The following is a 144,179-nucleotide window of genomic DNA, read 5'->3' on the forward strand; positions in this document are numbered from 1 at the left end:
ACAAGGAGTCGAAGAATAAAAGTTACGTAACGTGACCGACAAAAATGCGAATGTCTAAGAGTTTTTGCTAGTTGACCTTTGGCTCTAATTAATAGTTCTCCCGGTAGAAATACTTTCGTGGTAATCGCTCACGCTTCAAAGTCACTCATACAGCGTTATTAATAAACTCCTTTTTAGATAAATACGAAGATAGCAGTTAAGTTACATTAATATGATTATATGCAGTAGACGTGCGATGGTTATTAATCAAAATACCGATGTTGTAACGCCCAGATTATGTATTGACTTGGTGACCTTTAGATTGGTGGTGCTAATCTTCGAACTGCCTCAAACAATTATCAATAATGTTTCCTACTAAGATAAATTAATTAGATTCTTCAGCTTACGCTTGAGCTTACACACAACATTTGTCTACTCTCATAAAGAAACCTTAATCGGAATTTGTCTCATAAACTTTTTGAGACTTGATCCTCCTTTATATCGTCAACCCTCAGTGAAAGATACTGGTGCATATATCACATAATAAAACTATCTAACTATGATAATCCCGTAAATCAAAACATCATAAATAGTGGATATGGGAGTGCCCATGGGTACCGTCGCGTGGGCCAACTTGACTTCTCGTTATGGGTTGCAGTAATTCAGTTTTATCGGCCAGTTTGTTGTCTCGTTAATGGCCTCTCAGGCTGGAAACAATTATTTTTGCAGTTTGATTTGCTGAAAGCGCCTTGAACGAGAATTTATCCCCCAATATTGCTTGACGCCTTAGTGGACAACGTATCTATTACTATGTGGTGGATGAGTCGTGGAGGTGACGTGAATCTCTGGGTAATAAGCTTTGTCGTTATGAGTTGAGGCTCGGAGGTGCAAAAGGCTTGGCAAGTGATCTTCTCGTAATTTTGCTCGGATGACCTGGTTCTGGCTATTGAAGGTAAATTTAAAATGTTTCCACACGAGTTCCTCTCCTCGGTCTGTAATGACAGCTTTGCCATCGGAATAGCTTTATTTTGGTTTATGTTTTGGCGCTTAGTTGACTCACATTAAAACCTGTATTTTTATTAGACATTCCTGTTTAGGTAACGTAGGTTAGGTAATGTTAGGCGCAAAATACCTAAATAACCGGCACAATCCGTGACTACATGCGTTAGGTAATTCCGTTAGGCTCCTACGTAGAAGAAATAATCCTGATCACCCGCACTATACAAGGCCAATTTACACGTCAAGGGCTATATAAACAAAATGTATTTATCCTCCCCTTCAGCACATAGCGTTGCAACTCCCAACAAGTCCAACATAACAGCGAACTCGGTACCACGAGCCTATCGTTCCCGTTTAATAGAATCATTCATTGCAAGCCTGATTGCGATCGCATAGATCAGCGGTACCCGAAGGGTATAACGCAGTTACTCGCGGTGCCACCCACTTCCTGGGCGCAGATCGTGTACTGCGGGTTCCAACATGACGTATGACCTCCAGTTGCCGCTCATCTTGTGGTACGCCCTTTCTTTAACGCGACTGATGATGATGCCATTAGCCACAGGCCGTAATTTTGAAGAACAATACTTGCATACCATCACAAAGTTGAACGGGTTCCAGTGAGTACCGTAACATAACGAAGGATAATTGATGGTGCTGCTACTATGGGTTTAAAGAGAAAAAACTCCTTACTAGAGGTTTTTTACGTTCATCATAATAGTATTATTCATCTCGCCTACGGCCACTTAACGCAATTGCACTAATCGGAAATGAATAAGTTGACTCCTAAAGCTCTCGAGCAGCGAGCCGACGAATTTCAAGTAGTACCATAACACCATAAGTACCCAGCAATAATTATCGTTTAACCACGTGCCTAATAGAATTATTAACAAGAAGTTAAACACTTGTAGAACCATAAAAGAATACAATTGTCAATTGTACGAGTGTTGTATGAATAAGACTGTCTGTTTAAGCCTACTGTGCGTAGTAAGTACCATTAAGAGAAGATAAATAGATGCTTTGAGATGAGTGCTTCTAAATCATTGGCGGAGCTTTTTCACTTGAATACCTGCTCAACGTAATTTAATGGCATCGAGTTCTTCACAGCATAAAGTGTTGTTGGTACACCACTGAGTGGTGTTTTAACGAAATAATTGCTAGATGAGCTGTGAATAGTTGGAAGAGCTGTGTAATGACTAACTTTGTTTTGAAGCAATGCTTATATAGATGTAATTAGCGCAAATTGTTTCTTAAAAGCGAGAAAAACAATGAGAAGTTAAGATGAGCCAATACAATCGAGCACTATTAGACAAAAATGGTCCTAATTAGAGTGAACCACTCGTCGTGGAAATATTGGAAGAGAACTGTGGAATTGCTTAAAATCGCCCACTGGAAAATCACTACTTTAAACACCCCGCGTGTTAGTTGATTTGCTGAAACTAAAAATCATCGCGATGATTTTTGGTCCACATGTCCCGTTACCAATTCCTCCAACAGTTCAAATGACCTATTTTTGAAACGATGTAATTTCACTAGCTCTTCGTTATTACTTAATATCATAAAACTGGACTGACTTTTACTTTTAATTTATGACCCCAAACCACTCCAATGCACAACCAAGAAGGTAGTATGGATGATCTGCATCTGCTCCGTTATTAGCTTACGACCCAATTACTTATTTATTTCGTTTTAAACTTATTCCCCGTTAATAAACTTATCTCCATGACGTTTAAAATCAACTTTTGTATATACACGATTTAAAAAAAATATATAAAAAAAGAACTGGAGCCTGAGGTACGCGCGAGTGTGACCTACATCCTTTAGCACTGTCCAATAATGTTGGCAGAAAAACAATGGCAAGCTTTCAGCTACTTCAAGAGTAATATTAATAAATCAACGGTAAGCCAATTACTACAAATGATGTGTTGTAAAGATATTTCACCAAATTAATGATTCTTGCAAACGCGGAGAAGTAATAGTTGATGGACTAGGAGGCAGCTCACGCCTATTTCGAACTAAAGCAATCTACGTGGAAGGCAAGTAGGCAATCTGTATGCTGGCAATTTCACTACCATCCATAAAAAGGTGCATTCTTAGAGAAAAAAGCCCCAGCTACTAGAAATTCTCAATCGAATCTCGTCCAATCTACGAGGCAAAAATTCGAGAAATTCCCATTTAAGTCCTATAAAATCCGATCAATCCGGCCAGGAAGCCAAGAACCGATCTGGAATCCCATATTTGGTCTAACAAATAACGACACGCCAAACGATTTACTTAATTAAAAGAACTGAAGAATTGAAGATAAACATGAATAGCATTTAATCAGAATCTAATTGATATCCTTATTGGATTGTGCTGCTCTATTAACATTTTTTTAAATATGGTTCTCTCGGATTGAAATGGGTTTGTACGCATGGTCCCGTTAGTTCTTAGGTGTTGGTTGTTGTTTGCGAACAACACCCGAAAACGATTTTAAAAAAAAATCTGCAAATAGAAGTGCTGAAAGAACAACTTGAGGATTTTGCAAATAGAAAATGAACAACTGTCGCAGGGTTGAACTTGTACGCATCTATGGAAACGTATGATGATTTGATCGTTATAAATAATTTTAAATGAGAAAAACTGAGCTTTTTTCATAATGGAGCAGTGCAAAACTCAGGATTCTATAACTGCAAAGAAAAAAAGTTATATTAGCTAAATTCAACAAAGTTAAAGGAGAAAATAGATTGGAAAGTTAACGGGAGGACAGGGAAAACGCCAAAAGCAATACAGCAGAAACGATCGTTAAAATATGACGTGCAGTATGCAAATGAGAGCGAAGAAAGTCAAAATGGATTAGTCGATGTTGAAACAAATAAAAGGTTAATTTTAATTTATTTCTGAAAAGTATGTACAATTTTTATAAAAACATCGAAAATTGTAGCTATGAAAAATTCTATTTCAAGCTGAGAAAAGGAAAGGGCATGATGGCAGCGAATAAGAAGGAAAAAAATTAAGAATAATAGAGAAAGAAAGAAACCTAAAATAGGTAATAAAATAAGAAAAAGAAGAAGAGGAAGAAACTTAAAGTAGATGGTGTGATGACGAATTGTGGACAAAAGAAAAATGTGTGAATATGTGAAGAAGAGAAATTGATGAAGCAACAATTGAAACGTCTTAAGCACTTTGAATTACCCCGATTTGTCGGCACTCATCTCACGAACTTGCTTTTGAATATCGACGAAACAACGCGGGAGAATTATTTGATAAACCTCCATTGAATAATGTCTCCATTTACTTGATGAATTCAAAAGATAATAGTACTCCGCGAGTTCACACAAATTCAGCAGCCCTGAAAATTCCATTAGCTAAATACATCTCTTGAAAATATTCTCAAACGAATCTCTCACCTGGTCGAATATTCTCTCTTTCGACCGGATATTAAATTCCTTATAAAGATCTGCGAATAAACTACTTGAATGAATGAACTCCTACGCACTGACGTAGTTTCACTTGAGTTGGACAAATTAGAATGCAGCTTAAGTAAATCTCAAGCAAAAATCGGAATTTAATTAAATGAAACAGCAGTGAAACATGATATTGCAGCTTTAAACTTTGGAGAAATCGAACATCGAACAAGGATTCCGCCCAGCCTTATAAAGATGTATCTAAAAACCCTGAAGCAGATTACATTAAAGTAAATGGTCTATTTGCGGAGGTTTTACTTATTTTTGTGAATCGAACTAATAAAAATCACTTTCCACTTATTTTACGCTTGATCGAATCACTTTCATCTTACCTTTTTGCGTGTCTCCACTTTTCGTTTTTTACACACTTTTAAGTGATCTCACCTCTGCATCAACAGACCGACAACGAAGGCTCTACATTTTTTTCTATTGTTTTCTTTTCAATGGCCTATGGACGTATTTTTTTTTATTTTTGGGTGAACCGAGGAGAAAGCTGATAAAAACGAAGAAATTGAGGATTGGGTATTAGCTGATGTAGGTAATCGCGAAGGCGATTAGCTTTGCGGTGTATTAATGTTCCATAAATAAATTGACTCATTTATCTGTTTAATTGATATTTAGTGATAATGATTGTCGATTTAAGTAAGTAGCGAGCTAGCAATAATTGCAAATTCATTTATTCTTCTTACTAGAGGATTATTTCAGTTCTGATAACCAATGACGAAAGTCATGGGAAAATGGTTCGAAATGAGCAATGAATTTATCGATCAGTTTTTAGAATGTTGAAACTTGTGAATGCCTCCATGCAGCTTCACCAAAGTCGGCACTCGTTAGTTGTAAAATTTATTTCCTTCATCTAGGCGTGTTTAGACACACCCGAATCACAAATGAAATTTTACATGTTATAATTCACGACGATCATTGAACAAATTAAATTTAATTTCGAATATATCCAGTGGGTGCAACCATTTTGTGCCATTGATCGGAACCTATGACCAATTGCAGAATGAATGGCTGAAAATTTAAGAGCCGAAGGTACTTAAAACGTTTTCAACTTCGAGAATCTAACCCGAAAAACTAAGAAAATAAAGTTTGGAAGAAAAACAGGAATGAGATGGAAAAAGCAAAGGGCAAGGAGAAATGTGTTAGCAGCGAACAGTGAACACGAGACTTATAAAAACAAGGAAGTTAAATGTTATGAAAATTTCTCCCCGAAACATTAATACGACTGAAATAAACTGGTTACTAGGACTTGTCAATTTAAACAGAAATGCTAATTTAAAAGTAAATAGATGGATAGAAAAATGTTGAGAAAAAATGCCAACATGTTTTCATAGGGTAAGTCAAGACAGATGGGAATGAAGTAACAAAAAGGAAGACGAGCGTCTAAAGAAATGGAAGAAAAATTAAATAAGAGGAAGAATTTATGTATGAATAGTATAAAAAGGAAGATTAAATTTGCGGTGGAAGTGCGAGTTTTCGGTCAAAGACGTAACTCTCTTTTTATCTCGTGCTACGTACAAGTGACATTTCTTCAATCTTCAACATGCAATAAAATAATACTGCAGCTAGTTATTTTGCAAAATACAGTAAAAAACGAACAGACTCTATTTTTTACTTTACGACCCGTGCGGGAAGCACCCGCTATAAAATTATAATAACGGCCATAGGTCGCAAATTCACTTTTTTCGCCATGGAAAGTAACACGTAAAAAAAACATAGTGTGTGTATCTCCAGCTGACGTAAAAAAATAGATAAAACGGTAGTAATAAAGAAGTGACTAAAAAGAATAAACTAACGGAAAGGAAGCGGAAAACTAAAATGTCATTGAAGTATTACATAAAATGGGTGTAACATGTCAAGAGGAAACTAGGTGAAATATCTAACAAGAAACGATGAAGTGAGAAAATATAGTTAATGGAAAACCGGAAAAGGCATTAAAACGGAAGATTTCAAGAAGTAGAAGAACAATAGCTGCGAAATGGATTAAAAAAAAAGAGAGATAAAAAAAAATAAACAGATAAGAAAGAAGTACATCAAAGGCGTGGTTATGTAATACATGACAGAAAATTAGTGTTGGTTGTTCGCAATTTAACATTATTACGAACGAAGTATGGCGCAAATTATAAATAAAATTGCAACATTTTTCAAAAAAGGCGTTAAAGGCGTTTTTGAAAAATTGAAAAATTACTGATGATTTACAGTATTCCTTTTAGTCCATATTCAATCTCTTCTTAATTTAATCTTAACCCGTCCGAATGCATCACCATACTGTTATGCTACCGAGCAAACAATTATCAGTAATTGCCGAAACGGATTTTATTCCTGATAATTTTTAAATAGTTAAAGTAATTGATAATCATTAACGCCTGAGTCATTGCGTTTGATGGCAATAAACTTCTTCATCTGCATTACCAGTGTCGATGTATTTTAGCTTAATTTTTTTTTTAGGCAAGATAAATTCGTTGAAAATAATTTTAAAAATTTTAATTGTCGATTTTTAAACATTGTTCCGTAAATATTATTGTTTTTCAGATTTACATCTTCATTTGAGCTTCACCGCAGTAGCGTACCTTGGAACATTTGTTTCAATTTGTGTAACTCATAATGTTTATTTTTAACACATCACTGTTAATTGCTTTTTTTGGCAAAAGACTGGTAATTGAACTTTTAACTAATTATTGCTGCAATGTATTTGGTTAACTTGTTATCACAAAAACCATTGACGACGCGCCACTGTGAGGCATCTCACTTGAAGGTAACGGTTTCGTAAATACCGAATTACTTGCGAAAGATTAGCTTGTTTTAATAATGGGTATAATTTTGTAATTATTGTTGCTATCGTAAAACGATAAATTAAGTTTTCCTCTAGAAGAGAAATGCAGAACCGGCAACTATTTCGTTGTTTTACTGACTGTACTTCATAATAACGATATTCATTGTTTTCTTTATAGAATATTTTTTGTCATTCAGAATGGTGAAATTATGAAAGGTATGTTAAAGGTACTACAAAAATTAAATATACGAATTTACTGCTTTACCATTATTAAGCAGGCAGATGTAGAGATAGAGAAAAAAACAAATTTAAAAGTATAAAGTTGACGATCGGGAAGCGTAGAAAGAAAAACTAATAGTACGAAAAATTGATATAAGAAGGATGGAATGAGAGACCTTTAAGAAGAATTCGCACGTTTAGGAAAAATACTTTATTACATTTAGGAAAAAAATTTGAGAAGAAACACAGGAAGTCACTGCTGTGGTTGTCTTGTGAATATAAAAAAAATGTTTATTGTTCTGTTATGGGGATTTCATTTTTTTTAATCTATTATAAAGATTACTACTTACTTGAATTGAATTATTAGATCACTAATCCGGTAATGAACTAATTACACCCCATAAGGGCGCCAAATTATGAGTATAATGTCGTAATAACAAAACACTTGCGAAGTTACTACTACCACGACTGGTTTGCGGTCTCTACATGGCCGAAAACCACCTTTTTCACTGCAACTTTCTCGTTTTCGCACTAGAACTGCAAACCTCCATTATACTATACTCGACAATTTTGTTTTCTAGCCAGCATCGGTGACGACAGCATCTTGTAGGAGTTTTAAAATCAAATATTTTGATTTCTTTATTGAAATTGTAAAAAATTATGGCATGTAGGACTGCATAGAAACACGTAATTTTACTTAAAGTAGGTGTTTTGGCATTTACCTTAAACGGAAAACATAAAAACCTTGACAACAAGGCCAATAAAAGTCACCAAAGATTAACCAGTAATCTTCTTTTGGTGAAAATAATTCAAATTACTTAACAAGAAATTGCTCACCTTGGCAAACGATGCAAAAACCTGCCCTGCAAGTCTTCGTTACATCTTTCTCCTAAAATCATCTAAAAGAACAATTTTGATTTCGAATCTGTATAGGTATCACATTCACATTTATACCAAATAGGTACAACTTTGAATGAAAATTTTCACAAAACCACAACTCTTATCACAGAGAACATTTCTACCTTAATCATGTATTACCCCCGTTATTGTTGTTGTTGCTATCTTCATCATCTTGCCTCTTCAAACTTGTTTCGTCACTCTTCGTCGTGGCATCATCTTCTTTTTGCGAGGTTTCAGAGCTTGTCGAAGACCGGGATGAATAATTGTCTTTATCTGAGAAATACGACGAGTCTCTCTTCATTTCTTCATTAGGAGTTGAAGGCTTTTCAGTTTCCGGCATCTTGTTACTAGAGTCGAAGAGCTTCGATGGTAGAGATAGAGGAAAGTTTGGGAGATTGGGTTTTAGGTGCTGAAGCAATCGACTGTCAGTCACTTTCCCCATAAATGAGCGTATTTCTTCGAAGTAGGACTCCTCACTAAGGTTCCTGCCTAGGTTCCTTCTTTGAAGATTTCTTTCATCTAGAATGGTAGGTCCATCAGCCTCGTGCTTCTTTAAGTGTCTGTCTAAATTAGTTTGCTGTCCGAAACACCTTTCGCACAAAGGACACTTAAATGGCTTTTCTTTGTTATGAATATTCCGCACGTGCCTTTGTAAGTTACTAGATATACTAAAGCTGCGCTCACAGTACCTACACTTGTAAGGCTGTTCCCCAGTGTGCGTTCTCAGATGTCTAGTTAAATTCGCACTTCTTGGGAACACTTTTCCGCAGAATTTACACGCGTATCTATCTTTCGGCTTCCCGCTGGTAGGGTCGAAGACCTTGGGGGTCTGCGGAGCACTCGGAGGATTTCTTAACATATCAAAAGGAACATTATTTACAGGAGGACTAAGCATGTTAGGACTTAGAAAAGGGTACCGTTGAGGGTACCCTGGAGATGGTGGGTAAGGCAGAGGCAACCTCGGCACCTTGTCGCCACCTTGAGCTCTGTACATTGCTTCGAGCATCATGGGATGCAAAGGTTGAGGAGGGAAGAGCATTCCTGGGTAGGCAGGCAGTTGCGGTGAAAACGGTGGTTTCGGAATGTTGTTGGGGGTGGGTGGAGAGGAGCGGTCCTCCACTATCACTTCCTCTTTTTCGCTTGATGTGCTCGGTGCTGGGGAGATGATATTGCGGTTCTCGTCTTCAATCTGGGAAATTCGATGTTAGAATGCGAACGCGAATGAACATAAGTCATTACCTGCCGCCTCATTATCAGCAAGCTAAGCTTCTTGTGCTCTACCCGCAAATCTAAAGGTTGCTCATCACCTTGTTGATCGTGGGGCCTCCCTGCAGGGCTCATGTGCGGCCCAGGAGAAGACCTGATGGTGTTTCTGCTCAGGTCAAACGGGGCTTCTTCGGGAGGAGGAACCCTCACCTGAAAGAATTATTAAAACCTGAAAAAATTGGTTTTAAGGTTGTTTTAGGACTTACCGATAAAGGATATACAGCCGCTTGTTTAGGTGAAGAGTGACCACTTTGAGCCACCAACATTTTCCTAGGCGAAGAGTCCTTCTCTCTCATGATGACCGGCGGAGGAAGGAAATAAGGGCGGCAACGGGGTAGCCAAGCAGGGTGCAGAAAGCTGAGAGCCGCGTCCGCCGTTGACATCGGGGGACCGGCCTAAAACCGCCGGATCTGAAAAAAAAACTTTAAATTAACACACATTGTTTCTAACTAATGGGTATAAATAGAACTATAGCTGCATTCTCAGGTAGTTAATACTCTAATGAGTGTGTAATGATGATTATGACAATACTAGTTGTCCTAAAAACAAAAAAATAGTGCGCTAATGATGTGATTTCATTTAACAAGTTACCACACGTAAATGGTCATAGTACCCACGCTATATGGAGTGAATTAGGCAGAAAGTGGTTGTTTGCTCAAGTTATGACGATTCCGACCAAATTCCGTGACGAATGTTTGTGAATGGGAATTGTATTTTTATGTTATGAAGTGTACGTCCTTTTCAGGAATAATAGCTTACTTTAGAACTCGAGCTTTGTATGATTCTCTGCCTATATCCGTTACCTCCTTTCTATCTCTCATTTTTCAACCCAACGGCAACTAACAGTTTCTTTTGGCAAGATGCTTTCACTTATGTATGCTACATCCTTGCAGTAACTTTTACCCCTCATAACAAAATAATAATTGCACTTTTCAGCCATAAAACTTATATCTACAGGAATTTTGGTCGCATTCATCAGTTGAATATGGGCATGTAGCGAAAACGGAAATAGGGCTACACTGACCATACGTTGTTGGAGCCTTAGCCTGTGTTGAGCTGGAGAGGAAACAAAGCTACGAGACAAAGAATTCATCTTCCCAATTTCATTGTTAACTCCATTTGTTAACAGACGATTCAGTAAAACGTAATCCGTGTAATATTTTTTTTGCTTTGTCAAATGGTTTACGTGGATTAACCAACTCCAGAAAGACTAGCTACATCGGTCGCAGCAAATGCGACAAAGGCTTAAAAGTTTCTCATATCCACGGAATTCCAGACAAACTACGAAGCTAAACTGGGGTACCTTGACATTATTATGCATGCAATAATAGGATAGGCAAACCGTAACGAGAAAGTTCAATGAGCAATAACTTAGAACAAGCTCAAAATAGTTCTTTTCGCATTAGCTCCACCTAGATTTTTCCTTTTTTCAGTGGCCTAAATCATCACTGGCCTGCATAAAATGATCAACTGATATGGATGCAAACTAAATCTTATCGATCTGAGTAGATTCTTCTAATAATACCTCATTATCCGTAATAACTCAACTGACCTTAATGTCTTTCCAGAAGCAATATTCAAGTACGCGAAAAAAAATCTGTTAAAATTTATTGCTAAAAATATTGCAAATCAGCGTCTAAATTTAAACAATGATAAAATTTTTGCCACACGTGTGATGTTCATGAGTCTTTCATAGTTCAGGTCGACGGGTGCCCATAAAAGCTCATTGCGGTCGATAGAATTTTCCTACAACCTGGCTTGAAAAAGATCTACAAAAATGCAAAAAAATCAAATTTCTACGTTGACTGGAAAGTGATTTTTTGTTTCAGTGTTAAACTAAGGTTTTTTTATACCTGCGTTTGCAAAAATGTTGCAACATGTTTTTTATTCAAACAAATTTACATTAAGGGACTCAAGTAAGTCCTAGAAACATCATTTGTGTAATATTTTCCCCTTTTTTTCAATTTTTTTAGACCGCGTTATACATTAATGACGTATTCATAAATCGTATGAACCCTTCAAGTGAAGTTTATATTTGAGTATAAAAACATAACGAAGACATGATAGGTTTGTCAAAAAGTATTGTATATCGCATTTTGGCCGAACAAGTGGATACGAGAAAGCTGTACTCCAGATGGGTGTGGCGATTACTCACAAAAACAGCGTCAGGAAGATATTTCAAAGGAGTGTTTGGCAAACTTTCACAACAACAAAGCTGAGTTTTTGCATCGATTCGTGACCATGGATGAAACATGGATCCATGATTTCACATATGAGGCGGAAAAGCAATCGACACAATGGTCTGAAGGGGCAGAACCAGCTCCAGAGAAAACGAGAACCGTTCCACCTGGGGGAAAGGTGCTGGCGTCAGTTTTGGGGATGCATGTGGGCTAATTATTATTGACTATATCCTTAAAGGGAAAACAATAAACGGAGCATAGACAAATTTATTGCACCATTTGGGCGAAAAAAGAACGAAAAAGCGACCGCGTTTACAAAAAAGAATTTTAGTTTCATCCAGACAACGCACCAATTCAGATTTGCGTCATCTCTATGGCCAAAATCCACCAACTTGGTTTCTAATTTTTTCCTCACCAACTCTATCCGCCAGATTTAGCCCTCTCAGATTATTTTCTATTTCCAAACTTGAACAAATGGCTCAGTTGAAACGGATTTACCAATGATGAAGACGTGGATTTCGAGGTCGATGTCTATTTTGAAATGTTCGAATATGGAATATGGCTGGGAAGAGAGCTTCAATCTCATAGGAGACCATGTTGCGAAATAACGCAACATTTTCCCACATGTCCTTTTCACGAAGCGTTAAGTGGGATGCTTCTGGGACTGTCCTCGTGAGGATTCTGCCGAAGTTCGTTGGTAAGCTGAAGTTAGGTCAAAATAAAGTTACTCGATACCCTGTATAGTACTTTTGAGGTCTCTTCCTAGCATTAAAAATGTTTCAGGATTTCTTTTTTCTGCTCGTGCGACTGTTGACTTGCTGGAGATATCGCCGCATGTTGGAGTAACTTCAGCGTCGTATCAGTGAATTCGCGGTTAAAAATAGGGATGATTTCCAAGATTGGAGGCCTCATCCCTGACCTGCCTAAATTCTTCTCGAAGTAGCATTTGAGGAGACTTTAAATGCTTTATTTGACATGAATTTCGTGTTTTATCCATACTATCGAAGGATAGGCGTCAATGAGTGCCTACGTAAACTCAATTTATGAACAGCTAGATCTCAAGAGGAAGTAAATTCACGGATCCGTCCACAGTTTTCCTTAAGCTCCCCGATACCAAGAAACCGGTAAATAACTCTTCGCACAAGGAAATCAGAGCAACTACAAAAAAATCAGAGTCGAGAGATCTAGAAATAGTTGTCTGAAAGTGTTGTACGACTGTCAACAATACTAGCCTAAGTAATTATTTATTCCGAGACGAAGATTTGTATCTCCAGGTGTAAAATGCTCGACAAAGAAGTAAAACTGGATTGTAGACACGGTATTCGTGTCTACTGAATTAAATTCTAAGTAAATTTCTACTTCCTTATGTTTAAATTGGAGGAAAAAAGCCGTAATCAAATACGTCCAGCACGCGCGATAGGTGATTTATGTAAGTAAGAGGTGCTAACGAATATAGTATAAATTACTACACGAGGCTTAAAAGCTGTCTTCGCAGTATTGCCGGGCGTATAGCAAATTAATCGCTAGCTAATTTAGAGCCATATTAATATAACCAATGAGGCAGAAGAAGGTTTTTAATATGCAAATTGAAAAACAAATTTTTACCGAAGTTTAAACCCATTCGGGTATAGTTAACCAGAAGAGAACGTAAACCGAGCGTATTCGCCACGAAAAGCAAAACTTGAGATTCATATGGGAGAAACTTTAACGATGTTTTTGTCAATACCCGAACTAGTAGAACAAACAAAGCGAAGTGAAATAGTTACCTGTCCATTGTCACTTACTTAATGGATAACTGTGGTCCAAACACAATTCCTGACTTAATGAAGCGATAATGCCTAATAAGCAGTGCCTCCGTGCTGCAGCTGAAGCTAAAATGACTGCCTACATGTTAAAAACTGACTTGGACCACACGTTGAAGCCCTCCATTGTTACATTTCCTTTTGGATTTACATTTGATTTTAGTTACACGGGTATTTTCACCATTGTTTCGAAACGTCCCACGTCGAATTTGGTGTATATGGAAGAATATAATTGGTTAGAAGTTGGACGTATTTTTCGATTAGCAAACTGAATTGGAAGGCTTTGTTTTATGGATGCTGTTAGACCGGACGTGGTATAGAGCGAAATAACTTATATGGGAGATTCAGATTGGTTCTGTGGTGAGCTCAATTCTTTCCTATTCATTACTTCCATTTTCTATTTATGGTCAATGAAAAATTTGCAGTATTATTGTGACGAAATAGGGAGATTCTTACGAAAACAGGGGGGTAGAAAAACTATAGTTTGCGACTTGGATCTTTGCGCGTGTATCGAAATAGGTAGCACGTACGTATCTGAGGCGTGTGAGAGGAACGTGATATTCAACTAACAAACGCAGAGATGTAATATGCGTGTCTTTTACGGACTAGACTAACGGCTAAAAATTGATAATGGGAGTGTTTACGGGTTGAATCAAGATGGTGGTATCACCGTCTTTGAATTGGTTATTTGTTGCAAATCTAGCACGGTCAGGGGCGTGACAATATATGTTAATTATTTCATCGCGCTCCGTATAATTATAAACAGTTTTCGTGATTTTTATTTCACTTTTCTGCCTTTTAGTTCATAAAGTAAATAGTCCTTCGTCTCCTCATGCTTTACCCGTCTCTGTTATTCCAGCTTTTTTTATTTCAGTCCAAAAACATTAATTTTTTAAGGCGCCACTGGTTATATTTCACGTTGACCTTGAGTTGATTTCATGCATACGATTCATATGTATGACGCACATGCAAAGGTCCGAACTACAAACTGTAACTGAGTTATATTGAACAGTTTCAGGCCCAGAAAATAGGGATCTAGTGATTTCCCTTGCATTGTTGATGACAAACTTTGAAAGCTCCATAATCCATCCAACCTAACTGGTGTTGCGTGGACATAGCATTTATAGACCCATAAATGGATAGAGACGTGATACTCATGTTTCGGTAAACTTCGTATTTTCTAAAGTCCTCTTTCCTACTTAGAAAGAAATAGAGCACCAATACGAAATTTTGTATTTTCCTAATTCGGTACGCACATAACTACTTTTAGCGCCAGATTTCATCTCAGTGCTAAATATGGATAATTCAATTTGCAAAAAAAAAAATTAATTAAATTATAAAGAGTGAATTAATTTAAAGTAATAACATGCCTGCTGAAAAAGTTTTGGTATACCAGCAAGAACGAATTTGAGAGGTTGCTTTCTATATTTGGCGTTGATCTCTCCGAGAGGGCATCAGCAGCGAACTCAGGAACACGTATCGTAACATATTTTTGGTGTCCGTCGATTTCGATACAATAGAACATTTTATACGGGGTGTTCCATAGAGTTACGTTCAAATTTTGGGAATATGAAGTAACCTTAATTCTAAGACTAAAAAATCCAAAAGTGGCAGGTCAATTTTTGTCGGTTTCAAAGTTACAGCCCTATGAAATTATAAAAATGAATAAACAGATTTAAATTCGAAACATAAATGAAAACATATGATGTTCTAGGATCTAGGTGGGTATGAGTCAAAATGAAGAAAAAAACAAATATAAAGTGTAAAAATCAATTTGTAAACGCGCATTTGAAATGCTGTACCGATTTTCATCTGAAGAGTCAACGATCGACTGGTTTAATGGATGATCTAGTGGTTGGTCCTTGTATTCTCTCGATAGAATTAAATGTTGAAAATTACATGCAATTTCTTATAGAAAAATTGCCGCCATTTTTAAAAGATGTTTCCCTGACCATAAGAACAACTGTGCGGATTCAAATGGACGGTGCGCCAGCACGTTTCGGAATATTTTGAAAAATGATTATCTACTGTGGATTGCTGCATGGCCTCTTAGGTCTCCTGACCACAACCCTCTACGATTTATTTCTGGAAATAGAGGAAAAATTTCCTTTTTCCACAAATTTCAAATATCATAGAGAAATTATTCACGTATATTCAACAAACGGCCCAACAATTATGCGGTAATAAGCGTGATTTAGGGTAGGGCATTTTGAAAATATTATTAATTAAATACAAATTTGCGAAATAGTACATTTTTATTTGGTTTTCGAATTCGTATTTGCTTATGTGTTTTTATAGTTTTGTAGGGCTCCAACTTCGAAACGAATAAAATCGACTTACCACTTTTGAATTTTTTAGTCTTGGAATCAAGTCTACTTTATATTCCCAAAATTTGAATTTAAGGATACGGGACACCCTGTAGATTTCGTTTACAAAGTCAAAAGACGTTAAAAAGGGATTTCGAGAATTGCAAACGATTCTGTGGGAGCAACAGTTTCCTATACAGTTATAGATTACAAAATTTGAAGGTGGGCTTCTCTCAATAAGTGATACAGAAAATTTAGAGAATACTTTTACGTTTGAAAACATGAGACCATATGAAGAAATAAAAATATTTGAACGGTCAAAACTTGTTTTATACAGGGTGTCCCACAAGTGTTTCATTATATTTCATTGGGTAATAGTACATTGAAAAATAATATGACTCCCTATATAAACCATATTCCAATAATGCTTCATTAAGAAGATACAGGGTGTAAAACTTTACTTAAAAAATCTAACTTTTATTGATATATTCAAAACCGTTTGAGATATGTAGACGCATTTATTTATGCAAAAGGGCTATTTTTCGTTTCACCAGTGACGTGCGTACGGACACCTCTAGGCACATTTTTAAAGAAAAACATGGTGCGCCACTGCTTTTTATCAAAATAAAAATTATTTTTAGAAGTTTAATTTCATTTAGAAGAAAAATGCTCACTTGACTCTTTTTCGTCCGACGTATCGTTTGCCAGTAAAAAATTGAATACCGTCTATATGCACGATATTCTCTAAATGGTTTTAATAATATTAAGTTTGTTTTAAATATTATTTATTTGCTATAACATTATAGAAATTGTTCAAATTGGTGGCCATTTTGTTCAATACATAATTGAGCTCGCCTGTTCATTGATACTCTGATACGTTGAAATATTCCAGGTGTGTTTTAAGTTTAACACCCTGTATCTTCTTAATGAAGCATTATTGGAATATGGTTTATATAGGGAGTCATATTATTTTTCAATGTACTATTACCCACTGAAATATAATGAAACACTTGTGGGACACCCTGTATATTCTTTTAGTGTACAAATTGACTACGTACACTGATGGAAATTTTTTTGAAGCCTGAATTATACGCCACATGTAGTTTCACAATCGTTGAAATTTCGCCTTAAAAAGAGTCTCATGGTGAAGCATGCCAATTTATGGTATGATTACAGAACATTATATATTTCTTGTGAAAATGTATCACCACGGTGGGAAGCATATCTCTAACGAGTAAAAACCGCTATACAACAACATTGCAGTAAACTATTTAATAGTTGATGAACCTTCTCCACCATCATCACCATCAACATGATCGTAACAATCTTCCGCAAAGAATGTCGGACTCATTAAACTTACTGTCATCTGCAGTATATCAAAATCATAAAAATCGCGTTTTCTTCAACAATTATTGTCCCTATTATCGCCGTTCACAATCTGACTCTAAATTGTCGTTTAACGTGTTGTTTACGACATTGCTAATACTGAAGCGAAAAAACTAGTACCGCGATAAGAATGCCAATAAGAAACCTCAGATTTTTCATTCACCAACTTAGATAACACAATGTTGAGCCTATATTTGGCAAAAAATATTAAAATTAATTGTTATTGATTGTCGAGAGATGGAGTGTAAAGATCATCGATGATTGGTAAAAAATGAGATGATAAGGATCTGAAAGATGGTACTCGTTGCTGGAAGAAAGAGGACGATCGATTGTTTGTGAGAAATCACTTTGTGAGGTATTTCTCATGGTGCTTAATCTTCATCTAAGAACAACAAGAAGTCTGTAAATTGCAGCATTGAAGAGTGAGTAGTCGGCTAATATTGGCGGCACTCAATAGTCACAGTTTCATCAATTATCGCCCAAGGTTTGCATTGCACTTTTATACGTGAATTTGACCGACTGAAAATTCTCCTAAAACACCACCTCATCTTCACTGAACTCATGGATGTTAGGGTGCAGGACCGTATCGTCAACGAGGAAAATATTTTTCTATGAGAAACCGTTATGGAGCGCTTCCATCATATTTCATTTTTATGTTATTGCTTCTTCACATTGCTATTTCATCAGATATAGCATTTCTCTGTCCACATTAGCCAGCCACATTAGCCATTAGCCATTTGTAACTTCAGAATAGTGTCTAGGGCCTTATATCCTGTTCAATATACACGTAGTGGGTATACTGTTATACACCTACGTGATGTTGACTTTTACTACAGCTAAACTACAGAGCGTTTATTTAAACCTTCCTCTCAATCTCCACGGCATCATCAAATCCCTATGCATGATCACTTAAATGCCATATTATTAAAGCCGTCTTCCAGGATACATGATTCATGGAGAAATTAAGTCCTCATCATGGCAAAGTGCAAATCAATGTTATTATCGAGTATACCCATTTATTTTTCTATGCTGATCCAATATAAAATATTAGTTTATACCATACGGAAGCTAAAATAACAAATTTAAGCTTATGAATATGCAAATTAGGCGGATTCCTAAGCTGTATTAAGACATCTTGTTGCTGAGAATGTGAGGTTCACTATGGCTCTGCCCATCATTCTTGCCGGTTTACCTATAAAATGGGTTCGACTTGAATATTCATGTGTCCGAATTAGTTAGAATTTTTAGTTTTCTTAAATAGTATTCATAAACATGGTTTTCTCTTAGTAATAAACTGAATTGTCGGACGTATCTCACTGGTACTAACGTGACATTTTGAGACCGTAATGTGCTCGATAAGAACAGGAGGTGTAGACTGAAAGAAGACTGAAAACGGTGTGTTTACGTGACAGCAGAATGTTTTGTGTCGTCGGCAAATCAAGATTACAAGGCAGAGACACAAATGGTGTTGAAGACACTTAAAAAATTGCTCCTAATGGACCGGTTATAATTCGGACACGAAAGTAATTTCACTCTTTGCTGAGACAACGCCTTGTATTTAAAAACTTAGTAAAAGTCATAGAAAACTCCATTCGTCTAACTGTTCTGGTTGTTTTACTACAAGCTTTAGGCTAATGGCTTAAAGCAAGGAAAGTCCGTAATTAGATGATATGTATGAACAACTGGTGCTAGTGCTCTGTATAATAACATCATTGTCAATTTAAACGATCGCGTGCGCGAATTCTTACGTGGAATCATCGTCTTGAGATTTCCTAGTTGTGGTATGGGTAATTATCAAAAGGTTGTGGAGGAACATCATAGAGCGTTCTCTTGCAGCATGTTTTAACTGAATTTGATTTTCACGTGAAGCCTGTTTTCGTAGCAGTCACGTGATTTCGGTAGCAAAAAGTAATAATCGTGACATCGTTAGCTTTAAATCTTGCAATTGGGAATTACTTTTGAGAATTATTTAGAATAAAAAATAACAAATAAAAAAATATATTTATATATACAGGGATGCTCATTAGTGCGTCAAAGTGTGATATCTCAGTAAATACAAGTTTTGGAAGGAAATTTGTCTTAGTAATGTTTTTGGGGAATAAAAGGCACGTATTTTTAAATTATTTTCAAATGTACAGGGTCTGTCATAAAAGTGTGGTAGTACAGTAGTAGTTATTTAATTTATTGCAGTGACAAATAATATTGTGAAAATAAATAATAATAATTTGTTATAAATAATATAAAAATAATAATACAGTCATCGAAACTCACTTTTCAAAAACAAATTTGGATGTAAAAAAGGGGCAATTTTCAGTAGCTCAGAAACGGTTGGGTTTAGGGATAGGGTAATGTTAACAAAAGTTGTAGGTTTTTGGATTCTGAACACGATGCCGTCGAGAAAAGTAGGGCATTCTATTTGAAATAAGCAAGTTATTGAGGATTGAAGTCATACAACTTCGGAGGCCTATTTCGAGGGTTATGGAAAACTCTTTTTAAACTAAAACATGTCAAAACGTAGCTTATTATGTCGCCTTGGAGCCTCATGAGATCGATTCCAAAATTCGCAACGATTAGGAAACAGCATTGATTTCCGCGAGACCTTGCAGCTATCAAAATTTTCGAATTTTCACAAATAACTCGAAAATGGTAAATTTTTTATATAAGACCTATTTCATAAACTAGCCTTAAAATTTGACGATAAATCCGAAAATGGCAAAAAAATTGGGGGTTCCATTAAAAAAAAACATAATTTGGTACTGCCACACTTTTATGACAGACCCTGTACATTTGAAAATAATTTTTAAAAACTTGCCTTTTATTCCCCTAAAACTTTACTAAGACAAATTTCCTTCCAAAACTTATATTTACTGAGATATCGCACTTTGACGCACTAATGAGCAACCCTGTATATACATATATAAAAATCTCCTTGGCGAACTGTGTGAATATCAGCAAATAGAGAAAACGATAAGTTGTTAATTCCTTAGTCACATCATCACTGTAATGCTGATAACGATGGGAATCGCCGAACGCTGAAAATGGAAATTGGAATTAATCAGCCTGCGTTCAGACTTTTTCCCCAGATATGAGAGAAGGCATCAACAAGATCGTCCCAAACAGCCCTAACCCTATTCCCTTTGAAAAATGCCCTTGTCAGCTCCTGGCTTTCATATAAATTAAATCCGCCTCTGAAAATTAACTACCTCAGGGGCGCTTTTGGGGTTTTACCCGGTTATGGCTTTGTATACCGGGTGTTCTCTACATGTGTAAATAAAAGATAAACACCGTGAATGATTGAACTTGCCTGTCGGATGCACTCGACATACAATCAACAACGGCCTGGCAAGAACTGGGAATACAACTCGGGTTTTTTTAAATCTACTTTCAAAACTCTGATATTCGTTCAAAAAAGCTGCTTCAGCGTGTACTTCTCTTTCATCCAATTCATCCTTATCTACGTCCGTTTGTTTTGTTTCTTCTCTTCTGTAGATAAATACTACGTCCCCACTTCCAGATGGAGCGGTAGCGATATGTAGGAGCAAAACCAAGTTCTGCAACGTGAGGTAGAGTCGACAAAGCTTTTGGAAGGACTTCTCTTTTGATAATGGTATTGCAATGTGTGCTGAACACTAGCGATATCTTGTTGAGCCTAAAACCGAATTCGTCTTGTATTTGTCTAGTGTTGAGTGTGACCGCAAGAGTGACCGATATTTTGTGGAAGGCAACGAAATTCTTCGTATTAATTCCTCTACAACGTTGCAGTCCAAACGAGGCGACTGACCAAATTACGGTTCCCAGGGAAAGAGGCAAAAAAGAGCTACGGGTCACTGATTTTTTGAAAGTTTAATTTAAAGGATTTCAGTAATTAATCTAGAACCAGGCATTCAACAGGCAAAACAACAGCTATGCAGCAATCTTGTCCTGTCTTCAATTATTTTTAGATGAGAATATAACCATAGGCTTTCATTAATTTGAATTTCTCAGTCCTGTTACAATGCGTTGGCAATTGTATTTGAGTCCTACGCCATTATTTGTACCCCAACCCCAGGTACGACGATTGACAAACATACCAACATCATACAAAAACGTTCCGAAGGCATTTTAATCTCTTTTTAGGCGGGTAAAAAGCATCACTGCAATTTTATCTCTCCCGATGTCCCATACTCTTTCATCTTAATTAAGGATGCCCGCCTGAAATAATGGAACCTTCGGGTGCCGGTGTCTTACCAGAGAATTCCCCATTAATATTCCATTCTTCAATCTCTTTGCCATAAAATCATTCCATTAGGCCATAACGCCATTCAGGCAGCTCCTTTCGGTAGTATTCTTCAGTGACAAGTTTTTCGGACATGGCTAATGTTCTTCTTCCCCGAAACTCGCCTCGTTCCCTCGATGGATTGTCGAATGTCAATTAACTATTTCTCGGAGTTGGTCCGAGTATGTACCGAAATCTGTCATAAAATCTGCATAGAATCGTCGTTACATGGTTCGGGTAATGTTCAAACAACTGAAAGCAAAAACGCAAAGAACATTGGTTGAATCGGTAATGTACGAGGACGAGGTTCTTCAAGTATCCGAATTTGTTGCTTCTTCGAATTGGCTAACGTGTAATAACGTATTCTGTGGAAGTCGTCTACTTGTGATGGCTAAAGAGTTTTTTTTTTGAAGCGGCGTGTTTGGGAGAAGTGCCAGTTTTTATTTGAGTATTCTTGAAAATAATAGAATTTTACACACATGCCTTGTGGCCATAATTTTTGATGCACGAACACCTCGCCTTGTATACGGCACCTGAGAAGCCTTCAACAATTTCGTTCAGAGACAAAATCTTAATATCGTGCCTACCGTTGGCGGAACTTTATATGATCCATGGTGCTGCGCTTCTTCACCACTGTACGAGCAGTAATTAAGTTGTAGATTGTTCGAGTTAGTTCGTTCTACCGTTGTTGGCTAAACTAAATCAATCGGTTTTACAGACATCAAACAAGTTAAGAAGGACAGGAGACCGAGATTGGGAACGAAGATTGAGCCAGTGTATAAGAAGTACTACAACCGAGTGCTAAGACGAGAGAATAACAACTCAACAATGAACCCAGCAGACCAATGGCCTGTTTATGGCGCCTATTCAAAGTGTCTGAATATAGTGCCATAAATTCAACCTGGTATTCTAGCTCCCAAAATATGATGAAAACTTCTTATAACGAGATATCGACGGGTGCTTCGTATTTAATATACAGGGTGTGCAAGTTCATTCCCGAGGTGGGTTTTTTATTGATATTTTCGAAACGTTTGGAGATAAATTAATGAAACGTTGTAGTTTAGTACAAATTTTCGGAGTGTTTATGAATTTCCATAGAGGAATTGTTACATCTTTTTAGGGCAGAGTAATACAGAGGGATAGTGCTTAAAAAGTACCTAAACTTCGCATACTTAATTTTATGGACGTTTTTATACCAAAAAAATAGTGAATATCAAAGTTTTGCAATAAAAAAGGTGCTGTTGTTGAAAGTCTAAACTTTTTTAGTTATATTGTTTAACAATAGTTGTAATTAAACAATGTTCAAGTAACAATGAAAAACCACTAGATTTTATTGATAAATGCTGTCATGTACGGAAATATCCAAAAATATTTTTTTGTTTCATTTCACGGTTATTTGAATTTTAAATCTGATGTTTATTTAGTAAAACGTGTTGTCTACCGATTTGGTAAATTTCACTTTTCTCAAAAACTGTTAGAGGTTTCGGCTTTCAACAAGAGCAACTTTCTATGTAAAAACTTTTAAATTTAAATAATATATTTTTTTATTAATATAATTTAGTAAATTTTTCCTAAAAAATCATCTACAAAGTTAACTACGAAAAATCTAGGTACTTTTTAAGCACTACCCCCCTGTATTGCCCGCATCTGAAAAAGTGTGGTAATTTCGTCGCAGAGATCCAGAAAAAAAGCCAAAAATTATAATGAAATGCAAAACTGCATTAATTTATTTCGAAAATATTAATAAAAACTATGTCCATAAAACTCCATTCCACATCCAGTATATCGAAAGTGAAGCGTCTTTCAATATAAATTTACAAGAAGTTTTCGTCATATTTTGGGATCGAGGACATATGACTGAATCTATGGCACTTTGTTCGAAGATACTTTGCATATTATACTATCCCAGGGTAGCGCTTACAGCAAATATTTCACAACCCTGTAGGAATTTTAACATCGGTTTTAATAGAAACACGTAGGATTGTGTTGGTGCCACGAATTGAAGTGATAACAAAATATACAGGAAGGCGCGTAAAACTATAATCCAAGAAACTTAAAAAATTTTAATTGGTACATCCTGTATATTTTTGTATTTTCGGTTTCCTAGTCGAAATCTATGCACATTTGATGTAGCACATGCTACATGTTTCTATTAAAATCCTTTTTTAAATTGTCACAGAGCTGTGAAATATTTTCTGGAAACTCTACCGTGGAACACCCCGTATTTAATATTGATAATGTTGCTATCTCTCTTTGATACTTTTTAAGGTTTTTCAAATGTGTTCTCGGATGTCACGCGGCAGCTTAATTCCTAATTGTCTGTCGGTGGTACCAGGACAGACGCCAGAGTTCATATTACTTCTATTCTAATTATTGCACTTTCATGGCAATTTAAGCGACTGGTTAACTTTTACCATTCCACAAAATTCGCCACATTGACCTGATAACCTCCCGCTTAACCCGCAAAATCTGAACTACCTAATTAACCTTAATCGCTTGCATTTCTTGAAGATGGTAGTAGCGATTCCCAAGATTCAATCAGCATCACATTCAATTAAAACGCACTCATGTCTCGGATCTATTACTGCACATACAGCATTTAATATCGACTTAATTTTCTGTTTTTTCCTCGTCTGTAATTATGCCATGCCGTTCGGTCATTAGGCACCGGGTACCGGGCAGCGGTAGGCATCTTCGTGATCATTTGTTTTGGCATGTAATGGGTATTTCTTTAAATTGGGTGCTGAGATATTTACGGGCATTAAGCCACCGATTTGGACGTGGAGGTGGTATAAATAAATTGATTGATTGTGCAGGTTTGTTTAATGGTTTGAATGTGGTGTACGCCAGATGAGACGAGTGCTGATGTAGGTGGTGATGAGCCTTGTAAAGATACTTTCACTAGCGTTTCTATTACTCGAGCAAAAAGGTAAGTCCTCAAGGCGGTACCATTGAAACCAATAAATTAATACCCTATCCAGATGAAGATCAATAGAAAGGAGCATTGCAGCGGGCATTTTCTAATGCGGCGACGATTTTTTTCGTTGAATAGTTCAGGCGTTTTCCGGTAGCACAAAGACCGGACTAAATTCTTTAGTCTCTGAAATGGTACTGTGTATCACGCCCCATTAACTAACAAGCTAAAATCGTGACGCCGCCATATGTGCGGCAATTTGCAGACCGTTGCGCGCCATTTTTTACGCAAATCGCGCGTACTTCTCGGCGAAAGTTAGTAACATCACTTACTTCGATCGTTTATCAATTGGGTTCCAGTGGTGCCAATCAGGATAGTAAATCTGTCAACACGAGAACGATTTACAGGCTCGCATTTACATTTGATCTAATTTACCGGCAAGGATAGCGGAATATTTAATGAGAATTTACTCTTTGGACAGATTGGTACACGGTTATTTTATGCTGTCCAACTGTTGAATCCAAGACATCAAACTATCCAAGCAAATTTCGCCGCTCTTCAATGTTGCTCGAAACGATTCGAGTCAACTTAGACAATCTTCGGAATAATCTTTGCTCACAAGGCAGCCACTTTAGTGTGGTTCCAGTTGCCGCGAGGTGCGATTTGGGCGGGGGGCAGAATGGCAGATTTGGGATGTAGAAGTTTGGATTTTGACGTTGAGACTCCTTTTCGAAATAAAAGTGACTCGGCCAAAGCTCTGTGTCAGTCAAAAAGTAAGCAGGATTCTAACGAGGAACCTGAGGGAATTAATTTGGGTGTAGAACGTCACTTGACTGAAGGCTGCGGGAGAACACTAAAGGGGAAGATTAAGAAGAGAAAATGGAAATTTAAAGAACATTTTTTGTTGCGTACGTTCGCGTGTTTTTAGCCTGCATGTTGTTGTAATTTACAGGCCCAAAAACGAAAGAAGATTTATGATGATCATTTGTTTTAGGAACCTTGCGTTGATAATGTTGTAAATGATGATGATGATGATGTTAATGAAGATAAGGCTATTGATGATCTTAACAACGTCAAAGATGTTCTGATTTTCGAACATCCTCGAAGTGTACTCTTTTTAGCGTTTCAATGCTTGAAATATTCCACTGGTTCCATCCGCATCGCATGCAGATAGAAATCCTGCTGTCAGGAACGGCTCATTCTTAAGAACATGTTAGATTTATCGAGATAATCAATTAGATATTAATTTACGATGAGGTAGGGCAAGAATCTGACAAGCAAAAGCAGGCAAGAAAACTTTCTTGATATATAGGCAAGAAAGCCAGGCACCTTCCTAAGCGCTCAATCTAACTGACTAGACTACATACGTTGGCAATCCATTAATTTTTCTTCCATCCTGAATGGAAAAGTAAGTACATGGGCCTAATTTGTCCCGTATCTCCATGTAAGTATGTCTATAGTTCACTCGACTATCCCGCTCAATTCTAATGACGCAGTTAAACGTTTTCAATTAGAAATTTGCCCATTACGCCTGTTACTCTGCCATTTGCGGTAATCGGAAACAGACTTTATGGGGTAAATTATCGTTAGATGTGATTTGATTATGGTTTTTTTTCGGGATTTAACTGCACTGGTAGCAGGTAAACGGATTCGATTATTGGGTTTCAATAACGGCCCTTCACCACCAAGGCAATTTCATTCGGCAGCCAAATTGCACACACCGAGTCAGGCTAAAAAAAAAACTTGAAATTGTTAATCACGCAACTGGTCTTTAATTTACTAACAGCATTAACGATACAAACGGCAACCTTAAAATAATAATTAGCCAGGAATTTCGATTTTTACCTTCCTGACCTTTAAGGAGCCCATTGTTTGCTCTTGAATGCACACGAACGCGTGTGCAATTACAAAATACTTTCCTAAATTACACATATCAGCAGCTGATAGATGACTTCATCCCGCTGCTACTACTTCCATTTGCCCCTAACCTTTGCCGATCCTCTGAACTAACCTGAACTAACTAGTTTAGTAATTATAATTTTTAAATGCCACATTTAATAAGGAATCAATGAGCGGTTAAAACAGCCCATGGACTGGGTGGAGATCGTCGGAAATAATGAATCGCGGCAGCCGATGTAATGTCAGAGATACCGGGAACGATTACTTATGAAAATATCACCCGGTATGGCCCTGCCCGTAACGAGATGTTCTTAAGCTTTGATTAGACGATCATAATCTGACGAATGAAATAGAGGTATACTTAAATAAATGTGGTTACAGCGGTAATTGAACGTGGTTGTAGTAATATGCGTGTGTGCCTCTAATCTTGCCATTTTAACTGTGAAGCTGCTATTACGGGTAATTTTTGTGACACGCCCAAGGAATATCTGATTGGATTTTATTACCACTAGTTAAATTTTCTTGCAGGCTACTTCACGCCTTTGTTGAAACCAAGATCGTATCGATTCAGATTTAACATGGACTAATCTTACCTTACCAGAAATCGAGGAAAAGTTGTTAATGGAATAGCGAAAATCACCTACAACTACGAACAGATACGTAATACACCTTAAAGTTGTCAGCAGAGAGCCGTCGTATATATGAAAGCGTTGCTGGTCATTATGTACAGATGACTCGCACAGTCTTTAAGAGGTGAATTATTAAAGCGTTTTGCTAAGATTAAATCGACCATAAAGTTCTTGTTAAGTTGCAAATGGGGTCGCGTCATTGGTTTGATGATGCATTTCATGGAAATTACCCTTCCATTATACTTAACAACACTTCTTCAATGATACGACCCTAAATTGATTTCGGTGATTCACTGGAGAGGCAGAATCTTCTTAGGGACGAGGATCTATAGATCTACAGAGTGTGTTCCTTAAAAGTCGTGTTAAATTTCGCAGTGTGATTTCTTAGGTCATTTTATGAAGAAAAGGTCGTATGAACACATGTCTGCAACGGCCCAAATTTTTAGCTACAGGGTGTTGAGATTTTTCTTGTAAAATTATAATTTTTCACTTTTTCCGAAAGTACTTTACATGTTACTTCGAATTGTGTTAATACGAAATTGAACCCCGTAATTTCATAAAACAAGTGATTCTATTGGTCAATCAATGGCGTATCTGCATACATGTGTTCCGATTTAATTTCCAAAAAACTGACACGCCACTGACGTTTTTTTCGCGCGAATTTTTTTCCCATTGAGCTGGTCAGTTCTACATGAAAAAGATCTCTTGTGCTTTTATGGTTAAGCGAGTTGTTGATTAAAACAATAAAAATCGTCTTGATTAATTCGTCTATTTTAAGAGTTTATCACAAGTTATTATTTTATATTAAATATTACATATTTTATAGCTTGTTCTAAGAGACTATTTTTGGATCAAATTTACCAGCTTAATCACAAAAGCATTCCTGCGAAAAAACTCAGTGGCGTACCATTTGTTTCGTAAACAACAACGGAAAACATGTATGTACAAACGCCGTCTGGTGAGTAATAAAATCACTTTTTTTATGAAAATACGGGGTTTATGTCCTATTAATACGCACTAAAACTAGAAGCAATGTCTAAAGTACTTTCTTCTAAGAAATTTAAATAACGATTTGACAAAAAAAATTCAATACCCTGTGGCTACAAATTTGGCCTGTTATGGACATAAGTGTATATGAAATTTTCTGCATGAAATAACCTGAGGAATCACATCGTCAAATGTTAGCAGGATGCTAGGAACACGCTGTATAATGGCAGATGCCTTCTGAGGTTATACATACATAAAGGACAAAAAGCCCCCCATAAATTCGTTAAAAATTGCAGGAAACATTTTTCACGAAAATGCCGGAACACAGCAATTATTGTTTTTAGTTGTAAATTTTTCACGTGGCAGACATGTACACAAGTTACCTATGTAATAGATATATGTGCTTTTTCAATATTTTCTTGGGCAACCCCATGTAGGTGGTGGCGTTTTTGAATTCTTTGAAAAATTTTGAACATATTTCCTGTATCATGCCCGCGTCTAAATTCAAAAGTTTTTGAAAAAAAATACGGAAAATAAAAATAACAATGGAACTATGGTACTACAATCTTATGTATTAAGCTGCGTCCCATAGATTTTCTGACAGTGGGCAAGCTGCGACCCAATTTCCTCAAGAACTTTTCTCATCATTTGAGGAAGTATTTGTTGATCTAATTTAAATATGCTTTAAGTTCCAGGTAACTGCATAAAAAAAGTGCATATGGGTGAGATCGGACGATGTAGCAGGCCATTCTAATTGCTCCTTTCACACAATCTATCACCTGTATTATTATTATTGCATGTGTATTTTACATGAAATATGTTCAGAATTTATCAAAGAACTCAAAAGTGCCATGCCATAAATGGAGTTTCATAAGAAAAACATGAAAAACTACATTTATCTAATACAAAAAAAAATGCAAAATTGATGAAAACAATATTTGACGTATTCGGTGAAAAATATTTTCTTAAATGTTTAACAAATTTATGTGGGCCCTTTGGTCCTTGACGTATATGTTCGTACGCTTCAGATTACAAATTGAAGGGAAAGAACTTGAACTCTCATGGATGATATTAACCAGCTAGAAGTGGACCAGGGCAATGTCTCGTACATTTTTGTCAAATACGACCTCAAACTATGGCGGCAAAATCCGAAGAAAAGTCGCCAAGGCCTCTTTGGCTGGGTCTCGGCCGATGCGCTGGCTCATGGCGCGCCTTCGGGACACTAGCACATGGCAGCCTTCTGTTTTAAAAACGGACCATTACTAAACAAAATTATTCTCTTCGCCTGATTATCCTATTTCCCCATCCAACATTACGTTATTCTCAGTTAGTTCTCATGGACTTGGCACTTGGAATTATGAGATATGAATTGAGAAATTTCTATTTTAAAGCTCTTCGCAATCCACTCTCATAACCCCAACAAATACAGTATTAAAACAACATATTGGCACGACAAGTTCTCTATAAGGAACAATTATTCTGAATCCATTATACTCGCTTAGTGATTTATTACCCCTAGGTTTCAACACAGATGTTACAGCCAACTTTTTAACATTTATGTTACAATTTAAAGGTTGTGAAATAGTGTAACTAGCTAATATAATATACTTACGGATGGACGAAAAAGGCATCATATGAGCAGAGCTGGTACTCACCTGAAACAAACAAATCCATCATTATTAAAAGACAATTCGAAAAGCCACCTGACAAGATAAATGTACGAATGCGCGAAAACTGGTAACCCAATATGCTTTATTATTATACACAGCATTTATGTAATTCTCGCAAATAAAACCGGCTATCAAGAAAGGACAAGGGTATCATCATCACATGCTTAAGACGTAACATAAGCCCACGAACCAAGCTTTCAACTTTTACATGGTCCTGCAACGCCATTACCTGTCAGACTGCATTGGCTATAATCTTTAATGCTGATACCGGCAATTAAACTTTTTACATTCGCTCCATTAAATGAAAGATCAACATATTTCATATTGCAGTTTTGTCGTTTACAACTGGAAGATAAATCTTCTTCGCCTCAACTTATTGTTACGAAATCAATCCCACGTGTCAAAGGTTATTATAGAATTATCTTTGGCAGTTATGAATAGCAACTGCAGAGTATTCTTGGTAAAATGTGGTTGGAATTTATGTCGTGGACACTCCTGTGTGTAATTTAAAGAAAAAAGCTAGCGCAAACTGGAAACATTAATAAACACGTGTAATTTTAAATAATGTCTTTGTTGGTGACACTGAAACGTCTAAGATTTATATTACGTGTCTTGGGAAAGTTGATACATACGTTACAATTGGAATGGTTTATAGGGTCATCTCAAGTGCGTAGGAAACGAGGCGTAACGGAAATATGAACTAAAAAGAGAAATCATTTTTTTTTCGCGAATTTCCTTTGAAATTATTCAAATTTCTCTTTGCCTACTCTATTCAATTGCACAATAGAAAACGAAACTGAAAACAACATTCATAAACCTACTCCCCAGCAGTTTCAGGCATAACTAGTCGAAACCCCAACATATTTCTGATGCTGCTGAAAGCAATAAATCAGGTGAACTAATGGTCATCGTTCTCGTTGTAACGGACGCATAAAATATAGAGAAAGTGCCTCTATTCACATCACAAGTCGCATCGTATGTTATAGATCAGGGCCTGTTGATATAGTAGTTTCCTGCATAAACCACTGGTTAATTGAAGGCTTTCATGCACTATTAAAGTTGGGAAATTGTGCAGAAGATGAAACCTGCCGATCGGATATAAATTAATTGGACGAGAGTACCGATCGACGATTTCGAATCAGTACTGCAGTGCGGAAGAACTGTGAAGGGTAACCTGGTGATGGACGTATTTGAAATGGCGTATTTAACTTTAATATAGATTAAGATCGAGTTATTATAAGATAAGTGTTTGTAGTAGAATTGGATCACTTCCTATTGCTATCTACATTAGGTTCCGACTCTGCTTATTAGCTTTTCTATTGGATTCTACATTAATTTGCCCTGACGCGACGAAACTTCTTAACCTTCCGTTAGTCGCATGTGCATCTGACGGAAGGACGCTTGTTATACAGAGCGTCTTTAGCCGAGTGTCCTTTAGAAGTATTTAGAGGACCGCGAAAGCTAGAAGCATGCAGCCATTTGAGTCCAAAATCTACGATCGGAAGTACTTTCGAAAATTGACCACTTCCAGAAGTGTAGGAAATTGATTGATAGGAACTTTGTTATTTTAAGTGGAATGACCATGTTTCTTATTTTTTTTTATGATTCCATTTTGAATTGTAATTCAACATTATGTAAGATGCTATTAATCTAAAATGCTGTAATGTAAAACGTGTAAAGCTTCCAAAGATAGAAATTGTTTTATGTCAAAATTCGCAAAAATCTTCTGTGCAAAAAAGTGGTATAGTGAAACCAACAAAGGAAGAACAACGAAATTTGGCAATTTCACTTTTGCTGATCTCCTACAAGGTGGTCTGCAAAATAAATTGAACTAGCCCGAAAACAATCTCGACAAACTTTACTTGAGACAAAAAAACGATATCAGCCATATTATTTAAATAAAAATGATTGCAAAGAGTACTTTCATGTGTAAATTTACAAGCAAACACAACCTGCTGCAACTGCTTAAACCTGGAAGTAGAGAGTCATGATATTTCTGAGCAGTTTCTTTTACCTTTACCTTGTATTTCACGATTTGAATTAATTTAGCTAATGAATGTTGTGAATTTATTTTAATAAATAAGTAAAATAAGTACATAAAACTTATTTGTTGAATGTTTAAATAAATATTTTCAACAAAAACAATAATTTGCTACATGTCTGTGAGGTAAAACGCGGCCAGTGGCCACGCGTCCATCGGCGAGTTAGAGAATCGGAAGCTGGACCAACTTTAAATTAAGAAGTTAACATTCTTTCGTTCTTCGTGAGGCAATTTTTTGCAATCAAAACAATAATAATTTGATTTATGTACCTATGGACCTCCTGCGGATTTAAATTAAGTTGAGATTCGATCTAGATTTTCTGGAACACTACTTCGTGTAGTGTGACAGGAACCTAAGAATAGAAAAATCGATCGATAAGGGCGACAGCAGTTTAAATCAAACACTTTGCCCTGAAATTTGAATCCCACGCCCTTTGCAACGTGTATTTTGAAATAACTTTATGCAATCCATTACGTTTTTCAAATCGATGCAAGAAGCGATTTTTTTCGTTCGTTACATTGTCTACATTTCGATGCTTTAGTTCATTTTTAGTAGGAACGTACTATGATTTACTAATAACTCACTGATCTATGACTTAATCTAGCCAAACATTACGCGAACCTAAATCGAAATCGACGTATCCCAGGCCAGTACACACTTGCCCATATTCGCCCAACTTAAAGCCAGAAATAGAAAAGTCGGCGATTCCTTTGACAAGATGCCATCGATTTTAGTGTCGTGTCGGCTAGCCATCGGCCGACAGTGGACACAACAAAAAATACAAGCGGCCCTTGCAGCGATTCTCTCCAGGTCTGCTCACACGGCTTTAGGTCCAATACATTATTTATCGGGTCTCTAATCGCACGTAATAGGACTAGCTGCAAAAACCCTGTGGCCCAAGGAAATATAATATTTTTTTGTGGTGATAGACACGTGGCGAAATAACTGGAAAAAAACAATTGTCCTTTTTGGGACATTCTTATTCGAAGCGTTCAGAGTAGCAATATAATCATCGCAGGCGTATGATTTTAAGCCTTAAAATGGTGTTCCTGAAATATTTTAAATATTGGCTTCAGTCTCGTTAACCTAGACTTCCAATAGGAGAACAAAGATAACACTGATATTTGAAATTTAGTTCTTTATTTGTGGACCTAAATTTATGGGCACTTTCGATCCGTTCAACCAAGGAACCTTTGATCTTGTAGTTACCAAAATTTCTCCTTAAACCGTAACTGACATCATCTTTGCCTGGAACATATGATTGTCTGATAAATCATAACGGACCCTCATCCACGTGTTGACTGACCTAGACCACGGCCCAGCAGGACGTAAACCAAGAAACCGATAGACGGTATCAGGAAGAGTTCGAGAGCAGCGGTTTGCAACGCGTTATTTGGTCGAATGCGCTTGAGGAATTCGCACCGCATTGCAGGAACGGGCGATGCTGCTCTCGGCGACTTTTCTATCTTCCTGAAGACCGAACTTTTGTGGTCTCGCAGTATTGCCAAGTCGAGGTGAAAGTCTCGTAAAACGCCGCAAAAACGCTTGGACTGCTAGAAAACCAAACCAACGTCACGCAGAAGATAGATTGTGAGGCGGAAACTCCTCCTGCAGTGCGTCTCCTCGATGTCTCAGACCAGTTTAAACGATTCTAAAGAGATTCGTTCATTTATCAGAGACTTTGAATGAGACTTGGCAACGTCATATCTGCTCTTCACTGTCTTCTAATTCTTGGTCGTGCTGGGCGGATTCTATACACAGGGTCCTCTGGGCACGCCGCGCGCGCTGCTGTTTGAAGCGATTTATGTGCTGCTATCTGGTGCAGCGGACTCAGGTCGGGTCAATCGACAGGCCCCGGAAGTAGAAGGACTGCAGATGTTGGAACAAGGGAACTGGTCGTTTGGCTAATAATTAGAGAACTTGTTGGCGAGTTTTATTTAGTACAAAATCACAAGAATGTTCACTTCTCAGCGGACGGTTAATATAATTTTTGAAAAAAACGTCGACGCATTCTAGTTTACATAATAATAAGACCGATAATTTGTTTATTAAATTGAGGGGACTGAAAGGAGTGGCCCTCGCTGTGATCTAATGTTCTCAATCAAAACAGCTTTGACCTAAGAACGTCCATTACATGGCTTTCTGTCGGTCGTCTGATATTCCATACATAGATATGCGTATTATTAAATCAATATGAGAATCTAATGGAGGACTATAATGCTGTAAAGCATCAACAACCCCGGTGCTCACCAAGGCAAAGATTATCACCTTCACCATGAGGAACAAGTTTAACCACACAGCTCTGCTATGTCGAACACATAGTACCCAATAGAAAACAGGAATCAGTATGCGATCTACAATTACGACCGACTCCTTATCTAAGCAATGTTCAAACTATTGATATAGAAGAACCGTTACGGCGCTTCGACTGCTCTCTCATCTTTTTTTTCATTGCACTGTGTGGTGCGTAAGCGTAACAGGCGATTGAAGATAGAAAATGTATAGCAGATCGGCCCACGATATTGTATCAGGCCAGAATATTTCGATGAAAGAAAAAATGTTGATGCGAAGATAGAAGAAGAAATATCGTGAATAAAAAAAAAATTGAGACAGTTTTTGGTGTATTGGAGCGACTGTATGAAACCTGACCTCATGAGACAACGGCCGCAGAGGAATAAACATTTTAAAGAAAATTTATGATTCTAAAACTTTTATGTAACATTTAAGCAAAAATGGTGCAGGGTGTAGGAGCATAGTAGGTACGAAACTAAATCTAGATCACTTTGCAGAGATTACCGAGGGCTATCGACTTATTATCGGACATCACTAACCATAGGTGGTTCGAAGTTTTCTCTTTCAAATAATTCGAGATGCTTTTGCGTACGAAAGTGGATCGATAGGAAACCATATTTGGCGTTCCTCCAGAGATTCTGAAATAGCCAATTAGACGCTGGTTAAGGAAGTGCGCCTAAGAAAATGGCCTGGGCGACTTGTTTTTCTGCCGGCCAGTACTGATATGGGATTTTTATTTCTTATTTACCTAATTGATGTTGCTATTTATGACGATCGCTAATTTAGTGCTTACCTCAGTGGCACTCACAAGTCTTTTGTCATAGTTCTGTCAATTCTCTTCCATGAGCCAGATTTCCTAGAAGCAAGCGATTCTGTAATAAATTAATAACACAGTTTCTTGCTGGTTTGAACGTCGAGAACTAGCACTCCATTTATACTTATTTGTGCATAAATCTGGTTAGAACTTTCGTTTTGCATTTCTACTAATGATGAAACACCGACGAACACGCAAATACACTAATAGTGACAACCTCATAAATAATAAGTGTGGCGGAGTTTATTGGCAATTAATATCGTTAAAATGAGATGATCTTCTAATTTATTACTGTAAGAAAGAGAGCGGTTTATACGAGGAACTTAACTGAATAGCAAATTTCTTCACATTTAAAATATTGTTCCTTAAGGCGACTTGTGAAAATGGTCCAGAGACACCGAGCAGAGATACCCTAATGCTAAACTCACTAGTAACGTTTACGCTAAGTTCGTGCTCTCAACTGCATATTTTCAATTAACGTTTCTTCGCCTAATTGCTCAAATTACTACCTTGGTAAGTACGAGACTTGGTAAAGGTTAAAATTGCAGCAGACATTTCTAAACGAACGCTTCTACTAACTTTCCAAAACTGGGACTCCGAGTGCGCCCTCATCCTCGTCATTATTGAAAAATACAATATGTCTGTGCCTTTTGGGCATTTTTTTTTGTTTTAGATTGCTTTCTCGTTAGTTCTAGGCAGCCAAAGGTTTTCACATTCAGGTATTTGAAATTTACATTTGTTAATCTAAAAATTTGCTTTTGTCTAGACTCTAGTATTGAAATTAAAAACAAGAAGTACGAAATACGGGCTATATATATGTCTCGCTAGTTTCTGATCTTAACTTACCTGAACATGACCCACATTTCTTTTATCGATTAAAAAATTTTTTTTTTAATTTCGTCTTCAAATTTTCAGTAGGACAAACACGAGAAGGTATCATATTGATTTAAAAAAATGTCCCCAATTTACTCTTGCATGCTCATTTGCAAGAAAATGCTCCAACCTGAATTCTGTGAAAATTTTCCAGAAGTTGCCTTCATGTTAAATTTAGCATGAATTTAAACAACTATTTACGTCCATTTTCACCACGTAGCTATTGAATGACAATGCGTTATTGATCAGCTTAATTGGTGGAATTTAATCAATAGGATCATATTCTGCTTTGGTTGACTTGTTTTAACGATTTCTAATTCTACGTATATTCTCTGAATAAATCGGTTACCATATCAATGTGGTGTCAGCAACTAAACACGTAAAAGTGTAATTGTTCCTTGCGCGTCCTTTCGTGTCGTTACTCTTAATATATACAGGGATTCACATTTAACGCTGTGGTTGGAAATTATTCAAAAACCGCAAGTTGCATGAAAAAAGTTTCAAACAAAAGTTGTTCGGTAAAGAGGGGGACATATTATGAAGATGGTGATTTTTAGCCAAAATATCACTTTAAGGTAATTTCAAGAGCAGCTTTTTTCAAACAACAACTTTGTATTTTTTTTTGTAAATTCTTGTAGACCTTCACGAAACGAATATCTTTTATTTAAACAATTTTTTTATTGGACATTTTACTGCAAAGTTATCCTTGTTTTTTGTCTAATTTTTGATATAGCCGAAATTATCCCATTTTTATTTCTAAAAAGTTTTGCAATGCATATTTTATTTAAAACTCATAAAAATGCTGCTATCTGATCAAAAAAAAATCTATGAAAACATTTTTTTTTTCAATTTTCTCTTGTTAAAGTCTCCCCTATAACAAGGTCTACAGGGAATCGATATCCTTTTTGACGATCAATCTAATTGTTTTGTGTGAAATTATTCTTTTCATTACAAAATTCAGTAATTGAAATGGATCGCTACGCTTTGGATGAAAAATTAGAAATGGTTTTCATTTTGAAGAGGCTAAAAGAAATATTATTCAGGCAGTAGAAGTTTATGCTGAAAAACTGCCATTTTAAAGAGGTCCCTGTTGGACGACTTTCAACAGTGTCATTAAAAATTTCAATAAAACGGAAACCTTGGAAACAAAAAAACGCAATCACTCCTCAAGTACGACACATGAAGGAATTCAAATGGCAGTTCTTGCAGCTGTTGCCTTCGATCCCCATGTAAGTTGTCGTCAAATTGCTGCTGACTCAGGAATATCAAAGACGAGTGTCCGAAGAATGTTGAAGGTGAATGAATATCATCCTTACCACATTTCTTTATTTCAGGAACTCCATGGAACTCATTTCGAGGACCGAGTCAACTTTTGTAATTGGGCAAGACAGCAATTAAATCAAAATGCAAATTTCTTCTCTAACGTTTTGCTTTTGGACGAATCCACATTCACAAACCATGATGTAGTGAATCGTCATAATCTGCATTTTTGGAGTGCTGTAAACCCACACTGAGTTAGAGAAGTTGAACGTCAAAGATCATGGTCAGTGAATGTATGGTGCGGTATTATTGGGGAATACTTAATTGCACCTTCATTCGTTTAAACAAACTTGAATGGAGATATATACCGTAATTTGTTGCGTAATAATCTTCCGGAATTTTTAGAAAACGTTCCATTTGCGATTAGACGGTTGATGTGGTATCACTATGACGGCCATTTTTCTTGAACGTCTCGTGAGGTTCTGGGTGAAATGCATCCATATCGATGGATTGGACGGGGCGGTCTAGTGAACTGGCTTCCTAGGTCGCGTGATCTGATCTCACTAGATTTTTTCCTCTGGGGTTTTTTAAGGGACAAATTTCGAGCAGAAGTACCAACTGCAGACGACATGAAAAGGAGAAGTGAAAATGCGTTTCAATTGGTAAATGGGGGGATGTTGCGCAAAGTAGACAATTCTTTTCGAGTAGCAGTTGAGACGTGTTTGGAACGGGGTGGACATTCTCTTGAACATTTGCTTTCATAAGTTTCTCAAATCAGGATTTGAAAGTAATTTGCCAAATTGAAATAATTTTTTTTCTTAGATTTTTTTCTTTAGGTAGAAGAGTTGTTCCGAGTTTTGAGCGGCAGACGCATTCAAAACTTCTCTAGAAAAAAAAAGTGGAGTAATTTCGACTATCTCAAAAGTTGGACAAAATCAAGGACAACTTTGCGGCAAAATGTCTAATAAAAAGATTGCTCAAATGAAAGATTTTCAATTTTTGATGGTCTACAAGGATTTGCAGAAAATACGGGGTTGTCGCTTGAACGTAACAAGTTGCCCTTGAAATGACCTTAAAATGACGTTTTGGTTAAAACTCGCTATCTTCGTGACATGTCCCACTCTTCACCGAACAACTTTTACTTGAAACTTTCTCATACAACGCACCGTTTTTCAGCAATCTTCAATCACAGCTTTAAATGGGACACCCTGTGCATAAAAATTTCCATTCAACCTGCCATATACATTGAATCCTACGATTTGACAAAGTTTAATCAGTTAGATCGGATTGCGTAACTATAAGATAAAATGTTAGATACGCTTCCAATTTGAATTCATGAATGCAAATTTGATTATGCAAATGCATAAGTAAGTAAAACTAGTGAATAAATGTCTTATAAATACTTTTTCCCCAATCTACTCGCTTTCTGAAGCAATCCCCAGACTTAGGCAAACTAAAAGCAAAGCGTCGGCCATTGACTGTAACGCTAAAACTGACCGCAACACCTCTTCTTGTTTATGGCTGCGTGAGATGAACAGCGACACTCGCCAGTGAAAGCTATCACCGATTGATTCCGTAAAAAAACTCGAGCATAGGAAATCATTTGCATAGAAATGGACCGCGGAAAATTGATTCTATTAGACGTGGTTTAAAGAAAAAGAGACAGCAAGAGAAAGACGAGATACGTGCGGTTCTCTTTGCAAGAGTTTCACATTCGACTCTTTTTCAACCAAGAGAGGATTTTGTATGCTTTCTTCGAAAACGCAACAAAATTTCATAGCGCGAAGACAATTCAACAGTTCGATTTAAGCTCCTTGGGATCGATTTCAATTCGAACTAATGGCAATCATGACAAGGCAGCTCATTTAGTTCGTGCACAACGGTGCGCCGGCGCACTGTATCTAGTTGCGCTTCGATTTCTGGGCAACATCTACCCCAACCCGACAGTTTTGGTAGAAAGCAATAGGCCGTCGTCATGTCCTCCCAGATCACCCGATTTGGTGATGGGTGGTCGCTCAAACGGTGGTTCAAAATGACGGGATATTTCCTATCCTAAAATTCGTCAAACCTTTATCCTCTTAAAGTGTCTCCTCGTATCCAAGCAACACCCCCTTATAATATATTTTTAAAATTCTAAATAGTTCTTTACAACTGAACTAGCAGCGCTTCACTTCAAAAACTTAACCTCCTGCTATCTCCTGACACGATTTCGGCAAAAATCAAAGCTAAATCCAAATGACATCTTTCACCTTAAGCATTTCGGTCTCGTCGTAGGCGTTTTATCTAATTGTCGATTTCAGCAGAGAGTTGTTTTCACAGCCGGTTGCCTTTTCGGCACGTCATTTTCAGATAAGATGCATGGATACACCATATTCCCCGTGAAATTTATGTAATTCAGGTTTTTATATGCTCGACATGACGCTTTTGTTGGAGATCTTTATTATCTTCCTGCGGCGTGTTCCTGAAGCTCTTTAAAAGCTAATGTCCGATTTTCCTTAGAACAGACGCACAAATTACCGGTAGGTGCCTTAAAGTTGGCATACATTTCTAGTGCAACGAGGATTAGAATTAACATTTAGTCGTGTTCCATAAATTTGCTATTCTTCTCTCGCCGGTGCAGTGGAACGTGCTTTTCCGCAACAAATATCTCTGTACAGGTGTACCTTAGGTCGAAAGGTTATTAGATTCAGCGAAGACCACGGACGAAGAAGAATTCCTTTTTCCATTGCGGAAACCGAGCGTGAAGATTTGAAACAATTTTTCAATCTACAGTTATGTGTTCCGTTCATGAATGAAGAGAGTTCATGACGAGGCGGATATAAGGTCAGAGTGGGTCACCTGTTGAATTAGTCAATTGTTGATTTAGTCTTATTTTCCAGACTTTGCAGCACTAGGTATATTAATTTAGCGCGATTCCGTTCCTTCGCAACTCTCGGGCAGCAATTTTTCAAAAACACGCCTTGGTCATTATTTCCTTCTCTCTCCTATTTTTTCCTTGCCCGCATGGGTAATGAAAGCGGTCGGATTCGCTCGCGTTTAATTCAGATGATCAAATTCGACGTTGAAGTTTTTCGGAATAAGGGGGTCAGTTTTACCTTCCATCAATGGGGCCACAGAAGACCTTGCCACAAACCTGAAACAAAAGACAAATCATTAATATCGCGAAGCAAATACATCAAAAGTACACGCGATGGGCCCCCTTTGGCCCCCCCCCCCCCAAAAAAAAACCAGCAAAATTGATTATTCAAAGCAACGAGCGCCGATCGTTTAATATAAGATGCAAATAATAATGGTAGACATCAGAGCCCAACTTATACATAAATGCATTATGTTCGTCTTTATGTAAAAAAAGCCCCATTATGTTGTCGTTATATAATAATTTTATATTGTTTTAACGCAGCCGCATAATTTCAGAACTCATTTGAATACAGGACGCTTCGAATATTTAAATAAACAGTCCATTAATTATTTATGTGACATCTTTATAGTGTTAAATTGTTTCTTTCTTGTAACACGATCGAACAAATTGTTGCCGTATTATTGCTTTATTGCTTCGCGGTGTTCTGCTTCTACTCCCACAGATATACAAGGATATAAAGGTTAGGAAATGAATAGGAACTTGTCCTTTGATCGATGGAATCGTATTAGACTTGGAGATTTGATTGCGTTTGATTCACGTTCTTGGGAACTAAAATCCATCAGACGCCCCAATTTTCTCATATGTGAAGGAATTGTAGCAGTAGTCGGGTTTTAATCACGTTATTTATGGGAGCTAACATCAGGTGATGAAAGTAGCAGTTATACCCGGGCAGAGAGAAGAAATAATGGAAATACAGACGGCTATTAGAGAGGATTACAACATTTTTGCTCGTAAATTAGCGGCATTATGCTATTATAAATAATTTTACTTAATATATGGGCATGATAAACTGCTTCAAACTGACATTCATGCCACATAAATTATGCTAGTGAAAAACGTACCTTATATTTGCTACAATTATTGCTTAAATGGAAGGAACTAGGAGGTACCGGATGATCCTGTTTCAACAGAGATATAAAGTTGCTGATAAGAGTGTAAGTCATACGACATTCAGACCACTCTGTACCGAGAAATTCTTTAACCATACGCGCAAATCGCATTAGCATTATCTAAGGTCCGACTAAACGTTAGGAATTGCACAGATTCTTCTTTCTTCATTCTCTGCAACAATAATTTTAGAAAAAATGTGCATGAAGCAGCTGGCCTTGATCAACAATAAATATATAGGAATGTTTATTCAGTTCGCAAAGTGCTACGCCCAACGTTATTCCTATGTTGAAAGCGACATTCAACGTTACGCCTAATCAGGGCCGGAGTGAAAAAAAATCGAGGTCTAAATTGAATTTTGCGACATTGTCTATCAAACGGTTTTCTCAATTTTTGGTTACAATAGATCTACAGTGGGAGTTTTTACGTTCTAGAATAGCTAATACGTTAAATTGCGTGTTGAGTCATCTGGTGCAATAGAGATTTGGGTTATGAAAATATTTGATGTAATGATGAGTTGAATGAACACAACTGAATTGCAAATTTGTAACCACAGATTCCGACTGAATATCAATATCATGAGATCATAAATTGAATCCGGAGATCGATCTCGCGTGTGATAGTTTCGCAACTTGCAGGGTTAAGCTTTAACCGATCGTCCCCCTGATCCTCGCGAGTACCTGCAGTCCAAATTCCAACGTGGTTTTTGTTCAAATTTGTGATCCCATATGCATGAGCACCGAAAAATCGTTCGTTAAAGATTGAAAGAAATATTTTTCGTTAAAGTGCAGGAACACAGCAATCATCGTTTTCAGTTGTGCACCTTTTGACGTTACAGACATTTATGCAGGATCACCCATATAGTGGACAAATGTAATGTTAATTTTTTTATGAAACCCCATGTACATTACCACGTTTTTGAGATCTTTGAGGAATTTTCAACATAATTCATGTAATATATCCGTGTATAAATTCAATAGATTTTGAAAAAAATATGCAAAATGTAGAAGCGACGATAGAATTATTCATACTTAAAAAATAACAATGTAAATTACTATAAACTAATGTATTAAATTTTCGAACTGTGCCGTGTTGACTTCCTGACAGTGGGCAAGCCACAACTCAAATTCCTCAAGAACTTTTTTTTTATCGTTTGAGGAGGTTTGTGTTGATCTTGAGTAATTTTATCACTCAAGATTTATTATTTATTTTCTTATTTTTCTATGTTGTTGGGCTTACTTAAGTACACCCTATATTTCAGAAAACCTCATAAAAAAACGGTCCATAGGGGTGAGGTCCGGCGATCTGGGCGGCCACCAAATTGTCACATTGTGCAAGTATTTCGATAGCTGTTGAATTACTTGAAGTAGGTTCAGAATTTCTCAAAGAACTCAAAAACGTCGCAACGCACAATGGATTCCGTAAGGAAAAAATGAATGAGCACATCTATCTATTAGATGGGTAATACTGTATTCAAGTTCGTTATGTCAAAAAAATTCACAACTATAAACAATATTTGACGCGTTCCAGCATTTTCATGAAGAAAATCTCCTTAAATTTTTTACGAGGTCGTGCGGGTCCTCTGTGTATGAAGGGTCACCTATAAAACACGTGACTTCGTACCTATTAAACTTTCTGGAATCCTCCTATGTTCCCAAATTGATCAGGTTTTGCATGAATTCTTGTGTTCTTATAATCTGCAAACGCAGACTCAAAAACTGAAACGTAATCCCAATTTTGGGAACACTTTCCAATAAGGGGGCGCATTAGAAAGGAACATTTTGTGGACCGTTTTGAGCCCTGTAGGTTTTGAATTCCAGGAAAAATAAAACCTACGAAGATCGAAGCATCTACTCCTTTTAGGGCTTTATTATTTCGTATTGTAACTTTGAAGACGTGAGGTGAATGCAATTGTAGCAGCGTATCAGCCAGCTGTATACACATTTACATGCGTAAAGAAGCATTAATTTGAAACAAATTCGTAAAAAAAGTTCTATCACAGCGTTTAGTGCTCAATTTGCACGCTTACACGTACCTCTCCAGTAATAGTCGGAACGCTGTTGAATGCAAAAACTCACGTCTAAAGCCGATGTGATTGTTTATTATTAATTCTGATATAGATTATGTTATTCACTTTCTACTCTCGACACACAATTAAAATTATAACACAGTTTCTTAACTGGAGCTTGTCTAGTTCTTAACACAATCTGAATTTCATTAAAATCCTCTGCAAGAGGTAGATTTGCAGTTGTACCAATCTAAAGCAATAACGTACAATTTGAACTCAATCAGCAAATTTTCTTAAGAAAAACTTTATAGAGTTGCAACTCACGTTATTTTAGTAGCTTTCTAAAGATATCTCTTTGCATCACCAGTGACTGGTACCAAAGCTCTGATTAAAAGAAGAAAAGTCTCAGCAACAGTATTGTCGCAAAACATGGACAAATCGATCTGTTGAAGATGAAAGTGCGTCGATTCTGCGGTATCATATCGCCGGTACCACCGCCAAGGGAATGGTATCTATTTCGTTCCATTTTATTGAAATCGACTGCACCGTCGATCACTCGCTATCGATCGGTTTATCTTGATCAGCAGACAATTTTTCCTCGGATTAGCTATCGGACTCGGATGGGTCTAATTCGTGCTGAATCAATTAGCCTTGATTAGTATTAAAAATTGGGTACTCGAAGTCGACTTCGGATTTGGAATGATTCCTCTGGTCTGCAGAAGCGAACACTTATGCAAGAATATGACGAATCGACAATCGTACAGTATTTCAACTGCTGCCGGTTGGAAACGGCTGAAAAACCCATCAATTACCAGTTGTTACCATGACTATCTTGATCGGAAAAGACACGATGATGTCGAAAGTGCATTGTCTTAGTCCCCATAACCTCTAAAATATGTCTTTATACCACATACTGAAACAAAACGTAGCATGTGGGAAAATATGGGAGTTTTATGGTAATGTCCGTTCTTTGTGGCGGCGTTGATATAAATACGGATGCCGTATACCAAAAGAGTGCAAGTTATACCTTGCGAGAGTCTAACGGGTCCATGATCGATCGGTGAGAAAAAATGTTTACCGTGAAAGGCCCAATTTTCATTGAGAGATGGGCGTGATTGATAGTGCCGCCGGGACCATTAATTAGTTATAAATAAATGTGTAAATAATGGAGCGCATCTCGGGTGAGATGTCCTGCCAACACACGCATCGCATTTGCATGGGTTCATGCCAGTTACGTCTCAATAATAATTAAAGTGTCACCATAAAGAGTAAACAATAATTACCTTACCTATACACTTTAGATCTTAATCTACGAAAACGTACGCAGTTGAAATAATATTGACTCATGTATGTTGAGGGGCAATTCACACCAAGAGTTGAAGTAGTAAATTGCCTTGTCATATCGGACAAGAGGTTTATATCTTTTTCATTCATGGGCAGTACCGAGTGTGATGAGTTGGTTTACACTGGAATCAGCTGGGTTGCACACATTGTGACCTACAAATTGTTATCCAGCGACATGTGCAGTAGAATAAATAAAAGAGAAGGAACACTTTTTGGGTCAATTTGCGCGTCTGTGGAGATACGCGTAAGAAAAACAATTTCCAATCTTGATTCAACGATCTGACCTCAAATTAATCATAAGAACAGGTCAACTGAGACGTAAATGACAGTGTTTGCCAACAGCGCATTTTGAAGTTATTTCCGTTTCGGGAGGGGGGGGGGGGTCGTATTTAGGAGGTCCCGTTAATATCCCAAAACATTTAGGCTTTGAAGTATAAATGACGCGATCAAAGTCGCAAATCAATACCTAGCTCACGGTGAAAATCTTCTACATGGTCGACCGCCCCATATACAAGCTCAACATTCATCCCACAAATCATCATTAGATCTTTCTCTATAGAACAATCGCCTCGATAAATCACTTAACAATTCACCGATACGACACTTTTCAGCATAAATCGGTACTATTGTTTACACCTTGGCACTTGAGCTGTGGAAAAAACTTCATTCATAGATTACAACGCCTCTTCGTGAAATTTGAAGCACAGCATAAAGAAATCTTAAGGCGGACGACATTGAACAGCGGCCATGTTCTTCGGCTAAAATGTCATCTAAAAATGCTAATCTGGATCAGTTTATGTCTGCGGGAAAAATTCACAGAGGCGGAGGCTGAAGGAGGTTTGCCTTGACTACTTTCAGTTTATTATTTTCATTTTATACGCAAAAGTGGAGCTGCTGTATAGTAATTATTACTACATTGATTGCTTTTCATTCATATAGGTTTTTATGGTTTCAATTGTAAATAGGAGATCGACAGAAAAAAACCATTATCTAGGTCAAATAAAAAAATAGCGTTATCCTGATACAACTTAATTAATATGGAACATTTTTGCTAAAAGGAACTTTGAAGATCTTCGTCTTAGGATGTTACATACATTACATACATTGAGTCAGCTATTTTTCCGAACGGAGGAGCATTGACTTTCTCTCTATCTCTCTCTTTCTCTGTTAGCCTGAGAGATGATTGAGAAGGAGACAAAATTAAAATATCATCAGCATTACTTTTCAATCAATTTTTGCACCTAAGTCGTACTATCTTAGTCAAAAAGTCGATTAACGCTATTCGTACAACGCACTCATTAGATGATGTTAATTCTTATATAAATTTACATATTGATCTGCAGTCAAATCGTAAATTTTTTTGTAAAATTTTTCTTTAATGTAAATATCACAAAACACGTAATTTCCTTTGGAGCTACCTTCTGCATAATAAACACTAGAAGTAGCAGTGAACGTCGGTGACCGAAGAACTCTGGCCAAAACTTCGACCTGCAAGGTCGTTGCATAGGCTCTCAAGGAAAAGATCTCTGCCCTCCCGTGGGCAACCCTTTATATCATCGCGGATCCCGATGACCGCGTTTCAGTCAGTCCTAATAAGTCATTATACCAAATATGAATTGTTGTTCGATTTCGATGAACTTGTCCACCATCATAATCAGTTTGTCCGTAGTACACTCCTGTGCGACAATCCTGTGCGATCAGTATTCAGCGGAGCGCTTAATCTGAAGCCTTTTAAAAAAACCCTCCACTGGGAGACAATATATGCGATATGATCCTACCCTGCGTACACAGGTACACACATGCTAGGGATATTCTAGATTTTATCATGAAATATTTTTTTTACGTCGAACCGAGCCTTGAACTTACTTATGATAGTTATTTTTATCTCAATTTGTAAATGCCAAACTAAAGGAATCTGCATTAATGACGATTTACAGGTAAGCAAAAAATAAGTTGCAGTAAAAAAAATTACTAAAAACTCTTCAAAATAAAAAAAATACGAATTAAAAATTTAGTATGGAATTTGTCCTCTCCGTGCATTTGTGGTGGTCCTACAACGCGTTTCTATACTCAGGATCAGACTACCCAAATCTTGCTGATTAATATCATTCGCGGTCTGTTGGAAAGTTTGAACTAACTGGTCTCAGTCTTGAGATTCAATCTGGTTTCGAAGAACTCTTCTTTGAGGCATGCCTTAAGCATGCTCAATTGGATTGAGATCAGGAGATTGCGCGAGACAGTCTAGAACTGGAACATTTTGTTCTTCCAGGAAATTTCTAGTGACCCTGACAGTATGTGGAGGGGCATCATCATGCATTAAGATCAAATCTGGACCAATGATGCTTCTGTGTTAAACAATAACACGGTTAAGAACATTGCTAACATAATTGTACGTTAATGAAATGCGATTTAGGAAAGCGAGAGTGGTTCTACGACCAAGTGAAGTTCCTGCCGTGATTTTGCCTCCTCTGTAGCTGTGAACTTCCCGTGTGCGGAGAATTGGGCTATATGTAACAGGTGTTCTCCAAATACTCCTCGAGAATCTGGACGCAAACCGAATCGAGCCTCATCACTAAACAAAATGCTTCACCACCGATCCGGTTTCCGTATCACGTCTTTTTGAGCCCATACTAGTCAAGAGGCGCGATTCCTACGGTTTAGAGGTTGGCACATGTCAGGCCTTCTGGAGACTAAATTGCCTTCTGTCAGTCTCTGGTAGATGGTATGTCTTGAAACAGCTACATTATGAATCCCGTGTAGATAATTAATTAACTGGGCTGCATTCGCGGTGTAAGTTCTTCGAGCTTCTAATTGGACATAACGGTCCATATAAGGAATTATCACCCTTGGCTGACCCAAATGTCTCTCTCGTACGCTGCCAGTCTCTCGATAACGGGTCCAGAAGCGAGAGATAACGCTCTAAGTGGTTCCCATGGCATCGGCAACAGTATCTTGCAGCAGCCCAGCTTTAAGCATTTCTACAGCTCGTTACATTTCATTTTTACTTAAATGCCATTTGGGCATCTTTAAAATAATGAAAACTAAGCGATCGAAGAACAATGATCGGTCAGCACCTGACGGAACAACTGCAGGACGATAACTTCAGGTGCCAAGCTTGATGATGTTTTTCCCTATGCTGCAAAAATTTTATACAAAGGACTGTTTACGAATACGTTCTATTTGCATATTTACGTCAATAAACAATACAGACATCAAGATACGTTGCAGACGCAACTGTAAAGCAGATGGAAAAATTTCGTTGATAAAGTTCTTTGATATCTCAAAACGCACTTCCGATCGCCCCTGTATAATTATCACGGAGTGACACCTACAACTCATTGAACGAGCGTATTAATATGAAGCAGTTTTTGTCAAGTCAATTTCGAAATGGTGCAAATCGCGGATCATAAATCATGATTCCGCTGGTGTAGATTCAATGACACTAAACGATTTCCATTAGTTCTAATGGAAAAAACTCCTTTTATGTAATATCGGCAATTCATTTCCTGCAGTTGACTGGGTCCCCAACACCAGCGGAACAATCTACGCCCATTGAAGACGAACGCAAAAACGAAAAACTGACACTTTCTATAGCTTCATTGATCGAAAGCAAAATTGAATAAAAAAAATGCGGCTTTCACTTTAAAGCTCGCGCTTTTTGCCTCGAAAGCCATTATTCGTCAAAAAAATTTCTAAATTCTGTAGCAACTGCAATTTACGCAAACAAAAAACGAAGATCAATAACAAAAGAAGCAATCAAGCGAGCTTTGCGCCATCGGATCTAGTAACCGAAAATCGAACGAACGCCTGGATGACGCAGTAAACAATTGACAAACGCCAACCGATTTTTGACTCGGTTGATTGGTCACGTGGACATCTAGAACGGCGAATCGCATGATTGACTGAAAACTTGACGAAAGTGTTTGGAAGTTACACGGATCGCTACTCAAGTAGCATTGTTAGACGACATGTGACAAATAGCAGAGGTATTTCTCGGAATTGCGGTATCACTTCGAAACACTGGGTTGAGACATTACCTCAACAAGTTTGTGTAATTTGTTGATTCAGAGGTACACACAAATTTGGTACCCAAATTGTCTATTCTTTCGGTGCGTTATTCGCCCATCGACGCAATGAGACTGATGAAATCCTCTGCGGTCAATTTATTAACAATGACGATTTGTTCTAACTAACTTAGAGCTAGAAACTTGAATGACTGTCGAAAAATCGAGTGCTTTAACATTAACCTCTACACTAATTAACATATGAACAATGATTTCGGATCGTCCCATCTCTCGGAGTGTGGCCCGCCTATGCCGAAATGTTAATTTAAACACGAATCCTCGATGTCGCCTTTTCAATGGACGAGGGTTTTGCCGGATCGACTCTATTTACATATAATATGTTATTATTCTTATTTAATAATAACGATTGGAGGTGTAAGTCTGTAACTGACGTCTTGTGGAAGGGTCATTGGCGCACCACAATTTAATCTCTCTACAATGGACCGAGGAGAAGGTTGAAGCATTCTTCTACCAGCCTATAGAATTTACGACCTTCCTGAACCAGATATTAACTATCGCAGCACTTACGAGGAGCGTTTGAGAAGTACCCGACAAAACACTTTAAGAAAAAACATTTTGGAAAATATTACATTATTTCTTAATATAGTTTCCTTTAAGACTGACACACTTTTCCCAGCGATGTTCTCTGGCTTCTGAACCCAGTTTAGAGTAAGAGATTTCGAATGTTTCAACATAAGCATAAACCTCGGACTCCACCTCTTCATTATTGGCAAATCTCTTTCCGCCGGGCCATTTTTCCACGACGGGAAATAAAAAGTAATCCGATGGAGCTAAATCTGGCGAATACGGTGAGCGAGGAAAAGTTCAAAACCACGTTTATTCGTTTTGGTAATCGCGATAACAGAGGTGTGACCAGGTGAAACAAGACTTTCTTTTTCAAAAAATGCCGCCGGTTTTTCCTAATTTTTTCGCTCAAATGCTGTAATAAATTTCTATAATATTCTCAGTCTATGGCTTTTCTTTCAGGGAGATGGTCAATAAAAATGACCTCAAGTGCATCCAAAAACTGATGCCATCACCTTTTCTGCAGTTGGAACGGTTTTCGCCTTATTTGGAGCCGATTCTCCCCCTTGAATTCATCGTTTTGACTGCTCTTTCGTCTCAGGTGTGAAATGATGGATCCATGTTCCATCCATGATTATGAATCGACGCAAAAACTCGGCTTTATTGTTGTTAAACTTTGTGAAATACGACCTTGAAACATCCTCATGGCGTTGTTTTTGTTCAATTGTGACTAATCGCGGCATCCATCTTGCGCATAGCTTTCTCATGTCCAATTGTTCGGCCAAAGTGCGATGTAAAGTGCTTTTTGGAATGCTTATCTTCCAGTACAGTTTTGTGGATCTTCACCTCAATTTCTGGAGTGGTCATATCTGGAGTGTCGTTAGGTCGCCTTCTGCGGAATTCGTTTTGTCAGCTCTTACGACCTCGTTTCGATTCTTAGATTTAACAGTTGTTGAAGAAGGGCCAGATTCCTCCAAAGTGGAAACCAGATCTCTCAAAGAAGATTCTCACTACGCTTTTATATTGAATGGACTAGGACCTTTAAAATGAGAGGATCCAATCACATATCGATGACCAATTTTTTTCATGTTCTCAAAATCTCTAAAAGCGATCGCTAAACACGGCTCCAAAGCCAACACAAATCAATTTAGCACCCCCAAACTTTAAGTACAAGCTTCTTAAGGTTTTCTGGAATGTAAGCAAATGTTTAACAAAAAATCGCCATCTACAAGTGAAGGCGGGTATTTCTGGAGTAATCCTCGTATATCAGCCAATATTAATTTAATGATTTTTATTTTCGAATATCAAATTTCGTAGGTTTAGAACCATGCAGTGGCATTTACTCCCCTCCCCTAGTATCTCTTTTTACAAGGTTGAAATTTGTAAACCGAAGTATAGTCGAGGTTTTTAACAAACCAAATGCGTTATTGGCGTATCGTCTGTGGGTCATCACCCCATTTAGGAAGCACTCCCTTCGCAGTACTATTTATCTCTAAGGGTGTGTTTGGTATTCTCAGGTGTCGGTTTTTTTTTGACATTGTTGACGGCATTGAAATTCAAAAAACTAGAACAAATAGGCCGAAGGGCCTCGAATCAGCTACATAATGTATCTATCTCTCATAACCGATTTGAGGTACTTTGAGAATTTATCACAATATATAGTGTTTCATTATTGGAAGACATTAACACATAATAAAGCTTCAGTGCGTTAAAACCCTTATAAGTCCCCAAAAGCCCGGCAGCCGAGCATACCCGACGCTCCAAGGAGGACTGGACGCAGCTGTGGACGTATTGGAGCTCATTACATGGTTTTTTGGTTGTTTAATTATGTAAAAAATTACGGAAGGAAAACAGATACATTGGGTTTTAGAGTGGAATCTGGGAGTGTTTATAAAATGAGGGAAAAATTAACAATATCTGAGTTTTAAAACGAACAGGAGACGGCATCAATGATGTTTGTTATTACGTAGTTTCATTAAAATTGTATAAGACATGCAAATTAGCAGTCCAAGTCCAATAAAAAAAAATAAATGAGCGTTGAAGTTAGTACCTGAATTAGTAATCTTAGTATTTTGTACTCGTTGTAGGAACGGATGCGGTTTTTCATATTATCTTTAAAAACGCACATGCACCTGAGCTTAATTTTATAAATTCAATGGAGAAGTTAGATCCCTCGTCCCGTTGTTCTCTACAAGAGACGGAACCTTTAGTCAGTAGTCAAGTTCGAACCTGCTCTCGACAAACACCCATTCTTTATGCGAAAGTACAAAACTGTAAATCTACATGTATCACGCACAGACAATCCTCCCTTCACAACAAGATAACAGACAGAATTACTGCAACTCTTGTAATTTTATGAATAGAGTTTATATATGAATTCATTAGTAAGAAAATTTTGAAGTGGTGAATGATTTTCCTGAAATATCAATTATTAGATACAGCAAATTTTGAAATAAAAAATTTACAAAAGGCCGGCTGCCTTATCGAAAAATTGAGCTTTTTTTACATCTTTAACTGAACAAACAGTTTTAAATCAGAAACCGTGACTTAATGAGCGAAATATTATAGTGATACAATACAGATATAACTTACTGCTTATGGCGTAGATTTTCATATTAAAAATGACCTTCCATTGGTCAAATTGTATCAGGATATAGCTTATAAATAGCATCATAAAGTAATCAAGAGAAAAAAGTAATAAAGTAATAAAGTTAATAAAGTAAAGTAATTATTAAAGTAATAAAGTTGTTTCACATGCAGGGTAACTACTTCTGAAATAAGTATTAAAACGAAATGGACTTCAATTTAGTTCACATCTTCTCCTCAGGCCATTGGAGTCATCACAATAAATTTAACCAAACTGGTACATTTTACTTTAGTTGTCGCACTAATGTCGACTGAATCTGATTACTGATTAAGCCGACTGTGTAACTCGAGATCTGAGTCATAAAAACGGCTGAAAACTATATTAAGTCTCCCACGTTTGTCACGACATGGCTAAACTCAAAAACTCTTAGAAAATTTGCTTCTAAGGGGACATTAGATATGCGATGGTCTCCTAATAAGGTAAATACTCCACTATTGTTCAGTTAATGAGGTATGGATAGAAAGGCAGAAGCAGATTTTTATTTTATGAAAAATAGGCTGAAAAGCTCAGGCTGAAAGAAGGAGAAAGCTGCTTGTTGGTGGAATAGTATTCACGCCAAAAGCAATCTAAATCATGGACAAATATTAAAATTTATACCATTCTTGTCTGAAAACGATAGATCTTCGATGACGATGATGACGATAAAGAAACATTTTCTACTGCATCTGAATATTTTTCCCCGTTCGCCCAATAACGAATTATCCGTAACAAATGATCCTGCGTGTTGCCCGTTATCAGATCACACCTTAATTAGAAAAAATGTTTTTTAAAATGTTATTTAGCATAATCCACTTAATGCGGCCATTATGTTTTAAGCATGGGAAATTTCATGAATAGCTGAAATTAAGTAACGCGTGTACCTCTGGGAACACGACTGACATCTTTCCATTGAATGTAGACAAAACGGTCGTATTCTTGAAAACGCACGGTCCATTGTCCTATTTAGGTCAATACCTGTGAATGTCAAATTTGAAATAATTATTACTGGCACAGAGCTAAGAATTTTATAATTACTTAATATAGCATGCACCAGTGTGCATAAAGCGGTCGTTATGATGCGTACATATGTTTTTATGATCACTAGGGAAGCAAGAAAAAAAAATTCATTCTAGCATATGTAAATATTTTGAAAATTTAATGATTCTTCTTGATGACTAAAAAAACGCTGGTGATTTCGTAGATCAAATTTAAAAAGAAAAGGAACGAACGGATCGAATGGGGTGTTCAGCCACTCAAGAAGGACAATAGGACAACGAAGATAATCAGGCTGAGTGCGCCACATAATGAGGGTGCAATAAACCCTCGTCTCTTCAAAGACGAGGACGATTTGGATTTTTAGAATTACAAAGAGCTGAATTTTAGCGCCTCCTCGACAATGATATTACGTCCCCCAGGGACGGTTCCGGATGGTTGAAGGTCGGTTCCTTAGGTATCCCGAGGTTTTTAGTGGGTACGCGCTTCAACGAATACCACACCACCCGGCCGCTATAACAACATTTTGGATACTTTGTTGAAGATTTTCCTCATAAAAAAAAATTCTTAAAGAAAAAGACCGAATTAGAGGGCGCATTTGAGGCATTCTACCAGCATGGTCAGTGAGATGTCACTTGTCACCCAACAACCGATTTCTTTGGACAATTTATATATCAATCGTAATAATTCTTGTCAAACTGATCAAATTATCTATAATCTAGTCAAATTTATTATTTAAATAATACAATACTGTTTTTTGTTAATTACGCTCATCCAGCCACTGGCAAATTATAGCGGTAGATTTCAAGAGTGCAATTATTATCATAAGTTGTTTAATAATACTTTACACTGCATAAGACCGATAATTATATAATCTGCAATTTAAAACATAGGTACACCCGATATGATAGCAAAATGAGAAAAGGAAAGATGAAATACTCATTTATCTATACATCTATGATTCATTAACAATGACACAACCCATAGTTGAAAACATTATACGTCGTGTGATTGTCATTGGATATGCCTTATTCGAAACTTGCAAATTTTGGATATATACAGGACGTTGAAAGTCAAAAATTTTAATGATTTTTTTTGCTATTACTCTAAGAATATCTAGGTTAGACATTTAAAAACTTATAAAGTTATAATTTTTAAGTGACGAATGAGATACGTTTTGCAATTCCAATCTTAGGCAATTCCAATATATTGTTTGAAACTTGATTGTCTCTTAGAAAACGCTGTGTAAAGTGTATGAATATAAATGGTGGGCACTTTGAGCAATTACTTTAAGTCATTATTACGTATATCTTTTCATTAATTTTGATGTGTTCTAGAAAATTAAAATACACCTGGTGCGTTTGGATTTTAATTTCTCGTATTATCAAATTTAAAAATTAAGTTCGTTAAATACATTTTTCGGTGAAACGGATCGAGATATCAAAATCATGCAAGAACACATAATTAATGAAAAATGATTGCTTTTTCAGATTTTAAATCAAATTTAATATTAGACATACAAGGTAAAAAATTATTAACTGTTTTAGCAACGTGGAAGGTGCAAAATATTTTTTTTTTACTTTACAAATTTTCAAGTGACTGACCTAGATACTTTCAAAATTAAAAAAATAAATAATTATTAAAATTTTAACTTTCAACACCTTGTATATATCCGAAAATATCAATTTTCGAATGAAGTATATTTTCGCTAATTAGCACCATTTGATGTGTAGTATTTCCAGGTTTCAGTTGTCCCAGTGTTAGCGAATCACCCTGTATAGTTCAATCTAGAATACTCCTAATTATCGACTGAAATATCAATAAGAAATCTGTCTGCGTATGGGTCAATGTAAAAATTCTGGAAAAGTCTCTTCGCAATTTGTCAAACTACATAAATCCTTCTCTTGTACTTGACATTATTCGATACAACAAACAAGCTATGTTATTTTGTGGAATAAGCGAAATTTTTTCGACCTCTTCACTTTAACTAAATTTTAAAATAACCCTTCTGTCGATTCATTTATCTCTTTGCAAATTATACTAAAATATTTGTAGCTCCACATCACCATTCACATCCACATCCACATCCACATCCACATCCACATCCACATCGACATCCACATATAGATTAAGACTTTGCACACTCATCGATTTAGTTGGCAAATATTACCTATCCTAATTTCGATTTGATTAATCTAGTTCGTAATCAATCGTTTTAGGTAACCGACTTATTACGTTTTATCATAAAAGAAGTAACTAAAAAAAATACGAAAAAGCAGGACCCGAGATCTTCTCGAACCGCATTATAATTTATATAAGATGATTTGGCATGTTGGTCTTTCCTTCCTTTTCATTTAAGTGTTGCAACAAGTACCAGCAATTCAAAAATTACATTGTGCCTGATAATTGATTTTTTTTTGGAAGGGCTTATCTAAATTAAGACAATTGTGTACAAACTGAATCAGTCAAAAAAGATGTTTTAAACAGGCAATTTGTGGTTTGGAGACTTTCACAATTTAAATTCGGTTTTGGCGCTGTGGATGAACAGACAAAAAATTTGCGTTAGACAGCCGAAATTATTAATTTGCGATATAACTGTCGATGGTAACAATGTCGAATTAACGTAAAAAGATAGAACTTAATAAGTTTTTGCCAAAAAATTCTGTTTCGCCGTTTTTATTGACCGCAAATATAAAAACCATAACGATAATAATAGATATTAATTTCATACTTTCAAGGTACACATAACCAACAATTCCATCGAGTCTGAAAAAAAGATGATGAAACAACTTACTTTGTTTACCATAAAATATGGTTAGAATAGCAGTGACCAAAAATTGATTGGCCACCCACATGTACGTTGAAATCATTTCATCTTGATAACATATCATTTTACAATAACTTTTCTGTTTTTAAGGATATCAGTACACGACAAGGCAGTTTTCGAGAACTTTTTCATAAGTTTTTGCAAATTTAAAATCCACTCTCGTAGCTGTCAAATTTTGACATGTATGTGAAATTTTACATCAAATCAAGAATTTTCATATAACGGCTCCTAACTTAAATGGCCTTACTGGCGTTAGCGATTTGCCGTCTGTAAATAAAATAGTAGTAGTATTAAAATAATATTTCTATACAATATCATAAACTTATTCTTTTATTACATATTTATTAGGAAATGTAACACAAAAACAAACGACAATTCATTATCTGTAGCTACAGAGCGTGACACAGAAACGAGAACACCCCGTAAAAATGGTGTTACTTAAATAATTTTTGGTATGCATGTTTTTTAAGCTAAAACAAATGCTTAATTCAAAAAATTAACAAATTTAATTGTTAGAAACCAAAAAAAAAATTAATAATTTGTCGTTTCTCGGTGGTATCTTGTACATTCCTGTTCGCGTCTAAGCACGGATCTAATGAGGTGATTGATGTCCTCTTGAGGATCTCATTCCAGGCTAATTGGACAGCATGATATAGCGCCGTTAGAGATTGTGAGAGATGGGTTTAATTACGCAACCTTCTACCTACAATATCCCATACATGTTCAATCGGTGAGAGGTCTGGAGATTGAGATGGCGAAGATAGTAAATTGAATGCATTTTGTTGAAAGAGATCCACAGTCACTCGAGTTTTGTGGTCGTAGTTAGAAGAACTGGATTAACAAGAATTTCCAGATAAGGCACAAGATAAGGTTTCAAGACTTCTTGAATGCATCGTTGGGCTGTCATACTGCCTCTAATGAAAACTAAAGGTGACATGCTATCATATGCAATAGCGCCGTAAACCATTATTCCAACAGTCTTATGGACGTGTCTCTGTAGTATAAAGTAAGAATTCCGTTTTTCATCCCGTCTTCTTCTTATTCTTGCCCGACCATCAAGTATATCCAAACAGAATCTAGATTCGTCACTAAATACGATATTATCCCAATCTAGATTCCAATGCATCCGTTCTCTGCACCCCTTCAGTTAATTTTGACGATGATTTAAAGTGAGGTGTAACACAAGATAAGGAGGGTAGGAAATCAGTCCAAAACTTCTTATCCGGTGGTAAATGGTTCGAATTCCAATGGGCTTTCCATAATTAGCAAACCACTGATCCGCCAGCGTCTTCAACGAGAAGAACCTATTCCTTATGGACATAATTCGAAGGCGGCGATCTTGGCTTTCTGTAGTGCTTCGGGATCGTCTAGTATCTCTTCTTCTGCCTGTTTACTCTTCCTGGAACTATGCCTGACAACATCTTTTAATAGTGTTTACACTACAGTTCTATCTAGTGGCGATTTCCCTAAATGAAAGAGCAGCCTTTCGTAGACTCACTCTTCGACCTCTCTCAAACTTACTAAATTGATGAAAATTTAGTAAGTTACGCATTCTGCGTCTAGGCTCATTTAATTAATCTAAAAGCACCTTCTAAGCACACCATACACCAATAAATGATATTTTGCAGTCATATTATTGATATATTATTGCAATTTTTATAGTAAAACAAGAACCCAAAATTCCTGATAACTCGTAAACACATTGACAAATATGGATGAAAATTTAACTGTTTTTGGTGTTCCCATATACGAACATACATAACAAAAACTATTTAAATAAAACCATTGTTACGGGGCGTTCCCTTTTCTATGCCGTGCAGTATATTTATTAAAAGAATTGCTGAACGGGGTCACCCTATTACTCAACGGATTTTTAATAAACTTTAATAGCACGTCTCAGAAAATTAATGAGGATTTCTGGTTTTTGTCTTAATTCTTGGACAACGTTTGTTATTCCTAATTTTAATCCTTGAATGTTATCGCACGGAGTGTCGTAAACGTTCCTTTTTACATATGTATATATGTCCAAAACTAAAAGTCCAACATCGTTAAATTTTAACTTTAATTTACAATGAAGATTTAATTTTAATTTGATTTTTAAATTGGCATTCTAAGCTAACGGTAAGATAGATATACTAAGTGTCATATAAAATGTGGTTAAAACTTTCTCCAGAAAACGAAAATGGGAAAATATATAGGGTGTTCCATTTAAAAAAAGGGAATTATATCGCTAAATGTTAAAACTTGCCAGTTGGGGAAACTCGTTTTAAATTTACACAAAACTTTCCTAGAGTCCTAGAGAAGAGCCTCTGTTGCGCATCGATATCTTTAAAAACAAAGCAGTTATTGCAAACCGAAATGGTATCAAGATAAAATAATCACACCGTACATACACACTATTTAGTTTTCCTAAGAAATAAAATGTCCTTTAATTAGTTGGAAGTGGGACAACTTGTTGAAAATTAATTCAAGTAACACCTACGTAAGATTTGTTTTACACCGAGCATTCTTAAATACCAATATGATTAAACTCACTGCTGTTTATTAAGAATTTGGCAAGGCCTTCGCTTGTGCTGCTAATGAATATGCCTAATGAGGTCGAGAACCACTCATCACAATCACATTAAATTTAAATTGAACGCAATTTAAAAGTTTTTCAAATTTCAACCAAAAGCAAGCGTTATGTTTATTTGAAAATTAAGTGCACATGCGCGTTCAAGTTGCTCTGAACGGTTTATACGGCGTTTTTGAGACCAAACGGGCTAGTCAAGTTTGAGTTCGTTGTCAAATTCAAAAAATGCCTAAAACGCTAAGAAAATTGAAAAAAAAAATTAAAATCCTTTTTCCTATCAAGTGGAGAACAGTTTCTGCGAATTGAAATTTCATTTTCAATCCGTTTCTACTGGAAAGTCGACGCACACCGTGTCTCCATATTGATCCTTGTTTGTTGCTGTGTGCAAGAACGACGCAGGCGCAGAAAATTTTTACATATATCACCAAAAATATTTAAAATTCTTGTAAAAGGGAAAGCCAACATTCTTCAGAAATAGTCACTACTTCAGTGGACGTACTCAGTACTCTGATCCGCATCTCCACAATCCAAACGCGTCATAACGGCTTTTTCCTTAAAATTTTTGCCGTCTTCTTTAGTTGAAAATATTGAATTGTTGTAGATCTCAATATCCTCGAATTGATCAGGCAAAGAAAATGTCTGTTTCTTACCTTTAATAAACCCTTAGCGACTCGCGTCTCGCCAGACCAGGAATTGTCTAACCTGCAGCGAAATGAAGATCTTCTTTTCGACACACCCATCACGGAGGCAACAACAATACGAAATATCATTATGTCGATGACTGCTAATTAGGCGAATTACACGTCACCAACTTTTTTCGCAAATGTATTTATGAGCCTGTAAATCAGTTGATTTTCGTAATCTGCGGGTAATGATCGGGCATGCATTTAAACATGACAAGATCGCGAAAATATCCGCCAATAATAATTCAACGTTCGATGCTGTAATTGGACAATTATGCCACGGAGTATCAGTGAATAATAAATAAATCATCAACTATCACGCATATTGGATGTTTCCGTTCTTCTTAAGGCAATTCGTAACTTCGACCCAACGGTCGGAACTAAAAGAAAGTACCTACATATACCGCGAGATTGATTTGCATGATGAAAGAGTAGATCAGTAAATAATTATACTTAAAACATAATTCATAAATCATACCACAGTATCAGTATCCGGTGAAACTAGCTTGTAGGTAGCACCTGATTCGCAAGGAAGAACCAGTTTAATAGCAACCAACATAACATAAAAAATGACTGTGAATGATATTAATGACTTGCAAATAACAGCATTTGTTTCAGTTTTTGTTCACCTGGGGCTACAATGCAGGTAAGTGTATAATAATTATTAGGCTAAAGCTGGTTTGATTAATTATGCTTCTAAGGTCCAGCAGAGTTCTTCTGAGATTGTTCAGAGTTGCCCGGAATTCTGCTCTTTCTCCTTTTTCGTCTAAATGCACGGCGTTCTAGGATTACTTATTTCGACGAAATTTCGGACACCGAGAATGAAATTTTGTTCTAATTAGATCGTAATAAACACAAGTTAAACAATATCTTGGTAAAGATCGGGACAATTAAGGTGAGTAACGCTAACGACATTGCAGAGTTTTCTAATTAGGCAACTGAAGTCTAAGTGGGTGGCAAAAGCCTGTATCAAATTAGCAGCGGGTTTTAATAGATACTAAATTGTGTCTCGAACACGAGTTATAGTAATGTCCTTAGATAAATAGGTAGATTCAGTTACGCAGTGGAATCTGGCCTAAACACACATGCACATAATTGGGTCGTTTGACAATAGGGAAGCTAACGATCGCCTTAACAAAGGCCACACTATAATGAGTTGTAAAAAGAAATTATTCATCACCAGTTAACCGCAAAGCAGACGAATTTATAATCCTCTTAAAGGTATTCAAAGAAGTGTTGAATAATGGAAAATTAGCTAACGATTCCACGGCTACTAACCATTTTAAGATATCAGTGGAATCAATCTCTGAAGAGATTTTTCATCTTCAATGAGATTTATAGCTTGTCTTCATTTACATAGCAAATCGATAGTAAAAGTCTGTTAATTTGTTATAATTACTGTCTAGGTGCTGTTTTAGGTGCGAGGCTGATATCGAAAAATATGTTGCTGGATTCAAAGTTGACGCTCTTAATGTAGATGACGCTGAAGGAAATTAGCAGCTTTTAAGGTAATGGTGAAAGAGAAGCTGGAGTAGTGCCATGGAAGGAAATACGAGAGAGTAAGCAAGAGATCAAACTAGCAGACCTCTAATAGGTAATCTAAGACCAAAGGACCTTTTGTGACTGTTTTGATTTTGAACAAATATTTTTTAATTTAAATCGTAAAATATGTCGATTGACGAATTTCAATACTTTTTTCATCAACGAACTTACTCCCGTTTCGTTGGAGAAACAGTCATTAAAATATTTTAACATGGAGGACGAGCATGGAAGTAACTTTTGGTTTTTTTATTAAGCCACATGACCAATTTAACCTGATTAGAATCTCCATTAAATCTAATACTAAACTTAATGAAGGCTTGCCAGGAGAGAAATTATATCGATGATCACGTTATATTGTATTTAAGAACTTTAATTACCGTGCACCAAAGTCCCTTAAATAGTTTCGTATGAATATCTCAGTAATCGAAAACTTCAGGAGATTTTTCTTTTTTTTGAAAAACTATTCAATTAAACCTGCTAAAGAGTTGTCCATTATGGCGACAATCAATTAACGATCTAATGAAATTATCCTTTGACTTTTTGTCTACGCGAACCCGTGGGTAGTAATTCTTCATGTGGTTAATTTGATCTTGTCGTGTTAACTTATAGATCAGCAGTAAAACGTTGGGCGCGATGTGTAATTTGAGACCATTCGAAAAGCTCAGAGCTAGCAGGCACGTGAGATCGCGAGCTTTCCTAAGCCAGGGGAAAGTAAATCGTGAAAAAAAATCATATTTCCAACATCGCTTGGTATTTTTCAGTAAACGATCGCTTACGTCTTAGTTAGTTCTCATACGGGATCTACCAAATTTTTAGCTCCGAACATTGTTTTCATATCACAAGCAATGTAATTGAGGACGCGGGTTACAAAAGACTTTGTATTCGTTCTAAACAATCCATTCATATTGTGTAGAAAATTAAGTAACTAAATATTACCGATTTCCTAATCTCAAACGATCGAAGAGAACTTATGGCGTTTTTTGCACTGCATATTATAATTTTATCTCCAGTCTTACGATCATATTATGGAAATAACGTCAAAAGCAGAAATCAAAATCCCGATCTCACATTCGCGAAATGCAGCCGCATTAATTAATTATGTCATAATATGGTAATACGAAAGTGAAATGGAACGATTAATACATTATATACCTAAACTTGTCGCTCCCGTTAAAATATCTCGTATTTTCTCCTATGGACCTTAATTAAACGGACTAGTAGACAAATTGCGCGGTCATGTTAGAATGCAAATGGCTACACGGATCGCTCCCAAAGTTACGTAAATCGAAAATTAGTCTACTTTTTGATGGCAGATGACCATATCGCCCTGACATGTCAACTCAGTATTTAGAAAGTGTAACAGATTATTTGCATGTCAACAGTGTTGAATAACAGTTTCTTTCAAACAATGTGTGGCGGAACTGGTTTTTGAAACAATTTCGTTTTTAATGTGTCAGTTGCAGTGTCCTCGATAAACCTCACTCTTCACCTACATTATTTTATGATCCTGGCCAATTACTTTATACCATTACCTTATTGATACACACGCACCCTAAAAACATCAACATCGACCTTCATTAGTACTTTAAAACATTGCGTCCGTTTCTACGTCCACATGTCCATCTAGAACAAAAAACTGGTGCATTTTCTATATGACTAACATCTAACAATTTACAAGTCACTGCTTTGCGTATGGTACTCCTTATTTGGAGCTTAATATGTTTAAATAACAATAAATTAAGGCACTTAAATTATTATCGTATTAGTATGGCTATCTTTGTGTGCTTCTGGATGTTGTTTGCATTAATTGTTTCCGAAAGCGAATAAATCTTCGTTGCGAGTGGTCAGTTTTGTAGAAATTGGGTTTAATTGGACCGAACACCTGAGTTACGATCAGCTGATATGGAATTCTGTTTGATCGTATACGGAGTGTTTCGCAAACGTACCGAGAAACTTTCGGCGGATGTAGATATCAAAAAAACAAAATATTTAGGCCGAATGGAGCTAAGCCCGCAATCGTTTCATTTCTAACGTGCAGAGTGTTTAATTTCCTATCTTGTCAATATTTCTTAAATATTTCAAAAACGGTTTGGAATAAAGTTACGAAATTAGGGACACGCTATGGCAGGACGAGGCTAGGCAGAAGGTTCCCACCCACACCAGTGGCGTCCGCGCGGCCACTCACTGGTATGTTTTCACCGAAAAAAATTGTACGACACTTTTTTAAATACGAATATATATATATATATATATGTCGGGGAAACGTTAGGAATATTCTCCATCATTGATAATTTTGATGTTTTATTAAGTAAATTGATAGTAAGGCAAGGCTAACGAATTCACCACTACTCGACCGCAACCTTTCCCTTCTTTTCAATTACTGCCTTCTTCACAGTTCCCATCCCCCGTGGTCCTCTTGACTTAAGGGATGGTACCTGTTCGTCCTAGTTTTCCCACGGACCGAAACTGCACACATGGCCCTTAATTGCGTCGGTAATGGTGACCTCGTTCGACAGTGCTTTATCTCCACGATAAACCTGTCAACCTGCTCTTCAGCCTTATTGCTAACTCAAATTTTACATTTAAAACTTAAGAACTAATAAATCTCCGACACGGCCAACCTGACATTTCACTCGTCCTCGGGTGATTCTAAAATTCAAAGACGACAATCAGTTCAATTCGAATAATTTCCCTATTTTGTTTAGACAAAACATTTCCCAAATTCAACTGTTTCCTTTTTTTTTTCCATCAACACAAGAGAATACAGATCCCCTAGTAATATCCCTTGAACTACTCTCTCTCTCTCTCTTTCTCTCTCTCTCCGACACATAACTTCTCTACGCTGTCTCCTACCCACTGCGCAATAAACAACATTCGACTGATGTTACTTGCAGTTGCAGTAAGACATATGTAAAGCTACCCCAGTGTCTGCTAATACAACGTCTCTTTCAACGTTCTACTCACTAACGTCTCTTTCAACGTTTTCCTCACTAACGTCTCTTTCAACGTTTTCCACACTAACGTCTCTTTCAACGTTTTCTCCACTAACGTCTCTTTCAACGTTTTCTCCACTAACGTCTCTTTCAACGTTTTCTCCACTAACGTCTCTTTCAACGTTTTCTCCACTAACGTCTCTTTCAACGTTTTCAAACTCCATGGGAATATTACTTTCGGGCATCTTTCGTAAACTCTCATGTGCATATTTATATGTTCGATTGTTACTTAACGATTTCAAAGCATACCGATCGCCTTCTAATACTTCAGTTATTAAGAAAGGCCCTTTGAATTTTGGGTCAAGTTTTGTCTGGTGTCTTTCCTCGTTTTTGGGTAAAACAAAATCCCCAACTTTATGTCTAATTATTTTTGCCCTTACCCGATCAAATCTTAGCTTATCATAATCGGCTACATTCTTCATGGCTTTTACTGCCCTATTCCTAAGTTCCTCAATGTTACAGGTTAAATTATCATTGTCTACACTATCTACTACTAATCCTAACGGTCGAGCAACCCTTCCAACTAATAATTCCAAAGGAGTAGCCTTTATAGAACGATGGATCGTGCAATTCAAAGCCAATTGGATGTCTTCCAGCGCGTCTTGCCAAGACCTATCACTAGTTTCAATAGCCGTCATCATATTTTTGAGCGTACTCATAACCCTTTCTACTTGCCCATTAGCCCTACTAGTACCAGTTGCTACCAAGTGTAATTTTATACTTTGCAAGGAACAAAATTCACGAAATTCCTTACTCGAGAAACACCTTCCCTGATCAGCAATTATTCGCACCGGTACACCAAACAGTGAAATAGCAAATTTTATAGCTTTGATACAACTACTAGAATCAATTTTTAAGGTGTGGTATAGAAGGGTATATTTGGTGAACGCATCTACTGCAACTATTACATATTCTTTCAGGTCACTCTTCCCACTTAATTTTCCCGTTATATCCAGGTGTATAGTATGCCACGGAATTGCTACTTTTGGGATAGGATGAAGTTCTGACTGAATTTTCCCTGTACTTGATTTCGATAATTTGCATGTGATGCAGTTATCGACGAATTTACGCACATACTTTGTCATGTGTTCGAACCAATAATGCTCGTAAACTTTGTCCAGAGTTTTGTCCCAGCCCAAATGCATAATCGATTCGTGTACCTGGTTGATCACAGACCATCTAAAAGCGCGAGGAATGATAGGTAGACACCTACTTCTTCCATTTCGTTGAATTTTCCGATGTACTATTCCTGTCCTTATTTCATAAGTTTTTGCAATAGTTTCAGGTAATTCATTATTTTGAATCTTAGATACTAACGCTACTAGTTCTCCATCTTTACGCTGTTCCGCTAGCAACCAGTTACTCGAAATTTTAGCAAGATTTACCCGTTTCTCTACTACCCTACTATGAGATCTCTCCGGACGATTCTGATTTATCGGAACTTGGTTTCGGGAAAAGAAATCAGCATGAGCCATTCGTTTTCCTTCCCTATATTCGATATCAAAATCATACGCTTGCAAGAATGCCCACCATCGATGTACTCTAGGTGTCAAATCGAGCTTGTTTCGCGAAGATTTTAGTGAATTACAATCGGTAAATACAGTAAATCGTCGTCCTTGCAAATAGTGCCTGAAATGTTTAATAGCGTTCACTACCGCCAAAGTCTCTAATTCGTAAGAATGATATTTAGATTCCGTGTTTGAGGTCCTCTTACTAAAATATTCTACAACTCGCGGTAAACTGTCTACTTTTTGTATAAGTATTGCCCCATAACCATCTGCACTTGCATCCGTATACAATTCAATAGGATATTGTGGATCAAATATCATCAAAACAGGTTCGTTAGTCAACAATGAAATCACTTGTTTGCGAATAGATTCATGTTCAGGCTTCCACTGGAAGTCCTTTTTACACGAAGTCATTTGATAAAGAGATTTCATCATCTGTGAGAATTTAGGGATAAATTTTCTGAAATACGAAGATAATCCGATGAATTGTCTTAACTGGGTGACGGTTTGTGGCGGTGGCAAGGAGGTCAAAGCTTGAATTTTCCTCGCGTTTGGCCGGACTTCGCCATTACTGACTTCATAACCCAAATATTGGACAGTACTTTTGAGAAAAGAGCATTTTTTTATATTGAAAGAAAATCCGGCTTTTGTGAATCTTTCTAATACTGTTCTCATCCGTGCGATTGATTCATCCACTGTTGTTCCCAAAATCATGATATCATCCATGTACACTACGACATATGAATATGCTAGATCTCCCAGCGCATTTATCACAGCTCGTTGAAAAACAGCCGGAGCATTTTTTAAGCCAAAAGGCATAGCTAACCACTCATACTGACCCTCCGGAGTAACAAAAGCCGTTCGTTCAATTGAATCTTCGTGCACAGGAATCTGATGAAACCCGCTCGCCATGTCCAGACATGTAAAGTATTTTGAGCCAGATAACCTAGCGATCTGCTCAGAAATAAGCGGTAATGGGAATTTGTCAGAAACCGTATTCGCATTTAATTCGCGGTAATCTACACATAGACGGTGCGAGCCGTCTTTCTTTTTGACAAGCAACATTGGGCTCGAAAATGGGGAACAACTAGGCCGAATTACACCTGCTTCTAGTAGTTCGTCAATTCTATTCCTAACTATCTGTTTTTCGTCTGGACTGAGGCGGTACGCCCTTCTCTGCACGGTTTTATTAGAATCGACTAGCCGAATTTTCAATTTTCCAGTCGACACTCGTGTACGCGGAATCTGCTTAATAAAATAATCAGAAAATTCTGATAATACGCTTATTAAGAAGGATCTGTCTTTGCCAGTAACATCGGTTTCTATTTCGTTCAAATCAAATTTGTCACTGTTTACTTTCGCTACACATGCACTAACGGATAAAGATGTAAAAAGATCAACCCTATCATTTGTCATGGCAACGTTAAAACCTTGGCTAAGAATTTCACGACCAATCATTATATTACAATTCAAGTATGTGTCTGGTATTACGTGAAACAAAATTTCAATTAAAATTCCATTTATAATTACTTCAGCTCGAATCTGAATTGTACTAAATACAGTAGCATTACCTATGCCCTTTAGCGTTACTACTTTATCAAATCTTTTACCATGGAATTTACTAGCTACTTTTTCTACCATCAATGAACAATCTGCCCCAGAATCAAAATAAAAATGATACGTCTCACCCGAATGAATCAAAGTGCCAGTTGGTCCAGAGATATGACACATATTGACCCGCTTCACATTGGCCTCTTTCTTTCCAGAAGATGTTGATGCCCTCGCTTCATGGTTAGTACATCTTGTCGAGATGTGTCCAACCTCACCGCATTTAAAGCAAGTCACTGAGTCTTTGTGATTGAAATTTGTTGATATCCTTGTATCCGAACCATTTCTTTCTTGCCTTTTGAAACGGCAGTCGGCGATTTTGTGGCCAAGTTTTCCACAACGATGGCACCTGACGCTTATTACTTTGGGTTTTTTTGAATCTATCTCCGTCGATAGTTCGGGTATTTTCCGTTTTCCATACGAAAAGGCTTTCAGTTCTTGTTGCAACTGTGTTCTCGTCGTAATTTTTGTAGTAAATAGTGTACGTTGCAATCGTCCATCAAACTTTGCCATATGGGTCAGCACTGTGGCTATTGCGATTTCTTCGGTCGTCATGGATTTCCATCTAGTCATTAACGAATTCATCAAGCGTGTTCCATATATCGATAGACATTCTCCTTCTTTCGGTTTACTATTCAGGATAGCTGTCAACTTGGCAGCCGGTGTTTCAGCGCCTTCAAAACGTTCAATGAATAGGTCCTTAAATTGTGACCAAGTGATGCCCGAAAAACAAATTTCAGGGAGCCATTGAGACGCACTTCCTTCCAGGGCTTTACTAAGTGTAATTATCAGATTACTTCCCTCCAATGGATTTTCTCCCATACACATGTCCACTGCTGCACACCAGGCTAGTGGTTCGGCTCCAAACTTTTCCGGGTCAAACTTAGGTAGAGTCACATTCGCGTTGTTTTTCACCGGTTGCGCGGCTTTCATCGCGTTGATTAACTGCAACGTATTTTCTTTTTGTGCGTCTAATAAACTACGCCACTGTTCTTGAGAAATCACTAGATGCGCGTCCGATCCCACTTCTGATGTCGGGGAAACGTTAGGAATATTCTCCATCATTGATAATTTTGATGTTTTATTAAGTAAATTGATAGTAAGGCAAGGCTAACGAATTCACCACTACTCGACCGCAACCTTTCCCTTCTTTTCAATTACTGCCTTCTTCACAGTTCCCATCCCCCGTGGTCCTCTTGACTTAAGGGATGGTACCTGTTCGTCCTAGTTTTCCCACGGACCGAAACTGCACACATGGCCCTTAATTGCGTCGGTAATGGTGACCTCGTTCGACAGTGCTTTATCTCCACGATAAACCTGTCAACCTGCTCTTCAGCCTTATTGCTAACTCAAATTTTACATTTAAAACTTAAGAACTAATAAATCTCCGACATATATATATACAGGATGTCCGGATACTCCGTGTGCAACGCTCTATCAGATATAGTACAACTCGTCATAAGTCGATTTAACTAGATTTGTCTTAGTACGAAAGTTGATAATAACGGAGCTACAGGGTGACATAGTTGAAAAAGGAAATGAGATTTTGTTTAATATCTCTTGACTTCTTCAAACTAATTTCACGAAGTTTTGTGTTCAGGGGTTTTTTGGGATGAGAAATTCAAATTTATAAACGATTTTGATGTATCTTCTAGAGGGCACCACAAGCGACCATTAGGACACTTTTAAACCGTCAAAACTTTTTTCTGCCACAGTGTATGTCAATTTCCAATAGAAAAATCTTTTAACCTATCTTTTCTGCTTAAAAAAGGTATACTTGTGGAATGTCGCTAAAGTCAACTGTTTAAAAGATATTTGCAATTTTATTAATAGATGCAGTTTTTATTTCAAAGCATTTTATTACAAAAATTTCATAGCAAACGCTCAAAATGCGCACCATTTTCTTGCATGCACAAATTAATTCTTTTCAAAAAATTAAAGTGCATTCTCTGCACAACTTCCGGCCTATTCCTCACATCGTTAACTGCATTGAAAACTCTATTATGTAACTCTTGAATATGGTAAATTGATGTCGAATAAACTTTTGATTTCAAAACACTCCACGAAAAAAAGTCACATGGCATCAAGTCTGGAGATCGTGGAGGCCATTGTACTGGAGCGTCATTTCCCCTTCCAATCCATCTCCCAGGAAATGCATGATTTAAATATTGTTTAATATTGAGGGTATAATGCGGAGGCGCCCCATCTTGCATGAGCCACATGCCATCACGAATTAATAACGATATGTTTTCCAACAAGTCCTATCAACCGTTATTGGTCTTTCTGTCCATGATATAAATTACTAAACTTATTGTTTTATATAATCTATGAGAAAAAAGAAGAAGGAACAGAAATCTTTTGAATCAGTTGCACTATTTAAATTTACAGGCTGTAATGCTCTAACAGGGTTGTAATGGGGAGTTGTAGATTTGACTGTCTTGTTCGTCTTGTCAGACACAGTGGGGTTACTATTGCCCCGTTGTCAGGATTGTCCTTCCATTTCGTTTGCATGTCCAAAATTCTTACAAATACATTTTTTAATATTATATAAATTTTTAATAAAAAAATTCTTTTAATTTCGTGTTGCTCAAGTAGCCGTTTTCAACGTAAAAAATAACTTTCCATTACTGTGCCTACCAAAAAACCTTCGCGGGTTTCCAAGTGAAATTTTTTAAAATTCTTTCAAAGAAATTGATCTAATTTTCTTTCAGCAGAAGTAGAGAACACGGGGGCAAACATGTGTATGACATGCGTCTTCGCAACGTAATCTTATTCTTCCAAACGGTCGAAAACAATCTGTAAATTTATTCTCTAGACAGGACGTGAAAATAATGATCAAGTTCGAAGAAATATTTTTTCTCAAAAAATTTAGTGACGAATTATACTATTTTCTGCTGACAAGATGTTACAGCGGATCTCAATACGGCGGTTGATGAAAAATATATACCTAAACCATAATAAATTTAAACAAACCGTTAAAGAACGCAGTAAAACTTAATATTAAATCAAATATTAATATGTTAAATTGAGTTTCTTAGGTTCATATACCCACAAGATGAAACGCAAACCTGAGCAAAACAGAACTATCCTACGAAATTTTTAAAACAAAACAACGTCAAGACGACGTACACACTGTAAAGCGCTTACTCGGTATACAGGGCGTTTAACAGAAGGTTTTCGGTGGGAGATAGACGGGGTCATTTTGAATCTATATAGTGATATCTGTGTTTATATAAAATATTATCGTTTTTGAAACATCGGCTTTCTTAAATTGTTATACGAAATTATTTAGTTAACAAAATTAATTAATTTTTTTTAGCATTAAATGCTTTCGGAAATCATTAAAAATATTCTTAATACGCATGTCAAGAAGGCAAAACAAAAATTAATTAATAATAATTATTAAAAACGTTTATCTAGTTTAATTAATGTGTCAAAATACTTCGTTTGCAAATTATCTTGATTATTAAAAAAGAATTCTTCAATGCGAGGCTAGATCTAGAAATTCCATCAGTCTTAAAAACTTCTCGGGTGCACGCCCTTTCAATCGACATACGCCATTTTGACAGAATTGTGGGTCACGAAGCTGAAGACAGCGAAGAACCATACAAAGTAACAATCGACATTAAATTGAAATACGTATTAATCATTTAAAAACTTAGAGCTCTTTTAAAGCTTAAACAATACCACGTAATTTGAGTGTAATGATCGGTAGAAACATTTTAACACGAAACCTCTCCATTCAAAACATTTAGGCAAAATCCACTTCCTGTATATGAAAATTTGCTTGTTTCTTCTTTCCTCGATTGGCAAGTCGTTACATTCCAAAACAGATTCCAATTCCTTGGGAATCCAATATACATTGCAAAAGTGCAACCCAATAGATAGTAATAATAGTTAATAATTGCATAACGATTCAATCAACAAGCTGACGAGTGCTAGATGCATTAAGTAAAATATTTCCTCTTACCAAGTAAGCAAAAGCAAGATGATTTGAGAGGTATTCCTGGGCAGCACGAGTGTCAGCAGCAATATTAAAACGAAATCGCGGCTCCATTAAAGAAGGAATGTGAAAATATCCGCCACAGTCTCTAGAAATTACCGTATGAAATTATTTAGTTTAAGTTCTTAGACGATCTTCTTTGATATAATATCAAGGTTCCGCTTTAGCACACATTCCAACTAATTACTCTCACATCACACGGCGATCATTTGGCGTGGCCCGAGTGAAAGTTTATATAACATCATCGATTCAAGGCACTAATTTCCTTGAAAAATTATTTACATTTCGTAATTTTAATAATGAATCGTTTGAGAAAATATTGATTTTATGGCCGTGACCACTAAAGTGCTGTTAAGCAAAAAGTAAATTAAAAATTGTGCTGCACCGCTGTTAACACACAGATACAACTTCCGCAACGAAAATTTCCGATTTGGAATAATTGAAAATGAGAAAACAACAATTTCAGCAGAGCATGAAGAAACATCATCGATTATCTTACAATATTAAACGTAAATCCCAAGATGCAAATCTACAGAGCGTTCGAACTTGTTCATGCACCGAGATGTAATTAAGATGATTTTTTAAGGTCGACGCAGCAAATCATGCAGCGACGCTATGAGTAACTTTTATTGTTCAATTCTATGAAAATGAGGATCCTTCAGGTGGTAATCTTGTTTGCGTAAACTTATATTGCTCATTAGGAATATATGCGTTCGCCTTTTTGATGTACTGCGTTAATTCGAATTACACTGCATTATGTTAATTGATTGTTTACTTTCAATTATTCATCTGCTTGTATTGTTTAATTTATTAGAGTTGTCCTTCGTCTACGGGGAAAAAGCTTGTAGTCTGTAGTTTGTCATGCTGTGTCATCAGCAAATTTGTTTCGTATGGGGTAGGTTATGTTTTCGCCTTGTTCCACATAAATTTATGGATTTAGTAATATACCTGTTATTATATAAGAGCCCCTTATGCCACATTCGCGTGCTGAGCAGAAAGGATTTTGCTATTTTAAAATTTGCTATCGCAATTTTAATGATTTTTAGTGTATTTCTTAATTGGTCACATAAAGAGCCATTTTTAACACTCGTAAATGTATGAGTAGTAAAGAAAATCCTTCACCGTTGTTACAGCTCAGATAAAACCATCTAGTTTGCCGAAACTGTGGTACAAAATAGCACTCAGAGAGGGTACTTTACATTGAAACATATCTTGCTCACACAGCGTCTCGATCTTCCTTGGTGCTCTGCCCCTGTCCTTCATTTACTTTATCATTAAGTTATGCCGCGGCATATATCAACATGCGAGTTTTATAAGACATGCCAAATAAAGCGTCCATCTTTTTCTGTTGCAGTAAGTCCTTAACAGGGATCAAAAATTAGCATCGCAATTGCACCAATGGGAAATAGAGAGAAGTGTTTTCATTCAAGCCTTGAAACTGGTATCCTTCTTCGGAAAAGCCATTTCTCAGGGGTACCATAGAAATGGCAGCTAAGTCTCTTTGGTGAAATTCTCCTTTTGACTGCATCTTTAGGTGCCAACCGTCACTGCGGCTATACTTCCTCGGTGGAAGTAAGAATACATTATTATTATTCCCATTTTCCCAAAACTCATTTCTAGAAGTGTAATCGATTGAAGCCCCATTTTAAAGGTAGTTTCACTCTCGTTATAGCTTCTATATTGGAACTGACTACCATTACCCCCGTATATATGACAGCCCGTCAAAATCTATAGGGAAAAAAGCTTTTAGTTAATAATTAATTTGCTGCTGACTTTACAATGAGGGCGGGGAAACTTTTAAATGAAAGACATCATTGAATCGTTTTGATAGGGGCGAGATTTGCCCATGATCGTACAATTCATGAGTGCTGCCAAATTACACCCGAATTGTAACGTAACGTAAGACGACGCTTTGAAGAAAAATCATTTTGTTGCATGGTGGTAAATGGCGGTAATTTCCAACGTTTAATAAAATTGATTAGAAAAGTAATGTGAACGTTTTTTTTTTCATTTACCCACCTTTTCAACAAAAAAATTACAAATAAAGAAAGTTTTTGAAAATTGAGGGTTAAAACTCGCTTCCGTTAAAACGATCCAGTGATATCTCACTTTCGAAGGTCTTCCTACCCTTATTTCGAAGTCGGCAGCTCTTATTGTGACGAATTAATTATTACCTAAAACTCTTTTCCCCCTCAGACTTGAGCAACCTGTTATATCAACGAGGATAGTGGCAGAGACTTCAAGCTTGGAGGTTACAGCCAGGATGCATTTGAGGTATCGCTCAACGCCCCGTGGCATTAGAAATTTTGGGAGTACCTGTCACCTCCGTTCAGGGGTTGCAGTTAAAGTGTTGAAAATGTAATGAAAAATGTTTCCTCTCGAATCAAAAATCGGAGTGTTCGAGCATTTTCACAGATTTTCGTTTTAGATATAAAGGAGTAAAGTTTTTGTTGGGCCACCCTGTGCACATAAGCCGAGGTATTAACGTTTAAAATAACTTAAAATTATACTAATTAAGAAGGACACTTAACCAGCTTTATTGCCCATAGATAATGCTCTGATTCCAGGAATTCTGTTTCTTCTTCGGTTCAATATTCAGGATAATTAACCAAGGCTGCAATTTTCCAGCATAACATTTTTGAAACGAAGTCTTTGTACGTATACAGGGTTCCCTATATTAAACTATGCACTTTAAAAGGCACATTAAATCTCTCTAATCAAATTAAAAAATCTTTTATTGGATATATAGCTGATTATACGGGATTTATTGTTAATTGAGGTAACTATTTAAGGTTTAAAACTCATATCTTCTAAATGCCTTCCGACAGCTTCAATGTGGTTTCGAGGTCTAAATTCAAAATAAAACGCGATACCAAAGAATGCAGATATTGATTCGCAAAAGAAAAATTCATTAATTTTATTAAGATTCAAATTAATTATCAAAACGAATAGGTCTGTAACAATTTTTCCATCTCTGCTTGTTCGTCATTGACGTGAAAATTCTCGTCAACTGTTAAAGAAAAACTCCATAGTCAAAAAGTCGTTATTTGGTGTCGTACAGCAACAATTCTGCAGGTGAAAGAACGGATTCAAAATGAAACTGCAAGAATATCCGAGACTTATTCCTCCGGGTGATACAAAATTTTGGACTTGATATTTAGCATCGGATTGAAGTCGATGGAGGGCATTTGGAAGACATAATTTTTAAAAATTGAACCATCATTCAAATTAATCATAAATCCGAAAAAATTAGCTATACAGGTTGTTTTATGAGCATACAGACAAACTTTTAGGGGATATAAAGCTCATAAACACAAAGATTTAGATCGAATAAAGGCAGATCCGAAATTGCCTCGTTTTCAAGATACAGATTGTTTAATTCCTTTTTTTTTTAAGTATTTTTTAAACATTTCAAAAACGTTTGAGATGCGGACATGAACTTTGAGATGCGTTATGGCGAGATAGGTGTGCGTGTTCTGGAGTGGGCAGAATATTTCCATGGCAGCGTCCATGCGGCAATCCAACCTTTCCACACGTGTAAATGACTCAAAATTTAACGGGACCATGCTTGGGACAAAGGGTAATATTTTACAATTGCCATGTTGCTCACATGTTTGTGTTCATGTCTTCTACATCTACTAAAAGAAAATTAAATTTATTTTTTCTAGAATATTTTTAAAAATTCGCACTTGGTAACCTATACCAGTTTTTCGGTAAACATAGGGAAAACATAGTATTTTTCATCTTGAAAATAACAGAGACTTGAGCAACAAAACGCTAGGAGGCCTTTTTTATTAAAAATTGATGAAATATTAAAAATACATATTTGCATTGAGAAAGTCAGTGGCGTACAATTTTTTCCATTAAAAACATGCCATTAAATGGCCCCAGGGATGTCACTAGGGTAGGTGGAAATACTCTATTACATGTTCACATTTACCCCGCCAGAGGGTGTTCCTAACATTATGTCCTTATCCCAAACCATTTTCCAAGTACTTAGGAAATATTTGGAAAAATAAGAAATCAAACACTCTCTATCTTGGAGTTATTTTGTACCTAACTTTATTCGACATAAATTTTTGCTTTTATCAGCTCCATATGCCCTGAAAATTTGTCGAAATGTTTATGAAACACCCTATATATTAGTCCAATAAAAGATTTTTTTACTTTGATTAGAAAGTTTTCATTTGATTTTTAAAGTGCATAGTCTAATATGGGGAACCCTGTAGAAAGCAATGGCGGCAAATCTGAGGGTCCCATTCCACAAAATTAATAGGAGAAATACATTAAACATACTTAATTTTGGCGGCCAAGAAATTTCACCGGATATGCTTGTCAGACCTCATCTAAAAGCCATTAGTATTGTATACTTACGAAAACTCGTACACGCGTACCGGTTATAAGATGTAATTAAATCGTTGAAAAATGGGTTTGCGGTATTTTACACGAAAACTTTTGGAATAATACAAGATAATGATCCCGTGTGTACACCACTGTACATACGCAACGGCTGCGAAGTTGTTGGAGTGACACAATGAAGCTCAGGGAAGCTTTCTATGTCGGTTTTAATAAAATTGACATGGCGTTCTTCGTCTTCGGGCTACAACTTAATTAAAGCTAAAAAATTAGCAAGAAAGAGAACTATTACTCATCTTCTCTCGGGTTGAGCAACATCTCGCTATCTTCAAGTACGATAAATTCCCGCAATTGTAACGTATGCGGTCCGTGCAACATTAGCAGCATTTAAGCTAAGAAATGGCCTAACAATAGAATTAGCGAAGCCAGATTCTAGGGATTTCACTTTGTGGAGCAAGGTTAACCGTGTAGAAGTACCAGGGCGTGTCCAAGTTATGTTCCCCGAAGAGTCACTCATCACCATTTGTAGGCTATAGATTTTTATTGTTATGTCACTGATGGTGTTGACACAGTTTATGCACGCTTATTCCTTGAACTTTTATATGTACGACCTGTCAAAAAGGTAATAAAGTACGGGCACCTGTACTTTCTCTTTATATCAGAGATTACTTAATTGCTCACTTACCAAGACGGGCAATTTATTGCCCAAAAGATAAAGTTGTACCCCGAGTGATAACGCGAAGTTGCCCTTTCATTTCTCGGCAAATGGGATCACGACCTTAGCTCGGACGCGCAAAGAAAGATGCGATTTCATGGTTCTTTCTTAAATCGTGGTCGAAAACTAAAACGGTTAGAGGATGGCTGGTGTTCACTTTTCAAGTATCTCTGGTATAAAATAGCAAGAGATGCCTGGTAAAGGTTGGGCCGTGTATGGCGTGTGCCGGGCGGGTTTCAAAATCACGCCGAGAACATTGTTTTAGAAAATGAATGGCTACGAGATGCATATCGAGCAACGGGGCTATAAATAAAATATGTTAAATATACTCATTTAAATATGTGGAAGTTTTGTTGTGGAATTCAAATTCGGGCTGCTACCTGATGGCATAATACGACGCGACACCTGAAATGTGGCTAATTTGCCACGAAGGAATCATATACCCTCATTTGAAGGTGGCAGATTGAAGGTGAGGAATTTCCGCATCGAGAATTTCTTGCTTTATCGCGGTGTATCTTCGCAGATTTACAGTTTGCACCTGAAACCAATTTCTCAAGATTCAAGTAAATTGCATTCGAGACGCTTTTAGCTGATGTGCCTTATTGGAATTAAAAGAATGGAAACCACACCTAAATTTGGTATTTCAAGTGGGCGAATCGAATCCACGAATACCTGAACATTCAAATTATGATTCTACATTGGTGTAGATAAGAATTCAACGAGTATTCTCGGTGACTTTGGTTTTTGGAACGGGTTGGGGGCACTCGAGCGGTTTTTGGGGATATTTGGAACATGAGAGTAGTTGAACACGGTTTAGGATTTTTTTTTATCTCGTGGATATTCAATTAATCGTAAAAACAAAGTTTTCCTTCGTATATTCCTGCAAACGCCTGGAAAACTGTGACAGATGCGAAGAAAACGCAGAGTTCCAACCTAAAACATTTTGTGATGGCAAAAGGAAGATTCATTTTAGTAAATGTTAAATGCGAATGAAGTTTCGCATTTTTCTAAACGTGCGTTTAGTTTTCCATTGATAACTGCGAAATTCCGACAATTCCAATTCTTCATTCGTTATAGTTCGTGCGATGGCTAATGGATGTGCACGCCACGAGTTTCCTTTTCGGAAAATCATAAAGATTAATTAAGTTTATCCAGGTAATACTGACTTCTAAAATTTGTCCTGAATAAGATCAATTTCAGGAGTGTAGTGTCGGATGAACTGCAGCGGATATCTTTGAAATGCGTGAAAAAGCTCTACGGTTACACAGATTATTAATTATGAGATTGCACAAAATGTACATATTGCATACATCTTTTGATATTTTCTTCAATATTTCGAATATTCTGTTATGGTCACATTGTCCATTTTGGCATCGAATTCCCTGGGCGTTACAGGTAAATGCTACTTTTTTCGTCGAAATGAGGAATTTAATCGAATGAAACGGTCGTTAATGCATTATAATAGCAGCCAAAATATACCTATTTCCCCCCTCGTGTTAACAGTCTTTATTGAACATCGAAATCAGTCCATTAATTGGTTTAATATTCTAAAAACTTTCCTGAAGCGGTTTTTAAAAAGAGAGAAGGAAGCGGAAGAGCACCTGTAACCTTTTTTCAGATATTAAGAATTTTTGCCGGATTTTAAGGGTATATTAGTCATTATCCTAGTTAGAATAATAACCTTAATATTCTTTAAAGTTGAAATATTTCCCTGAAACTGTTTTTTTAACTTTTGTAAAAATGGTTGTTTTGATTTTTCCAAATTTTTACTCAAAATTATGAAAACTATTCCGAAGATATTCTACATAATTAAATATATTTTTTGTGAGTAGTCTGGATGTTGACAACAATTACAGTAGGCATGTAGTAAGGTGCTTCTACCCTTAGAAGAAGTAAACAGAGTGATGTGTAATAGGAGTTTTAAAATCAACATGTATGTCTACTTTCCATACTAAAGGTCTATAAACGATAAAGCTCCGTGCATAAATGTAAGTGTTCCTAAATTCGAGAATAAAGAAAAGAAGAAAAAATCTGCGTTGGAATTAGCAGCTCCTTTAAAATAAGTACCTAATGAAAGATAACTCACTATAATTCATCTATTTAATCAGGCACTGCCGTGGATAAATGATCATTAATTACTGTAGCCTAAAGCTAATATCTTGGTTATAAATTACGAAAAAGTCATGAGCATTTCATATTAGCAATAGATCAGGAGACTCATTAAGCTTTTCTTTTGGATGTTGGAAGACATCTTATTTTAAGAGGATGGTGAAACGTGGCTACGAGCTTTTTCATAAACGTGCTTACATAACTTAATTTCAAAGAAAAATACCAGATTTCTGATAAATATTTAACGAATTTTCCTAAAATTATTTCGCAACTAAAACGGGTAAAGTAGTGAAAAACAAAGATTTGATCTATAAATCACACACGAATCAATGCCATTCCGGCAAAAACCAACCCTGCATCAGTTGGACATCATCATCAATTCAACTGTGATCCATGAAACTTAAAAACTTTTGGTTGTAAAAAAATTGAGTAAATAAAAAAAACAAGGAGGTACCTAATGAAATCCACGATTGCAAAGGAAAAATGCATTTTTAACCAGTAATTTATAGTAGAATCTTTTCCATTATAATATGTTCTGAAGTTAATTATGAAAAATTCTCACCTTTTTGCTATCCTGATATAACCAAATCGGTCAACCAGCTAGAGCTTCAAGAAATTGTCCACTCACAAGAAATAATCCTCTTATATTTCACTTTGCAGGTATCAGGTAATTTACCACTCACATGCAACAAAAGTCTTCAGAAACCGAATTTGAACTTAAGTTTACAAATTGGTTAATAGAAGTATGGAACGCACTTAAGTCTTTAGAATTCTCCGAGATATCGACAGGCGGTTTGAGCACTAACTTGGCGGCAATCAAGAGTTGCTAGTTTTGGTAGCAGAAAGTACCAGTAAGTGTGTTGTGATTTCTGTTCCGGTCATAGTGTCCAGTGAAAGATCAGCGAACATTGCTCTACCAAATATGTTGCTTCTGCATCCCTCATAGGATCACACCAACTATAGTTTTTTTTTTCGTTAATTTACGATTTTTGGTGCACGTGCTTTCGTCACTCGGCACTAGAAATTACAAAAAAAATCGTAAATCAGTCCGTAAACCCCGACAGCAACACACGTCAACTCCTCCAGAGAACTATCTTCGATTCGTTCTTCTTGTCCAACCAAAAGATCTCTCGTCACCAGGTACGCGCGCACGTGCTTTAACGGTTCTCGGAATATCGGACGTGGTACTGCCTTAACGATGGTCGGCGGTTCACTGAGTGTTGTTGTGTTTGCGTCCGGACCACGCCAAAGGATCTGCTCTAGTTCTGGGCGAGATCGAAAGTGTTTTCTTCGCGGATGGACCCAGCTGGGTGTAGTTGGTGGAGGTTGGCGGTTTCTTGATGGTCAGTTAGGTTTACAGTATCACCTAGAACTGTTAGGTCGGCTGGACACTTAATAGGAAATGTTGACCAGAAATAGTAGCATTATGTGGGGTAATAATGAGAAATTTATGAAACATTCGTATTGTTGCCAAGACGTTCGATTTGTATGATTCAGCATATTATTTTGTTATAGCGGAAATTAAATAAAGCTCAAGAGGTAGTTTTTTTGTTTTTAAGGCGAAACTTGTTAACATAAAATGTACCTGGTTTGTTCGGGACCAACCTGAATGAAATGATCACTGAAACAGTTTGGAATTTGGGAAGAGGATCATTAGTAGCTGACTCCGATTTTATTGTTGGTTTTCGTTTCACACCGTCTAGAGTTTCCGAAAAGGTAAATAATATTTTCTAGACAATATTTCACGTGTTATGGTACGTTTTACGAGTAATTGGCTATAGTATCCTTCAGTGTCCTTTCGATTCTGGCATTGCCATACCTTCCTCTCCATCCACCTTCCTTTTTCGTTGTAAGAGTTGTTTCGTTTCGTAGCTTCATTTTTTAGTTCTCTCCAACAATCTTTTATATCTTAAGGCTCTGCGATTTTTGTATAATTGATTAGTTCAGGTTCAACCTCCAAGTTTAGCGAGTCCTGAGAAATCCAACAGGTCTGTGGTTACAAGAGAGAAAGATTAGGTCTGTTTTTGTTCTTGAATAGATGTGATTGTGTCATTGTGGTCTCTACTTACACTGTTATGATCTCCGCTGAATCGATCTAATTAGCCTTGTGCCTCCGCATTCTATCTCCTTTATTTACTTTTATTCAGCTTTTCCTGTTTCTTTTTTTCTCCCTCGATCTATGTTCTGGCGACTCCTTGTTGCCCTCTGCAACTGATTTAATTACATGAAGTACATGGCAGGCATTTGACATGAGACACATGCACTTCTTCATGAATATTTGATCGGTTCGGTATTTTCGGATTTTTAGAAAGTTCATGTGGTTTTTCAAGGGTTTACCAAATCCCCCGATGGACCTAATTCAACCTCGAGTCTCGAATTTGTGAAGGATTTTTGCTTATTTTCTAGATCAATCAATCAATCAAATATTATTTTCCTCAGTCACAGAATTCAAGGACAGAAAGCGAGTAAAATGCAAGTAAAAACAGTTAATAGACCATATTATTGGAATTGCAGGGTCGTGAATCGCTGATGGGAAATTATTAATATATGTAAGAAAAAGTCTTAAAAGCTGAAAAACGATAGTCAACTGATTGACCACCAATGATTTCACTTTGTTGCATCTGTTCACTAGCATTAGCTCTCATGGTAACAAATTTCATAGATTTCTATTTTTAGATATCACAGTTATCCCATTGGATAAAGATAACTGAGAACAAACGATAAATGAATAAAACGGTGTGCGCGATGTCCAAAGTTGAATTAATGAAACACTTAATCCTCTCTCAAGGACTACGTCTTTTTCGCACATGAGTGTCTTAAGCAACACTCTATGCTGCATAACGGAAAGCGGAAATAATGTGCACATTGTGGAAAGCACAAATCTGTAGGACAAAAATCCACTAATAACACTTCACAAAGAATTAGCAATTTGGATTCGCGTTCTCTAGATTAGCTCCATTCTCGATTCCAGTGAGTGTCTTTTAAATTAACCCTAATTAACCTTATCGAAGCTGTGGCAGCAATACGGCTGAAATGAAAGTGTTGTACTTCAATCCAATTAAGCGGACATAAAATTACTGCATAATGAGCGGAATTATTGGATGTTAATTAGAGTTATAACAGGTAATAGTCATCTAGAATCACTTGAATATGGAATACAGAAAACCGAATTAATAGGTATCGACGCAAGCTACGGCGTATACAAAAACAGGCCTCAAAGCATTTCTAAATGGCAATTTGAAAGATTTAACAGGATTAAAGAGCGCTGGCCTTTGATTGAGACCGACAACACTGTTAATTGAGGAAATAGTACTGAGGCGAAAGCCAATATTAATAAATTGATCAGGTTACTTATTCCAATGGGTGACTGAAAACTGCCACGAACGCGTATCAAAAAAATCTTTTTATAGTGATAACCTGAACTAACCGAGTTTTTATCGCTAGAGATCCTTATTGGCTTTTAACTGGTGACGCTACAATATGTCAATAATCCTTCCACTTAACTCAATCAATTAATTACCCTGAGAACTAATTATCCGATTGTGCACTATTTTATTCCAATTGTCCTTGTTTAATTGTGTCGTAACTGAACAGAAACTGTTTCCTAGATGCAATTAGCCCGTTAGAGCGCCGATAAGCGAAGATTTTTTGGAATTGATAATGATTTTAATATACGACATTATCCATTCCTAAGACATATTTCTGGTTTCAGCGTTATTCTTAACACGAATTTATGCGTGAGTGACAAGCAATAAACCATTGAAATTAGCACTAGGAAATCAGTGTTTTCTGTGATTAAGCAGTTTTAATTGGGCAGTAATTGTCAAACTCAAACAATAAATGGAAGAAAATGTATCTTTCCTGAAAACTACTTAATTCGACGCGGTGTTAACAACTGACCTCAGGGCTAACAACATACATTTTATTTCTAATCACAAACGCTCATGGCAAAGTCAAACCGAAATGAGTAAAAGTAGCATGTAACTAATTCATTTAAATTTTAAACGGCATAATAATTGCGATGCTAACCTAAGATTAACTATAAGTGTCTGAAACCATAAATTGACTTTTTTGGTTGCAAGTGATAATTAGAAATCATTAAGGGTGATTAATTATCTGGTTTTATAGCCCTGGTTGTTATTAGGACGGTGTGTACGTTTAGTTTTCAACAAACATTTTTTTGCGTTAAATGGATAATAAATCGCTAAAAAATTGATTGTTTCGTATGGTGGCTTTACGGATTTCGCTGGATCTTGCCTAAGGTGTCTTTAAAAACGAGATAGAGATAAGATTGCCTATGGTTGGGTTGTCAATCAATTGGTCATGCAATTCCGTAGTTCATGGCAACTGCGGTATAATCATAAAGAGAATTACATTTCTACTTCTGCTTAAACTAAATCGCGATTAGACAAATTAAAATGGAAGGCTGGAGAAAGAGACACTATCACCCTGCTTGCGTTCGATGGTCAATAATGACGCCATGCCATCGCACAAGGTGAGTGCATTTTGATGACTGTCGATTCTTGCATCGGCTGACCAACGAATCGCCCACCAGATAAAAGACACATTTTTGGATCAGAAAACATCAGAATAATTGACACTGCCGAATCATAATTTTTACCCCTGTTGGAAGAGTACCCACCTTAGAAGTTAATCACTGATACCGTCATATACGACAGGGGAATAGTAATTTTCTTCGTTAGCCCACAGGAAAAATCGAGTAAAACATACGTTAGTAGCTGAAACATCTGCCGGTTCTTAGGCGAGGGGTTACCGAGGTTAGGTACCGCTCACGCCCATGCGGCTCATTCTGTGAGTTACTGCATATTACTGCCGATTTTTACGGTGGTCAGCGTGAAAAGCTCCTGCTGATCTGAACGGCAACCACTCCCTACCGGTGACTGAAAACCATTCCGCCAGAGGAAGAATGAATATCGCACTATGTATCTTCATGTATGGGATGTATAATCTTCAGCCGCGATCCGAAGACGAAATAGGCAACATATGGGAAAAGATATTTTTCTTCGTGTAGATGGAGCGGAGTGTACGCTGAATGATCGCCGTATGTATCAAACATACGTGATGTCATAATAACTTGAGGAAGTGAGCAAAACGGCTTAATATATTCGTTATAATCAATTTGCCATGAGAGCATTTCACGGAGGGGGAAAAGGTGGGAGGGGGGTAACAGCAAGTTATTCGGAAAACGATAACGCATTGCGAGTATACCAATATAAAGGGTGTTTCGTTCCTCGATTCGCATCCGAGAAAGGGTGACGGGTAAGGTGATTCTGAACGCATTTGACCAAATGTGCCGTTTTACAATGTGTCACGTATTTCGAGATATACGCGATTTTACGAATTTTATCAAAGTCGCCGATTATTTCCGTGTAAATTTTAAAAAAATCAATCGAATATTGGTCTTGATTTTTTTTTCGTTTAAACTTGAATATGTATTTCATCTACTACATCAAACATGTAGTGGGATCCATATATGGAAAAAATGTGGCTCTTTAAAATTCCAAAAACGAATTTCTTGCGCATGAAACGTCGACTTTGTAAGCGAACAGAAAGAAAGATGCAAATGAAGAGTGGTTCAAATATCTTTAGAAACTTCTTCGATCGTTGCTCTTTCAAATGACGCATTCAAAGATTCAGACTTAACGTTGCATAAAATATTTAATTAAACGAGGAAAAAAGTGCATAGAGCCTTTTAACAGGTTGAATAAAAATTTGACAAGTAATCATTATTTACGCATTAATTATACTATTTACGTATAATTAATTATCATACTGGAAATGTGAACCGCTGTTCCTGATAAAACTTCAATATCGACAAGTATAAATCGATAAAAACGCATTTCGTCGGATTGGGCTTCGTCCCTCAAGTGCTTGCACGGGGGTGTAGTGAAAAGAATGCATTTACCCTCCCAGTATTTTTAACATTTGAATAAGCAGCCACTAATCGTGGTTACCTCTATTCTCATGTTCATTTGGAGGTCCCGCGCGCAAAAACATTAATGGGATAGAAGAAGTAATAAAGACTAAAATAAGGCTAGAAATAACCACTACATAAATGCGACAAAGATGTTGACATATCGGAAACGTTGGTTCATATTTAGAGCATGATAAGTAATCATAAATAAATCGTATAATTAATGCATAAATAATAATTATTTATAAAACTTCTATTCAATATGTTAAATTACCGCATGTATTTTATCTGCATTTTTTTTCTTTTTTAATTATATATCTTACACAACATTAAATCTGCGTCTTTCAATACATCATTCGAAAGAGTAATAATAAATAAACTTTTTAAAGATATTTAAACGACTCTTTTTAAAAATTTTTTTAGTAACGACGAAGTTAGAACTAAGTCGCAAATTTGGTAAAATTCTGAAAAATTTACCATATCTCAACATGCCTAACACTATGTACTGAAAAATCATTCAAATTTTGTACCTAGTCAGCTGTGAAGTTTGTTGAATAAAAGACGTATGTCGATGATCGTTTCTATTTAGTTCAGGTTAGTTCAGGTTAGATTGATAATTTTTCATGCCGAAACGCTGCTCCCGAAGACATTTAGCCAATGATTATTTGTTATTTTGATCATTTACCATTCGGCCTTTGTATTTTTTTGACAACCAGCACACACTATCGAAGAATTTAGGGAGAATATCAGAGCAAAGGGTGCAAATGTCATCCCAGAAATTTTCGGCAATGATTGAGAATCTTTCAAACAACTAGACTTTTTCCATTAAAACGTGTTGGTAAAAACTAGAATTAAAGTTCAATTGAAATCTTGAAAATTAAAAGCAAATAAAGCAACGTAATTTCACTCGGCTTCTTTATCGAAAATTGATTTCAACGTCATTTTGCGGTATATGCTCAGGCTACGACCTACGTTTTACCTTCTATTTCTTTTGTACGAAATCCCAGAGCGGGCTAGATATGAAATTTAAATGATTTCACTGTATAATAATATACAGTGTGATAACTTTAACTGGAATAAATTTGGTAGCTGCATGACATTTGAATTTTAATAACATTGCTTAGACACGTACAATTTTTATCTTACCCAATTCACTTGTTAGTAGTATTCTGATGCTACAAATGCACAACCCCTTAACTAGGATGACAGTTACCCTTAAAATTTTGAATAGAAAGGAGGTTCGGGTGATACATAATTTTGAAAATCTTTCCCTCCTACTTTATCTCACATACTACTTTTCATCATAGAGCAAAATAATACTAAAAAAAATAAAATTTTTAATAATCAAATTATTATTTCCTTTAACTTAGCAACTGCTCGAAACGTTCATCGTTGACTTCTTAACACAGCCTTAAACGGCAATAAAACTCATATCTCACTTTTCCTAAAGTATTTGAAGTAATTTCTTGTCTTATACATTTTCAAGTTCGTCGATATCATGTGGTTTCGTATTGTAAACCTTCGACTTCAAGTATCTCCATACAGAGAAATCGAGAGGAGTGAGATCAGGAAATATCGGCGACCATTCCATTGAGTTTCTTTTTCCTATCCATCGATTTCGAAATATTTCATCTAGGTATAAGCAAACATTCCGAGCAAAATGTGGTGGTGCTCCATCTTGTTGTAACTAAATCCGTTCGTCCGGCATGTCTAGATTTACTTCACTAAGAAACAAATTAGATAATGTAGGAAGTAGTTGGACTTCAAGAAATTTTAAATATCGTTGGCTATTTAAATTTTTAACGAAAAATGTTGGTCCTAATGTTCGGTTCGCTCTGATACTCGCCCAAACATTTGTTTTCACAGGATACTGAGCGTGACCTTCTCTCGTCCAATGAGGATTCGCTGCAAACCAATATCAACAATTTTGCTTATTGACATGTCCATTTAATATAAAAATCGCTTCATCGGTAAAGAAGATCGATTCTATAGATATTTCTAATTGCCGAACAGCATTCGTAATCCTTTCGCAAAATTCAGTTCGTCGATCTCCATCGTCTTCAAGCAATTCGTGATGTATTTGCTTCTGTTAAAGCCGAATATTTGCATTTTTCAATATTTTCACAACGGATTTATTACTGATTAAACTTTCACGAGGTATCTGATGTAATCGATTTTTCCTTTAATACCAAGAATGCGTTAATTTTTGTATCATCATAATTTTTTTGCGATTTGCTCCCTAGAGTATTTCTCACATGACCATGCTCTCTAAAACTTTTTTTCTATTTTACTTTTGATCCCTTGATCAACGGGTGACAAATCAGGATACTTTTGTCGAAATAATCGAACCTCATTTTGTGTTCGGACTCTGTCGCCGTATCGAATCATTATTAAAATTTCAATGTTATGAAATTCAGTTAAGTAAGGCATTATTCGCAATTTTACAACTTACGTGAAATACTTATTTTCTGTATTAAACGAAATGAACTAAATATTGTATTGAAGGAATATTCAAATTATTCAGAAATATTTCGTAAAAAAAATTACAAGTAAATAAACAATATTTAAGTGTAAAAACAATTTATTTTTTGTATTATTTTGCTCTATGATGGAAAGAAATATGCCAGATAAAGTCAGGGGGAAAAGATTTTCAAAACAATGTATCACTTAAACCTCCTTTCCAATTAACCTTATGAGGGTAACTGTCACCCTAGCTGAGGGGGTGACATTTGCAGCATCAGAATACTACCAAAAAGTGTATGAGGTAAAATAAAATTAGCCTGTTTAAGCAACTTTGCTAAAAATCAAATGCCATGTAGGTACCGAATTTGTTGCAATCAAAGTTACCACATTCTATGTGGCTAAATAACTTCAAAATCATCTTATCCACCACCCTCTTTCGGATTTGTATCGGTGAATCAAACACCCTGTTTACAGTGTGTCGTAGAAACAATATTACAAACGAGTAATGGGTGCTATGTAGTAAAAAGTAGAGCTATTCAGCGTAACTTGTTTTGAAATCATTCTGTTGTTGAACGGCATATGAAGCTTTACCTTTCAAGCAAATTTGCGCGACAAACTGGGTGAGACAGGCAAAAATTCTCACTATGGACTCAGAAGAGAAAATCTTGGTCTGAAAACTGGAAGAACCAAAGACTAGCATCAGACAGATCTCTGAGGCGATTGGAGCCCGCGAATCCTCAATTTCTATTTTTCTACAGAAAAAGCAGCTGTTTCCATATCATTTTCAGCCTGTTTAAAATATCCCGCCAAGGGATTTTCAACTCAAAATTGATTTCTGCAATTACTCAAAAAGCAATATCATGATCCTTTGTTCTTTAATAAAATATTGTTAACCAACGAGGCTATATTTACAAGGAGGGGCCTATTTAATTGCAGAAACAGCCATTCACTTCCAACATGAATTTTCAATTAACGTGTAATTTGGGATTTTAGCGCTGTAAGGGAGTCGATGATATGAATTTTCCCTAGCGGCAAATTGGCTCAGGTAGGGACCATCTGTGGCCACCACGGAGACCTGACTTGACCCCATTAGATTTTAACGTCAGTGGTGTACAGATTTGTACCTAACAGCTGAAAGACGTTCTAGGACAATATTCGAACAATAACTAAAACGTGACCAGTCACTAAAATTTTATAATTACAGAGTGTTTTGCAAAATAGCTTTTTGATATAAAAGAATTCAGAGTGTCAGAAGGTCGATTTTTCGTAGGCCCCTAATGCGTAGATCGGGTAGGGGAAATTTTAAGTCTGCAAATCGGAAACTATAAGATTTATCATCAATTTACAGAATTAAAGAAGAATGCTTTGAGGCCCTGTAGAGACGAAACACGCAACTTTTATATCTCGCAAGATTTCTGAGACACCCTATATACTCGCTCACCTCTAGGTTCTACTAGTACTCTCTTTTCTTCTCTATCCCCACCTTCAAGTATTCCTCAAAACATTAAGGAAATGCGAGTATTCTTTGAAGCATAGTGAGAGTCAGGGGAAAAATACGGACTATGCGTCACGCAAATCAGCGATCACTGGGGATTGCCGTTTTGATAGGAGCCACCACAATTCTTTTCGAAAATTTTAAAAGAAGTCTAAACGCTCCTGTTTATCTAATTCGGCTATCTAGGAAATTGCAATAATATAGCTATCTATATCGAAACATGGTGATCAATCTTAATACTCTACCATTAACCAATAGACAATGCTACCATGTTACATATTCAAACCCGGACATACCTAACGCAAACCCCGAAAAAAATAGAAATAAATTTACGCATAGCATGGGCCGCACCAAAAGACAAAGACGGACATTTGATCGGTTAATGTAGGCAAACAGAGAGGTGGGACATGGCAAGTATTTATTATGTTATGATTTATTTACGTTTATACATGAAAAAACATCCTTTAGCAATCAGAGAAAAAATGGCGTCGTCTGATATCAGTCATGAAGCGTAACAACGTGCAATATTATTTATAGCGTGACCTAAGGCTAGTTTGCATTATAACGTTGCCTTATGGAAATTGCATAGGTTATATCTCGGTTGCCGACAGATTGTTTTCAGGTAATTTCGTGTAAGATTGTTTATTTATTATTTTGAAATTATTTTATGCTCTAGTTTTGAAAATGGTTGCATTGGTTCACTTTCAGGCTAAGTTGTTTGTCGAACTGAAATGTGATTACGAAAGTGAGCAAAGAACGCTTTTCCGGTCATCCTAGAGTAAAGCGAAGGAATTTTGGTATTCCCATATTGAGAAACATTCCACTTTCCAGCACACAGCTTAAGTTAGTTCTGCGCACTCCTAGGTCCAGAGTTCTGACATTGGACAGCACTGTTTTCCATAAAGGCTTCTTTGAGGAAACGTTTGAAATCACGATTATCACTGGAGGGCACACTCCCACGTTGCCCGCCCATTTTGGGTGGCACTTTCAACTTTAGTTGCAGTTCGACTGTCATTTTGGATGTGAACCGATGTTCTATTGTAGCGATACAATTCCCACCCGGGTAGTTCAGTTTCGAACTACGTATTCCTTCATAGAATGATGAACAGCAGAAAGGGGCAGGTGCACGCATAATAGAGCTGTTATTTGACAAAAAATAGAAAATTTGAAAGTATTAATATGAGATGTGAGATTACTATTACTTTTAGCACTCTCCAAATAACCTACGTTTTGATTCCATCGACTAACGAGACCCACCAAAGAGACCAAACTGCTGTTTTGCTCCTCTTAACCCTAACCCCAAAAGCTCTCGTAGTATTCAAATAAATTTGATTTTAATAAGTTACTGAAAATTACCCTTTTTTCACGGGTGATTTTAAAAGCATTAAAGGTCGCAAATCTCATCATTATGACTTAAGGTATGGTTAAGAGTTTTACCGGAAGCTCGAATGTGCCACGACGTAACATGCTCTAGCTTCCGGCTTTATTAGTAAAAGTTCTATTATTTTTGTTCTTACATGAAGCAGTAAAACTTAAAGCAATTTTTCGACTTTTTTAAAAATAAAATTTCCTGAAGCATTCTTCATGTAACCGACACTGAATCTCTTACGGTCACGGAGATCCCGACACATAAACAACCAATTTGAGACACACTGTATAAGCTCCGTGGTTTAATGCGGCAAGAAGGTGTGACAAGATAAGCACTAGTTTGTACTTGCCACCGTACTACAGAGTCGGCCTCTGATGATTTGAGAAAGTGGCACCCATCTAGATGCAATTTCATTTTGATGCAAATGTTTGAGAATACCAATAAATGGGATCTTCAATGTTCAATGCATTCTAGTTAAACTCGTGGTGTATCTAGCATCGATGTTCTTTCTAATTTAATTTTTCGCTTTAGTTGGTACTCGAACAAATCTACCTGTAATTCAACTCTGCCTCTGCACCTGTGAGAAAGTTATGGTACTCGGCAAGGTTTGCCAAATATAATAAGAAACCGGTAGAGCAAAAAGGATGAGCCACTTGCTATTACTTTAAATTTCATCAAATTTTGCACTTTTCAAGGTAGATATGGCAATTTAGCAAAAGAGTACCGCTCCGTCATTTTTTTAAAGTCACTCGGTGGTTTGTGGTAGTAAAAACCGACGGAGCTTATAATTTGAGACAGATGTTACCTCTATTACGGTACAATTATCGTTCTTGGTTTGCCCCTCTAAGATTTTGCAGTTGCTTCAGTCTATGCGAATTGTGAATTTCATGTGCTTTAAGATGAGTTTTGCCGCATGAGCAGATTAGCAGAAACATAACATATCATCAATATGGATATATATATTTTTTAGAATGTTTTTTAATTTTTATTTAATTTACGCACACTATCCTCAATGATGTATCGTTTCTCTGTCGGCTTCGTAACGTCGTATAAAAAAGCTTTGGAAATAAGCATTGACCATGACATAAGACATTGCATCTCACTTGACGTCCATTTGCCTGAACAGGTTAACAGAGATGAAAAACTGCGACGTCATGGTCAACAGGTATTATATAGATCTTTCCATCAATACAAGTTCCATTGAAGAGCAATAGTCTGCGCCTGATAATAGCCATATTGATGACGAGGGGAAGGAAACTCAGCAACTTGGAAATTTGACATATACAGGGTGTGCAATTTTTTTTAATGTTCAAATAAGCAATAGTATGGATCAAAATAAATAAAAAAGTGTTAGTAAACAAACGGTTTCGGAGATATGGAAGGTTACTCTTTTTGGACACATTGATTTCCAATTATTTATTACTAATAAATAACGTACAATCTTTCGTTCCTACGTAATGATAAGTGATGTGAATAAGAGTTAGTCGCATGCATTTCATGTGTGATGGTGCTAATGCCATAGAGGCGTAACGTCTTTATGCTCAATCTCATCCAAATCACCAAATTCCTTCATATTTTATGTTTTGAAGAATCAAAATTGAGCAAACAACACTATTTATCCAGAAGTTTAACGTCGGTATCTGTTCTTAAAGCAGAAGAATCAATTTGAGCACGGATAGACCATAGTCCGAGGACGAGAGTGAAAAGAATATCAGCTACATTAAAAATTAATATTCCATTTGTTTGGTGAATCCTCCGTGAGCAGCTGCTTTATCCGCACCATGTACAACGAGTACAGGCCTTAATTCCACTTGATCATCAAGCACATCTGGTTTTTTTGCCACTGGGTTCAAGCAATGACGCTGAAGAGCTCAGTTGTCTTGCCAACATTCTTTTTACTGACGATGCCGGGTTCACACGGAAAGGAACCGTTAATTTTCACAATTTCACAATACGGATGTTTCGCCGACGAAAATCCTCATTCCTAATGAAATCTGAGCATCAGACGTTACTTACCTAAGCTTTCAGCAAAACACAATGGGTGATCCTTTAGCCGACATTCCTCTTGGCCAAAGACAACAAATGTGGTTCCAACATGACGGTGCTTCGGCTCATTTTTCGTTTGCTGTTACGGAGCATTTACATCAAATTTTTCCACGTAGATGGGTAGGAAGGGGCGGACCTGCGTCAGGGCCTGCACGATCGCCCGATTTAAACCCTTTAGATTCCTTTTTTGGGAACGTTTTGAAGTATTAGTTTATAATGCTCCAGTAAATAGCCCCGAGAGGCTGCGTCTACGAATCAATAAAACAATTCAACAAACGCGAGCCAATGATGGGGTTTCAAACAGCTCCACCATCCTACAGACAAAATGTCTCTTTTGCTTGGACGGGGAAGGAGGAGACTTTGAAGATCTTACGTGATTTGACTTTTTGTTTTTGCTAGAAGCTGCTTTCGTTCGTTTGCACATCATAAATAAATAATTAACAATTGTAAATAAATGTTTCAAAGAGAATAACCGTCCGTATCTCCGAAACCGTTTGTTTGCGCACCCACGTTTGCTAAGACTTTTTTGTTTCTTTTAATCCACACTACTACCTCTATAAATATTTTGCCCTGTATTTTTAACGCCCTGTATATTTTGAACCTCTGTTTCGGACACGCATAGTCTGTCGCCTCCGATACTCTTATTGGTGATTACTTGAACATTGATACGGACCCATCTGTCGTGGAAGTCTCATTATACATACTTTGTGCAAAGCTGACTTTCCACATGATGTTGAACATTCTAAATATGAGCATATCCAATTAATTGTTAGCCGAACCGATTAAAGGCGAACTAATCCACACTCGAACAAAACCGTCCGCACGTCCGTGACAGCTCCACTCCATATACTTTCTACACAGGGTGATTTTTTTTTTATACAACCTCACGAGTTGCAAAACGATATTCAGCCTTCACAGCCCGTTGAAATGGTAGCAACGCTGCAATAGCTCGGACGAAATAAAAAAAAGCGTAACTACTCGTATTATTGCGTAGGCTGGTGACCACGCCCGATGTAGAAAGCAAAAGTAAAATCAGGGTGAACTGCGACTAGATGCTCGTTTGTCGATACTGAATAAAGGCCAGTTAATCTAGCTGACTTTCAATGTTGGTTAACAATGAGTTAACGATTTTCAATTGGATCGAGACACCGCCGTTCATTGTGTTTTCCACTAACAATGAGGAACATTTACCTAGCTCGACGACAAAGTTCATCGCTAACCGACAGGTTAACTGTGGATAGGTTAAACCGGGCATCAGTGATTTTACTCGTATTTGTTGTCTCGAGTTATGATGAAACCGGGCGGTTGGACAGCATTACGCACAGAGATTGTTGTTTACTGTCTTGATGTCAACTGCAAGATCTGGTAAGAACAATTTGCACTTGTGCACATAAAGTTTAATAAGAGCAAATATTACTTTATTTGTAGTCTTAATTCGCACCGGAGGAGGATAATTAGTCGAGCCTCGAGCAGAGCACGCCTTAAGTATGTAGCAAGCCATCCTCGATCACACCTCCTTTTTCATATACCACAGGATTGTATGAAAAACATTCGCCCATCAAACATTAGAACAAGTGAGCAGCGTAGCTTCACCAAACAAACGCCGATTGCGGCGAACTTTCATTTGTTTTAAGAGGCGGCGCAAGTGCAGGATTGGCGTCGATTCGTCGTCGGGACGCGCGTGGGGGGGCGAGGAGTGGTGCCGTATTCAAATATTGCTATAAAATATAAACTAATATGTCAATATTATCCTCAAAGTATATTATAAACGCCTTTTGCGCGCGGCAGATGTATAGTTTTAAAATCGACCTTAAGCATTTAATTGTTGCCCAGTGTATTAAAGAGTATATGCTATTCCAATCCAAATATTAGTGGTTGCTGGACAACATTTAACAATGCGACGAACTTCAACAGCATTGATAACCACCTTGCGAGCCAATTAGACTAATTAAGACTTCCAAGCATCTCCACGTTAGAACTAAGGGCAGACAGCTTTTTGCGATTTCAGCATGTGCGAATGGAATTGGTTTTTACCTGAAATTGGCAAAAAATGCATTGTGAAGAAGCGTGAAGGGCAAGACTTGAATGATGCTTAACAAAACTATTCACAAAATATGCTCTAATCATGGCATATGTCTGTAATGATTATTGTTATTTCCCGACAAAACCATGGGAACTACCTCAAACTCAAAATTTAAATTATTAAACTGAGTCGCTTGAACGAATATTTGTAGTTCAGAATTAACTGATTTTAATAAATTTTAACCCCCTTATGCGCACTTATTAATGTCAGTAGTCTTAGTAACTTCAGGCTTAGGTAAAAAAGCCTCATACGAGCAGACTCCTGGCACGTTCGACGATACAAAGTCGAACATATTTTTGAGCCACACTATAAAGGTGTCGATTTACGTAAATTTATTAAATAGATGGTAATAAGCTTCTAGTGGTTTATTAATAATTTTTGGATCGGAATCGCTATTTTGATGGTATCTACAGAACCTCCTAAAATCATCTCAATAGGGATTATATGCCTCAGAACGGTAATTACACCGTCTGTCGTTGTACAAAATGAATCGTGGATGCTCCATGCCTTGGAGGGCTTGCCGGAACTTTAAATCTGAATGGAGAGACACACTGTGACTTCCTAAACCCTTCCTGAAAGGTTGAAATTAAAGAGGATATTAGAGAGCACCTACTAAAAAATACTTAGACGAGAAAACTACATAAACCCCATCACCTAGCAGCATTCACTAGAGTGTTTCAAAGTGTACTGCAATTGTTAGTGCGCCTTTCGGATTTTTTTAAAAAATATCAGAAATCCGCTTAAGCAATTAGTTAATGCAGTGCAGTACGGAAAGTCGTACATTACTGACCCATGGTAGGAAAAGTGAGTTCCCTCGTAGAGCGTGGTAGTTTGAAAGCAAAACATCTGCGATATTTGAGTTCTTTTATAAAATATGTAAATATGGAAAATTTTATTTTCATAGAGGCCATTCTTTATGTCGATTTTCTATAAAATGGCGTGCGCTCTCTAACAGAAGTGAAAACAACCACTAAATCTTAAATGGGAAGAGATATTGAGTCATGCCGCATTTGAAAGGTCTTTCAATTTCCTTCCCACATTTACCTGTTTTTTTCTTTCATTGACTGGTTTTGAGAAATCACGTCCCAGCCGTAAACAAGCACACATATCAACTGCATTATGCAAAAATTGTTTATTGATGTTTCAATTGTTCAAAATACCGTTTATTATTTTCTAAACAGTAATAAGCTCTATTTTTGAGCTCCGCTCTAACATTTATAAAAACTTTCACTAGAATTTTCCTACCAGCAGTTGCAGTTTTCCTCTTCATTCCTTCCAAACCTGATGCTGAGTTTTATAAACAACACATGAATATTTTGATTTGCGTTTGTTTATTTGTATTCATACATGCTATTATTTCAATATGCTATTGTATTTCTAAAAAAGACAGCAAGATTAAGGCTCTTCGACTAAAAAAAGACGATAGAATCCTTCAGTCTTTGGTCGAATTGCTTTTTATTATTATAAACATTGTTTCGCGAGTTAAAGGCTAGCAATAGCGTTTTACAAGAAAACTCCTTCAGTTTCAATAAGATAAAGCTCCACCACACATTTTTTTTCTGTTAAACAAAGGTTACACGTCCCGGTAACGGGGCCGAACGAAGAGGGCCAATTGAGTAACGCCGCGATCGCCCGATTCAACATATCTGGATTTTTTGCTTTGGCAGCATCTTTAATCTGTTGTTAAAAAAAAAACACTATTCAAACTGTCGCACAGTCTTTTGCTCAGGGAACTTATCTATAGTATTGTTTGTACACAAAGTTGCAAGCCATCAGTTTTTTCAAGTTTGTCAAAGCAATTTCAGTTCACGCAAACCAGCGTCAAACTAAACAACAGTAAGTTAAATCAATCTACACGAATCACGTTGTTTGACAATTCTGGCACGATCATGGAACACCGATGACTACTTATTGTGTATAGACCGGATTCATCTCAAAAATCATTGGAACGCATAGTGTTATAAGAATAGGTTTCACTTGATCAGGTTCCAAACTGACGCAATTTGAAATTTTTGCCCAAAAATTATGTCCCACTGTGATATTATACGAAAAGTCATCCACCCATTGATTTACACAGCAGAAATCGGTTTTTAATTATGCGTATGGAACTATGTAGGTAGGCATGTGCTATAGGTGGGTGCATAACCGAATTGCATAATCAAACTCAGTTTCTAAGAAAACTGAATATAAACATATTTAGCCATCTCCAGGTACAGAAATTTCACAAAACATTGCGTTATAGTCCAGTTACTCTTTGGTATGTGGTGCCGCCTAAAGCCAACCAAAGTCATCATGGCCAGGTGACCATAGATTACCAAACACAACATGTGTTGTATACCTCTGAAAATGACGCAAAAACTGGTCAGTCTGAGAAAAATCTTCGTTCTGAGAAACTTCAATTAAGAAGCAGATTTGGTGAGATATAGCTGGTAAAAAGGTAATCCTTGAAAAGCTTGACGTAACTCAAAAAAACGCTCGATTAAGTGGAAACGTAAACAAATCTTGGAAATGTCTCTCGGGATTAAGCTTCCCGATTTGATTTTGCAATGACTGAGCAATAATTTTAGATAATTTAGGTAAGTACTCAGTTTTATAATGTTCCTTGAAGGATTACTCTTTCGAACATAAAGCTTCGATTGAAAAAAAATCAATCAATACAAAATGGAATCAAGGCCGGCTAAAGGTGAAGACGCGTCACCAACGAGAGGTTCTAAGCCAGGTAATGACAAAATTAACAACTCGCACGTTAAGATCGTTAAGTAATCTTAATGCAAGTGACGCGTGTCAGAGCCACACGGATAATCAGTGACATCATATTAGAATGACGAAATATGAATTTCTTAATCATGAGATACATGTGGACGTCCACCATTAAAAAATGTCATATCTAAATTACATGGGCTAGTAATACACTTTTACTTTCAATATGAATAATCTTTTATAATGGATTAGCTCTTATAGTGAATTAATTATTTTATAAATACATGCAACAGTATCTGGGGCTATGTAATTATGTATGTGGGTTTCGGATGTAGAATCAGATTTGTGATGTAGGCATGTCAAAAGTTTATTTATAATTTGTGACGCGATTAAATTAAGTTCATACATTCAAATAATAGGAAGTCGTGGTTAACTGTGTCTAAGTCAGGTACCTGCCGCCATACATAACGTAAACGGCCAAAACTAATTATGGGTTTTAGGACATAGGTCAGCAACATCACACAGCAGGGTCGTAGCAAACCATAAATTGCTAACCAGGAAGGATTTTGCAACACTGGGAGCAACGAAGTGTTAACCATTGGATTGAAAATTATTATTTATGGCCGTCCCCGTTATTCCGATACGATGACTGGCCAAAATGTTTCAGTAATGAGAATAGTTTAATTGAGTAAACAGATTACTATTAAGCAACTTATAATGTTTCGATTGTGGTCTAGTTTAGATTACTCAGTGCATATTTTTTCACTAGAAAAACCTTTTGTCGTCTCGTTATTGCCATTTAACTTTTATTGAGGTGCAAATTTTGTATTAAAATAAAATAACGATTTTTTTTTTCAGAAATTTCATTTTGATAAATTTTGACTAGTTTCAACACGTAAAATGGTAAACCGTTTTTGCGATCACAATTGGTGCCATTTCAAAACTAGTTACATGCAGCGAAGAGCTTTATTTCATAACACAGGTTATAAGTGGGCACCAGTAGTCACGGATGTCGCTGTAGTTCTTCACATGTGGTGTCGCTTTTTTGTGTCCGTTTACGGTGTAGCAAAAATGAAATAAATCGCATATAAAACTCATAAGAAAATATCATTTTCTACTACCGCATGCATTTTATGAGCTGCAAATGGCTCTTTGTCGCAATCATGTCGAAGTGTAGTACAATTAAAAATTTTTGTGGGTATATAACATTGGCATACGATTAAAAAAGATTTTTACAGGACGCGTGCGAAAAAAATCGTACCGCACGGTAATATTTAACAGAATTTTCCAAAGATAATGACATATTAAGGCACATGCGATGCAGCAAAAAGATTATACACAACATCAAGGCAAAACGCCCAAACAATAACTGTTCAGCGGCAATTTTGAAGACAGTTCTATCAAATTTTTCAAACAGTTAAGTTCCTTTCATTTTTCAAAAATTATCAGACTCGTGAAAAATACATCATACAATACAACGTGCCCAATACGTCTTGGTCGCTGCCTAATATGCACTTTCTGTGAGAGTACGATAATGCGCCTTTACCGCAGGCATTTGCGAGCTGAAAGTAACATTTTACCGATTTTTTATGTTATTTTAAACATGAACTTCTTCAACTTGAAAATTTGTGTAGAGAACCTTTTGATTTCAAGTCTTTGATACCATGTCCCATTACACACTCTCCATAGCTCAGCATAGACTTAGAAACTATGAACATTAACATCAGTTTTCATTCAAGCCTTAAGGTGTGTAAATGAATAGAAGATTTATTTCCTACAAGAAATAGTTTAAGTTTGTACAGAATTAGGTACAATGAATATGAAGTAAGTAACAAAATTACAAAATGGAAATTTGCAAGTAATTTTCATATTCATCAACTTCTTATTCATTGCACCTACTTCTGCGTAAACGCTAAACATCACAAACTTAAATTAAGGTGTGTAGTTGCGTTGATTGATAAGTGATCGAACAACAGTAACATTTGGCAAATATTTCCTAACGAGCAATATCTACCTGAGCCCAGAACCATCAAGTACCATTAATCTTAATCATCTCAGGGCGTTAAAATGTCGCAATTGGCTCCATTTCTCAAAAATTAATTACCTTCTCGTGGTATGTGAGTGGACAGGAAGGATTTGTCATGACCACATAATAGGCGTGTAAACTTTAACACATAGCTTGATATTATAAATCTGCTTAGGGCGTGCTTTGAGGGTTATGTTTGACAGAATGCACGAAGTGAAGAATATTACGCTTCGAGCTTTGATCGGCGAAGTTTTGAAACGAAGAAAAGTGATTTCCCATCCGACATCAGATTTGCCATGCGACGTTTCGTGCTTCGGCTGCCACCATTAACTTGATTTTTTCTTATGGGCGTCGCATCAGCTTTATCCACAGAAAAATAGCCGTGTGGCAAATTTGAAAATGTCATCGTACAGCTGAGAAAAAATTATTAATGACAATGTATTTGTGGTTTCGCACTTCCGTGTTACATAATGCAAAAAAAAAAAACAACAAAAAATGCTCGAATTTTTTGTTTTTTTTTTAGCTATTTTCGGAAATAGTGAAAAAATTCAAATTTTGGAAACGGTATGTGGTCAAGCGCTAAGTCACGCACATTTGTCCCCATTTAAACTTCGTGTCTTCTAGTTTCCGAGATCTCTGCGACGAGGGACGAATTTGAAATGCCCTGTGTGCACACATAAGAACCCGTCCAAATCCGCCCCCAATTTGCATATTAACATACTAGTACATCTGCAAACATATGATACGAAATGATTATCTTCGCTGCGAAATACAATTTCGAAATTGCTATTGCACTTCATATTATTACTAAACACGCGATAGTTTTTAGAACAATTTTGTGCTCTTTAACGATCTACAATCAAAGCAATACCTCACTTTTAATGTGTAGCCCGTGGCATCAAAGGTACTTTTTCATAACAGCCACAAGAACACAACTCAAATAAAACCATTAGAACAACCTTTGCTGCCTCGAATAAATCACTTTTACTGATATTACTGACCAAGAAATGTCAAACTCTTTTAGCTCGATCGATCATCTCTTAATGATCGGGTGGAGGATATCTCCGACGATTTATTAAAATGGATATTCAATTTCAGGCCGCAAAAAGCATCATTTGCTAGTGCCTTTGAATCAGTTTCACAGTTAATTGCAGGTGAATAATGGAACAACCCTGTGGAGCGTAATTCGCATAGAAAGGAAGAATAATCTTCCGAACAGCCTACCTGTTGAGTCTTATTAAGTTCCTGCTAATTGTCCTAGACATAAATCAATCTTTATTACCGTAGGCATCGATATTATTGTAAGAGAGCGGTCTTCAAATATGCAAAAAGTCTGTTGCGTAAGCTATTGCCTTCGGTACTCTTTGGGTACCGCCATTAAAAATAATTAGTCCTTTCTAGGCACGTGTCCATTCTCGGATACATACCCACAATAAACAAAACTTCTTTTATCTACCGTTTGGGCTGCAGATTACATTGTGCCCTGAAGAGTGAAAGTACCTACCTAAATGAGGTACCTGCTCGCTTCACTGAGATAACCAGTCTAAATATTTTTTATTTGGCAATCGGAGTAATTTATATTTGTTTGTTCGGTCATGGTTTTGATTCTCAATGTGTGTGGCATTGGGGCGTTTCTCAGTTGATAATTATTTCTGTAAATTAGGAGAATGAATTAACGGTCAATGATGACAAATTACTTCTGGGAAATTGACAATAATGTAAACTGTATTATAGATAATTAAGAAAACGCTAGTGATTTTAGTCATAAATCAGAAATGAAGGCATCATTAAATAAATGAGGTCTGTCTATTTATCTATTTATCCGTACATGTAGTAATCTGTAAACCGTCCTCAGTCCTACCTGTATTACCAGCACTAATATAACCCGCTCATATCAGTACTAACACATCTTCCTCTTCATCTGTTATTTCGATAGGCAAATGACAATATTTTACACCTTTCACACGTGATTTCGTGTATGCGAAAGGTCTTTTTATGAAATTTTCGCATCTATTGCTTGCGTTGGTTGTCTATTGTCATTTGACATCGTGGAACCTTATTGGAGGACATGTAGTTCGTCTCACATAAGGATCAACAGAATGGGGACCTGGAAAACAGTAATATATACGAAATTACTTAAATTAGGAAAATTTGCGCAATTAATAATTGGTTTTTATACCAACTAAATTCCGAATCGTTACGGAGAAATCCGGAAAAAAACGAATTTGGCGGTATTCGCTTTTTTGCAAATAACACTTATACGGGTACAGTTAGGAGAATGAAGATTTTACGTTATCAAACCATTAGAAGCTTTTAGCAGCGTTTTCAGTTTTCTTCTTAAGTCCTTACTTTTGGAAGTTAAATGCCAAACTTCTGATTTTCATGTAGCAATATTGAAATTTTTCAAGTGGTCATTAAATTTTCTTTTCAGCGAAGTGTTACTTTTGGCATTTTTCTCAGAAACTCCATGAGTTATAGCCATTAAAATATTTTCTATTAAGTCGGCTACGATTTTGCCTTCTAGCATTGGTACCCCGATAAATAAATAAATGCTACGAAAAAATCAAAAATATTTTCAAGTTATAAAGCCTTAAACTTGTTAGGCATGCGCATATTTACTATATTAACTTATACGTATTGCTGAACTCAGTGTAAAATAACAAAACAATTTATTGTCTTAATGTATCTACCCAGTGCACAAAATACTGCTTTGCGTGATGAGACAGAAGCAAAATAAAATCAATGATGGAATTTAATGTGAGTCCGAAATAAAACGTAAATAAATTAGTGATTTTCGAAATTTTCCGAATACGTCCGAAAGCAAACAGTTTTTTTCACATTAATAAGTCACAAACGCTCCTCTGTGAAAGCCTGTCTTTAGCAGTTTTCAAGATCCCCACGTTAAGATGCGATTTTGAAACTCTCTGCACCTACTTTTTATTATAAATTTTGCAACAAATTTCGCAATCGTCTGATGAACATCTATGCAGATGTGGTACCGCTTCACACCCGCCTCTGCCGAGATGATAATAATTAAAACAATTAATTAGTTTTCACATGCTGGCACCGTTCACACCTTTCTATTTTGATTATAACGAATAATTGTAGAAAATCTATAAAACCCATAATAATAATACATCTATTTGAAGCACGAAAACAATCGTTTTAATGCACATTTTAATGCACATTTTAGGAGGTCATGTTTACTCTGAAACCATACGCTCGGACGGTAATAGCTTTACAGCAATTAACTGCATAATGGCGGTTTCTTGCTCGTAGCACGTGCATAACAGGTATCGACGGTAATACAATCTAAAAAGGACCCCATAGAATTTCACTCTCAATAGGTAACTTATCTGTGCATCGAGTCACGATCCTCAATGGAAACAAATCTATTTTGAAACCGCCATAACTCCTAAACAAATGACAATCTCAAGCGGACACCTAGAAGACACACCCTGGTCCGTTATTTAACAGTTGAGTCCGTTTACTCCAGAAGGCTCACTTCTTTACACTGTTATTGTGGACTAAAATCTATGAAGTTATGACACTATAATCGGAGCAGGAAGAGGTTTGGAACTATAGTAGTAAACCCAATCAACTAGCTTGTATTTGTTTATTTATCGATTTATCGCAAACTGCATGCAACGGTCCGAGCGTTGATCATTTTTTTTCAATGGGATTCAACGTTTTAGAAACGGCTGCCGAGTCAAAGATTAATATTATTATTTCGTTCTGGTGTGATAAGTACCACGCCCGACGAGGAACACTCTGTACAGGCTAGTTTGGAATTTGCAAAGGTCACTCTAATGGTATTCCGATACACATGATGTGTTGGGGCGCTTGCAATGTTCTATGGAGATTGCAGATAAAATACTTGTATGATTTTTCAACCTCAATTACAAGCTTGTGCAAGTGGCTGCCATTCAGAAGTGAATCAAGCATCAAATTTGGTTTAAGTTTTTCCATATAAAGGGCTAATTTACCTAATGGCGGTTATTTAATACATTAACCTAATTTGAGTTGGAATTAGTAATGCAGAGAGTAAACGCGGAACAAATAAACAAAAGAAAAATAGAGGAATTTTAACAATTAGGTACTGTTGATGTAACTAAGTACTGAACCTATAAAATAAATAATTATCATTAGCTCAGGCAACTTTCATTTATAACTAATTAAATCAATTGGGAAAAGTGTCTAAAAATGAATAGAAACTAGAATAGCAGGTGTGTAATGTTGCATTGCATCCTTTACTTAACGAACTCTAATGGTGACCACAAGCATTAATTTCCCAATTAAAATTTAGTGTTTTTTAATAATTTATGATCATAATTACGTCTTCCGAAAAACTTCGTAAAAGTGGAAGACGTATGCGCATGTATTTCCTGATTCGCCTATATGAGCGGCAAAAGACTTTGTAGAGGAAGTCAATATTTTAGAAATGCCACTTCTTATCATTCGAGTTTCCGTAAACGTACTCATCGTCATTAGGCGTCATATAATTGCATCTAATATTCCATAAATGGATTCTTTCGGAAATTTATCATGGGCTTTTTCGTCTTATTGATGGTTTGCTTATTATTAACCTAAATAGGAACTCCATCATCAGAAAAGCAGTGTTCATTTATAAATTCCTACCGGTTTTTGGATGAAGAAGCAAATACATAACTCGATGAAAAAAGCGATGTCAGATTTAATTCGATATCAAGTTAATCGACGGTAGTCACGGATTATATTGGGTCAATCGGTGCAAAACAGGAACAAAAGTTCACGGACCTTGTTGGTTGTTGTTGATATAGTAAATACGAAGTTCAATCCTAATGTTACACAAATAAACATCAAGAATTTTATACAGGGCGTCTCAAAAAAGGGGCGAAGCCACAGCTCGGTTATTTACGAAAGAATTTTGATGAAGTCAAAACCAAATAAAATTACTTTTTATTGACAACCAAGCAACGTCATGGTTGATATTTTTAACTCAACTTACTTGGTAGCCTGAAAAATATCATCTTATTTGGTTTTTAGTTCACCAAAATCCGTTCATAAATAACCGAATTAGGGCTTCGTCCGTCTTTTTTTTTTAAACACCTTGTATCTCAGTCTTCAATCGTGAGTTGCTCGAGTCACCAATTACCAAGCTGGTTGAGCTTTTGCCTGGATCAGTCAGCTGCCGTCATCATTTCGCACATCCATCATACGCACATGGCACTTGTGAATGTAGAAAAGCTAACCTTTTTTCCTCGATTTCAGCCAGTTGGATATGTTCACAGCAGCATGGAAATTAATACTCCTTATTCATCCAGCCCGGAATTTTCAAAAAAAGCAAAGTTTGAAAAAGTAAAAACTCGTTTTGAAGTGAAATTAGCGGCAGATCGGCAAGAGGAAGGGGCCGTTAATGGAGAACTGGAAGAGAACGACTGGAGACACGTATTTCCACAAAGGAAATACGTGCTGTAGCCTGGAATGAATGGAAGGGAAGAAATTGAAAATCTCATGCAAACATCGGCTGAGCCATTTGTGAGGACACCTTTAAGTAGGAACTGGTTATCCAACACGTTCTTTCGAGCTTAGCACCATTCTTCTTCCATAACTAACGTAAAGCCATTGACAAGAATATTCATTGTTGCAAACTCTGGGAATTCTAAGAAGCATTTAAAATTCTTTTTTTTTTCGATAAATCCGATATAAACTTGCCTGAAGAGAGCGGCTACAACTTTAATTAAAACTCCGGGAATTTCACGGCGATAGGTAATTCAAAATTGAAGGAAGCACAAAGTAGTAAATCCGCTTTGAATTGCAGTAATTAACTGATGGAGCTTAAAACCCGAAGCCTAAATGAAGCCTCGGTAAGAAATTTAACGTTACCTGAGGTCAATTGCTGGTATATGCATTAAAATTCCATTAATTTCGACATAATATTTAAATCTGAATAAAGCTCCAGTAATAAATCTGAAGTAAGCTGAAATAACGCCACATATAAACTGACTGGACTGTGCATCCAAAGCATCTGAATTTCGATATGATATTCAAACTTGATTGAGTTGATTGCGTCAGGTTTATTAATACCGGAAGACCCAAACCAAGAGACTTCCCGCGAAAATCAGTACCCCCCTTACCTTTCTTTAAGGAGTTAAATGGGACATTACGGTCCATTCGCGTTGGCTCGAGAGGGTTGCTCCTTAAGTACTACTCCAATGATTCCGTCTTCCGATAATCGAGATTAGGATGCATTTCGAAAAATTCTAGATATCGAACAGTGCGAACTCCAAGTTACTTTTCAATTCATTCAAATATACGTTAGTTTCCCATCAATTTAAAAACTTTTGAGACAGGGCCGAAAGTGAAGGCGAGAGAACAATAAAAACAAAATAAAAAGGTCAACAAATCATCACTTATTCCAGTCCTGAGATTGCAACACCCATCTCCTTTGTATAACGGAATAGAGGAGGAAATGACTATCATTAAAAAAAATATTATTGAAAATTAAAATTCTCCATCATTGCCATCTCCATAGTTGTCATGTAATAATTGGCGCTTGAGTGTATTTGTATTCTTCAAAATCTTATTCTTGACTGAATAAGAACTTTTTTGTGGGTTTGGCAATAATAATAATAATTGGCACATAATACTCCTACAGGTCGAACAATGCTTTTATCTGGCAGAGATAACATCTCTTATGTGTATAACAAATTGTCATCCTTTAATGTTCAAATCTATTTCGATAATTTGCAATTCAAAATTGTTTTTTACTTTTTGTAGGACAGATATAACATTCTAGTGTGTAGGATCCTCAGGCGGAATTAATTCAGAAATATATACAGGGTGGGCAACAATTATTTCCCTTTACTAGTTGTCCTGATGCGTGAGGTGTAGGTATCACAGATGTATTTTTTTGAAACTGCACATGCCACATGAGAACTTGGCATTGTTAAATCAATAAAGGAATGACTTGATGCAAGTTAAAGCTTAATTTCATATTCACTTGATGGAAATCTGGACAAAACGGCGACGGAGAAACAGACTTCGTACTTACATATGATAATTTTGTGAAGTAAAATAGAAATTAAACGTACAATTCACACACGATTTTTTTCTAACCGTGTATATGGGACAAATAAAATTAAAGGTGCTTATGTAACTGTTTTTTAAGTGAGAATGTACAGATACAATCTCATCTTACAAGGATACGAATTTGATGACTTAATGTCAAAGAATTTGGTATGAAGACGGGTGCCTCACCCATGTATTCATGCTATTTTGCTGATTTACGAGATCTTTATGGATTTATTTCGAAAAAAAAATTTGCTTCCTTAAGAAGACTAAATGTCAGCAAGTCAATGTAATTTTACAATCGTCGGAATCCCACATGTAATAATTGCGCTTGACATTGAAATAAAATCCATTTATTATATGATATGAGGAATGCTTCCAACATCTTTCAGTGCTTTCGTATCGCTCAATTGTTGAGTTGGAAATAGTTCTAAAATGCCAGTAGTTGCAGATCAAGATTTCAATTCAAAGCCACCGAGTCAGAAATGAGGAGCGAAAAATAGGGTTTATAAAAGAGCTATAAAGTAACACATTTTCGCTTCATATCGACAGTTCCTCCCAGGTGTACTTTTACTACTTTAACCATTAAAAGTGAAGAATTTTATAATTGCGATTGTTTTTACGAGTAGATCATTAACACCACTGCACTTATCTGCATGTCTGTTGATGATCGACCGCCATTTAAGCTTTCGACCTACTTACTTCTTCTGAAGTGAGTCACAAGAGTTGCAGTGTTTTTATGTGTGTTATGTGATTCCACCAAAGAGTCGAGATTATGAAATGGTGAGTGTAAGCAACCAGGTGTTGGCATTTCAATGCGATATTCCCAACGCAGTGCACTGTACGGGTAGTACCGGGATTTTGGGGTACGCGCTTTCGAATACTTAACAGTATGGGCTCTGGCCGAATCCATGGTTTAAATTAATTTCGAAATTACGAAGGCAACAAAATTTAAGGGCGTGATTACTATCAAAACAGCAACCTGCAGGTTGTGTTATCAAAGATAAAAAAAATGTATAAGGATTGGCTATCATATGAAACAATGTGGTGCGCTCATTGATGTTGTTTCCAATGAAGTGCTACGTGTACCTCTTTCGGCTTCGACATGGTACTTTGGTTCTACAATGGGAGAATTAAAATAATAGTCGCAATGGGTCCCGGAAACCGTCCAAGCTGGATACTTCGCAGTAAAACTTATCCTTGAAATTCTGAGCTGAAGCAGTTTAAAGGTCCGCCCCTGAACCAATTGCAGTTACGTCCATCGACTGCACTGGCTGGCACATCGGTAGTTGCACTTCGGTTGATTGAGCGAAGTAAAAAAAGAATTAGAGGGATCAATAACACATATAGTTTGCAGTTTGGATCTTTGCATGTGCGTCATATATAGGAATCGTATGCTCGAATCAATTGAAGGTCAACATAAAATGTGACCAGTGGCGTCTCTAAAATTTTATGTTTTTAATTTGAGACAAAAAAGCTTTTATAACTGAGGCATGTGGAGAATAAGGAGGGAAGAACCATGAATTTACCAATTAAACACCAGAAAAATTAAATCAAAATCGTATGAACTGTTTATAGTCACATGGAGTACAGTTTAATCATTAACATATGTTGACACGCCCTTAATCGTGTAAGAATTGTAACAAATAACTAATTCAGAAACATTCGTTCATTCCGCCATCTTCTTTCAACCCGTAAACACTCTCATTATCGATTTTGACCCATCAGTCTAGTCTCTAGAAGATACGCATGTTATATCTCCGTCTTTGTTATTTGAATAGTACGTCCCCCCCATACACCCTAGACACGTATGTGCCGCCTAATTCGATAAACATTCGAACATCCGAACTACAAACCACAGTTATTTTTGTGTCAAGTACGCGAAATGCTACTTTGATGGATGAAATCGAAAGTTTTTAACGAGCGTCGATTTCGCATACAGGCTGCAAACAATTATTTTGTATAACCGATGGTACTTCGATGTAAAGTACCAGCGTTCCCATGTCCTAAAAATAGCTGCACGCGAAATGGGCGCTTGTTATTTTCGATTCGCTGCCATATCGAGGACGGAAAAAGTTGTCATAAATTTGATTTGATGTTAGACGCTGCTGTAGATCCGCGAAATTCTACAGATTCTGACGGTTACGGAAAAAAAACGAGTTTTTTTGAGCAGCTAATGTTTACGAGATACCGACTCTGGGCATATTCATCTTGCACGCAGTGTATATTGCTCAGTTTAGCACCCACACATCACCTGACCGACATATTGATTGCGAAACCGCCGCAATCACATTAAAATTAAAAGACCAAAATCTCCATTCACTTATATCCTCCAAAACCCATAAGAACCATAAAGTGCCTCCCATAAAAGCCAATATGGATGCCCGCGCATTTTTGCCTTAGTGCTGACATCCCAGCAGTGGGCTCATGAATTATTTAGCCGCTCTTTGTTGCCTCTTCCTGTTGCTTCATAATAATGTCCACGGATTTATGCACAATATAATAAGCCCATATGTCTTTGTGTGCGACAACACGACGTATCTGGAGTACTCTCGGATGAAATTGCTTTAGCGTAGACCGACTTCGGGATTCCATAGAAAAGACCTACGATGCACTTTTGAAATTACATACTTAATCACTTCCGATGAGCATTTGCGGTACCACTTTTGCTGGGGTCGATCTTGTAAGCCAGCAAGTCGTGTTTCTCTATTTGACTAGCACTACTGTCTTTGAGCGGTACAAACCAGAGCGTGTTAATGGAATGTCGGCGAGTTAGTATAGTAGGTTTGTGGGGGATTGAGAATAAACTGGACAATCTAGTAGACATGCAGAACAATTGAACGCACGTAGGATGGGTTCTTGATGGGTACGGGGCGTTTTAAATGTATCACTACACGATACATATTCAGGAAATTTTAATGCCCCGTAGGTGAGCCCGTTTCTCATATTTATGCACTGGCCCTCATCAGTGCCAAACGAAAGCTTTGTGCGGCTCGCAAGGGCTTTTTTATACATTTCTGAAGAGTCATTAAGAAATGAAAGTCCGCATCTTGTCATCAGCAAACTCAAGTTTCGATTAACAGATGATAATGTCAACAGGGTCACCTTTGTTCCTGAACGGCGCTTTTTACCAAAAAAAAAAAAAAAAAAAAGTAATTAAAGACCCAGTCTGTCCTACCTTCTTGACCCTAATGCAAGACGTGAAGGACAGGGTGAGATGTATTGACATCAAAGCGAGTGCCTCCTTTCAAGAGATTGAATCCGAGGAAACCGATGTACCGTGGCCAAGTTAGGCGCGGTCAAACGTACTGCAGATCGTACCGAAAGAAATCGAAAGTTACCTTAAACTAGAGCAAATCTCGGTGTTAATGCCGCGGGTGACACAATTATTGATTCGCAATTGATACCGATGTTGTTGCATCAAAACGGCAGAAAATAGGTTTTTAATTTGAAAGTAATTGTGCTCGAATAGCTGGCCTGGAAAGGATTAAATCATTATTCTGATATTACGCAGGATAAGTGCATGTTTAGTTCGGTATTTGGAGCCAAAGTTGCTTTTATTGGGACATTTACATCTTACATCAGCAACCAAGAGGCAGGAAACCATAACACTAATATATGCAAATTGCAATCGCAATATCCATCTTTGAATCTTGAAATTTTCAGATCTTCTGGCTAAAACTAAGACCAAGTTGGAAAAATCCTGTGTTCCGCAACAAAGCCTTAAAACCACGGATGTGAAATTTAGCCTAAGGTTTATTTATTATCGTCTAGGTACTAAAACGCTACAGTTACTTAAATGATAATATTGGCGACTCGACATTAAATCGATCACACTTTGTGGTTGAAACTTGTGTAAATCACCCATAGTATGCCGGAGGATTGAGTAAGAGTTCTGGTTCTGTAGGCAATAACGGGATCGGCTCCATGACATAGGGTTTTTCAAATATTGCTCAACTAAAAATTTTAAATCAACTATAAAAACATATATGTCAGTGATACTGATTAGTTTCGATTCATCGAAGATGAGAATGGGGAAAAAGCCCATTTTGTCTCTTGCCTTTACATTCTCACAACTGGCAACTTTATTAATAATACAAAGTTCAGTCTGTAGTTACATAGAGGAATCAGAAATTCTAAACAAGATGTTCATTTTAATATTTTTAAAATATCGGCACTGTACGTATACAGGATGTTTCCTAACTACGTGTAGGAAATTTAAGGGCGTAATTCTGGATGCATTTCGAGTAGAAAATGTCGAATAAGCAAATGTCCGTAGATGCTTCATTTTGAGAATACAGGGTGTTAAAATATATGTAAAAAAAGTTTTCTTTAAATATTTCTAATATAGCTCAAATTGAATTTTTAAAATTTTAACATGCGAATGCGGAGTAAAATGCTCCATATTTACGTGTAATGAGCTTTTTTCCATGCGACAATGGCGTACGCTTGCAAAATCACTATTATTATTTTACTTATCACCCGAAAAAAATTAATTGAACAAATTATAATACAAACGAAAACTTATTGTTCGTTCTTTTATGCCAACAAAGCGGCCATCTGTCTTAAGTAAACCTTACACTGGTTAGAAACTAGCTTCCATTTTCAATGTCAATAAAAAGTAATATTTGTATTATTTTTTATATCAATATATATAAATATAATAAATATAATAATATATAACATAATGAAAATACAGTTTGAGTCATATTGGAAATATTTAAAGAAAACTTTTTTTTTGATACATTTTAACATTCTGAATTTTGAAAACGATGCATTTTCGGATATTTGTTTATTAGATATTTTTCACTTGAAATGTATCCAAAATTACGCCCTTAAATTTTCTACACGTAGTTAGGAAACACTTTGTATGTAAGTGGATAAGAAAATGAAAGAGAATTGACTCATAATGCCTTTACTAACAAACCGATTTCAACATTTTTTAAGATGGAACAGGTCGGTTTTCGAGACGACTCTGGCAGCGCTTTTAGGTTTCTGTTAAAAATTCTTCACTGAGCCACTTTACTATGACATTTTCAGTTAAAAATAGTTTAATTTGTTATATTTTATTATGCAAAATGTTTCATAAATATACCAATAAACGTTCAGAGGATGTAGAGCTCATAAAAACAAGTAGAATTTAAAACGAATAAAGTTAGGTCCGAAACCGCATTGTTTCCCAGACAAAGGGTATTTAATTAATTTATTTTTTTTTTATTTTAAAAAGGGTTTCGGGACTCGCTATAAAGGGATAAATCTATACGTCCCTGAGTAGGTCGAACATTTTCATTTACATCAGTGGGTTCTGTGCGGCTATTTAATGGGATATTTTTAATGAAAAAAAAATAGATCGCTGCAGATTTTTCCATAATATTCCATTAATTCTTAATAAAAAAGGCCTCTTAGCGTTTTGTTCCTCAAGTAGCCGTTCTTGAGATAAAAAAACTATTTCTCATTCATGTGCCCACCAAAAAACCGGTGTAGGTTTCCAAGTGCGGCTTTCTAGAATTATTTAGGAAACATTTGTTTCATTTTATTTTAGTAGAGATGGACGACATGAAGACAAACAAATTTATGTCCGTGTTCCAAATCGTTTTTCAAACATAAAACAAACGTATCTGGAAAATTAAACGCCCAGTATCTTGGTATTAATACAAGTGATCTATACTCCAAACAACTCTCACATTGCAATTTTTAGAAGGCAACTTTTTATGAAAATTGGCCAGTGATTCACTCAAGCCCCTCTTGCAAGTACGTTCTGCTATGAAAAGTATTCCGTCAAGCGTAAGACCGAGACTGCAAGAACTTTCTGGTGTTAACATCGACCCTGATGACCCACAAAATGCTTTACCGGGAAGATGTGCCTATTGCACAGTGAGAAAAATGGCAAATTTCACTTCCAGTGCTATAAATGCAATAAATATACAGGGTGTTTCCTAACTACGTGTAAAAAATTTAAAGGCGTAATTCTCGACTGATTTTGAGTCAAAAATGTCTAATAAACATATGTCCGCAAACGCCTTGTTTCCAAGATACAGGGTGTTGAAATGTGACAAGAAAGAGATTTTATTTCCAAAATTACTCAATTTGGATGGTTGAATTTTAGAAAAGACAATTTTTTGGGGGAATGCTTTAATGATTAATTATAAGAATTGCTGAAAATGACCACCATTACTTCATAAGAGATCCTGTATCACAAAGACGTTGAAAGAGGTTTTTAAAGGTTTGGTGGTTGGGAGTTTGGTGGTTTGGAAACCTTTCCATGTAAATTCTAAACACTTACCATCAGCAAGGCCGTAAACAAAAACCATATTGGCCATTTCTTGATTAGCGTAATTAGGCATTTGAAAAATTTTCAAAACTGAAGTATAATCTGATTTTTGGGACACAGAACTAAATTCTTTCACTTTAGAGAGTAAAACACCAAAATAACACTGACTATCTTGTTTATAGTAGTGGAAGTAGTAAAAAAAAACTAACAATAAACAAGTTAGTAAATACCACCAAACCTTTAGAAACCTTTAAAACCTTTTTCAACGTCTTTCAGTCAACACCCTGTATCTTGGAAACAAGGCATTTGCGGACATATGTTTATTAGACTTTTTTGACTCAAAATCAGTCGAGGATTACGCCTTTAAATTTTTTACACGTAGTTAGGAAACACCCTGTATATGTATGTGCTTGGAGCGTATTATTGTTGTTGAAAAATGCAGTAATTCAATTTTGAAAATGTTTCTTTCACTTTTTATCTGTAGCCAAACTGTTGTATTTGTACCTAATTTACAGCTGCAATTACTATCGGTTTTTGTTTCTTATATGTGTCCGCTAAAGTAGGAAGTAGAAGAAAAACCACCAATTTCAAAGACTTTTTTTATATTTGCCAAAATGTGCCAAATTTACTTCATTTTCCTCTTTTCTAGTCAATCATTGTGTTGTAAAATGTCTCCACATGTAATTTTGAAAATTATGTTACGCAATTTTTTTTTTTGGGGGGGGGGGGGTAGGAGGGGGGAAATTGTGATATGTGGTCTCTAAAACCGACGCGACCCATGGAAGTTTAAATATTTAGTCAAATTTTTGAAATTTTTCGAACCTGCCGTCTTTAACCAACACACAAACGAGGTCAGATACACTAAGCCCATCAAAATCTGCTTAAAACACGACCCATACGGGCGAGAGATCAGTAAATATCACCTTTAAACGATTTCCTTTTGCGATATTAAGTAATTTATTGGCGAAGGAATGTTATTTCTCAGTTAATGGTATTGGAATTATTGATTTTTGCAACCCGTACTGCCACGCTTTCAGTGGTTAGATCTTAATTAGATCTTAAGGGGTCACATGGGACTATTATTTACAATATTAGTTTGCGTCGAGATACTGTGAAGTGTGAGTATTGCACACATGCCTTTGGTTTCTTCTTGCTCTTGAAAATCGATGATGTCGGTATGTGATTTATGGCTTCATTTCAACCGCACTTTTATATGACCCCGTATTATGTATTAATTCCGACTAGTGCGCTTTAGAGCTGCATACAGAACTATAAATCAATGTTACTGTTTTATTGCTTGCTCGTTTCTAGTGCCAATTGTATAATGCAAAACTTAGGTTGGTAAATGAATAGTATGTTAATACACCGCTATTATAGTTCTAATAGCTGGTACACCTGTAGGAAGCTCTTAAAATAGCAGGCTGCCCAATAAAATCTAGCACTACGTAGCTTTATTAACGCGGTTATTATACTCATAATGAGTAGGAATTCTTGGCAAAATGCGCGATATCAAAATTGATTTATTATTTCACGGAAGAACTCATTTAATGAGCGATGGTGTCGTAAAATATGTTTATTCCCCTTAGATGAATAGGCGAGCTCCAAACAAATCTACTAAAACATTTAAGTGACTCATGCCTTTGTGAGCCCATTGAGCTAAATGCAAGTAACATTAATCTTTGTTTCAGGATCACTTTCGCAAGTCCCGCAATGAAGACCCATCACAATACGCCAGCACCTGCAAAAAAAAGCATTTTCGATAATAATACCTATGCTATTGCAATACACCAAATCCTTTACAAGTTAGAACGAATCCACCTCTAAGTAAGATTAATGATGGTATCAATCAAATCGTATTTTAATGGTATTTATAATAATGGATGAATGCAGGATCAAATCTTGCATAATAATTGGGTTCCTGTAAATAGAGAGATGATCGCTATGGTGTTAGCGATTTGGCTAATCGCCTGTGCAAACATGCACTTTAGGCGCCATTGTTGTATGTCGAAGCGTTTTGCATAAATCTGATTAATGATGGGTTGTGAAATACCTTTATTCCTCTTTAGATACTTGACTTTATAGAATTTTTCATCCAAGGGGTTTAAAACATTTTTAATTAGAAGCATGACCCAATGCAATTCTCAACCGCTAAAGATGCTCAATAATCGTGACGTCTCCTGCTGTGATGCATCTTCTGAACGCAGATAAGTGGATATTTATTTGAATTCCTAGTGTCTTACAGGGAGGTCTGTTTATACCAATTCAATCCGAGTCTTTGCAAAGGTATGCAGATGGTAATTTGCGACCAGTTCCACCGTGTATAGCGGTTTGGTCAATTCTCAAACCGTGGTGAACATTATTGGATCGTGGCTTCTTTCTGTTAAACCAGATTACAAAAGAGTTACGTCGATTGTGAGCATCTTTGTTTACATTGGCAATCGAGAACGTTATTGTAATATTGATGGTAGCGAAATTATTACTATGCATTGCCCATGGAAGCAATTTCGTGGAAAATTACACTGAAATTGTTTCTCAACGAGAGACTCGGTTTTGGATCTCAATAGAGTTTCGGTGACAGAATAGTATGCAGATTCTACATTTTTACATGAGGTTCGGTAACTTGTGATAAGCACAGATTGCGATCTGGAAAATCGCGACTCTTCAAAAATAACTACTGATAAGTTCAAATTTTAAAGAGAAAGCTGAGCTTGTAATCAGCAACAGATCGGAGCTGTTCTTTGCCGATTTTTATATCACCACAAAGATTCCCAAAACAATGGATTTCCTAATTCATGTTTGTTCGTAGTAATTCTTAGAAGGTCAGCTTGGGTTTCTAACTGTCTAAATTATCTGAATCTCTTTTGGTGCAAAAGAAATTCACATAACGAACTGAGAATGAAAGATTAGAAAATGACACATTACCCGCTAAGGAACATTATTTATCAATCTATAAAATATTCTCCTTTCATATCATCATTTCCAACTCGACCCAAATGAATGCATCTTGATTTATCATTGAATAAGAAGTTACGGACGTCCACAGAATTTCTCAGAATAATTAACAAAGAAAAACTAGCTCCTGCCTGGAATGAAATCAAGCGGATACACAAATGGATTGTCTCATGGTAATACCAGAAGCTCCTCTTCCAATAAATTAAATGTTACCAGGAAAATCCAATTACATACCGCAATTACTCCTTGTCACAATATGTATATTAGGTGTCAATGGAATTAATCCAATTAATACTAGATGACATATTTATAACGATTGTGTTTACCGTTCGACCTCCGGTGACATCATACGAATTCCAGTTATGCTTCATTTGCAAACGAAGGAGATTTGAAGATCCGCATGCTCTAAAGAGTGAAAGAGTGAACGTAAGGAAACAATTTATAATAAACTGTTCAAAAAAAATAAAAAATACAAAAAACACATAATTATGCCGACCGATTGATTTTCAACACTTTATTTATTATTACAAAAGATATTGTCCGAATTTCATTCGCACTTAGGGCTGTCGAAAAACATCAGTCCTTAAGCCATAAACAATTAATTATTAGAACTTTCTACTTCATGTCGATCTTATCACAGAAACGCATATTTCGTATTTATGTTTCCCAATTCACTAGACAAGATCTGAATGAACGCCACTGGTGAGGTTCGGGGCGCGCGGAACGTCTATAGTAGCGCTCTGCGGGGGCCCCATAGCCGCAGGGCAGGGCGGGGCACCTCCGAGATGATGCCCTTCCTTTCACCAGTTACACAATGCATTAGCCAGTGTTGCCAGGTAAATCGAATCGCTCTAAAAACCTCAGAAGATTCATATTTCTGTGTTATCGGCGCTTCTTGGTAGGAGAAACTAAGGAGAAAAATCACGGCTATAGCGTAGCAACAATAAATATGGAGCGTCTGATAATAATGGCGTGAATTTGGGAACTCTTCATTGAAAGAATCAAGGGTGTACATGCGAAAATGCATTAAGTTGCTCGGGCAGTACCGTAAAACGTGCTGCCATTGGTTCCATAGGTACTGATTCAAGTCTGCTGGACGGGCAGGCAGTGTATACGTCGAACTTGCCTTATTCAATTGTTGCTGCAACTGAGTCAACTGACATTTTAGTAGCAAGTTCAATTTGGTAAGTATTTTTGTGATGTCGAGAAAGGTTAGGATGTAAATAAAGAGAAGTAGATACGTAGGAACTTCATTACTAAGTTAATTAAGTAACTCAGTTAAAGCAACCTGAATACGAAGCCGAACGACTTGAGTTTTAATTGAGTTACTGAGTGTGCTGGGTGCGAGGGTTAGCAACATTTGCTTGAAAATATTTAGGAATACTTTTTGGTAATATTGAACTATAACTGATGTATAAATAATATTCCAAGACAAGCTCAGTGTTGGATATTTCTCATTAAGAGGTGTTAGAGTAACTTTTGCAGTGTTGCGACCGTCAAAATATAATAATTTGTAAATCCGCCATTACAAGATTTTCTTTGCTCGTTTCTTCGAACATTTTTCCTTAATGAAGAGAGAAGAGTGCGGCTCTCGTCCAAGTTGTTGATTATTTCGGAAAACTGTAGAATTTTCATAAATTTGGCTCTGCCTACAGAAAATTTTATCTCGAAGAAAATTTGCGTTCGCAAATAGAATTTGGCGAGCCCACAAACTCGGGGCTACATTCCATTCTACAGAATTGAAAAACTGTAGAACTATCTTTAAAAAGAGCTTACTTAGTTCAGGAAAATCGCACAATTTGTTCTCGGTCTAAGAGGCGGGGTATTAATGAAGATTGAAGAATTTAGCGTTTAAATCTTTCCATTAATGTCTGAGCTTTGAATTTCCTTCACTCAAAAATAAAACTTTCAATTCTTTAGCTGTCTCCAGGACATTCTGTATTTGAGGCTTTGACGTTTCAGCTGAACGTTCAACATTTAAAAACGTTCAATATGAGACATGAAAGCATTAGAAATCGTATTTCAAAAAAAGCTCTCCGCCAAATACTTACACAATATTTCCATGAAAGAAAGTACTGCAGTTTGGTCTGCATTTCTTCTTCTTCAAAAAAAAAAAAAACTGTACTACTACCTCTCGCTATAAAGGTTAATTTACCATCGGAACCCAACTGAAGCAATCAATAATAGTTCATTATACAATAATCACACAACTTCATTGTTCTTAGCCAATTCATCATTAATGAGATAATTAAATAGGAAGTCTGAATCTGCGATTCTAAATATTAAATGACCGATGGTAAAAAGTTACCGTCAGCAGGAAGACCAAATACGATCAGAAAATACGAGGATAGTCCCAGAAGTACCCGACTTAAGACTTATAGAAAAAAATTGGAAAATATTACATTATTTCTCAACACAGTTTCCTTTGAGATTGGTACTCTTTTCACTGTGATGTTCCATGGCTGCTACACCCTCATTATAGTAAAAAACTTCGAAGATTTTAAAATAGGCATCAACCTCGGACTCCGCCTCTTCGTTACTGATAAATCTCTTTTCCCGGAGCCATTTTTTCAAGTTTGGAAATAGAAAATGATCTGAGTGGGCTAAATCTGGTGAATAGGGTGGGTGAGGATAAAGTTCGAAACCACGTTAATTGAATTTGGTTATCGCGATGACCGAAGTGTGGACTGGTGCGTTGTCTTGATGAAACAACACTTTCTTTTTCTCCAAATGCGGTCGCTTCTTCCTAATTTCTTCGCTCAAACGCTGCAATAAATTTGCATAATATTCTTCGCTCATTATTTTCCTTCGGGGAAAATGATCAATAAAAATCATCCCACGTGCATCTTAAAAAACTGACGCCGTCACTTTTCCTGCGGTTAGAACGGTTTTCACTTTCTTTGAGCCCGATGCTCCTCGTTGAGTCAACCAATACAAAAACTCAGTTTTGTTGTTGCGAAACTTTATCAAACGCTCCCTTGAAACATCCTCACGCCGCTGTTTCTGTTCATCTTGCGCACAGTGTTCTCATATTCAATTGTCCGGTCAAAATGCGATGACCAGCAGTTTTTGAAGCGCCTATCATGTCCGCTAACTTGCGAAATTTTAGCCGACAGTCCTCAAGTATAGTTTTGTAGATTTTCACCACAATGTCTAGAGTAATCAGATCTGGAGTGTCATTGGATTGATCACTACGGAGTTCGACTGAGCAGCTCGTACGACCGCGTTTGAACTCTGCCATCCAATATTTTACAGTTCTGAACCCGATTCCCTCAGAATAGAATCTAGCTTTGCTTTGGAGTCGGATGGACTAAAACCTTTCAAACGAAGCTATTAAATCACATATCGATAAGCAATTTTTTCCATATTCACAAATATACAAAGGCGTTCACCAAAAGCGGCTCTAAAACCTACACAAATCAACGTATGGCATTCAAATTTTAGGCATAAGGTGTTTAAGATCAGATCGTTGTAATATAGGAAAATTTTTAATTAAAAAAAAAGTATTGCAGCAGAACGATCTATTTCCACTTCGAAATAGGCATGAGAATCGAAACCAGCGATTTCAGAGGATTTGAAAATTTGTTTAACCCAGTTAGGTTTTTGTTAGTCAAAATGCGAAATACATGATTTGTCTTAATTCACTAAGTTCATTGCGATAGTTGAACCTACTTTTCGTTTATCATCTATTGAAATCTATCCTTGCAAAAAAGATATTTATGGACACTCCGTTAGCAACAAATCGGTCTCTGTTATTTACCCGGTTTTTATTGGGCATTTCGTCTTTTGTAATAATTATTGCCTTATTACAATGTGGCACCGCAATCTCTTCAAGATTGGAGGTCAACCTCCATCGGGTTTTAATTAAAAAAAAAACTGTGCACATTCTAGCGGTTACGCAGTTTATCTAAATCTTGAGGGTATCGGTGAGATTATTGTTTATTAGGAAACTGTAATAATTAATCAATCGGTACCCGCAATTTTTCTTATTGTTCTGACCTAATATGATATCTTACTTCGGAATCTGAATTGAGCGAAAATCAATTTCATCTAATTAAGTACGACCGGCTGTACGTGGACCCGGTTTTGATTGAATAATTAAAAAGTGAGGGAAGAAGTTTAGCCTTCCTCAACAACTTGGACGAATCTAGATTCTACAAGGGCTTTAGCACGTAGTTCGGTTGCGTAATAGAGGCATTACCATAATAGTGAGCCATTTTTGCAATTTGAAGGCCTCCATTTGTTGATGTTAAGGATCGTACATTGCGTAACTTTCTTTGATATCGCCTCATTTGCAATGAACAATAAAAATAACTGTATGTAGCTGTGCAATAAACAACAAACAATAAAAAATAATTATACAGCCTAGGACGTGCTTTTTTCATTCCGAATTGCATTATCACATATACCCCAAAATTCATTAATAATTTTCGACGAGCTTATTGTATTACGCATGACTGATGTGGCAAATTAAATTGTCCTGCGCTGATCAAGTGCGTTTAATAATAATCTACCATTTTTTTATGTAGAATGATGATGTATAATCGCACTACAGGAGGGAATGCGAGATATTGAATCCGTCTGCAGGTGAAACTCATGTGGTTTTCTTTCGACTAGCAGACGTCCCGTATGGGATGTACACTAATGACCAGTTACGCCACTGGCGTGAATCCCATCTATCTATGATTGTAGTATCCAATAATTCCAATAGTTATCAGATTTCTTGAAACACAGTGGGTCAAAAAAATCATCCGTACACAATGCTTTTCTGTAGTTTTAAATGTAATTATTGTTTAATGTAAATTTCCTCATACATACTAATATAATATCATATAACAAACGTTTTGAATTAGGTAACAAAGAAAAGTACTGACGCAACAAAGAATATTTAACAAATAGGCCGTTTTTGTAGGCACAAAAAGCATTTGTACACCGTATCGCATGTCATATTTGAAAAGAGTGAAAAGACTAATACTTTGTATGCATTCACTATTGCCTGGAGTCTTCTGGGCATTGATTCAACTAATTTTCGGGTCATTTCAGGGCTAATTTGTTGCCAACATTCTTCTAGTTTCGTGATTAACTGTGGGCGATATCGAATTTCATCCCTCTTTAATTGTGATTCTAAATAAGCCCAAAAATTTTCGATCGGGTTTACGTCCGATGACTGGGGAGGAGGAGGGTATAACTGTCGTTCATTATACAACAACCATTCCTTGGTTACTCTGGCAGTGTGTTTGGGACTATTGTCCTGTTGAAACAAATATGAATCCCGTATTCCCAATTTGGTTGCACTTCGGTTCAAACTGCCTCGGATCATCTCCACATACTTCGCAGCATTCATGATACCATCGATGACGACAAGTTCGCCAACTCCCGCAGCACTCATGCATCCCCTCGCTAGGACGCCGCCTCCTCCATGTTTGATAGTTGGAGTAAGATTCTTTGGATCTGATTCTTTATTGGGTTTTCGCCACACAAAATTCCTTCCATCTGACCCGAATATATTAAATTTGCTTTCGTCTGAGAATATTACGTTCTCCCAAAACGATAAAGGCTTATTTGCATGTGTCTTAGCAAAATCTAGACGATGATTTCACTTATGAACGGCTTTTTTCGAGCAGTTCTTCCTTCGAACTCAAATTCGTGAAGTCGATTTCTCACAGTTTGAGCACAGGCGGTTTTGCCAAAATCTGTCTCAATGTGTTTTGCAATCTCTCTCCTCTCATAGGTTTTTTTCGCAAGTTTAAGGATACTGCGGGTGTCTCGTGCGGTTAGTTTCTTTGGACGACCACTACGCTCAATATTATCTGTCAAGTCCTTTTTGAATTTTGAAACAATGTACTGGACAGTTGCATGAGAGATTTCAAGCATCTGCCCAATGCGTCGATAACTTAAATTTTGCTTAAACAACGTTACAATTCGATCTTTTTGGACAGCAGTTAATTCCTTGGATTTTCGCCCCATTTTCCTGGACTATTTCTGATAAAGTTTCGAATAAAGTGATATTTGTGTTTGTATAAACCGACATCAAGAACTTGTACAAACATGTTTGCATTCTTTAGGAAGCAATATCTCAAAGAAAGCTAGTAGGCGTACGAATACTTTTTTGTCCTTCTAAAATCAGTTTTTATTCAGTAAACTGAAGCCGAAGGAATGCGCTTAGTATTTTATAGTTTAGATTAAATTTTAATGCCATATTATTTATTCTAATGAGTTTGGATTGTAATAAATCCAGCTACACGACAGAATTCATTAAAAATATTGGGTGTACGAACACTTTTTTGACCCACTGCATGTAATTAGGTAGCAGTTTCAAAAATGAAAAACAAACACTTTTTTTGTATTGAAGAGACTGTAGGCCCCGGCAACAGGCGCAACAAGAATAACGGCCGCGTTACTGGAGGGACGTTTGTCAGATTTGCAACAGCCGCTGCGTCACAGCTCCTCCTCGCATGACCATTAACCACCAGATATCAATGGAATTTTTCTGCCTTCTGGGTACCACGTCACGTATAATCACGGCTTGACCACTGGTTTCCTATTACGCGCCTATTTTTAAGACAATTAAATTTTCCCACACACTCTTTCTTCTAGCGCCTGAACGAATCCCCCGTTTAGTCGCTAATTATCCTACGACAGCCAATAAATATCCACAAAGGCAGCTTTTAGATATAATTGATTTAATTTATATTGTCGTACATGCACGTAGCTGTACGTATTGAACAGAACGACCTTGCCACAATGACCATTTGAACTTTAAATTATAAAAATGGAACTAGTTAGTACGGTTGCGTTCGAATTTTTTTATTATAATTATATCGATTGCAGAAGTATTCTATTATATTGGGTGACATTTGTAAGCGTCTATGATAACAGGAAACGATCCAAGGTCAGAAAGATATAATGAGAGAGAAGAAAAAGAATAAACGACGTTTCTTAGAAAGGACCTTGTGCTGGTGCAACGTATATTTTGATTTTTTCAGTGAAATGTAGGTCGGCGTTGGCTATTTGGAATATTAATGGTTTATCGTCCTTTCTTGGCTGGGACCAAGGCGGTTAATATCCTGTAGAATAGCGGTTTCTTCAGTTCAGAAAAAGACTCGCATGCCAAGTTAGAGAACTGTCTTCGGCGGCTTCAACCTTCGAACACTACCAAAAACTCCCAAATTTCCTCTATCGAGTTTCCGAGATAATCGCGTCCTCTCGACTGTTTACGACTTCCTTCACAGAACTCGCTACGAACTTTCAGTCAATTTACGAATCGATATCTCACACAACTCTAGCCGAGAATAATTGCAGTTTCATGTTTTAATGTGCATCACGCATTGAATTCGAAATTTATTAAAGCTCTTTCTTCACAGCGCCTTGTCGGACACGACCGACCTCTTTTTTCGAAATTTTTCCTTTAAAAAAGCAAATTTCGAGTAAAAGGTTTCGTAGTAAAAATTCGGCGCATCGACATTAATTAAACTTGGACACGATCTCGTTCTCGATATTGCTGATGGATATTTCACGAACATTTGGTATTTCGAGATCCGCCAATTGATCATGGTGTCTTCGATTATGACCAGAATGCTTTTAATGAAAATAACGGACTAAAGCTTTCGTAATTAGCCGCAAGTTGTGACTACAGAGAAAAGAAGCGAGCTTTTGCTTAGCTTCCTTTTTCCGCCCATAAATATTATACTCATCGGCTCTGATCAAACTAATTACAAATTTTCACTGAACGCAACAAAAATCAGAACCGGATGCATGTTTATTAAATTAATATACAGAGAACAAGTACGTTCTACTGTAATACCTATTTTAGTGTAATAAATTTACAGGGAATGGTTGGAAACCTTTTAACCGTTAAATTTACGAGGTGCGAGTAGGCTCGGTTAGTTGACATTAAAGGATTATTACCTTTTTATGGCAAAAATCTCATATGCTGCTTGTATTTACATGTTTTTGTTCCATACATTGAGGACAAACAAGAAGAACGAGCACTACCAAGTACCAAGTTTTGTAATTCATGAACAGGCCTGCACATCTATAGAAGGGCAAAGAATTTTTCTTCTTTAATTGTGTGTGAATGAAAATAAAAATTGAATGGCAGAGATGGAACGTGACAGAAACACTGAGGAAAACTCACTTAGCAATACCTGCTACGCGCTCACAAAACGAGACAGACTGTACATCGCACAAAGTTTCGAGGGAAGTCAGAGATGTGCAACATAAGTTGCTTCAAAAAATCATTGCTTCAGCTGAGAGATAACAGAAAACGCAGCAATAATCACGTGAATCGTCCTCAAATGATCTTTTAAGTTACAGAGTTTTTGGGAAATATATATGAGCGAGTCAGAGGCATAGAAACAACACGCAGGACTCGGGTGCGAACTTCAATACCCTCCGTCTCAAGAATTGCAGATTTGCGGACCTGAGCAAACTGGACTTATTCTTGGATCCTCTATCACCCCATTCATAATGACACCACGATTCGCGACTACTCGGCATGACTCTCTGCTCAGAAAGCTGTAGATTAATTTTAAGCACGACAAAATGGCATAATACATAATCATATCAGTTACTTAAAAACATGATTGTTCTTCAATTGCTCAGTGGATTAATGACATTTTTAATGACACAAAAAGCCATGTTTACAAGTTTTTTCCGACACATCTACGCCATATACCTGTTTCGTGCAAGACCGGCAAAAAAGCTGTCTTTAATTGTATTAATCTAAATGTTCCGAGAGATTTCCTACTTTTTCAGGAACATGCCCATTTCCCGTACGTGCGCTCACTCCCCGTATGTTAATCGCTCTGTTAATTGATTACCACTCATTAGACACGACCATAACGAGCGCTTATAAACGACTTCTGATGACATCTACATGGAGAGAAATTTACTTATGCCTTTTTTGCCTTACATAATGCTTTGTTACTTTTTATCGTTTAATTAGTTTTTTACCAGGGTTTAACTGCTAAGTTTGTTGTGTTTTTCTCTTCTTCGCTATAAATACACTTTATGCATAATTAGATCTGCAGAAAGGAAAGCTGCTAATTGGATATTGGGACTAGTGTAAATTACACGCTATCAGCGACATCATCAGGTAATGATCGTTTCAGGTTATTGATGAGGAAAAACTTTCTATAGAGTCTAAATGCCTACGCAAAACGAGATGTTTGTTTCTGGAAACTGTGAAATGTCCTTTACTCTCATAGATATCACAACCATTGCCATTATATGGCAGATACTTCAAATATCACACGAGTGAACCTAACCAATAATTATTTCCTCGTTAAAATAATTACGTGTATCATTGCTCCAATTTCGCTTTTCCCAAAAAAGTTCTCTGTTATGCGGATTTCATAATAGTTCCCACTAATAGCTGTGTTCTAGGATTTGCACTAATTGGTGCTCTTTCATGTGTAAAATCGAGATAACTTATAAAGTGCCCTTAACAAATAAAAGGTCTCCGTTGTGTTACGTTTTGTCCATTTCCTTCTCCATTGAGCAATTTTTTTTGTTAAATATGTGCGTTTGGGTGCGATTAAACGTAGAATTTAAGAACGTAGTGTATTAGGCACGCAAATAGACGTATGCGTTAGTAATGAGTAACGACTGTCGTATCCACGTAGACTAATTAGACAAAATATAGTGGATTTTCAGCAGGTAACGTGGGATTGAGACACTAGAAATAAGAAAAAAAGAGGACAGCCTGTTTTTGCTGCTACACGGCTACGGTAAACGATAATGAATCGTGATGTAAGAGCGGTTTTCCTTTTCTTTCATAAATTTATTGGTCTGCGTCCTGAATATTTGCATATAAGAAGAACGCTTTATTGGTCAATTTATTCGTATTTAGAACGAGGATTTTTCTATTTGTAATAAAAGTTAAAAGTAACTGTTTGCCGTTGTTTTTGCGGAATAATCAAATTTTCGCATGAATTGTCAAATTTTCGCATGAAAATCTAAACGAGCCGGTTTTGAAATCTTGTCTCGTAACACCGTTTATTAATGTTATTCTTTGCCGCTACGCATATTGAATAAACGATAGGATATTGAATAAAAGTGCGTGGTAAGAGAAACTTTTACTTGTATTTTTTCAAAACTAGAGCTGTGGGTTCTAGGATTTGTATAAAATTATGGTTTCCGCGTTGGATTGAGAATCTAGCCTTTTTTGTGGACTTAAGTAATGTGCAAGGCCTCTCTTGTGAAATTATATTTCTTCTATCTTCTTGTGACTTGAACAAAAAATTGACAACTGAATTTACAAATTATTTTCATTTCATTTGCCTGAATAAATCTAAAGCGTGACACTAAATGGACAGGGTGTTATTGCCGGACGTGTATTTATGTAAACTTTCCGTCTTCGTGTACTTAAATAACACCCTGTATACTTACGTAAATTACGTTTTTCACGTGGAGTGCTCGAAATTGCAAAATCAATGAAAGACTGTGATATGTCTCGTGTTAATCGCCATCAAATAATGTACAAAATGTTAATAGAGGAATAGCGATTTTTTCGCCTCGTTTTTTTTTAAATCGTGTTTTCCATTAATTCGCGCGGAACGACCTTTAATTTAATTGACTCACTTTCTAATAACCCATAATACAGAATTTTTTCTCACAAACATTCCTTAGAGCTTCAGTCAGTGTACGTTTTTATAATTTTTTATCACGGGCTGAATTGACTGAAAAATAACCGTCTTAACTTGTCTCTTGGAAAAAATGGAAGATAGTCCGAGTACATACTTTCGATTTACAACAGTTTTAAGATAATTGTCATCATTTAAATAAGTTCTGCGAATATGTCTTTTTTAGTAATTTTAATTTTTTATTAATTTTATTAACTATTTGAATGGTTTTCACCGAATGACTTTTGACGCGTTAGACATTGCGGCAGATACAATGGTGGTCAAAATAACAAGAGTGAAAATGTTAAATTTAAACTTTTTATCCTAGCATTTTAATAAGTGAACAACACAACCAAATTTAATATGGTTAACATTGCACAATATGTCTTGAAACAAGAACTATTACAAAACAACCTATTAACTTAGTGTTCCAAAATATACTACAATTGTTAAAAAACTATGTGCATTTTTTCTGGTCAAAAAAATAACAGTATCTTTTCTACCACTGTAATTATTGAAAACTATGATTCCTTAAAACAACTTAAGAAACGTAAAACACTAGTACTTAGTAGAATATCCCTTTTGCTTAATGACAGCTGTGCATCTCGTTGACATAGAGTCTATTAATATTTGACAAACTTAATAGACGTAGACGTTGACATAGCGTCTATTAATATTTGACAAGCTTAGTAGACGTAGACGTTGACATAGAGTCTATTAATATTTGACAAGCTTAATAGACGTAGACGTTGACGTAGGATTTATTAATATTTGACAAATTTCAACGAGTATAGAATACCAAATTTTCTTAACTTCTTCCCACAATTCCCTTTTGTTTGATGTTTTTTTGGTAGCAAGTCTGTCTTTTAAATACTACCAAAGATTTTTTTTCATCAGCTTCAAGTCCGGAGGTTGCGAGGGCCCTCGCAACACTTCAATTTTATTTCTCAAAAACCACTGTTGAACTTCTTTAGCAGTATGTTTCGGGTCGTGATCTTGCTGATAGATCCATTTTAAAGGCATATTCATTTCTACATATGGAAGCATAATCTTTTCTAATATTCCTAAGTAATTTTCTTTAGTCATGGTGATTTTAATCCAATATAATTGATCCACGTCATTATAGGAAAAACAACCCCACATTTTAATATTTCCCCTGCCATGTTTTACTGTTTTCAGTGTACACTCAGTCAAACTTATATGGAATCACCTAGTATTTTACAGAGAGGGGTTTTTACTGATTTGTTTTTGCATTCAAATAGAAAAATGTCGTATTTATTAATAAACGACATTTAGTTTTTACTAATCGACCATACTTAGTGAGCACATTATATAATTTCTTTAAATAGACATTACTTCTATTTTTTTATACATTTTTCAAACCAGAGGTACAAGTGCTAATTTTGTAGTTTTTGATTTTGGTCGCCGGTAATATCCAACCGATTTCAACAAAAGTAAGAATATGTAGACAATTATGGAAAACACTTAAATGTGAAAAATAAATAGGGTGATCCATAAAAAAAACTTCTTAGTCATCACGCTTTTTTGGGACACCCTAGATAATTATAAATATTTTCCTGAAATACGTCCTAAGGCACAGTTAAAGTACGCGAAATAAAAAAATTCTTCTTTCAATGGTAATCGGGCTATGGGTGACGGGAGGCAAAAAGCGCCACCCTGTAGAATTGGACAAGAAAAAAATATTTATATATATATGACATTTCTGATGCCTTTGTCTCTGTCTTGACCCACTAATAACTATTTATAAATTAAATCGAAAGTGAAAACATTTGTTCAATCGCATTAGAAAGCGAAATTTTTTGATCAAACAACGTCTCCAAAAATATAATTTTCACTTTTATACGTTCCTATAGAATGAGAACTCTGATGGGCGAGGTTGGGCTTCCTACTCACCCCCATCACAGCAGACAGTTTCAGTGATCCCAATGATACCCCGCAATTTTCCGAAGCAATTGTGAGTACCCTTTCAGAATGCTTCTTGAAAAATTCGATTGGTCCACTTTAAACCAGAAGGTAAAATTTTGCGGCAATTTTATACCATTTTTACGACAATTGAATGCCACGAGCTTATCCCATTAAACCAAACATGGTATTTGAAATGTTTCAAGCAAATCGCTAGTAAGTGTGATTAGGCGTAATTATTAGGAAACTAAGTTGGTAAATTAAAAAAAAAATACAGTATAGGCGCAAATGTATATAATATATTAAACAAATTATTACTTGGTTTAAACACAACATAAAACACTTAAGCGTTATTAGTTTAATATCTCCAATTAAGTATCCAACTGATCGTACTTAATTGTTGCTAACGACGAAGTGCATCTTCGTAAAAAACTGCAACTTTTGCTCAACACTGCAATTCTTTAATTGCACGTCTGCGTTTTCACGTTCCTGTCGAGGTGAATTTCGATCTTCTGCAAATACCAGCTTTCCATGCCTGACGCATTGTTTAAATCGCCATATTCAGCAATTTCTCAAGAAACGAGCTCTTACAACAAAGATGATACCCCGATACCCTAAAAAAGTGTCCCTGTTGTCACATAAAATACACCAGCTCCGCTCTAATGAAAAAAGGGGCCGCCATACAAGGTGGTAGTTAGCGATTACACACTGTTAGGATAAACTCATTCACGATGGGGCATCAACAACTAACTCCATCACCATTTTCGTTTGAAAAACTGCTTCCACGGTTGTTTTCTACCATCTAATTGGAAACAGGTCTTTTTTTCTTGGTATTTGTAACACTAGAAGATACATGGCTGGTTCTCATCCGGAAGCAAGTATGCAATATTTCTCGACAAAGTTTAGTAAATTTGCTAATCTTTCACTATCCCTTATACCGCGAATTTATTACCAAATTACACGCAAGAGGTAGGACAGCTTCAACTGACCATAACGGTTATTCGTCGCAGAGTAACCGTTGCGACTAAGGCTACAATGGCTACCTTTCCTCTGTATGCAAATTATAAATTGCCTGGGCGTTATCTGGGAGATAAGCAAAAGCGGACGATAACTCGTCTAATGATACGGTATGAGCTTAGCCATCTGAGGCCATTATCTTTATCTACATATTTCATTGTAGTGGCGCATTCCATTTAAGAAAATTGCCGATGATCTGTTATGTCGAACAGCATCTTGTTCCTGCAAGGAAAGAATTTCATCTGCCAGATGGAAATCTTAGATTCTGGTGAGATAGAAGTACAAGACGCGGTTAACACGTGATTCGTCATGTAATGTTGTATCCTACTTATTAATCGAGGAAAAAGTCTGTTGTAAGTAATAAATTAATTAACTGACACGTTGCGTTTTGTTGCGATAGAGAGTAAAAATTTTAAATATTTTTTTTTACAATTAAACTTCCAACTCCAATAGTTTTTGAGATAAGGAAAGAAGTAAACACTTTAGATTTAATGTTATTATGCCCCTGAGTACGTCTTTATTATTATTATTATTATTATTATTATTATTATTATTATTATTATTATTATTACGGATTTTTATCTTTCGTTCCAAATGGGTTAAAGCTCAGAACTCCGTTTTTGTAAAACTAATATTAAGGTACTTTGTCGCAGGTACGACAAATAGAGGATTTTATATTCTTGCCCCCTGAAGTGAGAATTTGCTGTCAGATCAATTTTTCAAATAGTTTTGGAATTACCATTATATTGATACACAAGGTGTTTTAGAAATATGTTGCCAAACTTTAGGAGATGATAATGGGCGATAAGTTGAGCCATTTTGCCTTATAAACATGTATCTGGAAATGAGTCGTTAAGGCACTAGAAAAAAAAATTATTAAAAACGTTAAAGAATGCATGTTTTCGTATTTACGACTTTTTGCATTTTTGCCTTCTAAAGTAATTGTTAGAAAAGAAAAGCAATAAAGTATTACGAGAATTGGTCAAAATTGCGGCCACCAACTTGCTGACATGCACCGAACCACTCGAAAAAGAACATGTGGATCTTCCTGAATAAAGTGACTTTTAACCATCGCTCTTCCAACCAATTCTTCTTCTGTTGTTAAAAGTGTTTCATAGACTAATTATTTGAGGTAACCCCAAAAAATGAAATCGAGAGGTATTAGATCTGGACTTCGGGCCGGCCAGTTAACAAGTCGACCCCGTTCAATCCAACTCTCAGGAAATTGTAAGTTTAAGTGGTTCCACACGTCGCAACTAAAATGTGCCGGAACTCCGTCATGCTAAGACCACATCCTTTGGCGGATATTCAACGGAAGGTTTTCGAGCAACTCACGAAGTACGATCCAGTAACTCTTCTAGTCAAACCAATATCAGTTCTTTACCAACGTGTAACCTGGCATAATTTCCTATTATGACAACCCACGTGTTGGTAGAGAACAGATATTGGTTAGACTTCTTAAATGTTCTACGAGGATTTTGGTCGCTCGAAATATGACTATTACAGCTATTAAAGAAAACTTCCATAAACAAATCAATGAAATACGAAACCATGAGCGTTGTAACATTTTTCAAAATTTTTTTGTCTTGTGCCTTTACGGCTGATTTGTGGATATATGTTTATGAGTCAAAATGACTTAACTTATCACCCTTTATAACCTCCTAAAGTTTGGCAACATGTTTGTGGAACACCCCGTATATCCGAGATCCGACGCAAATTTGTCTTGAAAAAGGTCAATTTCCAGTTGACCTATTTTCTTCAAAATGATTTGATTAACTTACATTAAGCAATATACAGTGCTTGAAAAAGTATGTCAATATGTTTATAAGTTTTAATATATAAATTATAAGTTTATGAAGTTAAAAAAAATGTTTATGCCCTTGTGATTTTATTTAAAAAACGACATTTAATGCATTATTTTCGATACTTACATCACGCATCCCTACTAACTTTTTAAGTTTAAATGGTAAGATATCCTGTGGTATATCAAATGAAAAATAATTTAATGATAAATACAAAGATATATTCAAAACTAAAATTCTCTCTCTACAATTTCTACAGATCTACAGTTTCCTTAAAAAAATAGAACAAAGTCGATATCGTAAACAGATTTTATTTTTGGTAGATCGACAATTTATTCGTAAGTCACTTTGAAAGACAGTGAAGAAATGATAATAAAACGTAGAAATTCCAAATTGTCTTCAGTGTAACCAATTTTAGATACAAAGTGTTTTAGTTCTCATAGAATTCATTTTTATTAGAATTCAATTGTTAAACGTTTACCCCAGTTAAAATATTTAAAAAAAATGTTTATCTAAGAAACGAAGATTTAAAACTTTAATCTTTTTGGGCTATGGAAAATGGCAAAAGAATTTACATAGAGGCGTGTTTCGTATTTAATAGGAAATATCCAGACCGATTTATTAACAGAAATGTCGTTTGTCGGATTAATAAAAAATTTCAACAAACTGGAAGTATGAACGCTGTTCCAAAATGCGGAAGAACTCGAACAGCAACTTCTGGTGATAAACCACTAGACATTCTTTATCTATCCATGAATATCACATAGAGTATACCAGCGAATTTGTCGATGAATGTAATGTATTTGCAAAATCACTAAGCAATTTTTTAACAGGAAAAAAATCATCCATACAAAATTTCCCTTACCTAAGTGTTGACGCCTGAAGATTTTGTTGTGATGAAATTTTATGAACTGATGCAAGAAAAAGGCATTCACGATATTGGGTTCATTTCTAGAATTTTTTTTCGGATGAAGCAACATTTTGCTTAAATGGATCTACTCACTGACATAATGGTTGCTACTGATCTACAGATACGTCTCATTGGATGCGGACTCTGCATACGCAACATCAGTAAAAACTCAGTGTATGGAGGGGTATAATTTACAACCAGTTCATTGGTGTGTTTATCATAGAGGGTAAACTTAAACAATGCATAGTACACGCACTTATTGCAAAACAATTTAGTTCCATCAATTGGCGCAATTTTTCCTGGAGAAAATGGGGAGCAACTAACCAATAATATTTGGTTCCTACAAGATCGTATATCACCATATTATGCTATGACTGTGAGAGAGTATCCTCATGAAGTCTTCCGTAGGAAATGGAGGAGGTGGTAGAAGAAGCGCAATGAAATGGCCGCCGCGATCTGCAGATCTTACGTTGCTAGATTTTTTTGGTAGTGTCACTTAAAAGGTTTCATTTACAAAAATAGATTATAAAATTTCGATGATTTACTTTAAGTTACCTTAATTTGTATCTAATAATTTTATTTTTTAAGAAAACTGTAAATCCAATTTTAATTCTGAGTATACCGTTGTATTTCGTACTGAATTACCGTTCATTTAATATACTACGATGGATACCTTTCTATTCGAAAATAAAAAATTAATAGAGGTAGCTGGATAGAGATTAAAATTTTGAAAATCATGCGTTTTTTATAGAAAAATTATACATGTCCAGGCATATTTAAAAAATATCAGGTTTATGAAGGTTGTATAGGTGTTGCAATACTTTTTACAAGCGCTGTATTTTATTTTTATGCGGTTCGATTGCCGGATTTTACGTTACCCGGTTTTCCACTCCGAAAGGGGGGTTTTTCCAAACCAAAGAGGATGAATTTTTTTAATTAAAATAAATGCCCTCCGAACGGAACGTGTCATGTATTATTATTCTCTGGCTCTTTCAACTTTCCTCTTTACGGTTTTTGGAAAATTGCATACATTAATAAGGTATGAGTCTACCGAAGCAACATTTCTTGTCGACACCTCACTACAACTCATTTTAGCAACTCATTGGTGTAGGAAGACGCTATTACTTTTCAAACCCATAAACAACGACGACAAAAAATAATAAATGAGGTATTGACACGAACTCTCAACAGCAGACAACGGATATGACATATAATATGGTAATTAGGAAACTAGCGACTAGCAACATGTCGTGTATTTAAATATAAACACAAGACACGTATTAGGTGTACACTAGAATCACTGCTGGGGCTATCGTCGAAAGGAATCTGAGAACGCATTAATTATTTATCACTTTCAGAAAGATTAGTGCACGAGACATGGAACCTCGGCAATAGTGGGATCCTGCATTTCGTGATTCACTCCTTTCTCAAAACCCATTCATTACCATTAACACTACCTACTAAAAACCAAAGAATTATGCGGTAGCTCTTCATTTTTTTAATTATACGGTGGTCACGCTATCAAATGGTACCACCTCGATAAGTCAAAAGTATGACTGCAACTCGGTACATTATGATCAAAACAGTTAGGTCTTCTCTTGGTTCCGCATTTATGGTCAGATGAACAAGGTCAATAACGTCCAAGGAAAAAAGGGCACGAATGCGCAGGTTAGGCAGGCACTTAACCCTGTAAATCAAGATATTCTAACAGCACCAGCGTTTATTTATACACCCATTCCGAGTGAAAATAAGAAAGAAAAAGATTCTACCGAGCTCAAGAAGCACCTTGGGGAACCTAACTGTTCACGTAATTTCCTGGGTGCACCGCAATATTGATTTATAGGAGATGGACCATCGGACTTCCATGCTTACCAATGATGGAAATTTTATGCATTCGCCTGCTAACTATTTGATTTTTGCTGCTGCGGTCATTCGTAAATAGTACCGATAAGTATGCGTACTTGGAAGTATATTATAAGTAGCAACAGCAAACGTGTTTAACTTTACAGCCCACAATTACTTGACTTTGTAGTTAGTTGCGTTTGAATAGTATTACCCGCAGAAGGGGCCTTAGGGCTAGAATGGTTTAATTGTCGTTATCAAGTCGTTAAAACCGAGAAAGTGTTAATTTTGTATTTAGCATCTCTCTATTTACGAGCTGGAGGTTGTAATATGGAATAAATTTGAAATAATTTGTTTATGGATGGAGAAACTAGTGGTACTTTCAATCCTTAAAATCATGCCGGAGTTTCTCTAAGGCCCAGGCCTTACAAATTTACGGACGAGGTAATGGTAAGGAAATCAGAACCTTCAACAATTTCCAAGTTCGATCTCGTGCTCGGCCAATGGGCCCGCAAGTTTTCCAAAGATTGGGAATCTAGTTTTGAAAATAAAGAAAAAAACTCTTTTACTAGATTTCTAGAGAATTCCCGCCACCCTCCACGTCACAACATAGAAAGCTAACGAGTAATGCGACTGGATGAACAGCAGTAGTAGTTTTGAGAGGAGAATAGATAAACGCCCATATTTACTCCACAAACAAGCCAGGAATAAACGTATTTTTGGAGATTTTAAAACTGACGAAAAAGTGCCTCTTAAAATTATTTGGAAGGAAATTGGCTCTCTAATTAATAAAACTGAAAAACTCAAGACATCCGCGGTTCCTATCGAAGAGAGACATGTCCAAAGTCCACGAGAGTGCGCAGTGATTTGGAAAGTATTTAAATATAGATAACAAATCGGGAGCAGCAACTTTTATCTCTCTAAAATCTAGATAAAAATGGCCCGTTGCTTGGCAACAGCTAAGACACAAGTATATATGCATGAAAACCCTTTCGACATGAAAATCACTATAATTCGCTCTACACCAATTCCCCCATTGCGCTGATCTACAAATAACGGACTAGATTCTTCAACGCGATGCAAAACATTAAAAGAAAATAAAATTTCAAATTTAATCCTGCTCTGCTAGCCATGAACTTCCTCTTCAGCAACGGCCTAGTTCCGTCATTTCTAGCATGTAATTATGGATGTGCGGAAACTTTTTTATTTGGCCATTCCATGACGTTGTGACGATGCAGTTAATCCGAGCACGAAATGAGAGCACTGTCAAACGGTCATTCTTGATAGTGAGTGTGTCCAGTTAGTTGGTCCGAGAACCGCAGTTGCACGACCGAGCAAAAAAACGTGGGAACGCTCCGATATAAACACGCTCATTAGTCAGTTTTACACCTATTATATCGTGTTATTAATTTATGACAGATCTGTGAACTGATAAGACTGCTAACTATTGACTTTAATAATAATTTACATATTATGTAGTGTTGAAACGAAGGGAATTGGCTCGTAGTTACCCGTAAAATCTCGGAAAACTTGACATAGTCTGCGAAATGCGCTTTGTAGTATTAGAAATACCGCTAGTTGGGCACACATAATTCAAAAGTCTGCAAACTGGCGACATCTCTTCATAATAGCAGGACGAATACAGAACGAACATAATTGCAAATTATGGGACGTTTATGCTGCAGTCCTGCCAACCTACGTGGTTTACGGCTTATCTGGTTCAGCTGCCCACGACATACTACTTACTAGACGATGCAGGAAATCGTTCGCTGCCATTAATTTGTTATAGTTTTCTGATAGAAATTGTATATTTTATGTTTCGCTGCTGTAATTCGGAATCCTGCAGTTGCATTCCTTTATTTGGAATCCTTTGGGAGTCCCGCTCGTTGGTGTAAGGTCGAGTTTCCTAAACGTTTAGCAACAGCGATTTTCAATTTTTCACCAATTTTCACGGGGGAATCGGGTTATTTCATAGACGCAGAACCTTAAAAATCCCACATTTGCATCAACTTTCGAAGCTTATGACAGATTTATTTATAATGCATCTAGCATCGCGTCTGCCTATATCTACCGTTTCAGCTGGTAAAGATTGATATTCGACAAATCCTGAAAAATAGAGCTGGATTGCGGAATGTATCCCGACATTAAAAATCAATAATTTAGTACTAGCAGTAACTATAAATTATTCACAAAACCTGCATTTTGTTATTTAGCAAAGGAATATGACTTTCAAAAGTCGACCAAACTGCCGAGAGCGGTCCGTCCGGCCTTCGCCGGTGCTGCTCAGGACCACACAAGGAGCGACGCCCGACACCTCGCTGAAGTGGACATTAAGGGGTGCAAAAACGGTCTTTAAATATTAGAAGCTAAGAGTGGGAGAAACCAGTCACTGACGTCACCGGAAAATGTTCAAATCAAAATGTCGGGGAAGGAGAGTGCGCATGATCGAACACATATAAATTCGTACACGCAGTGCGCGAATTCTTTTTCAGGCTGAGCTGGATGAGAGCAAAATTTTATAGTCAAGAATATTTAGTTCCGTCCCAGGAATTGTTTTAAGAAGAGAATTATATGAATCACATCTCGAAGAGTACGAACGCAAGATTAAAATAGTTTCGCTCGTTCCAGCATTGCTAAGGCGACCAAAGACATTGTGGTACTAGTGCAAATTGCCGCTGTTATTCTCCACGTCCAGCGTAACAATGAGATACCAGTGGTGCATTGTTAAAATATCAATTTCGACAAATGAATGACTTCTGTCCGACCGGCGACGATGTTAATCATACTGGCCTAGCCGTTAAACTTAGTGGATTTTCTTAATTATGCTTTGTCGTTCGAAAAAACTCATAAACTAATGAGAGGCCTAAAGCAGCTCTTTCCATCACGCGATAACCAAACACCGAACAATATCCAATAATGCGGTATTCAAAGCGGAGATACTCTGCCCCTGCCCATGATACTGTTCAATATTAATAGCCCGTGTGTGTGTGTGTGCCTATCTGATCCTGAAGATATCCGCAAGCGAGCAACCTACACAAATCTAAGAATTGACAATCGTGGTGTAATAACAGCAGTAAATAATATTTAAACGACAGAACTATGAACAGGAGACATAACGAGACGAAGCATTCTTACATAAACGACCGGTCCTGCGTGGCGCGCAATCGAAAGTGAACGCCTGAATCGCCTGATCTAGTTCCGTCAGAAAAATTGCGGGTGGCTGCTTGGGCGTGGCACCACGGATCCATCTTAGACGAGGCTCTGTTGCCTAGAAATCATTCATTGACACTTAGGCAACCTCACTGGGTACAGAAAATCACTATTGATACCTGCGGATTGATAGAATCGAGACCAACATGTGAGGATTGCAAGGCGTTGCTATCTACCACAGAGATCGTATCTCTCTCGCATCTTAAAAGGCATTATTGTTTATGATAATGAATTCGTTTTGTAATTTTTTTTCTTATCCGATCGAAAGATCACCACACGACGAGTGTATTTATTCAGGTACAAGTAGGACTTTCACCGGCCCTGCTCTGTTGTGATCTTTATAATAAAGTCTTTTTTTGTCATTGTTGCTAATTGCTATATATTGCAAAAAGATAATTGAAGTTTGTATCTTGTTTGATGCCGCAATTAATTTCGTGAATAATGACCTGCATGCGGAGAATTAAATTTTACCTAAAGGAAGTGAAATTTCATACGAAGGTTGGAATAAATGAGTCTACAACCTATTCCACTTGTCTCATACGGCGTTTTAAGCATTAATTGATCTAGCGAATGCAGCTAATTATCAAATAAATATTTTAGTTTTACATTTACAATTAAACATACTTTCGCCTGAGTGGGCAGTGATGGATCTTGACCTAAAGTCCAGTACCGTCACGTACCCTCACGTATGTACATATATGAAGGAATGTGCGCAAGTGTATTTGAATGATATACAATGTGTACATTAGGTATGGAATAGATTCAATTAAAAATCAGGTGTTTGTTTTTTGTAAAAACGCTGGGACACGTCGATTCTTATTTTTGTTGCGGTCTTTTTTTATGGTAAACGCATGTATACACGGTGAGCCAAAAACTAGTTATGACCACCAACTTTATTTTTTCAAATAGAAATAGTTACTTTATATTCCATTTTTGAATTATGCATCGAATTCTAAGTACATTTTATGTAACATATTCTCTGCCTAAGCTCAGCAGTTATCGAGAGATTTACGTCTGAACATATCACTAACCAAGGCGATGATCACGGCAACTACCCATAGATTTTCGCGAAACATAATACTTAATAAGTAGCAACAATAAATATTCACTAAATTAAATGTTCAAATTGAAATTGTTTTTGCGCCTGGCAGTCTTCCAAGCACTGGACACATTCATTCTGAACCACATTTATTGTTTCTGAACTAACATTTATTCTCTCCTGATTCTAGTTTTTAAGTCGTCAAGTTGTTTGAATTTTAATTTTGTACGCAACATTTCTCAGATCGCTCCACCAAAAATAGTCTAAAGGATTAAGATCTGGGGACCTTGGTGGCCATTCAATAGATCCACGCCTTTCGACCGATCTGTGGCTAAATGCTGTATCATCGAGATATTGTCTAACATGAGCTGCACAATGCGCTGGTGCGCCATCTTGCTGGAACCATAAATCTTCGTCATACGCCATTAGGTTATGAGGACTGGGAAATAAAGTTCTTAAACTTGGGAGTAGAGGTTGTAAGAATTCAAGGTATTTTGGACCGTTCAGAGTTTGTTCAAAAAAGTAGAGCTCCATGATCTGATTTTCGAGAATTCCTGCCCAAGTGTTATTTTTTTCAAGGTATTGGTTATGGTGTTCTCTCATCCATCTGAGATTTTCCTTTGCCCATTAGCGGCAATTTTGTCTATTAACTTCGCTGGTTAATGTAAAAGTTGATTCATCTGAAAATATAATATTTCAACTTGGCGGGGGAAATTATGGTACATATCCATTAAGATTTGTCATAACTGCATTCATCGATCTGCATCGTCTTCATACATGTCACGTACAAGAAGTACTTTACGCGGATGCCACTTTTCTGAATTTAAAGTTTTATGTATAGGAGAAGTACGAACATCATAATCGCGACTCACTTGCCGAATGCTACTATGTAGACTTTCTTGCACAGCTAATGAAATATATAGTTTTTCATCATCATTGATCGCAGAACGTTCAGCCTTCAGCTTATCTTCCACAGAACCAGTATCTCGAAACTTTCTTTCAATTTTGCTGTAGATTGTTTCATTTCTCTATCCAGATATTTGTTCATTAACACAACACACACCACCTCCTGTTGTGTTCGTACTCTATCCCCATATCCAATCATCATAAGAATTTCCATTCTTCGTGTTATGGATAAACGCATTGTATTATAACTTTTAATTGATATAAACCTTCTTGAAGTCAAATTAAAACTGACAAACACGGAAATTTTAATATTCTTGGAATGTTGTGGATTAAGTGAATAAAAATATCTCTTCTATGGAAGTAAACAAACAAACCTACGGAATAAATGATCGTCTTGGGAGCGATATGTTTAGACGTAAATTTCTCGGTAACTGTTGAGTGTCGGTATAGGACATGCTACATGAAATATACTTAGAATTCGATGCAGAATTCAAAAATAAAATAAAAAATAACGATTTTTATTTGAAAAAATTAAGTTGGTGACCGTAACTTGTTTTTGGGTCACTCAGTATACATTCGTTTATCATCAAAAATACCGCAATAAAAAATAAGAATCGACATGTCCCAGAGTTTTTCCAGAACCACTTGATTTTTCATTGAATTTATTCCATACTTTATGTATATACTTTAGAATGGGACATGCGGACTGAATGTGCTCAAATTTATTAAAGGGTCAAAATTACTTAATAACTACATTTTATGGATTACTTAAATAAGAAATCTTCGCAACAATAGACTTAGCCATTCTGAATGTCGCATTACTGTCTTCGCAAAACCTTCTCCGTGTTTAAGAAGGATGATTCATTGCTACAAATTGCTATGAATCTACTAGTATCTCAACCTAAATGATCATATACATATTAGTACGGCATAATAGGAATTTCCCAGTATTTCATTAATCTTATTTGGAATGATTGAGCATCTCAACATACCAAACCATTGATCATCATCTCATTAAGAGGATAAAGTCTATGAATGAAATGCTGCAGACTACTACAACCGATTTCCTAGATCTTTGAATTGTTCATCATTACATGGTTGTCTTTCTTTCAGTATTTAGATTAGATTTAGATAGATTTAGATAGATGCACTTTCGTGTTTAATTTAATTTGAATGTGTGACTTTTTTCTTATAAGGAAATAAGGCTTCCGTGGGGCTAAATTTCTCTTAATCTGATAATAATCCGTTGGTTTCATCAGGCTGGTTGATCACGAGTTTCTAGAGGGTCTTACATAAGTTTCCTTTTTTTTTTTGCTCTAAGAGTTTATAAGTTTTATCACACTTTCCTTTGTGAAAATCCATTCAAGCTTATGATGTGAATTAGCTCGTCAGTCATCAATTAAGATATTCCAATGAAAAATTAGAGAAGTGGTAGTTCTAAAAATAAGTCTATTGAAATCTGGACAAACCTCAGACGATATCGTATGAGAGTTTAATTCTGAGAAATGTCTAACACATTAATCATTTAAAATCATATGATTTTCATATAAATCTTGGAAAGAGCTTTCTTCATTAAGCAATCAGTATTCGCGAAATAGCAACTATAATTTTGAAAATGGAATTCTGTGAAAATAATTGAATTATAAACACACATTTTAGGCTGTTGACACCACATTTTCACTTTTCCCTTCTTGTTTAACAATGAATGCAATCTCGATAGAAATCGTCATATAACGATTATCACAGAGCTGTTGCAAATTAGAACTGATGATTCTGAAGAATGAGTTTCCTGAAACTATATATGTATTTTAAAATTTTTATTCGAGGAATTGACAGCTTTCAAAGTGAGTTAAAATTATGAATTTATTCGTTGTAAGTCTGAAGTGTTCTTCCTGAATATACAGTTTTCCATAAATTACAGAGGGTATCCGAAATGCCGTGAAACACCATTGCCATCTGCTAAATGGTGAGAGCTACGCAATCATTAAATTAGGGAAAATCTGTCAAACTTAGGACTTGATTAAGTTAGTTTCGATCGTTCGTAAGTTAGTTAGTTTAAAAACAGCATTGTCAACTTTTTCTAATTTTCTATGAAATTAGAAAAAATCTAAAACATGTCTAAATTTACTTGTCATAATAAATCGAAAACCAAAGAATTTTCAAAAAAATATCTCATAGAAAAGTTGAACACTTTTTTGAGCTTTTGAGGTGTGTGATTTTTCAAATTTTATAGTTGGTTTAGTTTTCACGACAATAACCCCAACTTTGTTTTTTTTTTTTTAATATGAATCTAGATATGTTTTAGAATATTTTGACAGTTTTTATTAAAGGCCCTTCAGAGATACACCATAACATTTCTCAGCGTTTTTATCTAAACGAAACCATTATCAGAGTTTTTTTTGTAAACGTGAATGGAATTTTGTTACAAATATGAACATTAACGGACAAACAACAAATTTAAAATCTTAAAATAATAATAAACTCTTTAAATATTAATGGTCAAAATGACCACCACGTTTTTTTCCGTTCACATATATAAAAAGCTCTGATGGTGTCCTTTTTTAAACCAAAACATTTCAAAATGTTATCATAAGAAACATGGTTGAAAAGCCCTTAATCAGTACTTTAAAAATATGCCAAAGTTTATCTATTGCATATAAAAAAATCGGAGTTGGAGTCATTGTGTTAAAACCTAGGCCAACTGTGTAATTTCAAAAATCGCACACGTCAAAAGCGCAAAAAAGCTTGTATCAAACATATTTTTGAAAAATCTTTGGTTGTCAATTTGTTATGAAAATAAAATTTTGGTATTTTTTAGGTTTTTCCCAATAGATCGGAAATTAAGAATAAATTGTCAACATTGTTTTCAAACTAACTAACGATCGAAATTAACTTCGCCAAGCCAGGTTTGACATATTTTTGTCTAATTTAACCGACCTCACAGCTCTCACCGTTTAGAACATAGCGATGATATTCCATCGCATTTGGAACGCAATGTATAATATTTATTCTAAGCTTAAATTGGTGGATTTGGGGGAGTTCCTCACTCCTTTATCTATCAAAGTTTTTTAAATTTTGCAATGAACATGAAATCAGGGTCAACCCAGAGACACTGTCCAAAAGGCACTATGAGCAGGGAATGTGTCGCTTTTTCAAATTCAAGGCGCTGGCCTCTGTGGTGCTCTATATTTACAAGATTATTTGAGAGTACTCCATTGCCTCCTTTAACTTTAAAATAATCTAGATTCCACAGAAATTTGCTTGACTAGTAATAGATCACAACAAGCACGAAGACGTTTTCCACAATGCTCTTCTGATGAACTATAACTTAAGTAATGTTTCTTCCTTCGCTCGAGATGTCTAAAAATTAGTTAATTTTTCTTGCAAAATGGTTCAGTTTTGCAACATTTTTAGACTTTATTGCAATGACATTAGTTCGGGGCTTGTCCAAACACAACACATTTTACACTCGTCATAAGAACCACTTGGTCTGGTCCTATAACCTTTTTGGCAAGTTAAAAACTTCAAAAAAAGTCCAAAACTAAAGAATAACCACAACAAACGATTAAGCATACCAACGTATGCACTTGCCTTCCACCATCAGACAGTTATTACACAATAACGCTCATTCCCATGTCAATTAAAACCATTGCGGCATCTTTAGCTCCAAGAAATCGCATGCCTATCTTCCAGTCGCCGATTTGCATAATGTCAAAATTAATTTTTGACATTAACCGAGTTCGCTGAGTGGCTTGAACAAAATCCTGTTTAATTGCTTATTATAAATGAGGCACAAATCCCAAAAGTAAAAGTAAGCCCATATTTAAGTTATAAATTGGACGATTATTTGGTGGCGAGTGGTAATGCGAGCAGGCTAATTTGTAATGATAAAATAAGCCAGATCACAGCGCAGATCATGCACTGAGTAAAATGTTTATTACTCTTATGTGAATGTTGTTGTGCGTATTGCACGTGGCATAATTAAGCTATTTAATTAATCATATTTTGCTTTATAAGAAAGTGGTCAGATTCGAAAAGGTCACGTAGGAAAAATTAACTTATCACTATAAAAGCTTTCATCACCGGACAATTGGTGCAGTCTAATCCAGTTTCTGATGATGCACGTAGCTGTTCTTGCCAGAATCGCTCTAATCTTGCAAAGAGAGAAGTCAACTTGTCCTGAGGTAGCCGCCCATCGAACGGTTAAATATGGCACGAAATTAGAAAAATACATTAAACGTGTGTTTTTATGGTTAAATTGAAACTAGACGAACCGCAATGGTTGGTAACGGGACTCAAGGCTGACCACGCCGAGCCCTCGGGCTCGCACACTTTCCCTTCGCAAGGCCGCGAAGCGTCGCACTGAGACTTCCGAGGCGGCGGCTGTTCATTGGTGTAGATTATTCCATATTGACAGGCAGATACATGCTATATGTATATATGTATGTATATAGATACGGGGTGTTTCATAAACATGCCGACAAGCTTTCAGAGAACGCAGTGTTCATGCAAACATATATTCAGATAGACTAGTTAGTTAGGTTCGAAATCGCTCCGTTTCGTTCCAAGATATAATGTTTAATTTCTTTCTTTTAATATTTTGAAAACGGTTCAGGGAAAGGAGATGAATTTAGAGACATGCTATGACAGAATAAATATGCATGCTTTGGAGCAGGCAGAATATTTCCACCCACACCACTGGCGTCCGTGCGGTCATCCAACGTTCCTGCCCGTGTAAATGGCTTAGGATTGAACGGAACCATACTTTTGAAAAATAGTATTGCGCTGAGACATCTTCAACACGTTTTTGTTTGTTTTTATGCTCTTTATCCCTACTAAAAGGAAATTAAATTCGCTTCTGAAGGATTTTAAAAAAATCGCACTTGAAAATCTATACTAGTTTATTGGTGGGCGCGGGAATGAGAAATTATTTTTTATTAAAACGGCTATTTAAGCAACTAAACACTCAGACGCCTTTTTTATTAAAAACTGATGGCATATTAAAACAATATATTCGTATAAAAAAAAAGTTATCGATATTTTTTTAATTAAAAACATGCCGTTGATTTGGTGCCCGGGCGCCACTGGTGTAGGTGGAAATATTGTGCCGACTGCAGAACATGCACGTTTTCTTCTCAGTTTCTAATTCCATGCCTTCATCCCTAAACCGTTTCTGAGATATTTAAAAATAATAATAAGAAATTAAACTCTGTATCTTACAAATGAAGCGATTTAGGACGTAACTAAGTCTGATCTAAATATTTGTTTCTATGACCCCAACATGTTCTGAAAATTCGCCGGCATGCTTGCGAAACACCCTGTATATACATGCAAAAATCTTTATTTCCAGAGAAAGACGCTATTGGGTCTTTCCGTCGTTGCACCTAAACACTTGCATCAATAAATAAATAGTCATTTATAAAATGCAAACAAAAACAAAAAAACACGTTTGGAAATACTCAAATAGAGCAGTTGAAAGGAAAAAGAAGTAGAATTGTCTGGTTTGTCCAGGAACGCAAAGCGGGTTCACAATGATCCAGTTTTGACAATTGCCTCTCCGTTTTGCCTGAATTTGTTGCCGAATTCCAGTTAATTTTCTCATGTATAAATTTGTACAGTAATTGGACTGCTCTTTCATCCCTTCTTTCTCAAGAAATCAAAAAGTGGAACAGAGCACCCACAGGTTAAAGCCACATTTGCCTTCATTGGCTAGACGCAGTGGGAACTGTAGAAAAAATACCGCATGCCAATCCAAACTGCCGATCCACCGATAGTAAAAAATATTTGCAAAAGTAGGAGTTAAAAGGAATAATTGAAGAAAAAATTAAAAGAAGTAGGAGCATGACTAACCTAAACCTGTTAGTGGTAGAAGAAACCTGTAGGTTTCTACCTCGAGAGCAGGTGGTGCCGCTTGGACAACATATGCTTCCACTGGCTCGACGTTTATCAAATATTCACGACGTCATATAAACATAATAGAAAAACGATCTTCATTTTTGCCTTGGAAAATTTTTCTCAAATATGCTTTGGTATTCCCATCATTGACGCGAGAACTGAAACAAAAAAATTCTCATTTTATCGCTCTAGTGATATTATCGCTTGAATTTAATTATATCAAAGTACCGATCAAAGAGTCTTACGCAATTAGCTTTTGAATATTGATACATGATTAAAATAGAAAAATCAATAGCAGCTTTTTTACGCAATAAGCTTCAAGAATTTAATAAGTTTTTGCTTAATTGCTTTTAAAGGTTGAAACGGAATAATGAAGAAAATGATTAGACCGATTTTTTTGTCAATTCTAATTGCTACCGTAGTTTAATTAAGGAAGTGACTGTTTTGGGACGTAGGAAAAAAATTCGCAAATTTAGTTATCCCTTAATGTATGCTATAAAAAATAGCAGTGATTTTCACTTATAACGCAGTGTGGCAGTCGGGCAATCGGGGGGATAATCACACCTCCATGTACCTCTTCCATCCAAAAAGACAATTGACTAATTGAGTCCACTCTGAGAAGAAAAAACAGTTAGACAGTAATAACTCTACTAAGCCTATGGGCAGTGAATAATAATTTTTTTAACCGCATTCGGCATTGAACGTGCTTTTTTAAGAAAAAGTGGCGACTGTTTACCGCATCATAGCAAAACCGCAAAATGTTGGTTAAGATTTGTTGCGTAGAGCCGAAGAAAAATTTCAAATCATTTTAAGTAATATTAGATTACTGGAATGAAATGCAGAACCCAGAGCCTTTGCATGGACTGTGGCGGTATCTCTTTCTCTCTATGCCAAATTATTCGTAATAACATTATCTGGAATCTGCATATCAGGACCTACCAGCTAATCAATCACATCACAGATACAGATAATGACGCTTTCCCTAGTGTAACGTAATAAATCTCGGCAGTAATTGCTACACAGATTACTGATATCGAGCTTTTTTGTTGGGTGAAAACCAATATCGAGCCTATTAAGACTAAATAGGAACATTAGCCCATAAACAAAGATGAAGAAATAAGAAGATCCCGTGAGACAATTTCATCTATGGGCATCCTGCGTTGAGGCGACCGCAATACCATAAATATGACCATACTGAACTGATTAATAAATTTCTTCAATATGTC

General features: G+C 36.5%; 1 protein-coding gene and 1 long non-coding RNA gene across 4 annotated transcripts; one reads left to right on the forward strand and one right to left on the reverse strand.

Moving 5' to 3' along the window:
- Positions 1-1,021: 1,021 nt before the first annotated feature.
- Positions 1,022-79,348, reverse strand: LOC136347288 (histone-lysine N-methyltransferase PRDM16-like). Of its 3 annotated transcripts, XM_066297169.1 has the most exons (6): positions 79,214-79,348; positions 77,957-78,766; positions 29,553-29,595; positions 9,789-9,992; positions 9,556-9,732; positions 1,022-9,505 (listed from the first exon to the last, which is right to left on the reverse strand). In XM_066297169.1, exons 4-6 carry the CDS (start codon positions 9,963-9,965, stop codon positions 8,444-8,446), a joined length of 1,416 nt encoding a protein of 471 aa, XP_066153266.1. In that variant the 5' UTR covers positions 9,966-9,992; positions 29,553-29,595; positions 77,957-78,766; positions 79,214-79,348; the 3' UTR covers positions 1,022-8,443. The 3 variants fall into 3 exon arrangements, with proteins under 3 accessions (XP_066153266.1, XP_066153265.1, XP_066153267.1); XM_066297168.1 differs by lacking the exon at positions 29,553-29,595; XM_066297170.1 differs by lacking the exons at positions 77,957-78,766; positions 79,214-79,348 and adding an exon at positions 29,801-29,820.
- A 35,060-nt stretch (positions 79,349-114,408) lies between these two features.
- LOC136347448 (uncharacterized) lies at positions 114,409-117,047 on the forward strand. Its single transcript, XR_010733498.1, has 3 exons — positions 114,409-114,620; positions 114,687-114,968; positions 116,922-117,047. It is a non-coding gene; the product is annotated as an uncharacterized lncRNA (long non-coding RNA).
- Positions 117,048-144,179: the final 27,132 nt, after the last annotated feature.

The sequence above is a fragment of the Euwallacea fornicatus genome, chromosome 28 (assembly GCF_040115645.1).
Source record: "Euwallacea fornicatus isolate EFF26 chromosome 28, ASM4011564v1, whole genome shotgun sequence".
NCBI lineage: Eukaryota > Metazoa > Arthropoda > Insecta > Coleoptera > Curculionidae > Euwallacea > Euwallacea fornicatus.

What these genes read in the sequence shown, in the direction of transcription:
- LOC136347288 (XM_066297168.1), bottom strand. Translation starts at nt 9,965, where the DNA reads ATGTCAACGGCGGACGCGGCTCTCAGCTTTCTGCACCCTGCTTGGCTA. An exon ending in CGGCTGTATATCCTTTATCG is followed by an intron (nt 9,733 to 9,788) that starts GTAAGTCCTAAA and finishes TAATTCTTTCAG; the next exon opens with GTGAGGGTTCCTCCTCCCGA. An exon ending in TGCTGATAATGAGGCGGCAG is followed by an intron (nt 9,506 to 9,555) that starts GTAATGACTTAT and finishes CGAATTTCCCAG; the next exon opens with ATTGAAGACGAGAACCGCAA.